The sequence below is a fragment of the Achroia grisella genome, unplaced genomic scaffold (genome assembly GCF_030625045.1).
Source record: "Achroia grisella isolate CSIRO2021 unplaced genomic scaffold, CSIRO_AGI_Agris_v1 utg640, whole genome shotgun sequence".
Taxonomy (NCBI): Eukaryota; Metazoa; Arthropoda; class Insecta; order Lepidoptera; family Pyralidae; genus Achroia; species Achroia grisella.
Window position 1 is genome coordinate 6341438 of NW_026712977.1, and position 134282 is coordinate 6475719.

Below are 134282 nucleotides of genomic sequence, written 5' to 3' on the forward strand. Positions count from 1 at the left end.
ATTATCACAATTGCTTCAAAACAATTAATCAGGTAAAAAGTTGTCATACTCATACGAGAACACACACACTTTTGTGACTCATTGCATTGCGACACTAGAACTACTAAAGAACACGGAATTATGATATAAAAATGACCAAGCAGCACGAAAATTCTAAGCAGAGGCCCGCATCTAGTAATTTAAGGACTATCTCACATAAATATTATGGCAATACATATACCGTCCTCATAAGATAACCCAGTAATACTGAAGATTATGTGCACTGATACATAAGACAGAAGTCTTATGTAACAGTAAAACAATAAGCCAATAGTAGTGAAGTGTTATAAAATTAGTAATATTACGATTCAGTCTAATATATATACATACTTAAGAAGTTTATGAATATAACCTATAATGTTTTATTACCTCTATGCCATCACTGCAGGAATCAAGTAATTCATAAAAGACGGTGAGAAACAGTTTATCCATCAATTGAGGTCGTAATTCTGCCACTTCAGCAACATTGCCAAGCAGACCCATCATATTACGGAGCAGCTCTTCTTTATCGGGAAAACTCTATAAATGCACATATAAAAGTATGAAATAGATATTAATCTAAAAAAAATATTTAAAACATATTAATAGTTAAAACCGCTGCACTCAGAGACGTTCCTTAAATTATCGCTAATGAATATTTCGTTAATATTATTAAATCTGTTAATGAGCCTTTCCAGCCCAGAGTCAAAATTTAATCATTTATTAGCTAATGAGAACTATAATGGAGTATAGATCAGGGAACATATGCTATCGACTGCAATTAGATAAAGAGATATTGTAAGTAGTACAAAATTATTAGAAAACATATAAGAATTTTAAGTTTAATTATTCAAAACATAGATATTAGGTGAAAAATATTTAAATAGACTACTGTGCACGTTTTAAATCCAAAAATAAAGGAAAATAGTTATTATCAAAATATAAAAAAATAGTCAGCTTATATATTTTTTAATATGGAAAATATCTACAAAATTTCACTCAATAATGATACGCATGCGTTCTTGTTGTCAACGCAAATAAATGTATGCATGCTCCTTGTAGGTTGCTCCTTATATGTCCTTGTAGGTTTATTTAAATTGATCACTACAGTTACAATACATTTTTTACTTATTAGACGTAAATCTATAGCTATAATAAAATACAATTAGTTTTTATAATTTAAAACCAACTTATAAAAAAGTAAAGGACGAAGTCTAATTCAAAATAACCTGAAAATGTACGTCATTCTATCATTTGGCACTTAAGTAACAGTTAGCTTGTCTTGTTTGTCCTTATTTGCGTAGGACATTTTTAAAAACTGCACTAAGTAATTGCTTAAGTAACCATTTGAAGTCTCGCAGTGCGGCGGTTAGTTAACTAACTGGATCATTGAAATACCTTAAGACAAGCAAGGAAATACTCCATGCCTCGGTTCTCCAGGAACCTCTGGCAATTCTGTGGAGTCTCGTCAGTCACATTCCACATAGTGGACCATGCCACCTCCAGTACATCATCGCATATACGGCGCTCCAGGCGGTCTGATATTAAATTCAACATTTTCTGTAACAATTTTTACACATGTCATCTATAATGTTTAGGTAGATCTAACAAACTCATACCTGTACCAAGAGATACCTATACTCCTAAATTAGATAACTAGTATTCTGTGGGGATCGATGTTCAGATCATGAGAAATTTTTAGAAACTCAACACTAAGGTCAATAGTAGTTAGAAGTATAAAGTACTGTCTAAATCCCGATTCACTGCCTACGTGAAATCATATATAATGTTGTATGTAGGATATATTTGTGTAGAAAATTTAATTCGATATAAAGTTCAAGTTAAATATAAAGAGGGTAGGCATACATAAAATAAATGAGTTACTTTATTCATTCATACATTATAAGATAGCAAACACAAAACACACAATACCAAAAAAAAAATTAACAATATTAATATAGTCGCACAACATTTTGAAATTATTTTAATCATAAATATATTTAAAAACAATAAAGCATACGTCTATAAAAAATACTGGCACAAGCACAGAAACAAAAGTTACACACAGGATTTGCAAAGTACTACTGAAAGTGCTGTTATTTCGCAAGAATATCTCATGCATAGGCCACGAAATACAACGCTCAGCAAATAAATAATAATAATAAATTAATTGAAACAATGTAGAAAATATATATGAAATTAATTTAAAATGCTAAGTGCATTTTAAATTACTATATAATAAATTAATTAATGGCAATAACTTGAACTTTTTTTATCATAAATATACTAAAAGAATACTTTATTATATAAATAATTTAGAGGCACAGGCATAAGTCGCACAGAAGATTGCCTACTACAATAGATAGTGCTGTTATTTTGCATAAGTAATATATCATGCATAGGCCGTGAAATACAACGCACAGCAAATAATAATAGTAAATTAAAACAATGTAGTAAAATATATGAATTTAATATAATTTAAAATGCTAAATGCATTTTAAATTACTATATAATAAATCAATTAATGGCAATAACTTGAACTTTCTGTATCATAAATATTCTAAAAAAGTACTTTATTAAATATATACAAATTTATAGACACATGCATAGGTCGCAAATAGGATTACCAAATACAATAAAGTGCTGTTATTTTACAAGTGTAATATGTCATGCATAGGCCACAAATTACAACGCTCAGCAAATAATTAATAGTAGCAAATACTCTAAAACGATGAAGAAATATATATGAATTTAAAATGACAAGTGCATTTTAAATGTTTTTATTATAATATAAATGAATGAATGGCAACAATTTGAATTTCTTTTATGTAAATATGCTAAATAAGTACTTTATTAAATATACAAATATAGAGGCACATTCATAGGTCGCACACAGTATATATCATGCATAGGCCATAAATTATAACGCTCAGCAAATAATTAATAATAATAAATTAAAATAATGTAGAAAAATATATGAATTTAATATAATTTAAAATGGTAAGTGCACTTTAAATTACTATATAATAAATCAATTAATGGCAACAACTTGAATATTATTATCTAAAAAAAACCACATTAATTTTACAGGCACATGCATAGGTCACAGACAGAATGCCAAATACAATCGAAAGTGCTGTTATTTTGCGTGCATAAAATACAACGCTCAGCAAATAATTAATAATAGTCATTAACTTTAGCAAACCGTTGTCGAGAAATTAATTATAGAATTTACATAGCACGTAATTAATCAAAAACTGGTATTTATTTTTGCCTTAGGAAAATAAAATCAAATTAACCCAAAATAATAATAAATTAATAATAAGTAATACTGTAAAAAGCAGATATGTGAACAAACTTGAAAACTTAAGCGCAAAATTTTGCTATTGTGTCAAGCTGTGTCGCAAATATAATAGATTCGACATTGCAATGAAGGTAAAGGCCAGTTTTTAATGGTACATATACATTATTTTTATTCGAATATTAATTTACAATTTGGACTGTTATATGTGAGCCTTCTGTTACTCCTATTTATTGGTTTTCTTTAGATTATTTTCTTTCAACCGATAGCTACTAGTAAATGTTCACTACATAGGTATAAGCCGGGGCGGAGAAATAAATTATTGAACAATGATGTTGTCTGGCTTAACAATTACGTTAATGATTTGCGCGAAGTTAATTACCAGGTAATAATAGGTACTTCATGATAATTATAACAAATTCGCGGCCCATAATCAAGATCTATTTTATATTTATCTAGGTAAATATCTATACTCGTAAACAAAAAAGTCACTCGCATAAACTATTTTGGTTATTGACACAATAACATAATGATTTTTCCTATTCTCAAAAAGTTTCATATATTTAGAACAGTGAAGATTGCATATTTTAAGGCGATGAGGTTAAATATAAAGCAGCAATAGACTAATAGTATAATTAGCGCGTGCTCTTGGATAAATGAAATTATATTAAAAGGACAATATTTTGAATAAATTACAAAACAGTTACCCCTATTGCGCCGTTATTTCCCAGAAAACGTTTTTGTGTTCCGTCCACTTGACAGGCCAGCGAGTTCAGTAAATATATGGCAATTCTTTGCACAAATCCTTCCTGGTTTAAATCGGCGACACCGCTCAACAATATTTGCACCACACGCTCATACTCAAACATCTACAATAATAAATTATTATATCATGAATTAATAGGAGGCAGACTTTGTAAAAAGTCGTCTACGTGACGTTGCTGTACTACGTGTTAAGCTGTGTTTCGGTTGAAGGGCAGATATGGCAGTGAAATTATAGGGTATGGAGACACCTTAGGCCTCCAGGATATATGAGAACAGACGAGCGATATTATCAGCACCACATAATGACGTGATATGCAGGACCCGCCATATATATAGACGAAGCTTGCCACTCACCAGCTTGGCTGACAACTGTCAATAACTTTGTCGTTACAAATACTAAAAATATTATTACAAAAAGAATTCCAATAATAGTCCGAGCATCCATCGGGGAGTGTAGAACTTATATTCACGACTTCATCTGCGCAATACATCTTCTTCCACATCTTTGGATCCTGTAAGCTACCAAGGTTTGGTACAAATAGAAGTTTATGAACTAGACTATTTAAAATTAGTTATTCAGGAGTACTGGCGACGATTAAGATCAATCAATCAATAGTTTCACTAAAAATATCATAATAGCGAACTTGTTCCAGACACTTAGCAACAATAATACTTACCACGTCTGTCGGAATCTTAAACTGACAGAGAGTTAGACAACCATTTCTCATCATTGTGTCATCTCCAAGATGAGCTTCCATCCCGTCAAGTAAAGCAGTTATGATGCGCCTCTTCAGCTTAATGCCAATTCTATCTTTTTCTTTCCCCTTCACTATGTAGAATAGTGTAGCACTATAAAATATCACATATGTTTAAATGAAAAAGGTCTTACAATTTTTATAACATTGAACGATGTAATGGATGTAAAATATGAAACTTAAACCAAAATTTTGTGATCATAGAATAGCCAATATTACGATGTAGCCGATTATATTATAAAATATCAATGAATAGAGATCTTTTGTCGTCATAAACACCAGATGGAGTAACCTTAGAATTATTTAACCATATTATAAACTGTAATACAAAGGCATGCTAAGGTCACGTCCTGAAATAGTCTTATTATTCGCAATGGCTAATGGCGCCAATAGCCTTATTTACCTGCACGTTGACATGCTGTCAATGCGACGCTGTAAACAGCGGCAAACAATAGCGGCTGTCTAAACCGATAATAATGTGGTAATTGAGATAGAAAGTGCAGTGAAACATAAATAATAAGTTTCTAATAACTATAATTTTCAATATTAATTATATATTGTAGATTTTCGTGTACTGTGACATTACCATTGACATATTTAGTACTAGTGAATATTATTTGATTGAGTGCTAATTTAAACCAGTTTAGTACGACATTGACTTCCTTCGAGTAGGCTGACCCCTCTATTGTTGATTGTTATCTATCTAGATAGCATCTAGATCACTAACGCGCAACAACTAATAGCACATGACAACAAAAATTGGGCATTCAGTTTGTTTGTCATTCCAATTACATGGAAATAAATAAGAATTTGACAATTTTATCAAACTGCCAAAAAGATCAACAAATCTATTTTAATTACTTTTCTTTATACAGTAGTACATAAAATTGTATTGTATAATAATTAATAGAATAATTAATATTACCTTCCAGAAATTTGGATGTGCTTTTCCAGCACATGTTGATCCATAGCATCTAATACAACGCAAAGAGCTCGGCCTACATAGGCATTGTTCTCGTAACGGAACAAGTAATAAAGATCATTGAGAACACGAGCTAACATTGCTGGTCTTTCCCTGTAAGCTACAGCTGCAGTCAGTATCTGTTCTTCATTGGCATCGCCGGAAATCTTAAATAGAAAAGTAAGAATATTGTCTCTTATAAAACTGTATTTAAGGGGTTATATCCACTTGTAATTTAAAAAGAATAGTTCTTTTTTCTTTCCATTTTTCGAACGTACATATATTTGAGAATATTTTCCGAAACTTTGAAGCAGATCCGATAAAAAGTCTCGGAGATATGAGCGTATTAGTAAGGACGTCTCCGAGCGTTCGGAAGTGGGCGAGGTGCATGCCGGAATATTATCTTACGTTTTTATTTATTTGGGAGTTATATTATGTTTGGAACCCTAAAATAAGAATACAAAAGGTGCATTATATGACCTGAAAGCCATATTTAGAAATTTTAGGTTGAAGATAAGTTAATTTCGTCAGTTGAATGTGATCTTCCACGTAGTCAAGTTGCTAGCTGCATATATTGCAGCCGGTTTGTTCAATGAAGGTAAAAGGTCCTTTAGTATATTAGTGCATTGGGATCGCTTGGACCTAACGCTCAGTCTTACGTGAGAATAGAGAACGTAGAACGGATCTCGATTTCGGACGCAAGAGCGCAAAGATGCATGCGCGAGGGGAGAATGTCTTTTAGACAACAACAGTTGTCTATTTTAGAGACAAACGAGGAAGCAGAGAGTTCCTGTTATAGTCCTGGATTAGAAAACCCTATGTAAGTTGGAAACAAATTACTTAATGTAAATGGTTCTCAAAACTTTGAACGCGTTATTCGATCGAAACGCTGTTCTCAGAGTCGGTGAGGAAAATAAATTGAAACGGCTGAACAGACCAGCTTGAAATTTTCACACGACCTTCTTAGATATATTTTACAGGTAATGGTCGAAGGAATAATTTGATTTATAAGCCACTTAAGTGCAAATTTTGTTTTGGGACGCACCATTTTGTCAAAAATCACAATTATCATTATTCCTTCCATCATTACTTGTAGTCATCTATCAAGATAAGTACTTTTTTTTGTTTTTGAGTTTCAGATAATTTGAAGGAGAAATATCTTCCTCACCGTCAGACAGCTTTTTTTGGAGGTCCCTCTATAGATCGGCTATAAAAACAGTGATCCAATATTTTTCAAAATGAATCCCTGGTTTATTAAAGTTCATTAAATTCTGTTTATGTACATATTTTCTATTAACTTAAAATAAAATGGCTCTTCAAAAAGAGTTCACAAAAAACGTATTTTATTCTGTCTTGCAAGTGGATATAACCCCTTAAAAGCAATTTGGCAAAAAGTGATTTGTTAAAATTTGTTGTAGATTCAAACTTTCCTCCGTAAGACTTATTATAAGTAGTCTGTTTTAAAAATTATTAGAGATAACTACTATATACAAAGATAATAATTTCTATTTTATATTTAAAGGAGATGTATAATAAAGATACATATACGTAGTCCAGTTAAATTGTATATGTAGGGTAAAGGAGGTTGTTTATGGTTGAATCTCATATTTAAGAAACTGTGAAATATCAAGCAAAATTTAAAAAAAGTATTCTTTGCAATAGGGTATGTAATGGATGTTAGAAATTGAATAAGTCTGTCTAAACTGTCTTAGTAGTTTGAAATGAAGGATATATTCCATAAGTAGGACATTATGTGCACATTCAAGAACAAATTTTAATGATAGAATGAATTAATAATAGAAAATATAACAACTACCATAAGTAGAAATGGTTGGTATGTAATGGGTATTGGAAAATGAAAAGGCTTGTAACTGTCTTAGTAGCTTAAATGAAGTATACATTCCATAAGTAGGAGATTATGTGCACATTCAAGAACAAATTTTAATGATACAATGAATTAATAATAGAAAATAAAAAAAACTACCATTAGTAGAAATGGTTGGTATGTAATGGGTATTGGAAATTGAAAAGGCTTGTAACTGTCTTAGTAGCTTAAATGAAGTATACATTCCATAAGTAGGAGATTATGTGCACATTCAAGAACAAATTTTAATGATACAATGAATTAATAATAGAAAATAAAAAAAACTACCATTAGTAGAAATGGTTGGTATGTAATGGGTATTGGAAATTGAAAAGGCTTGTAACTGTCTTAGTAGCTTAAATGAAGTATACATTCCATAAGTAGGAGATTATATGCACATTCAAGAACAAATTTTAATGATAGAATGAATTAATAACAGAAAATACAAAAAACTACCATTAGTAGAAATGATTAGTATGTAATGGATGTTGGAAATTGAAAAGGCTTGTAACTGTCTTAGTAGCTTAAATGAAGTATACATTCCATAAGTAAGACATTATGTGCACATTCCAGAACCAATTTTAATGATAGAATGAAGTAATAATAGAAAATATAAAAACTACCATTAGTAGAAATGTTTAAGTTTAATGGCAAACTTTATTTATATATGTTATGTACAACGCCATCTAGCAAGCAGTAGACAAACTGTAAAAATCAATTTTATGAACAAGAATAGGTACTTCACAATTATATTGATAATTGTGAAATACTTATTCCTTAAACCTCCCCCCCTGCAGAATTGCAGCTGTTGTTCACTAGGTTTTATAATATAGAAACCTTAAACATTCCAGAAGATTTCAAATGGAAGGAATGGAAAAAATGGAATGGAAGGAATTTACATAGAAACCCATTTGCCATTTGCAAACTACCTTTGCATTGTTTACTTTGTTTGTTGATAGATAGGTAGAATAGGCTTTCATATGCATTATACATTTCATATAAGGGGTACTGAAAGTATTTCTTTAAATCTTTGTTGTAAGATAATAGATAGCAATAATATTCTAAATACATATATTACATATGAATCCTAAGATTTATGATTAATTTTTATAAAGTTGTACTCAGTTAAAATTTTCTATGATTTAGTACAACAGCCTACATATTTTGTTACAGTATAAAAAACTGGGAAAGAAGTGTATCTTGCCCAAGTACACTCACAATATCCTCATCATAAAGTAGATAGTTGAAAACGAGTCTGATCCCCATTGGAATATCAGATATGACAGTATGTTATGTTTGTTAAAATGGAATAATGAAGATGTAAGAAGTTACATAAGCAGTAATAATACCTGTAACTCAGTTTTTACAAACATTATTCGTAATTTAGGAGAAAGCACACAACTACTAAAATCTATATTTTCTTTTATCAATAAATCAATTTTATTTTATTAATAATATTTGAGAACTACCCTCAAATTAATTATAATTACAAAAGATTATTCCATTCTGCAGAACCACCTATCCATGAGGTTTCTTTAAATTGCATTATTCTGCATTAATGTGTGCTTTATTTTCTTACTAACAAAAGATTTTTCAAAGATTTTAGCAAATCTAACACCATGATGAAAAGTTTTATATTAAAAATGCTTCTACATTATACCTGTTTCTTAGAAGAAAAAATATCGTATAACTGTATTGTAAAATACAGCAATGTCCAATAAGCAGTTTAGGTGTGAAGTAAAACACTTTAATTTTTTTATATTAATTAGAATTAGAATAATACTAAATTTAGCAATCATATACACACTTACCACTTTGGCAGGAATGTCATGCCTCTTACAAGCACCATGATGGGTACCATAGAGACCAAGAAACTCCAAAGGTCTGTGGACCCGACTCACAAGACCAGGTATATCACAACACTCATGAGCCCTGCTGTGTCCAGAGTGATCCCTTGAAACAGCTGCTGCTCCAGATCCAGCCAAATTTGTTCCCGATATATCTAATGACTCCAACAGTGGCAGACTAGTCACTAACTTTGACAAAACATCATTCGGGCAAAAATATTTGCCCTGTCTCTCATTAGCCTGAGATATATCCAAGTGTTGCAATGTTTGCAAGGTGGTTATCCAAACTATTACATCTTTTGACCAATGCACGCTGTACAATATCAGTGACTTTAAATTCTTTAGTTCATTTATAGCCAATATTGAAGTATTTGAACTACAATCAGATAAATCCAAATGAGTTAAATTAGGCAAGGATTTTAGGAGGAGCCTTGGAACAATGGCCAACCCTCGACGTTGAATCGTGAGTTTTCTGAGTTTTGGGGCATTTATTATGTATCCTCTCTGCCTAAACAGGCTTTCATTCTGTGCTGATAGCACATTTGTAAGTGGACCAAATTTCAGTGACACTAAATTTTGGCTGTTAGCATTTATGATGTCTAAGGAAGCTGGCAAGAGATATTCACATTGCACCAATTCCACCTCGTAAGGCTTATGCTTCATAAAAATGCGTAGACCATCATCAGTGATGCGAGAGTTGCGCAGTTTGACAGTGTCCAATCTTGTACGTTCACGGTCACGGAACAAATTGGCAATATTGTCACTGATGCGACTATTTTTTTGATAAGCTGCTAGAAATTTTTCACATATTTCCGCAGGTAGTAAGATGTCGTCTTTGAGTTTGCGCGATCGACTGGAAGCATCTACTTTCGTAATAGTATTCAAATTGTCGACTATGAACGACATAGTTATGTCGAACAATGAAGCAGGACTGCTATCGTACAAAGAAAAAACTTCCTTGTCGGACGCCATTCTGAAGCGCACACAGATTTTACAAAATTTTAAAATGTAGAAAATAGAAAGGCCGTCACTGAGAACACCATTTCTGTACTGTCTCTGTTACACTATAGTCAAAATAATATTACACTTTAATCCACAAAAAGTACTGTCACCTTCACTTCCAATAAACAAGATATTAAATAAACAGATAAAAATACAATGGAAATACGGAAATAAGAATTTCGCACAACGCAACAAGAGACGATTTTTTCTTCTCTATGCGGTAGCTGCTGGTAATTGGTAATAGCCGTACTCTCTCCTAGAGCGCCACAGATGAAATAATAATTCCCGAAAGGTGCACATAGTAGACAATGCCTCAGACCAGTGTTGCCCGATCAGTACATTGCTTTCCACAAAATTTTGTGAAAAGCTACCGTAAAATTCAGATTCAGAACAATAATCACTCGAAACCCGACGCAACAAAATTAAATTCTGTATTAAAAGAATCCTGTAAATTAAGTCCGTGTCAGAACTAATAACATAGGGTACGTAACATAACCAGTTTTAACAATAAGATATAATGTTGTTCTTAAAATTTGGGAGAATTTTTGCAATCTGGCATCACCTTAGACGGCATAGTGTTGTCTCTGTCAGTATACGTTCGGAAATATAATAGAATTCAGGAAAATAACAATATTGTGGGCATATAATATTAACATTTTAAATAACATTACAGTATACATATAACATTACATTTTGATTTTACAAATTTGATTTTAATTCACAGAATAAAAATAAAACAAGATGTACGTAATTCATACTAATATATAATGTAATATACATATATACAACGGAGACATGCCATGGCAGTCCTCTGGGATTGCAACGCATAAGATATACCTAACTACCACGCACATCACATTACTAACGGTACCTATACTCTGGCGGAGCGCCAATGGAGGATGATAAGATGAGCATGAGGTCAGGTCAGTTAGCCCATCGTGACAAATTCACAAAGACTTTATCACGTTGGTTTCCAGGGGGAACCGCGTGAAGGTCAACCTAATATGGTTTATTTAGTTAGTAATAAGATCATCAGTCCACATTACTAACAATCCGTTCCCCCCAGTCTTACTTACTTTTTACAGAGTTTATAGTTTCTGCGTGTCGAGTCGGCTAATTATCGTCTATTTTTTTTTGATTCGGGGATATTTCCTTTAGGACTTTGCAAATGCAATACTACTAATTAATTTCATATTAAGAGAGTATTTTAGGCATGGTCAACTATAGGACATACTACTACGTACTACATAATGTCATTCCAAAGAATTTACAAATCATATCTAGACGTTAAACAAACAAAAATACAAAAGGGAAAGCAGGCAACTTGTATGTAAGTGACCACATGAAAATCTAATGAAAACTTTTGATAACCAGTTATATAGCTAAAATACTGCTATAGACTACTCGCCCCGGCTATGGGCTATATTCAATGAAAAAAATAAACTTTCTTGCATGAAATATCCTTTTCGATTTAGCTTTCTTTTATGACTTTACAAATTGCTTTGAAATGTGAATTAAGTTCTTCTTTTATTAAAACTAAGATATCTCCTAAAGTATTCGTTGAAATCAAATGATGTAAAGAACAATTGTGTTTAAAATTAAATGCTTACAATAAATAACGTTATTTGAATAAGAATTAATATCATGTTTATAAAATAGCTTCATTACATATTCTAGTATAAAACAAAGTCGTTGTCGTTGTCTGTCCGTCCCTATGTATGCTTAAATCTTTAAAACTACGCAACGGATTTTGAAGTGTTTTTTTTAATAGATAGAGTGGTTCTAGAGGAAGGTTTATATGTATAAAACATGTGCACCCGGTCGAAACGGGGGCGAGTAGCTTGTAGTTGCAAATAATACACTATTTTACAAGAAATTTCATTATCATAAAATTAGTTGTAGCGACTTAATCTTAAAAGATAGACATATGTTGTTGTGGACTTTTTTTTAGAACTTTTAAAGGAGAACAATTCCGTCATACATATGTCTTTTATTAACTTTAATCGTTTACGCAGCACACGCAGTGATTGTAGGTACTTAAATCAATATTAATAGCCGATAGTAACGGAACAGCAAAAAAATGTGTTTCATGCTCATTTCATTGCTTTTCCGTTCCTATCGGCTATACCGTGTTGTTATATAGCCTATAGCATTTGAGGATAATATACCTTTCTAACAGAAATTTTAAAATTGGATCAGCAGAACCGGAGGTTACCCCGAACAAACAAGCATACAAACTTTACCTCTTTATCATATTAGTATAGATATGGTCTCTTATTATAAATGTATTTTATGTACCTTTGGATGAGTTGAAATCTCATTCTGACTAGATACTTATTTCATGTATGCCTATAGTCTATGAGTGGTTAGTGATTGATTATTCAATTTTTCTACTAACAATTCACATTTAAAACAGATTATAAACTTCATTTTATTATAATTTTGCAGTAGCAATAGCGAATGGTTGGGTTTGTACCTCTTAGCTACAATTCTAAAATGGTTTATAAAAACATATTAATTTTAATCTGTTGCATTGAAGAGATTCTTCAACTTATGTGATCTAAATTAAATATGTAACGACAATGATGAAAATTTAATTTAAATTAAAGTGAAATATGACTCTAAACATTACGGCATTATTTCCTAGAGGATACGAAATTATAAATAGCAGCAGCAGCAACAGCGCAAATATACCTATCAATAATCATTTCATATAATCATAATCAATAATCGATGAAGGGTAATTTCATCTACGTACAGATGAAATTTAACAGTTGGTATTGATCCTAACAATACCTTAGAACACTCTCAGTTATGTACAGAGATGCAATGTCGCGCCGCAAAGCCAATGAATCGAGTCTGTCACAAAGATGTTGTTTACCAACGATTCTGGCTGCTCGCTTCTGAATACAGTTAAATGGAAGTAGCTGATACTGTAGTATTCCCGCCCAGAGATTAGAATAGCAATCCTTACGCGGGCTGATCTGTACCTTGTATAATTGCAAGCGATGGAAGGACCGCTATGAAATACTGTCTCACTCTACTGAGCACCTCTACATTTATTAGACTGTTTTAGCCCCTGTCCTCGAAATGACAGCAAAACCAAACGTCACTGAATATATAACTGAATGAATATAACAACACCAAGGACCTCAAGATTAAGCTTCATATCAAGAAGAGAGTCTTGAAACTGAGATGTAACACTTTGAGTCTTTTTAGCAGTAACTGCGCAAACTTGTGTCTCTTTGGTGATGATGGAGTGAAGTTTCTGTTTCAGATACAAGTTTGTTCCGAAAATCTATAGCTTTTGCCTGAATATATTAGCATCTATCATCATGTGACCCTCGTAATACGACCCTTGTATTCTACTGTGTTCTATTCTGGAGGACTAAGATATGTCCTTTATACTGTAGTTTTACTGCTTTATCTCATCCTTAAATAGAAACATAGTTTAGACGGTGCTTGGCGGCTAAAGTATATAGCTAGAGGTAACCACAGCGACCATTTTTTATAAAGTCCGCCTCGGTAATATTTAAACAAAAAACAAAAGATGAAATAAAAGGAAACTGTTGCTTTAGAGGAGCGTGTCCGCGCATGAAAATTACAGTGTAGGTATTCTTCAGTATTTTTTTCAGAGAACTTGTGTCTCCCCCTCCCTCAAGCACGATAGCAACCTTAACACAAAATTTTACCGTAAATATTTACGTTCCCCTCTACTTGCGTTCTTTATTATTACAGTAAATATACCTAAATAAATTTTGTTCCGTTATTCTGAAAATTCATTATAATTCTAAAATTTTGTAACTAACTCTTTTTTTAAATTCCTTATATGTCCGATTAAAAATTGTGCTCTTGTAATCTGCATTATCAAGCCGACCGCCACACTGTCCCTCCTAGAAACCATCGTGACATGAACGAAATTTATGATGACGATGTTGGTTTCTCGTGATATTATCCTTCCCTTTAAGTCCCTTTCCCAAGTTAAAAAAATAATGCTATATCCTCACGTAAGCATAAGTTATTATTTAACTTACATGATGAAAATGATGAGCTTCATAGGGATGGGAAATAATAAACCAAGTTAAATTGTTTATTAATCTTATGATATAGTCGTTTATTTTATGTAATGTAATAAATCTATTTATATACATCGATTTATATTATATTAGTAATGTTATTCGTCAATATAAATTATTCTAATAAAACATTAACTACTAAATAATATTTGGTATGTGTATTCAATCATTAACAGCCTGTGATATAAAATATTCTATAATAATTTTGATTTCTAACGTTAGACGGTTGATTATATCGCTGGTCACACATTCATTCATATGATAACACTTACAAAACTCCTAGACACACCGCTTCTTAATATTATATAATTGCTACAACATTTTGTGCCTTATGGACATGGAAACACAAGTCTCGACGAACCACGAGTAGGATTATCAATCTTTTGGATGCATACTGAATGTGCTAACTAGAACTCCTATTTACATCAAGAACCTAAAATCAATAGGAAAAGATTATGAAAGATAACTATGCACCCGACCGAATCAGAAGACACTCTGCCTTAGTCTAGATTAGAGGCAGTTATATTTCCTAAGATGAAGCACTCAGTTCGATGGCGTCAACATTTTGTGACACCAGATACTTAAAATTTCACTGCGGTGACGCATTTAAATCTCGCAGACGTAAGTGGTCGCTAAGCGGATGGACTGGTTCATCGCTTGTTCGGTCGTCTGGCCATTTTACGACTACGTTGGAACCCGCTGATGGCAGCGTTACAGGTGGCTCAACAAGCACAGGTAATCCGCCTTCACGCTCTGGCAATATATGACCGACCAGAGCACCGACACGTCGATACTGGAGTTGTGGAACTGGCGGAATCAATTCACGATCCACTGCTTCATGAGGTAACACTCGTAAACTGGTGCCAACGTGCGCCACCACTATTAAAGGCGGATTATCTTTCTGTGGTACGATGTCGTTCAGTGCCCGCATGTTCAACACAGGAGCTACCGTCTGTGGTGCTACGCATGTTGATACTCCACTGATACGTGCATTTAAGTTATCCAAAACTTTAATGAGCTCATATAAACGCTCACTGCATAGAACAGGATTATCTGGAATAGAATAGTGTGTGACATTATTAAAGTCCTACATTACTCTATCTAATTAAATTAAAACTTTATTATAGGAAATATTTTTCGCAATCGCTAAATATCATGTTTTCGCTTTGCAAGGATTTACCTACCAGACATTTGAAGTTACTCAATAAGTATCGATCTCTATACTTCTTATACCATTAATAGCATCTTTGAAATATTACAAATAAAACTATTTGTAATGTTTGCGCACAAGCTCGAAGGTAATAAATATATAAGTATAAAAAAAATATAAAGAAACTGACCCCATAAACATATTCTCCATGGAACGGTAACTACGTTCTGATAATACATTTGAAATATCGTACAAAAGAACGTATTGGATTGTATTTATTTGGAAGCTAAGATGTCACATTCAGATGTATCTCACAGCGAAGTCATCGTTCTTTTGCATCAGAATTTCAAACACCGGGCACATTAAAATTAAATAGTTATTTTCTAAATTTTAATTAAATTATTTCACAGAATGATATTTTAGCATCAGCTCCATCCTCAATACAATAAATACATTAATAATATTATCATGCAAACCCACCTTGGAGATATATTTTCAATATACTGGGTACTCCATTTATAACACAGCGAGATTTTGAAACGAGATCGTAATTAACAGACTGTATTTGATTGTAAGACAAATCAGCTAGACATAATGATGGCAGCCCGTGGAAATCTTTATGTAATGTAGTAATATTATTGTGATGTGCTATTAGTTCCTCAAGAGATGGTAAAAATGTCTGAAACCAATAATTTGTTTTACACTAATGACTAATAAAATTTAGTTTACAATTTTATGATACAAGCATCTCGCTATGGCAGAAACATATTAGTGAGCTCGCTAAGCTTGCAATAAATATAAAACACCGCAAATATAATCATAGATAAAAACTGACGCATTTAGCATTATTCAAACAAACCTTGGAAGTTTCTTCTAAAGATGTAATTTGGTTATGAGATACGTCAAGTAGTTTTAAGTCTTCCAGACCAATCAGATCATCAGGACATACTTGTTGGATTTGATTATTACTCAGGTTTAATCTGAGAAGTCCATGAAGGCCCATCAAAGCTCCTCCTAAATTCGTCAAATGATTGTGATCGAGGCGCAATTCCAAAACGCGGGTTTCAACATCCACAAGGTTCTTAAAAATATACAAACATTATTCTCTTGTATTTGAAATTATTAAGCATCCAATGTTTAAACATTTATGGAACTTACCTCCATATTTCCAGTAATGTGGCTAATTTTATTATGAGACAAATCGATTACTGAAAGTCGTTTTAAACCTTTGATTTCTTGCAATGAAAATTCAGTTAAATAATTATGCGTTAAATTTAAATATCTTAAAGATTTTAAGCTTCTAAGTGACCCATTTAAAATCTTTAAATGATTATAAGCTATATCTAGATATGCCAATTTTTCTGCTTCTGTAAATTCATCCTCAGATAACTGTAAATAAATTTAATAAATTATGCCATATTCAATTTTAAAATAATTTTATGTTATGATATTAATTCATCGTAAGAAATCTTATATTGTTAGTTTAAGTACCTATATGTTAAATGTCAATATTTTTATTTTGCATATTTATGGCTATTCTATAAGAACTATGTATGTTATATATATTATATAGGTGCATTATTTAACTTTTATTTGAAAAGTTAAATAATTGAAGCTTAAGCAGCTGAGACTGTTTTCGAAAGGTGACAATAATAGAATCATCAACGAATTATTATGATGTTCAAAATGATAAAGTTACGGACTATGAAACGTGCCCATGTTAGCTAGACGAACTATTAAGATGGAACCCTAAGTTGAACCAACCTAAAAATTTCGTTTAAAGTATGTATGTCTGATATAAAGTCGGGCAATTGTCAACCCACTATTTATTTAAAGAGGACAAAGGAGGTGTTTTTGTATTTTGGCCAATTGAAACTATAGACTTTTCGCATTTAGTACACATTATTAATATAGTTATATGGGTTTTAACACGAATAATTATGATAAATTAATTGAAGTCTCTCAACGTCAACTTGAGTGAGCTCGTGAACACGACTAGTGCAATCTAGTCGAAACGTCGATTACCATAAAATTATTCAACATTTAACAAGTTTCTTGCTCATTCTTCTTGTGATGAATCTGCGTTCCGAATGAGTGGTAGAATAAATAATACGACTATTGAAAAGTACTTACATATAATGAGTTTATTTGTGTAAAGATTATTTCTTTTTGTACTCGCGTTAAAATCCGTTTAACTATTTTAATGAAGAAACTTTTGAGTTTTCCAATCTTATTTAAAAACATTGTTATACGATGAATATAAGAGTGAAAGTTATTATGTGTTACTGAAGTTTGTATCAATAAGCAGGAAATAAGCCATAATAATACTGTCATAAAAGTAAATATAATACCCAGCCAACCTATTTACCGGGGTAGCCACCAAATACTTGAACCTTTCGTAATTAGGTCAGGGTGAAGCGATTTGCAAAACAGACGTAAGGAAAGTTTAGTCAGACCACGTAACAGGAGGCAAATCTCCCTATTTTATTCTATAAATAAATAATAATATTTAATTATATTGTACATGTGGAATTAGAACATTCAAAAACACATGCGTATTCCTATCTGAACAAGGTCTATCAAAAAGATAGACGAACTAATTAAAATATATCATTTGCTGCAAAATATGAGGGAATTTCAGGCGATTATCCAAACTTAAGAAAATGCTTATGATTTATATTTACCTAACATTCCTTTTGTAGCGATATATATAAGCCCAGAATAAATTAAATAATAGCTATTTCGAAACTACTTTTGTGTATTTTACATCACTTATAGTGATATACTACCATGGACAGTGAACTAAAATAAACTTACACTTTCTATCTTGTTAAATGATAAACCAAGAGTTAAAAGTCTTCTGGACTTTTGTAAAGCTCCATCCAACGATTTGATATTATTATCATAAAAATAAAGTGTTTCCAAGGAAGGCATTTGTTTTAAGTCTTTCGGCAAGTTTTGCAATTCATTGTGAGCAGCATGAATGAGCACAATCTTTTTGGCTTTCTGTAAAAAAGGTTTTATTTGTAATAGATCCAATACTGAAAACATCAGTGTAGTATAATTGCATAGAATAAAAACTAAGTAGGTATAATAGGAAAGGACAACATTATTCCAATTCTTATTAATGAGTAACAAAAAAATAAAATGATAAATATTTTTATTGTTACTTACTATTGGCAGTTCATTGTCTATAGACTTGAGATTATTCAAATTAATGAATATCCACACCAAGTCGTCTAAGTCCCTCAGTGTGCCATTCAAAGTACTCAGCTTATTAATACCGAAATGCACATGTTTCACTGCCTTGGGGACAGCTTCTCGCTCAATTTTAGATATTCCATTATCAGCCACTAGCAAAGTCTTTACTTCTTCTTTTATATCCTGAAAAAAAATTCTAGAGTTATAATTATGTACCAAACTGCAATCTACATTTATATTTATTAGTATTTCCTTGTTCTTAGTGTTTGATTGATATTAAAAAATTGTGATAAGTTTATATATCTAAAAGAACTTCAAACAGTATCCTTAAGGAAGTCTGGAAGCCCTAAGTATGTCTACTTGTTACAAGTGTATTTTCGATGTTGTTTTCACCATATCGTTGACGTCTAAAATGCCTCTACCTATTCTATCTAAAATAACATTAGTGATATTTCTCTTATTTATTTGATTATGTAATAAAGGTCAATTGAATAAAATATATTGTATTATAAAAAAACTAATTAAAATATCTGTATTAAAGTATCCATAAATTCCAAATTGTCTGGCTATAATAGTTAAAGAAATATTGTTTGAGATCGACTTATAATAATTAATACTAAAATAATACTTCTCTTTTCGAGACCCAATACTCAGTACAACAGGTAATATAAAAAAATAAGTAAAAATAAACTCACCCTAAAATCTTCAACAGTTAGTTTCGTTATTTTATTCCTACAGAGATCGAGAGTTTTTACATGAGGTAGATGACGAAGTATATGCCGCGGCATCTCTGTGAGCGAGTTATCTGCTAAACTAAAATAATCCACTAAGTCCAGTTTTGAGAAAACGCTTTCTTTTAATTCGCTGAAAAATAAAAAGTAAATTTGTTACTGTGTGATAATATAGGAAAATAAAATAAAAACTATTACAAAACTTAACTATACTAGATGTGTTCCGAAAGAGTTTTATGTGTCTTGGTAATATTTGTAAGTTTGTATTATTTAGAAATCTACATGAATAGAAGTAAAAAGAGTACAGACCTCAATGGAACGAAATGTAGATTTTTTTGACCGCTAACCTTAATTAATGATTTCTTTTATTTGTGCCTCCGGTATGAAATAGATTATTATAATTTTTTACACATTTAATGTATGTTCCCTATATATGTAGATTCAAAAGTATTAGCAAATATTTCCATAATTTTAAACTATCATCTAATTAACCACACTAAACTAACGACAATCTTATATAATAATATGAATAGATTCAAGAAAACGATCTTTAAACCTAAATAATTGTCATATATCGTAGTAGTGATTATTTTTATCACCGTAGATTTGTAAACCACTGAAAGTCAACACATGTCATAAACGTACACGTCAATTAAATTACAACTTCCAACTACTACAACTAAAATATAATCCTTCTGATGAATCATCGTACGACATGATAATTTGAGAATAATTTCATAATAATATATCGTCACGGTTGTCACAGATGGGGTAGTTAGAACAATTAACGGTCTACGTCATGATAAAACGCAACTTTACGGGGTACCTATACTTTAATGGAACCTACGGTCGTCTCTCAAATTAATATGGTTTGTGATTGGTGTTCCTCCATCGCGACAAACATTATGATCATCACATTGTAGGTACATCATCGGTCATACAGTCATTCAGAAATATAATTTCTTACAAAGTTTTGCGTCGGCCAGATTCGAATTATATTTATCTTGTAGTTTATTGAATTACGTTATCAGACCACCTAATAAGGTGTAATCACCGGTTACATATCAGTTGACACTGCTCAAGTGCAGTCAACCGAAGGGTAAAAATAATTCTTGAAATAAATATAACTTTTTATCTATGCGATGTAATACGAGACCCTATTGTATCAAATTTTATTTATAGTTTTCTTCTTTCAACTTTTAAGATAACTTATCTTATTTTATGGGATTTAATGAAACTTATACGCCTCGAATATAATATTCATGGATGTATCTACATATATATACACATATATACTTAATATTATCTAAGTTTGTATATTTGTTGTTTATATTTACATAATTAAATACCTACTGTCGATGCTATTTCGTAGCATACATATAAAGTATAATTCTTATACGCTTCTTATCTTCTCTATCTCTTATCATATTTACAATAAACAACAACTTTACGAGCCAGGGAAGAATAATGTTTGGGATCACTTGGTCTATATATAATTATTCTATATAGAAATAAAAACTACAGTAAAAATAACAAGAGTATATTATGATTTGGAAATTTAGTTACTGAAACAAGGCATCTATTTGATTTTATTAACTCAATTTCTTGTGTCAATATGATATAAAAATAATTAATTCCACTTATATAACAACCCTTCCCGTATTCAGCATGATCATCAATTTGCGACACCAATTCATTCAAGGGCTAGATTCAAAGAACAGTCGTGGTAAAGAATTATTTTATTCGAATTCGAGAAAGCTCTATCAAGACAAATTAATTGTACACATTATATATAATTAATTGTTTATTTTAAACCTTTTTCTGTATCTGGTGCAATAAAGTGCATAAATAAGTAAATAAAAAATAATAATGGGATATTTATTATTGATTAGGTTTTAATTGGCTTCCAATATTTCGATGTTGTTACAAGCATCTTGGTGATCACGGCTCTCAGACTTAAGGAATCGTCTAAGAATAACAAGCATCCTAATCATGTCATCAACTCAAAGATTTCAACATTTTATTCAATATAAGAATACGCTAAAACAAAAACAAATAAAGTCTTAAGTGGTAACATTTATAATTCATAATCATTGTGAGTAAGTCTCAGGACACATGTCTCTGCAGTCATATTTCGGGCTTCCCTCAACGTTTGGTGTTATCGCGATGACCGGGTCAATAGCTTGATCGCTAAGGGATTTTCCAATGAAAAGATAGGATCGACGTGCATCAAAATCGGTAGTAATGCATGTGGCGCGAGTTTAGTAAACACTAATGTGAGGGGGGTCAACGTTCCGGGGTTATCAGTGTAGGGGCGGCGCCAAACGGTCGCATGGTCGCTTGTCAGCCGTCGTCGCCACATCGGTCGCGGTGACGCCGAACATGCATTTGCCATGTCGCACTTGTGCATTCAACTTTATCTTCAGTCAATTAAAAATCCAGACACAATAAGTATATAAGCACAAAATATAAGTACATGTGCTGAGGTTTATACATTGGCTAAGGTCTGTAAAAGCTCTGTAGCTGAGACATAGGTTTTAGCTAAAACTATGACTTCTAGAATTAGCAAGCAACTCCCAAGTAATCGTCAGCAAACGCAGTTAGCCAAGTCGTTGAATAGCCTCAAATTATTAAAGTTTATTTCACCACGGCCGGAACAATACAATACAATTTTCTTTTCTTCTCGAAAGTGCACAAATCTAAAGATTGTAATAATAGTTAACGCAGCAAATTATATACCTTCTATTAGATAAAAGTATTCACATAAGTGCATATATATCCATGTATGAATTACACTTCATACAAATTTAAAAATTTTTGAAATGTATTTAATTAATTATCAATTTACAATCGACAACCAAATAAAATGGCAAATCTTCTTATGCAATTCTCATAAAAGTGAGTTAAACTCAGGCATAGGGGCGGGCATAAAAGTGAGAGTCAAATATCTGTGTCATATTAAATTATACTCCGACCTCTAATATCTTAGAGACAATAGCAACAAGATGACGATGAGGCGTAAACCTTCTCTAACGGCAGTCTGTTATAACTGACTTTTGACATGAATTTAAGGTTGGCATTTTGTATTGCATCGTATCGATGCACTACAAAATGCCAACCTCTTCAGTATAAAAGAAAATGCAATTATTTCTGCTGAGTTTCCTATAGTACAATTTTCAGTAGTGGTAAGTTCTGAAATTCCGCGCTAGCATTCATTGTTCAAGCGCTGTGGTTTTGTTGTTTGTTTGTTTAGTAGTTATTACATTTTAGACATTTTATTATCCACTAATTTCTGTACTTTTCTTTGTTTCTAAATTAGATTAGACACGGAGTTACGAAGAATCTATAAATATACTTTTAATACACCCGTAAATAGAATTTGTTTTAAAACTTATATTACAATCCCCTTTTCTTCTTTGAAACCTGTATTTAAATATCCATAAAATTAGAGAAATAATATTCAACATGGATGTGATAAAAATGTATTTTATTAACGAACTACTAATGTGATAATATTATAAAATCAGAACACTATTATTTTGATGAGTTTGAGTAATTTGTCAATAATATACAAATCTAATTTAAAAGATTTTAAAATAAAAAATGGATTACATTGTATGTATGTATAGTGGTTTAGGAAATGTAACTCGAATACGAAAAACCTCAACCACAAGTATAAATATTCTATGCCTTCCAAAATATGTATTATATGTATTATTCGAAATAACTGAACTACCGAGTAGTTATACTTTCTGGTGATCAAAAATTTGTATCCTTCTCATTTGTAAAGGTCCTCTCTTAACGCAACTTGGATAGATAAGTAAAGTAAGACCTCTCCTAACTTTTTAGAATCTGTTAATAACTACCTTTTGTACAATAGTACCTACATAAATTGAGGACCTAATTGATAAAAAAAAAGCTTATAACAATATATATTTTTATATTGATCTTTATACTCTGCTTTTGGTATAAAGAGTAATCTGGGAGCGTAAGTGGCTACGAGTTCGCTGCTCGTCCGACGAACGAATCGTAATTGATGTTCTCGCTTAGGCCAAAGGGTAATTAAATTACAAAACGAGACCAGCAAATACAATTAAACGAACCGCGCTAGGCTCGTCTCGGGAGCAAACTGGGCCTGTGCGCTTTTTTTGTCACATCACCATTAAATATGATTTAAAGTACGAATATACTAATATTTGACTTATATATATCGATTAAAGATGCATGTAAGAATATTGAACAATAAGATATTACTTTATTAGCAGAAATCTAACTTTAGTCATAGAAATCTCGTTTTATGGATGATAGTCAGATATTGAGGTGTTCTTACCGTTATTCTATTTTGCAATTTAGGTACCTTGAATTATATTAAAAAAGAAAAACAAAATATATATTATTAATATTCCTTCACTTGAAAAGCTTAAAATATGTATTTTGAAAGTTGACCTGTACCTATCCATTGAAATTAATCAAATTGCAAGTAAAGAAGCAGCTAAAGTTACACAAGTTGCTCTCTTAATACTAATCTGCATTAACTTTAAATTTGCATATTTCGGGGTTAAAACTTTTCTAGTTTATGTAAGGAAATAGCATCACCAACACCACGGACATCACTTTATCTTGTTATAATTTTTACATCTTTTTTTTGCGCCACGTGCGTTTCTTTTCTCCCGGAACGCAACGCACGTGCGTTGCGTTTCGGGAGAAAAGCAAGAAAACTGAACTGAACTGAAACGAGGTAGGTACCCACGCAGACAACTTTTAACAAAGTTTAGATTTAAGTAAATTTGTATATCCGAAATTTTTTATTCATTTTGCTTAATTTGTCATTTTGAATTGAGTAATAAATATATGTACAAAATATTAATACGTGCTTATTGACATGAACTACACCATATACAGTAAATGCTATAACTATAACAAAACTTAAAATTAGATTACTTATTATCAAATATAACAAACACTTGGTGCTGACAGTTAAAAACAATTTAAATGTGCGTATTCCTTATAAGTTTCCTTGAATAATATCGGCTTATCAAAAAGCATAAAGTCTCCGGAAAGACCCGAATTATCACTGTTCAATAACAATGACTGCTGAATGGCTACTAGGAACAATATTTATTCGGCGCTCATCATAAACTGTTTGCGAAATATACAGGAAACCTTTTAATAAAATCATAGTTTTTAATAGGACAATTAATAAAGTATATATCTTTCAAATACAACGAAAATGGAAGACATTTATTATCATATTCCCAGTTAACATCGAACAGTTTTATTAAATACGGGGCGGGAGATTGTTCAGACATGGCAGCGAAATAAAGGCTTCCAGGAAATGCGCCCGGAATATACATAGCTACAGAGGTAATATGCGCAGTATATATATGTAACAGTATGCGCGGTGCAATTATTGATTTTCGCAAAGTGCAACTTATCAAGTCAGCTCGAAGGTTATTTGCTATGTATGATGGAGAGAAATACATTATTTCTTGGGCAGACATTTTAACCTTAAAATAGGTTACTCCGGTTTGATTTTTCATAATACCGAGAAACCCAAAAATTAAATATAAGTACCATTCGTTAATGAAGACACTATAATTTTATGTGGAGTAGATAACTATTATTATTACTGAAGACAGTTATCAGTATAATAAAGGTTTGATAGATGAGTCATTTACAGAATAACTAATATCTTCATGTTCTAAATATATTTTCATAAAATAGTGAAGTGACAAGCGTCACTAAGACGTAAGTCACTCACTCATATACGTGGGACACTCAGAAAGTTTTGCGACACTAAAAAAAATATTCTATAGGGAAATATATTTTATTACGCATTTCCAAAGTACTCTCCACAAGCCTCTAGTTTCATGCGTCTGAACCAGTTTTCGAAACACTTTTCCAGTCTGCCGCAGACACCTCGTTTACAGCCTGCTCGAACGCTGAGAGCGCATCATCCGGAGACGAAAATTGTATCCCTTTTAGCAGATTTTTGGGAATAAGAAGAAGTCACACGGTGCTAGGTCAAGGCTGTAAGCAGGGTGATCCAGGAGTTTGGCCGCTGTGCTGTCTAGAAGTCCCTCGTTTTGATTGCGGTGTGGGCGGCTATTTTGATGGAGCAGTAGCTCGCAGAGCCCTGTGTTTGGTCGCTTGTTGCTCACAATAGAGAAAACGTCTTCGAAGCATTTGGTAGCATATCATTCTGTGTTAATACTTCTTTGATTTCGTTAAGGAATTGATACCAAGGAGCCAGTCATATTGAAAAAGCAACTTCAAATTTGTCTATCATATCATGGCACCATTCCACCCTTACCTGATTCTGAACATTGGTGAGGTTGTGCGGCACCCAGCGTGAAACTATCCTACGCACCCGTAGATGCACATGTAGAATCTCGTGAAGGCTTTCTGATCCAATCTGCAGTATATGCTGAATATCTTGGTATGTAACTCGTCTATTGTTTTTGGATCAAATTTTTCACTGCTAGCCCTCTTTCAAGAAGTGGTCGCCCTTTGACGGCTGTTATGAAACAGCCGTCAAAGAGCACTTCTTTCTTCATCCCCTAAAGTTTGTTGACCATGCTTAAATTCATTATACCAACGATACACGTTTGCTTTAGAAGGGCCTTCATCCATGAATGCCATTTGAAGGCTATCGTACAATTTGTCCCGTATCAGGCGACACTTAAAATCGTAAAAAATCATAGCAAAATTTTCTCGACGCAAATCTATTTTTCAAAGAGACACGGTATATTTAATTAGCTTACAAAAAATGTGGAGAAAAGTTTTGAATTCAGATCGTACCTATTTTTACTTATAAAGACCAAATATATTTTTTAATTAAATTAAAACTGGCTATATTCGCATTCGCATACATAAAAACTTTTTCTCGCAATACTTTCAGCCTCGGTGGTCTAGTGGATTAGCATACCGCAGTGGTCGCGGGTTCGATTCAAACCACGGGTGCAAACCACCGTGCTAGAAATCGAACCCGCGACCATCGGAAGTAAAGCGGTGTGCTAATCCACTAGACCACTGAGGCTGTCAATATACGTGTATCTACTCATCATACTCGTACTAACTCATTGTATACTGCATATAAATTATACTAAAATTGTTAATTATAATTACTAAATTATATTCACGCTACTTAAATGCCTAATAATCTTGTATTAAAAAAATTGCAAATGTATTAATATATTTTTTTAAAAAATTATTAAACTCTTTATCTTCATCAACAATTTATTTATTATTTAAAATTTCTGATATATGCGCTTTTTTGTCATAAATTAGAAGAAGAATTTTATAATTACATTAAAATTGGGACACAACAAAACAAAATTTCAAATCTCGTTTCATCCTATGAGGGGTGGGATATAATAAATTATTTTTTTATTTCGCGTCTCCTATATGCAATCGACTGTGTCTTAATTCTGAATCAATTTTGTCTCAACTATGATAAATCAGTGAGTCAAGACCTAATTGATTAATTTCCATTGCCTGGCGAAAGATACAGTAGTCGATCAGTCAATATTAGTATCTTTTATACCGAAATTCGAGGCATTATTAAATTTAAGATTGTAGATTACGTACACTGAATTTGCTGGCTTAACTTGTTCAAATGTTATGTTTAAAATGCTACTAAGAACAATAAAACCTTCATGTACTGTTGTAAAGAGAAACGTAGAGTCCAGTGAAATCTGACCGTAAATTGTTTGACGCTCCTAATATTTACGATTCTACTGTGACAATAATCGTTACGTTACCATTAATTTTGCATTCGGTCATTAATGATTGTAAATATCGATGCTTAACTTTGAATGAAAGAAGGGGAGACGTGGAAACAAGTCCTGAAGCAGTACACGACTCTGTTTTATTCGCGCCTTAAGATAGAAAGAATGCCATAACTCGCAAAAGTATCAGGTACTACCACATTCAATACATTGGTATGTAAGTGCAATGGTTGTCAATAAATGTTTTTCTTTCTTTATTGTTTTAAATATATCAAACACATACATATATAGAGATGACATAGTAGTATGATTTTATTAATGTAATACCTATTTTCAATTTTAACATCAAAACTAAATCCATATTCATCAGTGATGGTTGATGACCTAGGTATATTAATTGCATTAAGCTTATTCATGATCAATAGTAGACGTTTGCCACGGATTCACCTGCACTGTATTTCACGTTTGGTAGAAGAATTTAAAAAATCTTCTCTTTAGAAATATTGTTGTAAAATAAATGTATGTTTCAAATATCTTTATACCATCTAGCTACAATATAATTCGACTATTTAATCCTAGTAACAGAACCATGAGACTCTCTTAGATACAATATTTAGGTACTTCTTAATCTACAATTTATATATAAGTAAACAAGTTAAAGTAAAATATCAGAAAAGTATCTAGTACGTATCAAGTCCACAAATATCCACGACAAACAATGGTCCCTGTAATTTGTTAGTATACCATTAATGAGTAAATACTGTGTATACGACTACGGCCAATATGATATCATTCAATTTTATACTGCTTTAGAGGCGACCTCAGATAACCCGGGCACTATACGGACAACTATCGAGCAACGTCTCCTAGATGCCATCCCTATAACGATCTGCAGAACTCGCTAACAAAAGGTGGAAACCCAACTACTATGTAAATATCTAGTATTTTGCAACTTTCGTTTTCATAATGTTTGATCTATCACAAGTAAACGTACTATAGATGGAAAACTTTCATCTTCAGCAATTGTTGAAAGAGTATTTTGTATGAGTATAATATTACTAACCCAATAAAGTAATAGAAACAATAGAATGTCAATAACTGCGACTGAAATAGACTAAGATTTGAAAAAAATCTGCTATAACTATATTAGATAGTAGAAGAAGAAGCAACGAGCTTGGGATTTATGAAATACATTTACGTTCTTGAATAAAAATACAAAGGACAGGACTAAATACAATAACTGTCCCTGTTTAGGGTCTGCATAATGTTCATGCTTCGCAAGCTAAGGCTTTCATAATTGTGTTCATGATTCATCATCTCAATTACCTAATTAAACTCTGGGCTAACAGAAAGTATAAGGAAAAATATCTATAAATGTCGGACGTTTTCAAATATATGCTGCCTTGGAAATCTTGAAGGAGTAATTGAGTGGTCAATACGGGTCGAGCACACAGGTCAGGGGCAACTTAATTGTTAGTTATGAGAAATAAATCTGCCAAAAATGATAATTATGATCATATTATAATTCTCTAACATTATACTGAACAGTAACTAGACGGGCAAATACAAGGAACACGGACTCGTATCCACATTCCTCATGTTTGCATTAATTGTAATTATGACACTGATAAGAACCATTTCAATAATAAGCCCATTTCGAAGGGAAATTTACTGAGAAGCGGTCGTGATCGTTTCCCGATAATATTTTATTACTGACATGATGATAACTGGTAGCTGTTGTACACAATTTGATGCTTTTGTGATGTATACCCGATTTGGCGTTGCAAAAAGCGATGAGCAGCCGCCAGCCCTGGGAACGTTGCCGCCCACTGCTTCGATAACAGACCGATTCTCATCGCGCCAACTCTGCTCTTATCACAGACCTGTTGTTTTCTCATTCAACTTACACATTGTTTTGATGTATCGTAATCACGGTATTAATGTGTTATTGCAACAGATTCTTTACACAACAAAGAGCTGGCATCAGTCGCGCACAGTACAACAACTCCACATCAAACTTATCATAGAAAACCGAAAGATGGATATAAAAAAAACTGCATAAAAACTTGCCTTAAATTGTCGAAATTTAGTTTGAGTTTTGTAATAGAAAGTCCAAGTTCACGAAAGCTATGATCATCAAAATCCGGCAGTTGCGAGTAAGAGATGTCGAGACTAATTTTCGTTTCAGGACTGAATTTGCTGGTGAGAGCTCGTGCTATGTCTTCGTAAGCATTTATCCGTTGACAGATGACCACAATGGCACCGTTGTCACCCTGACGACACGTACATGGTGAGATTTCCCTTCTCATAGCACAATGAAGACTGGCACCAGCTCCGAGCTGACCAGCCAACGCACACAGCAGCGCGGCGGCGAGCGCGTGCGTATACGCAACCATCGTGTGTGCGATACGGGGCTGTTCGCGCTACTGGCCCGAGCGCACCACGAGTGAACCTAGTCGCGGCAAGCGCCGAGACGCTCTCAACTCGAAACGTATTCACCCCGCGCATGCGCACCACCCACCCGTCTGCATCATGCACTTTTCTGCTCCTACACTTCCCACTTATGCTTTTTCAATCAGTAAGTTTTATCGTACTAACCACTCGTATTATATTATCTGTACTATTATAGTTAACCTAGGTCAGCACTAAAAATTTGTTGTGAACACTATGAATCGGAACATAAACTTATATGTACTGGGGAGGAATTATTTGTAGGGGGGGGGTAAATGACCCATTGCTAATAATGTACCAAGTCAGAAATGAAAATCATCGTGATAATTTACTAAAGAATTTGCTACGGTGAACTAACCGACCTAAGCTCATGCTCGTCTTATTATCTTCCATTGGTGCTCCGCCAGCATAAACCCTTAACACAGGCGAGAGTACCATTTCATTATTATAAATTTAGACTTTTTTGAGAGAGAGAGATTCTTTGACAAGACTACCCCCCTTAAAAAGTACTGAACATATTTTATCATTATATAAGTTAATACTACTGAATTAGTACTGCCTCTATAATAACTAGACAACATTCATTAAACTCTTAAGTTTTTGCTTTTTCTGGAAAACAAACATGTAATATGTTTCTTTTATTTCAGAACTTACCCTTACCGTCAAGCTAGGCAACACTGCAGGAATAAAATTTTTATATGTATTTTTTCGTTATCAATATTCTATTCGATGTAGAAGTCCCTTAACAATCTTCGGATTTAGGTCAGCCGTAGCAAGTCTATTCGATGCGCAGGGATCCTCAATGAAACAGTCCTTGGTCTAGATCTGAGGTGCATCGCCAACAATAGCCCATTTCCCTGACCCTGCCATCTATTCGTTTGAAGACATAATGGACGCTACAATGTGCAGAGTATTCTTCTGCTGTGGCATTTAGAATATTTTTAGAAGATTCAATCTAAGATATTTGTCAAACTTCAATGCAATTAGATTTATTATTATTATTTATAATACTAAAACATAAAAAATCTATGTTATTTTAGAACTTGTTGGTAAATTAAATTGCAATAATAAGTTGCTCAACTTACAAACATAACATTTAAACTCTGTTAGCGAAGAATTGTATTTATATATTATTAATAATAAGTCTAAATACAGCTAATAAGTCTTAATTACAGAAAGGACTTGTATATTAATATCTATGAAAAGTAAAGCAGATAATAGAAGGATAAGAACAATGACCATACAGATAGTCTAGACCCTGAGAAAGGACAGGAGTTACTTAGGGCGCAAATAAGGGTCGTAAGGGGTTGAAAGCGGAGATGAAAGGTTGTATAAAAATAATCATCATTTTTAAGTAAAACGATAAAACTTTTTTGGGTTATAAACTAACTAAATCTGTGTTCTTTATTTGGTCAAGGCCATTGCTCCACGCGGACGAAGACGCGGGCGCAGCTCGACAGCTATACGATATTGTTCTATATAAATTAAAGAAGATAATATATATAAAGTAGTAAAAAACATAAAATATATAAAACGGTTATACCGTGCACAAACTCTATATATTATATGGAATCATTGGTTCGCATATAAAAGTTGTTCTTAAAGCTTTATAGTGGATTACAACCCCATTTCACACTGAAAACTTGTCAATTTAAATATGACCGGCACCAAAAAGCTTTCTGTGTCAATTTATATTTGTGTTAAAAATCTTTTTTAAATCAGTTTTGTTTTGCTCTTTCATATTAGTATAATAGGTATAACACGTACGGTAAGTTTAAAGCAAATATATAATATTGTTGTGATTATTAAATAAGTCCATGGTAACGGACTTCAAAAATTAAATTGATATTGAAAATAGGAACAACCAGTACATTCATGACTGTTATCTCACCTAAGGTGATAGAAATCTGTTATTTAGGTACAGCCTAACAAGGTAGGTGTAGGTACGTGTAGATGGATTCAGTTATAGTAAATACCTTTTTAATATAGGATTGCGTGCTAATTTCTAGGTTTATACGACATATAATTGACTACGGACTCTGTGGACTAGCGGTTTAGCTCACTGCGTTACTTCCAATAATCGTGAGTTCGATTTCTTGCACAGTAGAAACATTTATATTTATGAGTATAATTGTTTGTATTGGTCTATGTGTATCCTATGGATATTATGTATGTGATAATGTATTTATATCAGTTGTCTACTGCCCGTAACACAAGCTCTGTTAGTAAGTAGCTTAGGACTAGATGGCGCTATGGGGTTATTATGATTATGATTATACCGACTGATATTTCATCCGATTAAATTAAGTTTAGGTAAAATCCACATAATATTACATTGATTTTTTACTGCAAAAATTAAAGTTTCTTACAATTATGGCAACCATATGAAACCAAATCTACTTGCTAGCATACAATGTATACAATGAATGTACTGTCAATGAATAAATAAATAAATAACTTTTAACAATTACACATCCTTCTAGTCCCACGGTATTTTAGTATACCCTCTATTTTAGATTTGAGATTTCTCTACATTTTCCTTTTTTCACATAATTGGAATGGCAAAAAGTTTAAAAGGTCAGGCTTCGTCTGGAGACATTAACTGCATCACGTAATCACGTACCCTTTTGGTACTCATGGTTGCCAGTCTAAGGACTAAAGTGTCAAGCCTTTGGAACACAAAGGAAGACGCGTAGAATAATAGGCGAGATAAAGAAACCCACGCAAGCACACTACTTTGTACAAAATCAATTTAGGTAAAACCTTTATTCTTTTATAACATGAAATACTGTATATATAATATAAATAGACTATGTCTGTATTTAGTAGTATTAGTCGTGAGATATTGTATGAGAGCTGGTCATACAGTCCAACGTATTACCTATAATTTGATCTTATCTACTGGTGAATGACTGCAAAATTACTCTGTGATTTATCTGTTACGATATAGTGACAACAATGTAAGCATAATTATTTATATATTAACGATAATTAAAAGCCACTTAGCGAAAATTCGGCAGTTCTTGAAACTAGATCTAAGATGTTCTTTATTATCAATGACTCCGTCTTATCAATGGGCCAAGTTTATTGTAATAAAGATGAACTTTTTATCTAAAGTATGCGCTTATTTAATTTTCATGTAAAGATAAAAACTCATTAATTAATACATTTTCGTATTTAAAAAGAAATATTCTCATAGATAATACGAAACTTTACAGAAGGAGTTACGAGTCCCATATAAAATGTAAGCTCTGAAAACGTAATGTATGTTAGTACATAAAAACAATTAATAAATAATAATAGAACATATTTGAAGCAAAATGTTATTTATTTTTTGTATTTTTCATTAACTTTGTCATATGATATACCTATTAACTACAAGTGTGCATAAGAAATAACTCTTCTCTCAAATAACTAGTAGGTACGCCATATTGGGCCGCCATCTTGAATTAACAATGACGTCATAAGGACGTTGGAAATCTATCCGTGCATTGAATTGCATTGTCATCCAAATTAAATGAGTGTTGCGGCCTCTTTGAGAGGACTGTTTGCCGGCCGCTTATAAGGCCTAGGACCGACAAATAGGTGACGGTCGACTGATAGGTTTAAAAATACGACGTCGGACGACTAGGTATTTTATTATTGGAGAACATCTTTTAATAAATATCTACAACCTTAACGTTGCGACGACTAGCAGATCGTACAATGAGTATTACAAATATTGGCTGAATCGGTTCAGGATAAATGTGTTAAATTTCAGTTGCAAGTTTGACGTATGTACATTTACATATAAGGCAACAGTTAAACCAACGAAATTGTGCGTTTTATACTCCTCAATCCACGTAACTTTCGTAAAAAGGGGTAAAAAGTTTATGCTTCATGTATAACATAGTCATTATAACAATAAAACTGGACAATTCATACAGAGCCAAGTACCTAGTAGTTAGTTTAGGAGTATGGACTGGGGGCACTAAACAATTGAAAGAAATACTGATACATTTTTCTGAATACATGCATAATGTACCTACATAAAAAACACCCAGACCACTATAAAAAATCATACCGATGATTACAAATTTTTACATCATGGGAGTAATCGAACACACTACCTTTTTTTCGGACTACTAATAATGCTGTTGGCCGCAGCTGGCCTTTACAGCTTCACGGGCCGAGTGCAGACTTTTTTTTATACCACGTAGGTGGCAGACAAGCATACGGCCCATCTGATGGTAAACGGTTACCGCCTATGGAAGCCTGAAACATCAAGGGTGTCTCGTGGATGGCAGATGGTGGCATTCATAACCCGCGGAAAGACTTATGGCGGCTGAAAGCAAACTCCTGCCTGACGGATACGATTTTAGTCTGTGCCGTTCGAACCTCGGCTTAGGCCCTCGTAATATCGATCTCCGTCTGAATTGTACAGTGGATCGATCGGAGGGGAACACACTAACAGGGCCGCGCCGCCCCTATGTGCGAAGTGTGCGGCGCGGCGGCGCGTCGCACACAGACACCAAGGCAATAGGGGCGCCGCGCACCGCCATCCAATTATTTCTAGCAAAAACTATTTCAGACCATGTGTTGACTAATACAGACATTTATGGTTTTATTGTTATATATTTTTAATTAATTAAATTCAGTAGCATAAACTGTAGCAAATAGCAACACCAACTTTTAGGATAGATTTGGCACATAGGTGCTGGTTCAGCGCGCCCCTGACACTACCATCGGGTATGCCTTTTAAATATCAAATAGGTTTATTTTGCAAAACAGTTCTAGTACCAGTGTACTCATTATAATTGTTAAGAGGAAAATATCATATTTTATTCGAACGTTTCTAATTTCTGTTGTGCGGATGTGAGTACAGAGGGCACTCCAAACCCACGGGAGGTCTTATGGAGATCTTTGATTACAATGAAATTCTGTTTTCGAATCTACGACGACCGAAAGGTAAAACAGTGTCTTAAACTGCAATATCATTAAAATTGTCTCATAAAAATTGTCTATTTTAGACATTATTATCATATTTGTATATAAAAATAAGTCAATCTTTATTCCTACCTGTAGTTTCTAAAATAATTAATATATTTTAAAATAATAATTAACATTGGGATAGATTAATGTCATATTTACTGTGCTTATTTATTATATATTATAGGTACTCCTGGCTATTATTCTTATAAGTGCCTTTTAAAATGTAAATAGCAATACACAGCCCTTATAGCTTAATATAATAGATACATCATGGAATTAAAATAGTATTAAACACTGGGTAGCGCAAAACTATTAACACCTTAAAATATACTAATAATTACAATGGTATCTTCTAGCATTGGATACAGAAAATTGTGAAATAAATATTTGTTTCATTTGTAAAATATACCGAAAATAGCTATGGTGCATTTCACAACCCAAGAACGCGAAACATTTAGACCAAAATATTTTACTGTACAGGAACATGTGGCAAAATGTCTAGCAAATTCAGATAATCGTGAATATTTGAAGTTTATGCTTGTTTTATTGTTCTTAAAAATGTTACGGTAGTGAATTTATCAATCGTGTAACTAAAGCGCCTTGATAATTTAAACTTCAATTCTGACGTAAAGCTTTATGCCCTGTGAATATACAGCGAGAAACGGTAACTTAGTTTTGATGCATTTGAAATTTGGTGTTATCGAATAAACTTTTTTTGAAGCTATTTATGTTTAATCTCTTCAATGTTCCATCGCTTTACGCTTGTAGTTTATAAAACGCCACTATTATTACATTTTCCACTGAGATACACATCCAAATAATTTATATTGGCATTGCTTATTTTGATGTTCCTTTATTATGTAATTATACCTTACGTGCTTTATCGCACCAGCGATTCTGCACACGATTAGCGAATTGCAGACCGCCACGGTGGTACAAGAAAATTCATAAGGCGTAGTTTTTAATAACAAATAAAGTGTAAATTTGTATTTTTACATATAATTGATTATTTAGTGCATTGAATCGTAGCCGCCCTAACGTGAGAGGAGCACTTCTATATAAACATAGTAGCCAGACTCCGGTAATAGGTAAGTACACCCTGTGGTTTTAACGGGGAGTACTCCCCACTGGCCTCCCACGGGCGGAGCATAGCCTTTTGAAGATTGAAATTCAATTGAAAATACGCTTCAAACGTTGAATTTACACGATGAGCTAATAAACCTGATTTCTAAATAATATTATCTTTTCATTTTTAACTATTTCTCCGCTATTAATTGATAGTATCAAACTAGAACACTATCCATCACCAACAACAAAATATTTTACTCTCTTCAAACATAAACTTATAGATTGTTTACAACCTAAAGCAGGCCTGAGACTATTTTACTTGAAAAATATTAGACAAAACGATGGCGAAGTTCCTCTACCCGGATGCCGAACTTGTTTTAGTAAATGTATATACGTCCTTTTAATCCTACGGCGAAATGATAATTTGATCACATTCGGTTTGGGTTATTTATAAATTCTAATATTTTACCACTTATTTATATTAGTTAATATTCTTAGAATAATTTGTCGATCTAGCAAATGTTTCGTATCGATACTTTTAAATACTGTGGCGTGACATTGTGTGTCCTTTCGTCCGGCCATTCATCTCACAAATTCTATATTTCAGAAACTACTAAGTCTATTTCAGTCTTATATATTAAACCAAACAATAATATTATTATGATTTGGTTATACATAAATATATATATAAGTATTACACGCAGAACTAAAATAACAAATCAACATAGGTACAACGAAATTAGGTAACAGCAGAGAGTAAAATTACTTTTCGTTGTCATTATGATCAACACACATTCGACATGACCACATTTTGTCGAGAATATTCCTTAATCGTTGACAAAAGAGAGTCTACGGTCTTATCGGGGATTGATTATATATCTTTCTAATATCATAAACGTGAAAGTTTGTGAGTATAGATGGATATGGACCTTTGACACTATTTTACGCAAAACTACTACTGAACGGATTTTGATGAAACTTTACGATAACAAAGCTTATATATGAGAATAACATATGGCTATAAATTTCACGTGGATGAAACTACGGACACAGCTAGTGCTACGGAAAGAAAAAAGCAATTGAATCTAGATTTTTAAGTTTCACATAACATATCATTTGTTAAATTATAATGCTTTTGAACTCGTATTCAATATATCGCTGAAATATATTCATTACACTACGTATTATATTTTATATACATAATATATATTTTATTTCATTAATTATTGTTACAAATGTGTTGTTACTCGGAAATGCAAAGCCGTATGCAACGGGCTCTACAAAGCCTGCTACATGAAAATAGACACGTACGGCATCATGCATAAATCAATATCATGCAGCTCCGTCGCCATCTATTTAATGACACGTTTGTCGATAATTATTAATAATAATAAAGCAGGAAAAATCACACATGTAGAGCTTTATACTGAACAATAGATAGACACTTAAGTACACACCTTAGTTCTAAACTTTTCTATGTTAATCATATTTAGAAAAACACTAAAGCATAGTCTATCATGATTAGTCAAAGTATTTTTCATGGTTATGAAAAACAAACGTCTTTATTATCTTTATTAAAATATATTACATATACGTTAGTATTCTTTATTTAAATTAATAGCCACGCTATGTGCATACGATAGTAAATAAAAAGAATGGATATTAAATATACAGTAAAAATGCGGATAAAATATTGATTCATATAATCATTTAAATTACATGAATTATTCTCTAGGGCATCGTATATCATCCCAAAAAATTGCAATTCCCAGTGGAATGTAAGATAAAAACTGACTATTTAATTGTTCTTTACGAACCCGTTGTCACAAATACACGGTCCATCTCCTGTTGGTAGGTATATAAGAAGCTGTGGAGTAGCCATAGCGACACTTCCCGCATCACTTGTTTTCAAGTCCGTCGTAATATCGTCAAACTTTGGTCTTGTTGAAAATGTTCGAGCTTTTGGTACGTATAAATTTATTTGTAATACATTTGTTAACTTAATAATTTAATTTATAGGTTTATTATATATATCTGTATATTTATATTTATTACTAAATCTATATAGTTTATTAAAATATATTACTAGCTGTGCCCGCGGTTTCATCCACGTTAAATTTCAATATAAAATATAGCCTATGTGTTATTCTGACGCATAAGCTATATTTCTGTAAAGTTACATGAAAATCCGTTCTGTAGTTTTTGCGTGAAAGTGTAACAAACATCCATACTTACAAACTTTAGCGTTTATAATATTTTTAAGATTAAGATATTTAGTAATCAAATATTACTTTGAGAACGTTCAGCTTTGCGAATTCTTAGTAAGATTAAAAGCTACATAGTTTCTTTGTGATTTAACTGATATTTTAAATAGACATAGTTATATATGAATTTTTAATAAGTTGTTAGATCTTTGTCATGGTATGGAGGCTCAAACTTACTCAGAAATAAAAATACGTGAGATTTAACATGATCGCCATAAAAATAGAAATACAAGTTATTTAAATATTTATAAATCATAAATTAAAAATATGTTATAAAATATTTGTTGAAATATTCATGTGTTATTATTATTAAATAACTACTAATATTTGAAAGCTGCCATTTATTTAATTCCAAATTACTTAATAGTAATTATTTATTGTCATGTTTCTACAAAATATAAATAATAGTCATATCTCTTAATAAAAATAATAGAATGATAACTTCGATAAAATAGGTACTCTGACCGTTTTGCCGACAAAACAGGAGGGCTGTAGAAGCTATCTCTTTCTGTCTGATTTGTAGAGTACCTAGGCACCGATCAATACGTTAGCCGCTTGTCTAGACCCTGCGTAGTTCGAAAATACATCGTTCATTTTAAACAAAGGTTCGCGTCGAATCTCTGTGGTAACCATTGCCTGCAGTCTTGACTCTTATATGAGCTATAATATTATGGTTATCAGAACATGATGATGAAAACTGTATCTTTCATTCTCTCTTATCACTTCCTCAGCATAGCATTTCCAGACAAATAAGAGTTGTTAGGTTTGACTACTATATTATAATATTGTAATGTAACATCCACATTATCTAAATTCAATATCAAAACCTTTAAAAAACAAGTTTATTAATTAATACATTCAGATCCAATTAGAGCATTTTATGCATGGAAAATCCAATGATTTTATTATAATATTAAAGCAGAATTAGTAATGCCAGGCAATGACATGGCAGCAATTATAATTTATTCTTAATTGCTTGTGTATATCGTTTGTGAAACTATTTTTACTTTGAACATTCGTAGATACCTATATAACAAATGTCTGTTATACAGCAAGCTAGAAAAGTAATAATTATATCTGTATTTGCATTAGATGGATAAATTTAAATAGATATTTATTAGCAGGATTATTATTATATATTCATATTTACATTACAGTACTAATGCATGAAGTATTGTAGTTGGTCATTTCATTTAAAAACTGCAGTTAAATATTCGGTTATTAAACCTACCGGTTAGATACATGCTGTCGATTAAACATAATTCCTGCAGTTGCCGAGACTTATTGTCTTGATGTTATTTAAAATAAATTAGAAATTATATATCTCTTATAAAAAGTACCTAAGTTTTCACCAGCGATAAAGCTTTTCTGATTTTTTGTTGTATTTATTATTGAGTGTTGTTTGTTTAATTGAAGTGAACCTCGTTCGTTTAAACGACACGCCCGATGTATCGTCTAATAACATTATATAATCATAATGGCCAGTAACCAGAAAGCAAATACGGCAAAAAGAATATCTGAAATAATTATAATACTGAAAAACTCATTATCATTGCAATGATGGGCACGAGTAATTCCATATAAGAGATGCGAAATGTTGTAACCACCCCTCCCAAGCGGCTCGATATTGAGTTTATATTGAACTAGAGGAGTCAGTGAACTTCATAACATCTACAATATATTTTATTATAACATTTACAAGAATTCGTAACTTGCAATCATTGATTTTAATTATTAATCTTGATCTGAAGAGTGATCTATGTCTAAATTTCTTTCAACCTATATGGAATTCTTCAGATATAATTTAATTAAACCATACCTACCTACTTTTTATACGTATGTATAATTATTTAAGTATTAGTTAATGTAATAATCATTTTTATATTATATTTCAAATTAATTTAGGTTATAAATAATTAACCTCATTGGTGAAAATTTGCTGTCTTCTATTGCTCAAACATTCATAATATAGATAGATCTTTAAAAATATTAGATGGATATTCTATGCAGCAGATACTACATTATTGTGTACGGAAGTTTAGACAGTTCAAGTTCATCGCACTCACGTTATGTTAACCCAAAGTACGAGAGCTGCAGTATTGTGTAACCAACGTCCGAAATGGACAAATCGGTCGCAAGCTGGTATCGCGACACGCTCTATGCGTGGGAGTTGACCTTGCCCTTAAGCTTTCTATTCACTATCAAAAAACAACTCGCTATAAAATATTCTATGCATAAGATGCAGGTAGTGAAGATACGCATTACTACTGTTGTTGCAATAGTCCATGTTCATTCAACACATTTCTTAATAGGAACCAGTGCAGTATAGTTTTCAGTATAGTTGTCTCTGTACTGTACCTGTGGTACCTATTCTGCACTTAAAATTAAATATACTCAAATTTTGTCAAGCTCTCTTACCAATTCTTTCCTAGTATCTTGCCTCTTCCTGATTCTACACTGCTTATTCCACCTTACGCTACGTTATATTTTAATTTCCGAGATAAATATAATAATTTTACTTCCTATATCTAAATACTGACTTACGTTATCAATTATCATATAAATAATATTCAAAATGTATTTGTCGTGAGATTCTTATGTTTTACAACAATAGAAAAATACACAGATGGTAACTTTGGACCATACAAATTCATAGCCAGTTGTCTATATAGCATCCAAACATTGCGTCACATACATATGAAGTCGCTAGATCTAATTTCACTGGAACGCATTGCAACACTTCGCGGTATTGACGGTCAACGATCCGACCAGTCCAGCCGTTATTCAAAATGCTGCATGATACAAGAACACAAAACATTACCGTTACTCTTTTATTTTCTTAAGATGCTCACCTATTTCTACCTATGGCAAATTTAATAACAAAAACAATCAATTCTACCCATAATGAATACATGGCTTTGGAACAAGGATCAAATATAGATCAACATGTCAAATGGTGTCATATTATTAAAGCGGTATTACATTAAAGATATTTAATATAACTTTATGAGTAAATTATATATGCCTGTATATCAGAGGAATAAATTCTCGAAGAAGTAACAAAAGGGCAAATGTTGTAGATCGATCGACTAAATATTGGTAGGTAAGATTTAAATATTGCCTCAATTTGATTTTTCAAAAGTTCCTTAATAGAATTTTGGCTTCAATTCAATTCAATTCAATGTGATATTTTGGTTTATTGTAATGATGATATTATTAATTGCAATAATTGTTTTAATAAATTGCAATAGATATATTCATTCAGATCTCAATTAAATCTGGTATCTGCTTAATTGTGTCCTTAATTAAAATCCTAGCGAATTTGTGAATAAATAAGCATAATTAGCCAAAACAGAACAAATTAAAAAACAATATGTTTTCTTTTACAGGTATTAGCCATTGGAGTACACAACCTAGTATTGGCTGATGTAAGTTTGGGATATCACTATAAACGGCCGCAAAATTTAGTTCCGAGTGTGGTATCTACAGTTGAATCCCCAACTTATATATCACCCTTGTATGGGGTACCTAAATATCAAATTAGCAGTGGATCTGGCCAATACAGCTCAGGACATGCAGATGCCAATAGTAATTATAATGAACAGGGATTCAGTAAGTTATTAGGACTCAATTATGGTACTTACAACACATTCAACAAATTACAAAATAATGGTGCTTACAGAGGTTCTGACGGATACCAACCTGTCAACTTACTTGGAAATATTTTTTATCAAAATGAATTGACGAGTAACCCATTGCCAACTTATCCTGTCAGTAGTAGTAATGCCAATAAAGGTTTACAAACATTTAATAATCAATATTATCAGTCTACTCAATATCAAAATTCTGAACAAAAATACCAACAATCCTTTCAAGTGCAGCAGCAGCCTGCTCAAGTATTCAAACATTTTTATGTTCATGCGGCACCTGAAGACAATGAACCCCCAAAACAACGTAAACCTGTAATATTACCTCCTCCGCAGAAACATTACAAAATCATATTTATTAAAACACCTTCACTGCAGCAGAGTGCTCCTCAAGTACTTCCAGTTCAACAAAATGAAGAAAAAACTATTGTTTATGTTCTCGTTAAAAAACCTGAAGATGTTCAAGATGTTGTCATACCTAAAGCTGATCAGAAGCCTCCTACAAAACCTGAAGTATTCTTTATAAAATACAATAACAAAGAAGACTCTCAGTCTGTTATAGATAATATCGTAAAGGATTACAATAAAGGACAATCAATCAGCTTTTCTAATCCCAGTGTATCAAATGAAGCGATAGGTAATTCTGACGTGTTCTCCGGACAAACTTACCAACCAAATATTACTCCTCCCGGATTTCAAACTTTAGGACTTAACAACGGAGCACCTACATTACCATCGAGTATTGGTTCTCAATCATTTGGAATTGTCACCGGACCACCAAACAATCAAAATAATGCCCCAGCTGGTACTGAATCGTTTTCTTTGACATCAAATGATGAATCAGTCCAAAGTCAAATTGCTCCTGACTTTGGAACATCGACTTTTGGAACATTGGATACACAAAACCAGGCCTTACCAATATTCGGGTCAGCACCGTTGGGAATTACAGGTCTTCCGAGTGCTGTACCGACAACAGTAACTACAGCAAGTTCTGCTGGTAGCAAGGGGTATGATAACAGCGTATCCAACGGCGTTACTTCATCTGGAGTGGCTGATTCAAGTGCAAATACTAACTATAATAATTTAAGCACTGTACCTACTAGTCAAGGTGTACCTCACGAAACTTACGGTATTCCTAAATTCAGAATATAATTCTTAATATGGGCAGCACTTGGTACCTATGACTTTTATATTTTTAATATTTATCAAGACTACAGAATACACATTGTCTGATATTAAGTTTTTTAGCTGTGACTATGTATTAAATGATTATATGTACGTAAGAGTTGTAAAATGACTGAATATAATTATGATTGTTTGCTATATTGGTATATATGTATTATAATGTTTTAATTGATAGATACCTAGAAACTTATAATTACTAGCAATGCTTACTACAGAAATCACGTATAAATATTATAGAAAATAATAAATTAATATTAGTAAAAACAAATTTTTATGTATATTTAATTACGATTATTCTATAGTTCAAACCCTGAGTACAATGAAATTACCGATTCTTTCATAGAGTCTCTATGGCATAAGCAGGTTTATAAAATTTTTGCTTAATAGGATGAAAACAATGGGTAAGATATAATGCATAATGATAATAATGATGTAGCTTCAAAACTCAGTAGCAGATGGGGATTGTAAATGAACCAAACCAAATATACCAAGCAATTGACTTAGCCGTATGTCTTAGACTGACGCGACGCTGCCTGCGTAGAATACCTACATCCTCAGTTATTAATGCTGTTATTTATTTGAAGAATTTTATTCAAATATTACCTGAATATAGAACATATTTTATGTCAAAAAAGCAGTTATTTCAAATACTTTGTAAACTGAAATATCCGCCAAGCTTTACCTATAAAGAATTCAAAGAAAAAATCATCAAACTTATTTAACAAAAAATTATATTGGTTAAATATAATGAATTTTCTTAATTAACCTGTATAGTTATAATTGTATCCGAATTTTACTGCCTTTTTTTTATGGATGATGATGGAATGGTGATGTAGCCTGTACTAATGGTGTCAACCTATACCTGTGAAAGATGACGAAATCAGAAATCAAGAATTAACCTTGGTGGTATCAAAGGTATAACGTATACAAAGAAGAAATAACAGTTTGTACCTATTGCTATATAGAATTAGGTCAACTACCAATTTGCTATTATATATTCGTTAAGTGCAACATGCTGGAGCGCGTGTCCAGAGTCAGAATGCATCCAATTAATTAAAAAGGGTATTTTTTAAGTATGATTTGGTAAGTAACTTAGTACACTGATTTCGCTATTATTTTTAAGGCATAACCTTCATTATAATACATTCACATTAGCTGACGTCCAAATTCTAGGAAGGAAATTGTATGAGGATTATTTGCCAGTTCCTATACGCACAAACAAACAGCCGTTGGTAATACAGCATCGGAACTCCCCATTACGATTGATGTTGGCACATTATTGGCATTTTAATAGCAGGCCCATCCGCATAACTCCATGACGTTATCTTGATTTATCGAGTTACATGTTTTCAATTGGGCGAGCCAAAATATCGTTCTTTGGTGTGGTTAATTTAGTCGGTATAGTATTTCATTTATTATGTGCATTGTTTATGAATGGAATGCCTCTATTTTGGAGTAGTGGCGCGTGATAGTATAATATTAAACATTACGTTTAACCATGTATTGAGTGGATATTCATGGATGCACTTTGTAGAAACACGCGCGGAATGCTGCGCAACAGATGCCGGCGCCAAACGCTGCATTGATTTTCCCGGTTGCGCCGTATAAACGCACCGTCAATAACGATTTATCACCGTAATATAGTTCAACGAGTCTGCCTGCATACATATAACAACATTTATTGCAATTCTCTATTCTTATTAAGTAGACAGGAATACTATTTTGTCCTCAACGATAATATTTAGCACTTTATACAAATATTGATGTCTATTATAATCTCATGAAATTTACCTATGGGCACTAGGTATATATTATATTATAAATGTCGACTACCTCACTATCCTTTGGTATTACTACATAGTCTGTACTTGCAAATAATAAACAGATTTATTACCTTGAAAAATTTCTAGTACCTAATAAAAAGTAATGGGCAATAAGATAGGTATATATGAAACGACTATAGGTATATTTTTTATAGTTTGTATAGCATTAACATGAGTATTGGTAATATATTTTTATATACTACACTGTGGTTGATTTCAATTTTTAGTACTACAGGCAGTATTTCTATAACTTTCATAATACATTTCAAATGTAGTGCATGTATTAATAAATGTTGTGCCGGTTCGTTAGTATTTCCAAGGTTTATACTTAGTTCTGCTTTTTGTGCTCAGTCTTGTCACTCTGTACTTATGAGGGATCTGGCAATACCAATAAACAAAACATTCATACATCCACAATATAAGAAATATAGGAAAGAGCAACGTCTTATGGCCAAAAACGACATCGCGTTAATTATGATTACGTCACATCCCAAGGCAGCCACTGTAAAATTAAGTGCTATTGAAGTTGTATCAGCCATCGGTCTAAAAGCTTTGATTCCTATACTAGATGATCGTAAACCACGCCTTCTGGCGACTGTGATCCAATCATGTTCAAAACACCTACATCTTAGAGGATATCATATCTGTTCTTTTGCAAGGTTACCGAATACAATACTTAATAAGTGTCAGCAAACAAAAGGTTTGCCCTTGCTAATAGACGGACGAATTATAGGCCTCTCTAGTTCCCTCGACACAAAAGTGTGTGATTTTCCACAGAAAATTTTCACTGCTATAACACCATATATACCATGGATAAGATTAGTCATTGAAAACAATATATATAATGCATTGCAAGATGGAAGCCAAGTCATAACAAACTCTAACACCTCATACTATACATCTCAATTAAAAGCACAAACTATTACATTAGACAAAAATAACTCAGTTAAGCGATACTTTAAACATTTTGAACATAAAGAAATCCCAGTTATTCCACTAAGTGCAAAAGTAAAATTTAGCGCAGCACCAAATGAAGCAACAAAACCGCCGAAAAAATTAAAAATGGACACCAAAACTTCTACAATTATTACAACTTCAATGTCAAAAGCAACTGATTATATCCAAAAAGATATCGCAGAATCGACACATATGCTGATATCAGAGTCGAACATAAAATTTGCAGAAATTTCCGACGCTTCTTTACATTCGTCATATAATTATAGTGCTATGCGGATTGCAACTAATGCAATGGAATGGTTTAATAAAAATATAAGAAGCAAATTAAATGACGGACCACCGCCTTTGCTCATACTTACTACACCTAAAATAGTTTATACTAAAGAATTTTTAGACCTCACGTGATGGTATAATTTCTGTTACGTGATCTAACTAAATAGGTGATGACAATATTAACTTGCATATCTTGTATTAATTAGTTGTATTATGTAACTATCTATTACTTTCATGTTGCAGAGTACTTCTAAAACGTGAAAATCCGCACGTAGTGTTGTAGTTGACACATACATTTTCATTTTACATTAAAGTTGTAGAACGTAGACTGTTTTTTAATATTTGAATCAATATTATTTTCCCATATTAAAATTATTTTCTGGAACATAGGAAATTATCTACCTACCTAGTGACGTGTAGGTCATGCCTAGCATCGTTGGCTCCATGTTATACAACATAGATTTAACTCGACAGGCGCCTACGTCATACGATGGGTAGGTATGTAAATGAGAAAATAAATATATTTTACTCTGGATAAATTCCATACAAAGTTTTAATGTTGTTGTACCTAGTCCTAAAATGGTGGTAATAATTAGTACCACAAAAAAGAGGAATGACTTAATAATAATAATAATAATAATAATCATTTATTCAGCATAAAAAAGCGTACAGATAAAAAAGAAAATTTAAAAACTAATAATTCGCTATGCTGAAAAGGCTTCCACTCAGCTGGTGCCGCAGCGTATCACTACAGCGCTGATTTTCAGTGGAGCCACTTGAAAAAAAGAAATAGCATTCGTGATAAATTCAAATCAAATATCTAAAATGAAGAATCAGTTAAATGGATGAATTATATGTGTGATAAATAGAAGAAAAATATATAAGGATAAAAAAGTGTTGATAGAAAGACTTGTGTAATATAGTATAGCTTGAATATATTTATTTATTTAATCAATATATATGTATATAAAAATACTGTATTTATCTGGCACGTTTAAAATTTTTGTACTTTGAGTAAATATTTTTTAAAATTATGTTTAAAAGACGAAACTGACTGAATAGTATTTTGAAGCGGGGGTGGTAAATTGTTCCAGCATTTCGTGGCAGTATATTTAAAACTTCCACGAAATGCTGCAGTTTTATATTGAGGATAGATCATGTAGGGATGTGACAATCGATGATTTCGCATAGAAAATGAAAGTTTTTCAAATAAATATATTGGTTTCTTATACTTCACCACTCCAAAAAGCAATACTGCAAAATGTAGAGATCGTCTGTGTTCCATTTTTAGCCAGTTGCATTGATTTATATAGGGAGTAACATGAGCACGGGGGGGTATAGAAAAGCAGAAGCGTGCGCATGCATTCTGCACGTGCTGTATTATTTTTTTTGTACGATTTAATAGACAGCCTCCGTAGACTGTGTCCGCATAGTTGAGTTTAGACAGAACTAATAAATCACATAGAGTGATACGCATTTTCTCACTTAGAAAATCACGTACTTTATACAGTACTCCTAGTCTATAGTAACAGTTTCTTATGGTTTCATGGATATGACTCTCGAAGTGTAAAGAGCTATCCATAATGACACCAAGATTTCGAACTTGATCAACAAATATTAGAGGATTTTCTGAAATTGACAGAGTAGGATTTTGTGCCATGATCTGATTTATTTTATTTTTAGTACCAAGTACTAGTAATTTTGATTTTGTTGGATTTAAAGTAAGACCATTTGATATCGACCATTTCGCTATATTGTTCAAATCATTATTTAACACTGCTATATCTGGATTAGGATTATAGGGATTTATAGATTTATACATTTGAAGATCATCTGCGAATAAATGATATTTACAAATTTTCATAGACTAGAATAGATCCTTGCGGAATACCTTTTACAACTTGAGCAGATGATGATGTTAAAGTGGGAGAATTTGTTGTGGTCAATTGTACTTTTTGATAGCGATTACTTAGATAGCTAGAGAACCACTTTACTGTAACGTTATCGAACCCATAAAAAGTCAGTTTGGCTAATAGCAGTGATATATTAATGGTATCGAATGCACGAGAAAAATCTAATAGTACAAGAATAGTAACCTTGCCTAAATCTTGATTTGTTAAAATATCATTTACTACTTGTGTAAGTGCACTACATGTGCTGCGGCCCTTTCTAAAACCAGACTGTAGCTCAGGCAGTATGTGATTAGACTCTAAGTATTCCGTAATTTGAATACAGATTGTTTTTTCAACTATTTTGGACAAAAATGGTAATATATTAATGGGTCGTAAGTCTTTTAACTCTGTGGGATTTGTATTTTTGGGTATAGGTTTAACTATGGCCATTTTCCAGGCATTAGGGAAAGTACTAGTTTTAAAAGATAACTATGTCAGTTATTACTTGTAAAGTTCTAGGTAAAGTTAACAATATCATGTTTAGGGAAATACCATCTGATCCTATCGCGTTTGATTTCATAGATTTAATCATTTTTAATATGATATTTGGTTCCACTAATTTGAATTTAAACACAGAGGAATTGAAACGATTTAAAGCAAAGTGTAATAATCAGAAATATCAGGAACATTATTATTAGGTAGGTCAAGAAAAAAGGCATTTATGGCATCTGGATCACGTAAATGAGGTGGCAGTTCTTTAACTTTAGTTTTAAAATTACCAACATTATTTTTAACATTTTTCCATAAAGTTTTAGGATCATTTATGTTTTTATTTATATATTGATTAAAGTACGCAGATTTTTCACGATGTAAGGCAATATTAACTGTACGTTTTAACTGTTTATAGTATTCTTTATGTGAACTCAATTTAGTTTTACAACTTCTAACATAAGCCCTATCACGTAACTTCATCATTAGTTTAATTGTATCAGTTATCCAGGGGTATGTATAGTCCTTAACAAAAATTGTCTTAATAGGAGCATATCTATCAAATAATTTAATTATTTCATGATTAAAATTATTTACACATTCGTTAACGTCTTCAGTTAAGAGTGATTCCCATGCAATAGAATTAATAGCTGTATTAAATTCAATCATATCGATATCCTTTAATGGTCTATAATGTATCCAATTTGGTTTCGGTTTATCTTTTCTTACATCAAAAGTACAGGTTAAGAAAGCATGATTGCTGAGTTCACGTATATAATCGATACATACATGCGTTGTTCTTACATTAGAACATATAAGATCTATTAACGTAGTACTGTGTTCAGTATAATGTGTTGGCTCAGTAACATGTTGTGATAAGTTTATGTAGTCTAAAAATTCTCTAAGTTTTTTTGTTTGAGAATTTTGAACATTTAGAAGGTTGGTATTGAAATCTCCGAGTAAAATGGTATGATCGAATCCTGAAAATGTAGTTAGAGAATTAGTAAGAGCATCAATGAATATGTCAAGATCTAGCCATGGAGGACGGTATGCAGTACCAATTACTAGTTTTTTAGCGTTGATGTTAATACTTATCCACATTTGTTCTACCGATGGTGTGTGTGGGTGTTTAAGAACACGAGTATTTAGTCCAGATCTTATGTAAAAGCCTACGCCTCCGCCGCGCGTACGAATATCAACAGGACGAGGTATATGACGTAGATGGTATCCGGGAACAATGGGAGCGCGTGCCTCTTCTCCAGTTCTAAGCCATGTCTCGTTAACGGCCATCACGTCAACTTGATGTCGCGCCATAGCCACAAGGAACTCGTCATGTCGTGTACCGAGAGTTTTTTATTTCTTCTAAATGTAATTACAAACGTATGGAGAATTTGTATGTACTTATTATTGGTTAAAAAACGGCATAAGTATGTTATGTGTCGCCAGTTAGTTGTTTCATGTATTGTGTTTGAATTATATAGTGTTGAATATGAAAATGTGATTTGTCGATGATTTATATAGAATATAGTATTTTGTTTATATATATAATACATATAACATTTAAAAATTATGTATATTATATTTTTTTGATGTAGTATTTGTTTAAAAAGAAATATAGAAATGCTGTGTCTTTTTTTCATGTTTACATTATTATTCATCGAATATATATGAGAGACTGGTATACTGGTCATCACATGTAAGGCATATACAAACATTAAACAATCATAGTATAGATTAAACCACTGTAGATGTCGACACAAACAACTGCAATATATATGACAACCACAATTTAAAATACAATTTGAAATAATATATTTCTTTCTTTTGTGTATAGTATATATAGTATTGAAATTTATTATAGAACAATGTATAAAAAAGTAATTATTATTTTGGTCCAACGGGATATTCACCAAAAACCTTGTTAATCTCTGCAATAGATGCATTTTTTTCTTCAGGCTGTCCATTTATTTCCACATCATTATGTAAAAGCTCTTGATCTCTATCGTTTAACTCCGCCTGCAAGCGTGCAACAGTATCTGTGAGGTCTTTTTGTGTATCAAGACGTTTCTCAATAACGTGTACTCTGTCTTCGACGCTGGTAATACGAGTCTGAATGCCTTCTAAGACCATTACAAATTTATTCATATCGTGACTGAGCTGGTCACTTATTTTTTTGAATTGTTCTGAAATATTTTGTTGAATTATGATCTGTAGAGAACCAATCATCTCCTCTTTTATAATTTCTTTTATTTTACTCATATATCTTAATCATATATTTATATCATAAAGATTGTGTTGAACATGATAAATCATAATAAAAATATTGGCAAAAGCATAGCCTGTTCACATTTTTTTGTTAGGCTTTCATCACTATGGGTTCTCATTTGATTATGATGGAAGAAAAATTATCAAAATCGAAGTAGATTAACAGTTTTTGGTAGTTGATTTTTAATTAAAGGAGTTATGAGGTGATAAACATAAAGTTAGACCCTTTTTAAGTAAGTTTGTGAATAGTGGACATATATATGTCCACTATTCACAAGTAAAGAAAATAAAAAAATGCTTCTAGAATATTTCTATATAGCATTTTTAGTAAAAGAATATGGATATTTTTATAATCGATATTGGAATAATGGACCCGCCTATACTAGCCGTAGCGCTGACTGGGCACTAGTGGAAGATGTTAGAATGAGGATGAAGTCAGGAGAATTATCCCATTGTAGCGAATACAATACGAATTAATCAAAATGAATCCAGAAAGACCGCCGCTCGATCTGTTAAAGAACTGGATATTTTCATTATTCGTAATTCAAATACACAATTGAAATCATACGTATTTATTATTTAAATAACTATCTAAACTTTTAGACAGTATTAGTATTTTGTAATTAATATTTCAAATACCAATTTTATTAAAAGGCTTTAAAATACATTAATTTAGCAATTTTATTAATAGTCCTTGATATCATTCGTGACCAAAATGGCGACCGAGCATTATGTCAATCAGGAGGTAAGGGAATTGTTAGTAATGTAAACATTTCCACATTTCAGAACGTAATTAGCACTTTTTAAAAGCTTTTGGCCCTTTTTGTACAAATCAAATGGCAAGACTGGCACAGACTGCGTTAGTGACACTGACATTAGGAATGACTGACTGACACATCTCAAAGACTGACAACGGTCTTTGTGGTCTGTGCTTGGCTGCTTGACGTGACGAGACTGTCGACTCGACTGTCGAATTCAGTTGATGAGATAAAACTTTTGTCTTTTATTTTCTTTGTGTATTAGATATTAAATTTTCAGAATACATGTAAAATAAGTGGCTAAATTTGCATTAAAGATTGTGCCTAGAGGCAATTTTCTGCCTACTAAAACATTATCGACTGTAGAATGTTGAAAAGTCTTGTATTACATCTTTCATAATATTGCTTCGTGTTCGTTGCTAATTTAATTGCAAATAGTTGTTGTAGATTTCATAAATCATGTCTACAAACAGTAATGCATACAATTTCAAAGTGGTTCTGTTGGGCGAGGGTTGTGTCGGCAAAACATCACTGTTGCTGCGCTACATTGAAGATAAATTTAATGATAAACACCTTACTACGCTTCAGGTAAGATTATTTAGAATACCAATTATTAGCCGAAAACTAAAATCATGGTGCATCCAATTTATATTTAACCGGTTAAATGCAGCTTTCTTCAATACATATGCTTACGAAGTCATGAACAAATATACTTAATACGAATTTTTTTCATAATTATTATGAAAAAAAAATATATTTACAGCATTAAATATTACATACAGAACTTTTAGAAATTTGCACACTAATTCTAATACAAAATCTGACAATAAGTATTTATACAATATTCTACTTTGTAGGCTACATTTCTAAATAAGAAAATAAATATTAATGAAAAACGGATTAACCTTTCAATTTGGGATACAGCTGGTCAAGAGAAATTCCATGCACTAGGTCCAATTTATTACCGAAACTCAAATGGAGCCATACTTGTTTATGACATCACTGATGAAGACTCATTTGGAAAGGTAAATTGTGTTTATATATCTTGTGAAACTCTACCTTGAAATATTTTCATTGAAACATTCATTATAAAAGAGCAACACTCTACAGTAGAGCTCCCATGATACTCTATAATTCTCTTTAATTGTCAGTATGAGATGACTAATCTACTTGATGTAACTTTTTCTTGGTCTTCCCCTTTGCCTCTCCTATTTTTTCTTCATTAATATTATTAAGGAGTTCATCATGCCATATCAAGAGTTCCAACATTTACATATGTTTACCTAAAATGATGTCTATCATATTTGTAAGCAATTCATAATTGCAATGACATAAAAAGACATCATATATTAAATTTCTTATCTAATCTAGTTGGTGACATTCCAATTGCAGTAAAACTGTTTTATTTTATTTACATAGATTTTATTAATAATTATGTTATTTCACAGGTTAAAAATTGGGTTAAAGAACTGAAAAAAATGTTGGGATCAGATATTGTTCTCATTATTACTGGAAATAAAATAGATTTGGAACACGAGAGGACTGTGCCGTTAGAAGAAGCAGAAAGGTATGATTGCATATATAGCACTTATTTTACATATAGTTAGACTGTGATAAGCTCACTTATGGAGTACATTAAAATGAAATTTTACATATGCCTATATGTAAAGTATTTATTTTGGGTTTTGTAGTATTGTCAGGTGCTAAGACCTGAAAGTGACAAATTAAGATGTGTCTAGATATTCTGATAAAAAAATTGACAGAATGTCAGTTATTGCCTGATACAATTGTACAATATATTAACCGCCACACTCAGAGACGTCTAAAAAATGCATAACCAACTCTTTAGAGCAGATTTAAAAAAATTCTACTCAGAGTCAGTTAGTAATTGATTAGTAACAGTTTGTAACCATTAATTTTAATAACATAAGTACCAATTGACATATTGGTCTATGTCAAATATATTAATACATTTTCAGGTTATTTTTTATAGAACTTCATCCTTTATTTAAAAATGAGTTATTTTTAAGTATAAAATCTATTTATATCCTATTATAGCTACAGATTTGCACATATCACATCATAGGTACGTGTTGTATCTATGATTAATGTTTTATAGAAACAAGCATCAGTCTCTCTTGCTTTGACAAGATTGACAACTCAATTTTATGCTGAATACCACTGACTGAACTTAAGCAATAAAATACTTTATTATAATAAAAAAATATTTTTTTAAGTTTATATCTAAAATTTTTAATGATATTTAACTAAATATTAGGGAACTTTACAGAGCATGATTGATAGTCCATAAGTATAATGTCTTCTACTGCAATACTTCTATATAAAATTATTTTTAGCTACGCTAACATGGTTGGTGCTAAACACTACTACACTTCAGCGAAACTCAATCAAGGAGTTGAAGACTTATTTTTGGACTTAACCCGAGAGATGGTGGAGAGATATGAAAATAATTCTCAGGCCAATGTTACCAGGCCATCAAGGGTGCTAGTTGTGGATGATGAAGCACCTGTGCAGTCATCTTGTTGTTCTGGTACTAGAAGTAACTAAACTATTTTGACTGTTTACTATATTCTATATTCATTAATAAACTAGAATTAATATAAACAATGTTTAATATAATAACAGTTTCATAAAATAACTGCGTCAATTTTCATTGAGGATATGGGTAATCATGAGGCAACTCATTTATTTGCTACATATAGCAAATTTATAAGATATTAAAATTGTAACATTGCAAGACTATGTTAATAACATTAGTATTTATTATTCAAAATAAAACAAAAATAGATGTTAGTAATTATTATAATTGTTCATTTACTTCATTTAATTTTGTAAATATAATGATTATTGAGTATTATTGTTGAACTTATTTAATATTTAAGAACAATGTTGTCATAATTCTTCGTTTTGTATATTGGCACATATGAACAGATATGTTCAGTGAAATAAAATTAAGGATAAACAAATTCTTTTTTTTTTAATTGATATTTGTTACTGGGATTTAAACATACTATTACAAGACATAAATTCCTTTAATTCGTACTCAATTACGACATATAATTATATTTCAAAGGCCTACATAAACAAGGTAGCAATTTCGGCCTATTTAATCAAACTAGAACTTAAGAAAACACCGAGAACACAAGAAATATTTGTACTCTACGTACAAATATGGATAAATCTATACAGTCTGCATGGATCTTAAATCTTATCTATGCGGGTTACCATCCTCTAATTTATTCATCGTCCCATTCCAATTTTCAATGTATTACTGATTTATTTACTATAATAAATACATCAAAATTATGGACTTATATTATTATTACCTCTTAATAATTCTCAGCAGGAAAGTGAATATAGTTTATACTATGCGATACTACTAAACTTACTCGAATATATCTTTTGGAATAGGTTTTAATTAAATTTAAAAAAGCATGCAGGTCTATGTTTACTCCACTTATGTCGATCGGTTTTATATTTTCAACAAGTTTCTGAGATTATATTCTATACTATTTCTAATATTGGCTATGATATTAAACGTTTTTGAATGAGTGTTATATTTATAATATTATTATTTATTTATTATTATATATTATTAATAATTATTTACACGCATACACATATATATTAAACCGAGTGATATAAGTTAGTCGTAAATGTTTAATTTTACAATATAGTATTTTCTAAATGTATATTTTAAAACAGTTTTTGTAAGAGATTACACTAAATAGAACAAAATTATCATGTAAGAACACAAAATCTTGTGACGAGTTGCACAGAAGCTGATAGCCCACTTGATGAAAAATAGTAACCGTCTTGTATACAGATATATGTATACATGATGATGAACATTACAAAGAAGATTGCGATGCCCTTGATACGTTCCCAATGTCTAAAGCCTTCTTCCTTCGTTCCCTAAATAAGTAAATAATAAGTGAGATAAAGATCCACGCAGACGACTTGGCTCCTGTTGATTCAAATCATACAATGGATGACATATATCCTTAACTTGGCTTATTAATTATTGGATAACCATATAATTTGTTTTAGAAGTACCGGTTCATTTTTTTTTTACTTTTTACCTTAAAATTATATACATATTACGGATAGTATATGTATGAAATAAAAATACAAGTATCTTTCTAAAGTCTCGCACTCGCAAATCAGATTGCGAAAAAGTAATGTTATAAGATATCAATTTTTTTTCATAATTATTTATCCAAGATATGTTTAAGTAGATGTAATACAAATGTGATTGGATTCCCTTGTTTTAGACCAAATATAGTTATAGAAGTTTAAAGTAGTTTGTGTACTAATAAGAAACGTCGTTGTGTTTTTCCTGTAATGTATTTAATTGTTGTTGATATTTTGCTTCAGAAATTTTTTATTAAATTTAAACCTACAAAGCAAAATAAACCCAATTCTAGTACGACATTATCCGTCCGATTTGAAAACAGGGACTTGAAATTTAATAGTATAACATAATAGAGTCATGTAACATCAATTGATATCGATATAGGTAAACATTACAGGAAGAATGTAAACGTGGTTCTAACTAAGACATTTTTAGACTTAACATCAAAAATCTGTATTTTTTTTAATTACAATCATTACCTACTTTTTAAATTTAATTATATAATTGTACAGTGTTTAAGTGGTCGCAGAACTGCATTATACTCACATAATTAGGTAAGCGCCAGTGCATCATATTATATAAGAAATGTAACGATCATTTGTATAATCGAATTTCTGCAGCTAATAAATGTACGTTATTCCTTTTGTGTATTATACTTTTAATACCACCCAGGTAAACAGTAAAATCGTCGGTATTATCTCTGATTACCCATTTCAGTCACAAAGAACTAACTTATAACCTGTTTCGGTGGTAGGTCAGTTGAGTTGTATTGGTGAAGTTGGATGTAATGACGTGTAAATGAGAGTAATGATTTCTTAGTCCTCTGAAATGGCAACGCATGAGTGATATCCCGGGCATCATAATGTAACATCTGTAGTGGTATCCTTATATACCAGGATTACCACTAATCATCAGGTGCGCCGTATGCTTGTTCATCATTCCAATTGCTTAAATATATATATTTGTATTTTTTTCATAACGAGTTGCGGCTATCGGTCTTGTTATATAATTATCTCTAATTTAATAATATGCCGAAATAAATATCAAAGTATACTATGCTATGGAATAGGCGAATAGTAATGTAATAAGTACCATATTCACTTTTTTTGTAACTGGTATACCACAAAAATTCATTCCTTGTTTAACATCAGCCTACACAATACAGGACATAAGTGTTTCTAATTATTTCGAATTTTCCTTCCCTGTGATGTATTGTATTCCTTAAAATCTGGCGATATAATGGTGCGGTGACACATTATATAGTTACATCATACACACAACAGCCCAGATGAGAGGCTAATTGCGGAGAATGGAACCATTAAATCATAAACACCTGGAATACATGCTATTTATTCTTTTTTCTATTACATGTATTATATAATTGCAAATATTTAGTTTGGGAATATAATTTATAATATTGATATTGCCCAATACTTATGTCAAATGCCTACTACATGACCGAAGCATCATCAGAAACACAAGCATAAGGGTAAATAAAACAATGTAATGTTATCTATGAACAATGTCTAATAACTACATACTACAGATGTAGGTAACAAAATTTTAATAACGACATAGAAGTAAGGCAGAAATCATAAATTGAGTGACAATTGGAGTATATACTAGTGATTTCTTATTATACATAACTATCTCAATATGAGAACTACATAACCAAGAACAAAAACATGACAATAAGCAAAAACAGTAGGAATATATCATTAAGTTTAAATAGAAAAATCACATATCTTGTACTTTAGTATTTTTCTATTTTATATAATCTTATGACAAGTTGATCTCATCGCTCACAACCGGCAACAATCCAAACATCAACTAGACTAACCTATCATTTTCACCCACATATATATATTTTAATATAGGTATTTCGTGAATAAACTTTGTTATTTATTTGGTTATATTTATTCACGAAATAAATAAAAACATGTTTTAAGTAGTTTGATTTTATAGTATGTGTTCGAATCAAACAAATTAAAACATGTCTATAATTGAAAAGATCAACATTCTAACCCAATTAATTTTACCACAAACAACAAATACTTTTTTACAAGTAACCTTATGACACGTTTGATAGCAAATCATTATCTTGTGCATCACAGTATCGGATTATCTTGTGCATTTCTGTAACATTAGGTGAAGGGTTAAAATTCCCTGTCTAGTATGTCTGCTGCATGCTTCCTGTTATTACAGTGATGTTACTAGTGTCGTGAATACTACAATGATCTAGAGTCTAACAACAGACGAATCATATATTGAATTTCATTTTATATAATATAATTCGAGATTTACATCCCCTTTTTGGACACACATTGATTGGTTGTTAGAAATCTGATCGGAATATATATTTTATTTACAATAACTTTCAATACACAAAATCTATACAATAAACACAGCGCTCGTGTATTAGTTTTCCTATATAAAATATTACTTTCTAATAATTTATGTCTAATACATGTGTACAAAAGGATGTCCTTTTACCAACTGTGGTCTAAATCTATATTATTTAGACGAAAAAAATGCGGTACATTAAAGTTTGCAAGGCAATATATTGTATTTTGTTACTGTGTTGATATTTACTTGTATACACTAGGAATGCAAATACCAGTCAGACAGTGTTGTTCAAAATCACATGACAAACAATAACATAATTTTTTTAAACAAATTCACTATACATTTGTTGAAATATCAGTTCAGCTATAAAGCCACACGAGGTGTCTACAATAAATACACATTTATAATTAGTTAAGCCTTATTCAAACTTTCTTACTCAATCTTTTAGATATTGTTTGCAATGTTTTCACATCATTTTCACTCAGTATAATGTATTTGTTTAATTTTGATATTTTAAAATCAAATAAGTAGTGGAGTACAGTACTGTTTGTATCGCAATACTTTTTCTGTTCAATAGTGGAACTTGTGCTTATTTGTAATGAACTCTCTGGTTTATTTGAATTAGAAATACTTTGTCACTTCTCAGTGTCAATTGATTTCCCAGCAGTCTTCTTGGTTAAGGATTTGTTTCTGGAAGAGGATTCTGCTTTGACTGGAGGTTCAGTTAATTTTGGTGTAGACTGTGCCTCATTAGAATTGTCCAAGGGAGGCAAATCTAAGAGATAAGGCATCATACTGCGAGTTTTTTCTTCTGCAGATAACCATTCCATCTGAAAAAGACAAAATGTAAATGTTTATACAACGTAATAAACGTGGAGTATAATCCTTTAGCCAAAGGTCAAATACACTTCTTTTAGAACAGACACTCGAAAAATCAAAGAACTATTATAATTATGTCTGCAATTATGTATAAAATTGTAAAATATTTCTTTATATTTAATTACCTTCTGTCTGTGATCCCTGACTGCGTCATCGCAAATGTCAATACACATCTGTTCAGTGAGTCGTCCTTCATCAGAAGCATAAGCAGCTGCTTGCCACGCTACACCGAGCTTAGACAGTGCGCGGCCCGACATACCGGCTGTACGTGATGCCAAATTTGAACATAGAGCACCATAATCAAATTGGTCCACACTCAAACGTCTAAAATAAAACAACATACCATTAAGAACAATACAAAATCACATTCATAATATAACTCATTACTATGTTAAAATATTAACCTCTTTCCCTCTGAAGCTGGTTGTAAAACAAATTTATCAAAATAAAGACGAATCAGACGCTCTCGTTCTTCTTGTCCAGGAAGTCCGAATTCAATCATCTTATCAAGTCGGTCATTGATGGCGGAGTCAAATTGCTGAGGAGTGTTAGAAGCTAATACCAACATGATTCTATTACTCTGGTCAGATGTACGATATAGAAAAGCATTCAATGCTGATCTTAAATCTTCACTTATTCTTTCAGACGAACGTTTACGTAAAAATGCATCAGCTTCATCAATAAATAGCAGCACACCTAAAAATAAAACATGTAAATGTATAAATAAGATATTATTTCACTATTTACAGTATACAGTAGAATATTAAGACAAAAAATTACCTTTACTACTTGTATTAGCCCAATCAAATACCTTATGAATAGCAGCAACTGCATCTTTGCCCATAGGTGCAACATCACCGCCAGTTAGAATTGCATAATCCATGCCTGAATGTGTTGCAAGTTTCTAAAACAATAAATCATTAATCAAACTAGGGTTTCAAAACATTATTATCTGAGACAATATTTAAAAAATCGATTAATTTTGGTCCAAATGAAGTATTTATAAGTAAACTATTTCCTATACCACATCTTCCTATTAATACAATGATCAATATTAAAAAACAACCTATCATATTATAAAAGTGGAGAATATAGTTTAGGAATAAAACTTTGAAAGCTCTGTAAGCAATTAGCTCATATGTTCATAAATCAGAGCACTACTGGGCCCTAGTGGTATAACAACATAGAATATTGCTTACTTTAGAAAACAATGTTTTTCCAGTACCAGGTGGACCATACATAAGTAGGTTACGATAAAACCCTTTGTTCACTCTAGTGTTTTTGGTTGCTATAGCAATATCCCGAAGTCGTCTCTCCAGTGTAGGCGCAAGGACCACACCACCCAATGCGTCTGTTGGCTTTCTAAAACTGGTTATTGCTTTAGATATTGTGAGTATAGGGTGTTTCACTGCCTCCAGTAAGGAGAATCTTGAGGTTTCATTCACTAATGTAGGCTTCCCTGCAATTTTTTACAAATAATAATCATATTACTGTTGTCTATCTATTTACAAGTAACAATTTATGTAATGAATATTTATCACCCGTGGACATTTCTGAAGATTTATCTCCTTTATGAGGAGGGGATTGCCAGTAACGGGAAATAGTGACTCCATTGCAAGCAATTATCATGACTCCCATACAGTCTCATTATGATTAATGAATTCGTCAGAATGGGCTAAGTTAGCAAATTTCACTCTCATCCTATCATAGTATTAGCAAAGACGGACAAGTATAAATCACCAAATAAAAAATAAATTAATCTCTTTTTTGCATTTTATATCGTAGAATAACAGCATCACTATTATTTTACGACTTCATAAGTTTATTTATGAAAGCAGATATTTTTATTTTTCTAAAACTCCAAGCATATTTATTAACTTATTTAATATATCGTAATGTAGATTAATAATATTCAATATTAAGGAATTCTTTCTCCAGGGCATTCTATGCTTTTCTCACACCTACTTCCGCTAACATTCACAAGTAATAATAAATGTTTATTTATCGTCATTCCATTCATAAACTTTTCATACGATTTTGATAATACTTTGAAAAATTGAAGAAGCTGATAATAAAAAATTCTTCCGATATCTGTTCATTATGCTTTCTGAAATTTGGTTGCATACTTGATTTCAAAAGAATTTGTGATCCTTGCAATAAATGTATGAAGCCAAGGGAGATCATTCGTTTTAAATAATAATGTTTCTTACCAATCCGAGCTTCAATGAATCTTGCTGTTACTGACGTTGCTCCTTTAGCTGTATACACACCAAGTGCTAAGAGAGATAACCCACCAGCAGCAGCTAAAGTTTTATCCCAATCAGTTACAAGTGCATTTAATCCTGTGCCAATAACAGTCCCTGCAGTCCTGTTAATATTTGGCTCATTACAATTCCGAAATTGGTAATTTGAATTATTCTAATTTTTAATATATTTCTTTATTATAGAAAACATATTAAAGTCCTGGAAGCAGGTACTGTAAGGTGCTTTAGTTAGATTGATGATGAGATTTATATGTGTAATTACAGGGATTGTAGGCGTGACAGACTAGTCTTCCACAATGACAATGGAAAAGGAGAACCATGGATGTTCAGCGACTATATTATGTCTGTGTTACTGTTCAAGAATGATTGCCACTTACCATAATATGAGATTAGATTGTTTGCCATTCCAATTTTGCAATTATAATAAAAAAAGAAAACTACATAATAACTTTTTAAGAAACTGTCTAGATGATTGGTGTAAATGAGATGTTTATTAAATGAAATGCTTACTTGATACTTTCTAAAATAGTAGTCCTATTTTCAGCTGCCTTCAATCTGATTTGTTCAAGTGTAATATCACGATTTTCACGTTCGGCTTTTGCTTTAGCTCTGGCTTCAGCCTCAATGGTTTTCATTTTGTTCTTTTCCCGGAGCTCCATTTCATGTTCAATAGTTGCACGACGTAGAGCTTCTTGTTTTGCGACACTTTCTTCTTGCCTAAATACATATTGCATATTATTTCACAATTACATTGCCATATATTCTTTTATGACTGAAATTTATTATTCATATACAAATAGAAACTGTTATAAACTCACTTTCTCAATATCTCATCTTGACTTTTCTGTTGCTGTATTATTTGCTCCTCATACCGCTTTTTTGCAAGTTGGTCTTGATACTGAGCCCTCATCTGATGTTGTTTGGTTTCTTCCTAAACAAAATAATATCTCTTTATAGAAATTTCAAATGTTTTATATTGATTTATATTACAATGAATTATATTGACAGTAGTTCTCAAAATTAGTGCATTCAATCAATCAACCTCTTCAGTTTTATATGTAGTATACATTACTAATTACATTTAATACTTGCATTCTGCCGTGTCTGACATTTGGATGCGAAACATGGGCCTTAAACAAAGAACAGCGGGAGAAATTGCAAAGATGTTAAAGAGAGAGAATGGAGAGAAGTATGTTAGGGATAAACAGAAAAGACAGACACAGATGTGAGGATATAAGAGCAAAAACTAACTTGACAGACATTCTTGTACAGATAGACCAACAAAAATGGAGATGGACTGGGCACATGATTCGAAGCAAACCTGAAAAATGAAGTACTTGTGTAACTGAATAGTATCCAAGGGAAACAAAAAGAATAAGAGGTAGACCACAGACACGCTGGGAGGATGAAATCAAGCTGACAGCAGGCCCCTACTGGAGAAGAGCAGCCCAAAATAGAGTACACTGGAAGGAATTAGAGGAGGCCTTTGCCATAAAGCACTCTGTACTGCTGGATATAATATAGAAAATGAAATTAATAATTAAACATAAAAAAAAAATTAAACTACTTAACAAACAATAATAGTAAAAAATATATATAATAATAATAAATTTATAGTATAATATAATAATATGAATGAACAGGAATGTAGAAAAAAAAATGTATAATAGTACAGAAATAAAGGCTTCTTTATCTTTATCTTATACATTACTAATAATTTGTGTACCTGTTCTAAATTGTATGAAATTATCTATTAGTTCAAATAGATCAATTCTCACAGGAGGAATCACAGTTTTGTTCTCTTTTCTATAAGTTACATAAAAAATATTTAAACAGTCATACCTGCAATGTTTTGCGCCTCTCTTCATAGTCAATCTTTTTTTGATCAACTTTAGCATGTTCAATTTCTGCTTCATAACCTTTAATTTTTGCCAATTGCTCTTGTTGCTTAGTTGTCTCCTGCAGTTTACTAAGTTCCAATGCTTCCTTTGCATGTTCTGAAATTAATTTCAATAAAAAATAATGAATTAATAGAATTATACTGATTAGTTGAAATTCATTATTATTTCTGAATGTCATAACAATAGTATCTTTTATTATACTATACAATTCAATTGCTCTAATATGGAGCAGGAGTAGTGTACAAAGAAAAGAAAAAACTTTATTGTGTCTACCTACCCTATAAAGCAACTAGCGTAAAGATAGATGTTACAACATTAAAGAATCTCGCCTGAACTAAAAATATCTTTAATATTTGTAAAAAGTAATTACATTTACAATTTATAATAAATACGTCAGCACATATTTTAAAAATTAATAATATATTCATACAGCGCAGACACAAAAAGGCAGAGGTTATGCGGTCGTATTATGCAATAATAAGAAACGTGACTGATAAGAAATAAATGGAATATGCTCACTTGATCTTTCCAGCTCCCTCGCGGCTTGGGCTGCTCTCTCTAAGGCACTAGAATCAAACCGATAAGCTTCCATAGCTTTCTTTTCTGACTTAGAAAGGTTAACCGCAGGTGCTGCTGCACCCCCGTTTTCTGCAGGTGGATCATCTGTAGGAGGTTGTGGAGGTTTCGTACTGTACCCAAATAACCAAGACATTTTGTTAAGGTTAACTTTATTTAATTAAATGAAAATAGGAAAGGTGATATATAAAATAGTAACAAAAGAGAATAAAGTAAGAATTAAATACACCGCGTTAGACAAACTGAATGACTAATGAAGAATAAATTGAAAATTGGTTGACTGACTGATTGAGTGAATGAAGATTATCAGTAAGTCATGAACTACCATAAAGCTGTCATTTGAAAGTCAATGTCAAATTGACGTTTATGATGTTTGTCAATTTAGCACAGAACAGAACGAAATAATTGTCAGTAGTAGTGGTATATTTTATCCACAAGTGGATAGGCAAAGGTACGAGACCATACAGCCTAATCTTCAATGAAATAATTGTCATATTAGTCAATTCATTCTCAGAAATTTGTAAGGAATTGTATTTATAAACTGTCATTCACTGAGTAAGTAATCACTACGTTTGATGACGTAATGATAAATTAATATATACATTCATCAAAAAAAGTCTATTCAACACATACTATTTCAAATTATTAATCAATTATTATAACATTTCTTACCAACTAGATAATACCTATGTAAATTTTTTTAATCTAGAGGTGTAATCCCGGCCAATTTTGGCCACGGCGACTGTCTTCAACCCCGGTTTTGCCGTTGATGTGCTCGCATGTGACTTATGTAGCCAATTTTCTTTGTAAAAATACTCGCGCATTGCAGGCATGAGAGGACACCGTTCACACTGTCGCACTGCTTCATGTGTCGCTTCAGCACATCTTTGTACCTGAGGAGTTGTCCGCCATGCTTCCGTTTACTTTTCTCTAGTTTTGATGCACTTAGCCGTTCTTTCCTTCATCATACGCATCATATGCCCGTATGACTGAAGCTGAAGCCGCATAAGATAAAATTCAATGCCACCTACATTGGCCCTTCGCAGCACTTCGGTATTCCGTACGGTCAGACTATCGGATGTGATATATTTTCCGTAAGCACTTGAGGTGGAATGGAGGAAGTCTCGGGGGACAGCTAGTTTCCAATAAATATGCTTAATTAACGATAATATAAATAAGAGATATTTTTACTAACAAAAACAGTTGATTTTGGGTAAAATACTTTTTTGGTAAGGCGAAACTGTATGTTACGTTCCTATGTATGTAGGTACTATGTACGTCCGTCGCATCGATAGAAATTGTATAGCTGTTTTAATTCTATTTTCAAGGTATCAATATCAGCTATTCTGTTATGTATTATATCCTATTGTTTTCTTTGGAACAGTTTTAGGCACTGAGCAAATAACCATTTAACTTATCTTTTAGTTTAAAAGGTGTGCCACATTGCACGAAAATATAAATTCGAGAAAAATAAAGTACTAATATATTTCAGTGAAGTCAGTAGGTAAGTGTAAGCGAGTATACTATCCCATTATAAAAGAAATATAAAATGTTTCCCCTATGGGTTCGTAAAACATGAATCTGAATGCAATACTTAATTATTGAAAAAATTAAGAGACATTATTGAATGTCCCTTAATTTTTTCAATAAATATAAAATGTTTCCTCTATGGGTTCGTAAAACATGAATCTGATTGCAATACTTAATTATTGAAAAAATTAAGGGACATTCAATAATGGTGGAGTACTGACTCCACCTTCTGACATTATTGAATGTCCCTTAATTTATTCAACTGCGTTAACTAACGTATATAAACATCAGATTTTATTTCAGTTATATGTATGTTAATGTCATATCATCCCAAGCCACAGCAAAAAAATATTGCTTTTGCAAACAGACAAATGATAGTTTATTGTGTACCTACAAATGAAGCTATGTGCAGAAATTAAAATCCAACATACAATATTCTCTATCTATATTCAATGTACCTATTCGTTACTATCAGTGAATGTACAGAAAACAGTATCAGAATATTGTATAACTAAATTTTTGTTTATTTACTATTTTTTAATTTCCGTGTAGGCATCACATTAGTATAGTGCTAGAGTCTAAATCCCTACGTTGTTTTGTAACTTCCGTTGTTTAATGGACTATTATATATTAAAAAATTAGCAAAAGAAATTAGGAAACTACAGATTTGTATTAATATTTTTTTATTTTGTAAAATACCAGATATCTTATACATATTCAAATCATTATTATCCTTCTAAATTAATTAAGCAATATGTAAAAGCATTGCACCGTAATATATATTTTTTTCCTTAAATGAATCAAGTACACCAGGCCTGACATTCAACACGGAACGGCTCACCCATGTAACTCTGATTAACATAAACATATGGTTAGGTATTTCGTAATGAATACCTGCGTGGGAATTTACTATTTAAGTAACTAGTAAATACTAAACATTCATTTACGAGGTCACTGATAGCATGCAGACATAATTAAGCATCAACTAACGTTAAATACACACAGTATTAAAGTAATTATTGGTACGAGACAACTACTTTCATTTACAATAGTCTATTTTATAATCTCGGAGACAAAATTGATTAACAAATAATGGTATGACCTATAGCTATATCTGCGATATCGATTTGTTGAATCATAGTTTCTATTTTTGCTTATTACTTTTAGTGCTTCATACGAAATTTGCGCACAATATATTTTGAAAATTTACATATGTACACTAGTATTGTCGTTGTTTATTAAATACAAAATTATTTTTTGTGTTTTCCGTACATATAGTACCTTTACAGTGTTAAGCTACAAACCATCCTTTTTTTCATACAATTAAAAATGTTTAATATATGTATATTTTATGACACCGTACGCTAGACATTTGTTTTAGTCAAAAATATATCAATAAAAAAATAATTTGATTCAACAACCATAATTTTATTGATACCTACTTTATAAATTTTTTGTTAATGCGTTTTCAAAAAATACTCTCGATTTATTTCTGAGTAACCAAATATTATTTTCCGGTTTTTGTAGCACTACACAACCCTAATTAAAAATGAATAAATGCTGACAAAATAGGTAATGTAGAATTTGTCTCCAGGGTTATAAAGGTCCAGACTAGCTATAGACTATAGCCAGTATAATTACAGATATGGTCACATATTCCGTACTCATAATACTACAGTTAAGTAATATGTGACCACACTAAAACCAATATATATGATATGACTCATAACTGTATAGAGATTTAAAAAAATATGGACTTTAGTTTCTCTTATTTCACATTAGATACCTTGAATACAATGCAGGCACACAGAATGTACTGAATACGTACTTTAAAACAAATTAGCATCATAATTCTTAAGAAAGTTAACAAATTTATTAATAATGTAACAATACACACATTAATTGATAATAAGTACATGCATCTTTTGCCACATCATCATTACCTATATCAATATAGCAATAGTCACATACATCAAATCGTTTATTTCGTTACAACCATCTTCTTTTGTAAAATACAGTATAATGTAGTTGAGTTGGTACTACCAATCCAGCTACTCATCTTGGTACTGCTCATTAATTACTAATATTAACCATATTTAAATCCTACAGTTAATCTGAATACATTACATAAAGTATATTTTTAACAATGTACTTTTTTATACCACAATGGTGGTAAATACTGCCCATCTGATGGTAAATGGTTACACAGAGATCTGTTGTGTATTTCTAATCTAAATAATGTTTCTAGATTATAGGTACAATATGTGACATTAACTAGTTTCTTTAGGTCACATTGCAGTTTTGTCATTAGTATACATAGATAAAACAATAATATAGATAAATACACATTTACTTTGCAAGTAATCAAAAATAGAACTTATTGCCTATATTAAAGATGCAATAGCATAAAAAAATGACATTAGGCAATAGAGTTCTATTTTCACCTAAATAGCCTTAAATTAAATATCAGTTAATATAATTAAAAAGAGAAATATTAATAAATATTCAATTAATTGATCAAAATCAATGTTGTTAAAACATACTTAGTTAACTTGATCATCACTTTGTATAAAAAAAGTTAAATGAATGAATATTAATATCAACATTATCAGATCCATAAAAGATTCATTTAGTTGTATATAGATTTTTACATCAATATTACTATGAAGTGTCTAAATTGTAAACATTTATCGCCGATAACGTCCAAGATAGGCTCCACAATGAGGGCACTTATGGTGTACATCCATACAGCTATCAATGCAGCAAGGTATAAGACAGCAACCACAAAAGCATCTGCAAATAATCATTATATTCATTATAATCATTTATATTTTATTATATTATAGCAAATAATCATTTCTTTTTTACATAATATTTAAATACTTTATACATAAAGTTAAATCATATTAGATTGGAATATTTATTCTACTAATTAATAGAACAAACATATACATAGATTGAGTAAAATTTTTCATTTTTAAATTGATGAAGACATGTTTTTTTATTAATTTTGTCTCATGTAATTACAACTCACCCCAATAGGAATATAATAGCTCCTGAAATGTATGCAATTAGGCCAGGCTTTGTTTGAGTGGCAGTGTCAATTTCTGCATGACAGCTTGGACATATCATATGAGTGGGATGAGGACCTACAGCTACCACTGTAGTGACGATAGGTGGACCAGCAGCTGAAATATATCATATAAATTATATTTACATTTAAATTAATAAACAATATCTGACAGATTCTGTACTAAAAACATTGCAGTCAATATGGAAATACTTCATTCATTTATCTATCCATGCTATGTTTTATAAATTTTGTTGTAACTGGCTAATCAGATATGTATTTTATATTCTAAATTTGTATTTGAATTTATAGTTCTTTTATATTACATTCTTGTTTTTGATACTTTAATTCCTTCTTTCTATTTTTAATTGTCAGTAGTCTATATTAATATATTTTCTCCATTTTACCTAGTCTTTTTTCTTGTTACTACAACAAATTTACTAGTCCTATATATATATACATCTGTGGAATCTGTTTATATAGAGAAAAAACATGTTATTCTAATAGGACGCCTTTAAAAGCTTTTTGTAAAAATCAACAATTTCCTGTTTTGTGTTAGTACATATGTATTTATTTTTATAGAGAGAAACAAAATACATGATATCATTTTTAATATTGCTATGTAACAGGGATGTTAAGGAGCTCCATAAACATAACCAAAAGTATCAGATATCCAACAAAAAAAAAAAATCGGTAACTGTACCGAATCCGAAATAAAAGTTTCGGATAATATCGGATAGGGGTGGAGCCTAATTGAGACACATTATGTAACCATTTTATCAGCTATTTGTATTTAACTTTTGAGATTCCAAAAAATTAATAATCACAACTGAATTATCTGAAAGTAACGGATAATCTGAAATAATTTCATATCCATATCCAGTATAATAATTATTCCTATATCCAAAACTTATCCATAGCCAAAATTTCGTATCCATAACATCCCTGCTATGAAAATAAAACAATTCTGTAGCTTTAAAATTAAAACAAAAGCGCCACCACAATGATGTCAGTCACTATAACTGGAATTTATTAAAAGTGGTCACAATAAGCCACATGTCACTATAAGTAGCCATTATATCTGAATTTTATATGAAAACCAAACTTCCCTATGTAATTACATCATAGTAAGAGGTTGGTAAGTATAGGTGGAGTCATAATAAATGAAAAAGAAAGAAAGAAAAATATATTTAATAAATGGCGTATTAGATACTGTTAGTTCAATCAAACCAGACATTAGAGGTAGGCTTTACACGTACAACGGCCCAGATGAGAGACCAATTGTGGAAAATGGAGTTCAACTTACATTACATTACCAGACATTAGATCTGGATATAAATTGATCTCATACTGAGTTGAAGACCTAAGAGGAGAAAGGCTTCAAGCCTTTCTCCTCTTAGAAGATAAATTACTTAAATTATACAATATTGATAGATACAACTTGCTCTACAGCCCTATGTTATCACATTTGCATTGCATTACTGTTTTGTTTTATATTCAACATTGCATAGATCTTTCCAAATTAATATAACAGAAAACATAAGGCTGTATTCTAAATATAATAATAGACATATAGTTTATTATAAAAGAAGATATTTTTTGTTACAATACAAATTTCATTTACTATTCGGTAAACTTAACTACAATCTATAATGTTTTTGTAATTTTATCCACTTTATAGATGGAATGATCTGAAAAATTGTTGCATAGAAAAAAATATTTGATGTGGTGTGGAAAACTACAAGAAAATACTTAAAGAGTTATCTTACAAAAGTATATATTTATGTAGAACAAGGTTAAATTCTATGGCCCAATGGAATATACCTTAGTTTTAAAATATATTTATACCATCAAATGTGTTACTTGAAATAAAAGTACTTAGCTAGAATCTAGAAAGTAATAGTAGGTGTACAGTGTCTCTTTCATTTATATTTTTGAGCATACAATTTAAAACTGTGACAAGGTCACTCCTCCTATTTGGAAATAATTGTATATGTGTTGATTCTAAACAGTTATTATTAAGATATACTTACATGCTGGATATTGTGGAGTATATGGGCTCGAAGGTCCTACTCCTCCGACAGCCTGAGAGTAGCTAGGGGGTGCAGCAGGCGGTGGCTGAAGAGTATGGCCATTTCCCCAACCATATGGCGGTGGATTCCCACTTTTCTCCATATTACACTTAAATAAAAAATACTATGTAAACAACAATACAACAATTGTCATAAAAATTAACAATATATTCGTAGTCAATGATGCAATACAATCTTGAAGCTATTTTTAGACATGATTCCACATTTCCACAAGTTTGACGCAACAACAACAACCTAGTGATGGCTGAAATGTTCGATTTTTTAGGGCAATTAAGTTTAAAGAAAGATGCATTCACAGATTTTTATAAATTAACATTCTACTATATGATATGTAGATGGGTAATTTTATTTATTTACCTAATAAAATGGAACTTTGATTAAAAAACTAAATATACGACAATTAACCTATTTTTATTTTTTATCCAATACCACAGATTCGATCCACAACCCAAACTAAATTGCTAATACTACGCAACCACAGATTACGAATATTCACTTAACATCGATATATCGAATCTACTCGATTGTTGCCACACGACATATGGGACACATTCGTTATTTTGTTATTTTCTTCTATCATATTATACCCAAATTTTTTTAGAAACATTGAATCCCAAAAAACGACTTCGTACTATTATGTATTAGTCAGAGTTAGTACAATATGAACTAAGGTAATTTTTATCATTAGTTTCGAATAAAGATTATCTTAGATTATCAGGTTACTTTATCGTTTCGTTACTTTTGATACATCGGACAGCCATATTTTTTATTTTAAATTGGTTAATTAAAGTAATAGCTACATAGCGATCGTTTCCAGAAGTCCTTAGAATAGAGAGTAGTGCTTAAATTAATACACACAAAAGTATGAAAAAAATTATATAAAGTACAAGTACAATAATTATGTTATTGCGTTGATAATTTCTGGTTAGCGATTTTTTACACGCAATATGAAATTTATGAGTGAAGATAATAATAGAAAAAAATATAAAAGGAAAATAGGCAGTGGCAGCTTGTACCAAAGACAAATAGCTAGTACAGTGAATGAATTCTCGTAAAAAAAAGTGCAATGTACTGGCGTTATGAACTTAAGACTCCTTGATGACCTTAAATTAAAATAATAAAGAAAAAGAATTTCTTAGGTACATCTTGATATTTTTGATTAGAATGGTTTTTATTTTCAATGGGATGCGATGTTTACCTTCTCTTTGTAGGTAAAATTACTGACGTGCGTTAATGGTTAAATATTTTCTTTATAATTTAATTTGACTTAAATTTTAGTAATTACGGGACTATAATAACTATGTAACTACAATAGTCATGACTTCTCCAATAAATTATCTACGTGACTGCAGTAACTAACAGTTACTACATTTACTATCACTATGTAACTATGATACCTCTCTTAGGTAGCATTTTATCATCAAATAAATAACATTGACCATGTGACAATAGCTACTACTACAAAAATTTGTACATCAGTATAGTGCTGTACTCAATACTTCGTATTCGGTACGTATCATACGCAACAGACTGTTGCGTATGATACGTACCGTTACTACCATACTGTTTATTACTATGAACCTACTGTACGTGCCTAGTTAGATTTCTAAAAGTGGGCTGTATGTGTGTGTGTATGTAGAAGTCAAAAGTGAATTCAAGTGTAAATATTTACTTTTTAAATATTTATTTTGAAAGAAATTTATAAATTTACTGAACTATCTGCAATCACAAAGATATATTTTCATTAAAGAAGACACAAGTATAATCATTATTTAATGTAATATGTAGTTATTTTCGTACTGCATGATTCATGACTTATTTTTCCCTGTAGGAGTTGAAAAATGTCTTCACCACGCCCGAAATCGCCTCGCACTCCTGTTTTACCTAAAAAGGAAGACAAGGAAGAATCTATTTGGGATAAACTTGGTACAATTGGACGTAAAAAACGTATTAAGGAAGGCAAGTATTCTATTTCGTCACGTATTATAATCATATGTACGAAAGCTCGTGGGAAGATAAATTGGCATTGACCTACTAAATGGTACCCAATTACGGTAAAACCCAGTACCTACATAATTTGGTTGTTACTTTTTTTACATGCCACATACTGGAGAATTCCAGCCACTCTCTGTAGATGACCAAAATAGAAATAGAGAAAATTTATAACAAAATTCTAATAGTGAAATGTAACGCAAACTGAATGTTTGTGTAATAAGGTTTTACTTAAAAATAGTTGCAGCAATAAAGTTGATTTTTCCCAGATAATGTATATGTGTATGGATTAATACATATGTTAAAGAAAAAGAAATGTTTTGGCTGTTTTTTATGCACTAAAATACTATAAAATGCTTTATTTATTGTTAGCATTTGATTATCATCTATTTGTGCAGTATACAATTTATGATAATGATTTCGGATGATTGTGATTTATGATGTATAAGAGGTTGCAGGCGCAATTAGTCTGTAATACTTTATATATACACTTATTTTTAGTGCAAGAGGTTCAAGCAGAAGGCAAGCATGCTATTGATTCACCCGGCAGTCCAACTGCGCCAGAAATACCTCCAGAGGAATACAGCTTGCGTAAGTCTGTCTTCTATTAATTGTCATTTAATTATAATGTTGTATTATTATTCAAAATAAAATAAATATATTTGTATTTTCTGTATAATGTTGAACAAATCATAACAAATCTTAATATAATTACAAGTATGTAGTATGCTAAAAATAATATTAGTACTATTAAAGTTAATATATTATTTTAGTTGACAATGAAGAAAGAGCAATCATAGAACCCAAGTCTTTAGAAGATCCAAGGGTCAAGGAATTGATCCAGGTGCTTATAGATTGGATCAATGATGAACTTGCCATGCAAAGGATTATTGTTAAAGAAATTGGTGAGGATCTATATGATGGTCAAGTTCTACAAAAACTGTTAGAAAAATTGACAGTAACCAAACTTGATGTACCAGAGGTAACACAATCAGAAGAGGGACAGAGACAAAAGTTAGCTATTGTTCTAAGAGCTGTAAATAAGGTACAACAATATCATAAGAACTCATCATCATAAGAGTTATCCTGTATCTATAAAAACTGATCATCATGTCAAATTTTAGGTGCTGTTTGGATCTACAAAACCCGCCCAGAAGTGGAGTGTAGATTCCATACATTCAAAGAGTGTTGTATCCATTTTGCACTTACTAGTTGCATTGGCTCGTCATTTCCGGGCTCCTGTTCGACTTCCAGAGAATGTAAAAGTTGCAGTGCTTGTTGTTAAAAAGGAAACCAGCCCAGGAATGCAGCTTTCTCATAGGTAAGAATGTTTACACTAACAAATTTGTATAATCTTATTTATTTAGTATATATAATAATCTATACTAAATAAACAGTCTCACTCTGATTTAATTTAAAACTGCACTTTGTCTATGAGTGTATTTAACAATCTCAACCTAGTTTATTTGTATACATTAGATCATATAAAAATTAAGAAAATCAAAGTATAAATAATTCACATACAAAATATACACAAAGAAAATAATTTAGTAAATAAACATGACAGCAATGAACTTAAACAAGTTTTTTCTTGTTTTAGAAGTTTTATGGAGGACATCACAACCACATATGATGATTTGGGTATGAAATGTGAAAGAGATGCATTTGATGCTTTGTTTGATCATGCACCTGAAAAATTACAAGTTGTCAAAAAGGTACAAAAACTTGATTACATATTAACAAATAAATTTCATATCATGTCTTATTATAATTAAGTATATTTTCTTTTTCAGTCCCTCATAACTTTTGTTAACAAACATCTAAGCAAGGTATATCTGGAAGTGACAGATTTAGATACTCAGTTCCATGACGGTGTTTACCTTTGCCTTCTGATGGGTCTGTTGGAAGGGTTTTTTGTCCCACTTTATGATTTCCATCTCACTCCACAAGATTTTGATCAAAAAGTGCACAATGTTTCATTTGCTTTTGAATTGATGCAGGATGTGGGACTTGCGAAGCCTAAAGCTAGACCTGAAGGTACTGTTATATATGTTCAATAACAAACATAGATTTTTTAACGATACGTTTTTCTATCTTCTAAACCATAGAACCATATTAGGCATACACACAAGACCAAATTATAAAATTTTATCAGGTTATCCTGGAATAATTTTATGTTTAATGAATATTCATATTGTTTAAATAATTAATGTCTAGATATATAGTGATCTTCCTTTTCTTTGTTTGATTTCTATTCTTTTATTTATTTCAGATATTGTGAATCTGGATCTCAAGTCAACACTGCGAGTTCTTTACAATCTGTTTACAAAATACAAAAATTTGCCATAGGAATTTATTTCCACATGAGTTTTTACTTTACTTAGGTAGTTACTTTTTAAATAACAAAACATATTATTAATTTAATTGTATTCAAATAATTTTAACTAATTGTGCCTTATACTTAAATAATATAATAATAAATAATAAACTAACACAAAAAATTCGTTTTATTTAGAGGTTAAATATTTACTACTCTTTGCACCTTAGATTGTTGTGCTCTGCTCCATCTGTTATTATGGGCACAGTAGAGCATGAATGTACTATGTAAAAATAGTAATTTACTTCAGTTTCTGGTGCGATAGAGTTTACATAACTACGTATGAACTAGTAATTTTTAATTTTCAGGCGAGTTACAGTAAACTGAATTGTCTAATAAGTAATTGCGTTACTCAATTATAACTCGGGGCACCTAACAACGCCACATCAAATATAATTTAATATCGTAAACATAGCAGTTTGCAATGCTTCTATTAGACTATATCACATTAGTAGTATTATGATTAGTTTGAATTAATAAATGTGTCATAAACGGATTAAAATAAAACAATAGCATGTAAATGGATTAAGTTTATTTCCTAAAAAATATGTGGCGTTACAGACCAAATTTTTTAATCAGAGTAGAGTATAAATAATAAAATAATGAAGTATAATCCATTCTCAAGTAAAAATGAAAATAAAGTTTTGAAATGAAATAATGCTGGTCATATGCTTTATAAAACATTACAAAAAATATTTAAGGTCTAATCTATGTATGTAACATATCTCTAACTAAAACTCAAATATGAAATAATATTTTTATAACATTATTATTGCTATTTCATTGTAAACGTGAATCTTAAATTAGCCATATGTTATATATTAACAATTAAAACAGGTGAAATAAATTATATCAGTAAAGAAACAGCATTACAATATATTATGAATTTCTGGTATTTGATTTGTGAATTATATAATTATATTATACCTACTTTGCAGCGTTATTGCACACAGTAGAACTTACAATAAAGCATTAACAAAAAATAAAATTGGTACTGTTAATTTTCATAACGTATATCCATTTATATAATAATTATACGGAATCTATTTATTTGAATTCTTATTACATTATTAAGTAATTATAAAATATAACACTTAACAAGAGATAGGTGTTAAGAGGCATTCATCGGTTTAAATTAACAATTAACTAAGTATATATACTTTAAAATCTGAATCCCTGTATGCATGAGACTCATTTAATCTACCTATTTAGCGACCTAAACATAATAACGAAGCGCTACTGAACCGATGATTGCTTCCTAATATTAAAATGCTATATAAATAACAGAGTAAAATATAATAGAGAATTTATACTATAGTCTAGCTGCCAAAAATAGGATTACCTACATTATTGCTATTGCTGCAATTTATAAATTATAATGCAGTAAAATAAGATAGAATAAAATAAGCAACATTACACCTAGTGAGTGAAGCTGTAATTCCGTTCGGATGGTAATTTGCTGTGTCAATGCTTAGCTGCCGCAATAATGTTGATACTATTTCTACGAAAACCTGATTACATAATGATAATATTTTTTATTTGAGAAATTCTAGAGATTTCTAAGGGATTCCTATTACTACATGGACAAAATCTAGGTATTAGGTATACAGCCTTTCGTAGAATATTATACAATGACGTGAGTATTTTACGTAAAATAAATTAATTAATAAAATATTATATCTTAAAATTACTAATAATACAATTAAATAAATACGGGCAATATTGCCAACACGAATATGTCCCTGCGTCAACAAATAATAACTATACAATTTTTAAATGGAGGCAAACAATACAATTTGAAGTTTTGTTCTATTTTTATGCAATAAGTGAAGATATTTTAATATGCAAAATAATAGGTGCACCTGATATATGGTAATAATGATAAAAAAAAACATTAGGAATGTTTTTATGAAAATATAATTCAAATTTCTACAGCTAAAGTTACAAATTTAAACGTTAACGGATCAACGGCGGTTATTGTAGCCAGTTTTAGGTTTTTTAATTAATAAGTACTAGTTTAGATATTAAAATATAAATCTACCCTAAAAAAATAGTAATATACAAATGGAATGTTTCTTTCGAAATGAATTTAAGGCAGTCAATGTAAATATTTAGAAATATATAGTTTTTCTTAAAAAATTAAACAGATTTAATTTGTAATAATTTTGATAAAGTAATGTGATTGCGTAAAGACTCAAGAGTCGAAATCAAAATAGTAATTAAACACAAATATTAGAAAATAATTAAATATTTACCTTTACTAAACATTGTATCGGGTGTATCTACAGATATTGAACTACATATTGATCGATTTCAAAAGTACGAACTACATTAGAATTAATTCTACCTGTACTACTGTTTAACTACGAGCATATAAAAGGTATTCTCTACAGCGCATCAATGTAATAATTGGCATCGTGAGTCAGACAAGTTAAAATATCTTTAAAGTACTTCAGGTTAGTTTATATCTTCTATTAATATGACAGTTCTCATTGAACTTGGATATTAAAGGAATACATATTATCTGATATTGCTTTATGAAGGCAAGAAAACGTCTTTAAGTTTTCTGATATTATGGAATACGTATTCCTTTAAGCTATTATGTAGTCATTTCATAGCACCTACTACTATTTTATCAGAATCAAGTATTCTATAAATAAATTTAAGTTAGCTAAGTTTAGATTAAAGTAATTATAGTTGGAATAGAAACTTATTTAAGCAATATACATAGTATCTGCTAACTTGTAATTACTATATTGGCAATGAAAAGTGAAAGAATGAACCTTCTTACCATTATTATTGTAGTAATATGGATGGTGTAATTTTTTTTATGATTTATGATAACCTGCTCCTGAAGTTGATAATAAATATGTTGTTTATTTTTGTTAGACACATAGTTGCTACAATAATATGGTACAAATCCATATTTGTAATTTAGTTAACTAATTTTACACTTCAGAATTACTTTACTTACATTACAAACAAAATAGTAATATCATTGTGTAACTATATTAATAAATTTGTAAATCAATCCAAATCGATTTTTTTAAATTACTACTACTACTTTACTAGCTGTTCTAGCACTATCTTAGTTTCAAAGGTAAACGTTTTTAAGTCTAGCGTCATCTAACTTGATTTTTTTGTTAAGTATGCATCAGCGTTAGCAGATACTTTAAGTTACACTATGCCAAATGTGACAAGAAAATAAAATTACAGTCGATTAATTACAATAATATTGTGTTTTTATTGTTATACTGCTGAATCTATAGCAACCAATTTTGGATTCTCGAATGATACAAAGAAAAGGAACGGCGTTGACATATAAAAGTGCAACACTTTCGTCGCTTTATATGCAGGGAAGATAATTTATTACTTAAAACTCTAGTCAACGTTTAAAAAATTATGGCATAGCGTAACATGTACATTGTAAATTAGCATTAATACCTACGAGTATGTATTAATGCAGATTGTAGCTCAAATATACAAACTATTTCATTTACAAAAAATAGAAATTGAAACTTTACCTGTATCATAATAAACGATGTACTTCCAAAATTGACTTCAATTTCTAATTACATTTTATGATGATATAAAAAATGGTTCAGTAAGACAAAGTACAAATAATAATCTATTCCCCTAGAAAATTCACGGGAATTAGCTACGTCGCTTTTCGTGTTGTTAGTGTGAAGTCCAGCGATGCGGAGGACTCCCGACGTAGTGTTAATTTTAATTTGTCATCCTCCTCTAAGTCTTCTTCAACTGAGATGGCATGAGTGAGTTCTTTGTGGCCCAGCGAACGAGCTCTCCATGCTTCTAATCTCATGACCTACACATAAAAATTATTATTTTACTAAAGATTTATAGCATATAAAATATAATTGTAATATATTAAGGTAATAATTCTACTTGCACCTCCATCGGTGCTTTATATCCGTGAATCACGGTCGTTTTGTCATCGATTGTATAGTACCTACTAAAGTTAAGCTAAGGCTACGATGTTGTTGCTCTACCTTGTCATGAATAGAGATAGTAGTGTTTTATATATACATTATATTTTATATATAAAAAATTTGTGGTATAATATACACTATACAGAAGAACTATATTTAAACCAGATGATTGATTTAATTCATGATATTCAAGCAGTGTTATAGTTTATATGTCTGTATTCATACATTCTTTGTTACTAATGTTCAGGTAAAAAGACAACTTGATTTAACAATTTTCAATGGCAAAGTGGCAATTAATAAGTTACAATTTACAATAAGTTAATACTATTATTAAGAACTAGCAAAGAAAACGAACACAGTAATTTACTAGTCGATAATATATAAAATCATGTGCTCTAGATGGGTACAGTTTAGATTTGCAAATATAAAGAAGAACAGATTATAACATTTGGAAATAAATTATTATTAAACATATCCTAAAATCAAACAGTAATGCATAGATTTCATAGCAAAGCGATGCATGTGGTTATTGAATAAATTAATGCATTGGATAGAAAACGGTAATGTTAAAACTCATAACAGAAAGTATGCAAAATATTACAGCAAACATGCAACATATTAATCCGGAATCATTAATATATACACATAAAATAATACAGTTCGTCTAACATCAAATAGTACTATTCAGTTTTCGTCTGTCTGTAATACCTTTACTTAAACCAACCCAACACTATGAAGAATTTAAAAATGGAATAATGTCATTGCACTACAATAACATAATGAGTACATTACAAAATATTAAAACAGAATTAATCTTATTTTCACATTATATATATATATTTACTTTTTTAAAACTCATGCTAGTGCGTCATATCGTGACATTAATGTTTCCTTTGTACTTTATGTAAATCATAATCTATAGTTGATGTTTATTTAATTCTGTACAACACTAGAGAAAAATATGAAGAATGAATTAACTTTGTTTCACAGTAAAATGCTATGACACTGACTGTGTATTACTTTGTAAAAATTCATAATAAAAATAACTTGTTATTTTTATTAATATTCAATCTAAAATTTGTTCATCCCTTCTTACCGGCATGATAGCTTTATGGAGGCCCCACGCTTATTGTATGGTTTATATTACTTTAAACTATATTTATTATAAACTCAAAAATAAGTGGTGTAATTGTTATTGTATGCATTATTTATTATTCTCAACATATATTATTCTGAGCAAACCTAGTAGCATTAGTAGCAGTTGTATATGTATATCACGTTACTATACATTACATAACGGCCATAGAGAATAATGAAAGTATTATCTGTTACAGACATGCGGCGCATATATAATAAAATATGTATGTATATAGATACATAGACAGATACCAACATATTAGATAATAAAAAACTAGTAAGATATAAAAAAATACTTTCACGAATACATAAGTTACAACATCAAAGTTAAAAGCTATAGGTATATGTATTACACATTTAATTTAAGATACAACATACACAAACAAATGCAAGACAATACTTTCCCTACATTCTTGTGCTAACCTGTTAATTCGATTTTAAAGTTCACAATTGTTTTTTTAGTAACAGTAGTAGTACTGTATTTACCATTACTGTTTTATACAATTCTCACAATTTATTATACAGTACAGGAAACATTATGACAATATGGTCGAAATGTAATAAAACCGAGTTGACAGGTTACCACGTGACAACTATTCAGACGGATGGATATACAAAACTTACTCGACCCATTTCCAGGGCTCAGTGTCCGGTGTGGTGATTGGTGTCGGAAACTGTGCAGTGCCAAACAGAATAATCAGATACATCCATACAAGCGTATCATAGTAAATATATTACAAATAACAATCATTGCGTTAACGTATAATTTCTGATATTGTATAATCTGACGAATTATAATTTCAAAATTGTTCTATTCATCATATATCGTGACCATATAGATATATAAAGTTTCTAATACAATAATAGTGTCCCCAACAAAAAAAAAAGCACAATGTTTACAATGACGTGAAGCGTAATTGAGTCGGCAATGTGTGTAAATATATGTTAAACACATATTATGTAATATACCATCGTTTATTAGTAACACAGATATACTGTCAATAAAAGTATTTACATTGTTTTTGTGATTAAGCATGTTATAATGATTAAGTTATAAAAGCAAAGCACTAAGGCGCGTGTTACAGCGTTTATTATATTAGTTTATACATTTGTATTAGTAAAATGCACACAAAATGTCAAATTACTACGTGAAAATGATTAGGAACATTAAGAACTCATTAGTGGTAGTAAAATAATTATAAATTATACCAATCTAAATTGAGGTACACATATATACTACAAACGTATGATATTGGGAAAAATTAAAGTCATTAACAGTATTTATTTTGAATAAATACATTCTAGAGTAGCATTAAAATCACAAGAAACCAAACTAACCAAGTTTATGCAATTATGACATAGCAGACTAAATATTTTTGAATGTTTTTTTTATTAATAATGTGTTATTTAATAGCGTATTTCAAAATATATTACATTCAGTAAAATAACCAATCTCCAGTTATGTAATTTTTGTACAAATATAATATACTTACTACAAGACTTATAGTTTTCATAACTGTGTACATTATTATTTAAGAATATTAAATTTAAATTTCATCGTGTGCACCTGTCAGAAGTACTTACATCCGCTTTGAGTTCGGCAACCTGTTCCTGCAGTTCGCGCACTCTATCCGAGTCATCCATGTTGCTACGTAGTTCGCCCTCAGTTGCCATTACTTCGTTCTAGATAAGAAAAAACATAATAAATCTATGTAAATTTACAATGGCTGACAGTCTTTTTACTTTATCATACAAAACAAAAGGAATATATAAAATAGTTTTTTTAGAGCTGATAAACTTACAAATCGTTGATCAGATCGAAGTTATAATCTGTTAAAAATAAGTCTTCTGAAGATTAGGTAAATCACCATCATCAGCAACATATTACTTAATATTATATATAGATAATACCATCGTTGGAAATATACCTTTAATTTATATTCGGAAACCTCTGTCTCTAGTTCAGCTATTCTTTGCGCGTCTTCCATATTTCTTATATTTGCCTGCATGGAATCATATTTTGCCTGAAAAAAAAATATACATACATTTTGTAATAGACTACAAATTTAAAAAGTAGAAGTGAGATAATAGGAAGAAAAGGAAATAATTCAATTATTTTCTAAATTAGGATAACGCAGATTACATTATTAAAAAACAAGAAAAACAGAATTTTGTTTAGTGCGTTATAATTATTGATCTGGCGAACCTTGCTCTCAAGATCTGTATATTTGTGCTGGAATTCCTTCTGTCGAGTTTGCAGTGCTCTTTCACGTTGTAGTGCAGCATCAAGATTCTCTCTCAACAACCGCGCCTCCTCGTCTTGACGTCTCAATTGATTTGTTGACACTTGTACCTGCGTCTCTAGTTCCATTACCTAAAAATGCATTTGTGAATTGGTCGTGAATATTTGGAAAATATTTAGTATTTCTTATAACTTAATTTCTTACGAAATTTTAATTAATATATCTTTTTATGTCAAGTGATGCGTAAGTATATTTATTCTATTAAGTACATTATATAATACTTTTAAATTTTATATTTATAAACGTAAAACTTAGAACTTGTCTGAATTAAAAGTTAGAACTCTATCTTGGATATATTAAAAAAGCGTTTATAATAATAAAAAAGTATATAAATTGGAACCTTAAGTCTCAATTCCTTCAATTCTGTTAGTGCTTCCACCTCTCTCATTTTTGTTGTCATTAGCTCTTCATCCAGTTTTTGCATATCTGCAGAGCGACCTTCCCAAGCCCTCAATAGCTTTTTAGGTGTGGCCATGATGTCGGAAACAACATTAGATTGCACGGGAGGTGTTGTAACTTCTTGTCTGTGTTCCTATAATTGTAAACACAAGAAATCTGTTCAAATATTTAAATAATAAAATCTGTTATAGTATTGAACAAATTTCAAATATATTACTTTAATAAAAAAAAATGTTATAAGTTATAGAGAAATTACTCCATATATGATAGCTCAATATGCAGCTCATTTACCTCCACCAATTAAATATAAATTGTAAGGAGAGAAGTAGTAAAATTGTTGTATTACAATAAATAAGTCTTGGTTTATGATTAAGTCACACAAAACAATAAAATGAAAGTCGCCAAATATTATAAAAATAGGCATAAAATAAAGTTGAAATACTTATGTCGAGCCAGTTGTTACGGACGACGCACCTACGCTTCGTCACTGAGTCAGATAAGTTTATGGAACTGTATACTGATTAAAATACTGGTGACTAATACATAAAGAATGTTAAATATAATTGAACACCTAATTAAAAACAAACTAATATTTTGAGGAGACAAAGTAACACTTTACTTACTTGAAGATGTCTCTGCCATGCTTCCGACAGCTCTGTGACGCGTTGACGTAGTTCCTTCAAGGAGAGATTCGCTTCAGCTTCACGTAGTTTCACAGCAATGAGTTCGTCCTAAGAAATAGGGTAATTTAGATACTTCGTTACATGAAGAAAACATAATATAAATACAAATTACATCACATATTGTTGTTGTACACAATTTTTTGTTTTTCTTTGTCCCTATCAAAAAGGATTTTATGAGAGGAATGTACAAACTCATTTTTGTTTATGTATATCTCGTAATAATAAAGAGGGAGACAAATCATCTGAATTGTAGTAATAGTGGCATATATACCCATATTCACATGTCATATTTAAACACAAATACAGAAGAAAATGTAACCAACTAATATTTAGGAAGAAATAGAAGCGATATACAAATCTAAACAATTTTGTACAATCACCTGTTGATACACACTGCAATCATACAAATAAATAATTAAAATATTTGGTTTAAAGTATGCTTACTTGCAAATGTGCTACGTTATTGTCGACCCGTTGTCGCCGTAAGCTCTTATTTTCGCTCTCTAGCTCTGCAATCCTGGCTGTCAGCTCGCGTTCAGCAGCCTCACGCTCTGCTGCATGAAGGCGAGCCCTAACCAGCTCTCTTTGAAGACACCTAGCTAGTTCCTCACCCTTAACACCGCTGCCACCCTCTGTACCTTCTAGTGACGACTGCCTCGAGTTATTCTGAAGGTCAATTAGTCTTAGTCGTACATATCGTACATACAGCCGAATTTTTTTACAGTATAGTAGTGATATGTAAATATATACATACGTATTAATAATACACATTAATACGTATAATGTATTTACAAAAGAAGAAACACTCTGAAAGCAGTGAGACCTTTATGAGTTGTGATGATAATAATATATGTTTATGTTTATATGAACCCAGGACAATTAGGGTTAATATTAGCATATCATTAAAGATATTTAAGTATTAGGAATTTGATAGGAAATACATAAAATATAATACGTACTTCTGCTATAGTCATTTCTAAGGAACGTATTTCATCCTGCGCAACTGCCAACCGCTGTTGAGCATCCATATTAGCTCTTCTAAGTGCTTGAACCTCGCGGGCTAATGCAAACGTTTCTTCTTCCCCTTCCGCGCGATCCACCTGCCCGCGAACCAACCTCTCCGCTAATGATGAACTCTCCTTTTCGAGTAGCTCCACTCGTTGCTTTAGAAGACGATTCTCTTGACGAAGACACTGCACCATAAATATACCATAGGTTTACTTCAATAAGATAAAAAAAATTCTAATAATAAACTGTAATTTGTGTTTAATTAAACAATTGACAATAATGTACAATACAGTAAGGTTTAATTGTTAGAACAATAAGGCGGATTAAATTAGAATTGAAAGTTTTTTGGTAAAACAAGAAATTTACATGATTCTTAAGCCATCCTTTATATGAAAGGATATAGTAGACTGAAATAAATGTATTTTTACTAATGACTATATAATGCTCATTATAATATTCAACAATATAAATAATATATAGCCTACGTTTATATGGAATAATTTACACAAATGGGACATTGAACTTGACATCAAAGCAAATCAAATTTATTTGCCATAAACATAGGTTTACATTGTTTGTTATTGTAATATGTCTTCAGTAAACGCATGAACATGAGTGCAGTCCCATGTGTGTGTATGTATAAAATAGAATATAAATAATATAAAACAATAATTTATTATACTCACCCTCAGTACAGCTACATCACTCTGTTCCTTAGTTTTGATAACTGTGTATTCCTTTTCTAATTTTTTCATTTTCTTTGGATTAACTTTTATGCCATAAGCTAAATTCATAAACGCGTCTTGCTCTGCTTCAGCTTTAGCGGGCAGTTCCTTTTGTATATACTGCAATCGATATTAAAATAACTTTTACATCATGCACCACGTGTACAATAAAACATTTATTAGTTGTAAGTGTTTATCACTTAACATTGCTGATTAATTTACTTTGAGATAAAGGTTTGTAATCATACTTCTGATTGTAATGTCCATATAAGGTTCAGTACATCACCAATCGATGCATAAACTAATTTTATATGTATAAAAAATCTAATTAATCTAAGAAACAATTACAATTAATGTTTATATTTACAATAAGGTTAATTTACAATAATTGTATCACTTTACAATAATCAATGACTTGTAATTACGATTGTTGAGTTGTTACATAATATTACTATATTAACTTTTGTTTCTAATCTCATACAACAAACATGAGTATGACTGCAATCTTTATTTCTAAGTGTTCTAGGTGTTCTATGTGTATTATGTGTTTACAAAAATATTTAATTCATTATTTATTACTTGTGAATACTTCAGTCGGTATGGAGAGGCCATAGGAAAATGTCTTACCGGCATGTATTGCTCTTAAGGGGGTCTTCCTATGTGATGGGTTGAAAAAATCGATTTTTTTTTTTCATAAATTGCTCCCTTAACATGTCTAGAATACGGTAGTAAAGCGATTTTAGAAAATTCGAAGTCGTTTTAAAGATACAGCAGGTAAAAGAAAGAGCGGTTCGGAGCGGTGAGTTGGCAGTTAGAGACCGGGCCTATTGTGTACCGTCGGCTTTATACCTGGCCTCCCTTTTATTAATATATTTGTTTATACAAGTTTAGACACGTTTCTACAGACTTAAACAGAAATTTCTATTGTTATAATATTTTACCGATGTTATTTTAGTCTTGGTTGAACTTCGAAGAGAGCAACAGCTACAAATTATTTTTTTTCATAATGAGTGGACGGAAAGGAAGTACGAGTGGAAATGTTCATCCTGGTCGTAGTAAAAAAAGAAAGTTTAGTGGAAACCGTTTTACCCACCAAAATGATACGGTATTTACATCAGCTTCGGCCAAAAAACTTAAAAATAACATGAACATGAATGTTCCCATCGCTTCGAATTTCGCATATTGCATTTTGGAGTTTGTTTCTGTATTTGCTGCAATCTCTGAAATAGTTATATGTAAAACTTGTAAAAGTGACGTGTCTATTTCGCGATCAAGTTTCCGAGGCCTAGGCTTTGAATTCTTTGATTTGGACTTTCGCTCCTAAACATCTTCATTCTGGTCCCAAAGTTGTTGAAATTGCTAGCTACTTAGCAGTTATTATCTTTAATGAAGGTTTTCAAGGTATTTTAAAAGTTATGTCGATTATGGGATGCCCTGTTGGTCGTGAAGCCCAAGCGTATGTTGAGAAACGGGATGAAAAGCGAATCTTACGCTCTGAGCGGCGCGTAAGTGATGTCGTTAAACAAGCCAGGATTGACTCAAGAGCTGAACAATCTGCTTTAAAAGAGTTTCACGAGGAAGAGGAAGGAATACTCTATGGACCAGGCATCGCCGATTGAGAGTAAGTTGATATTTTAATAGTTTTTAACGGACTTGAAACTTTAAACGCGTTTTTCTCAAAACTGTGTTTTTCAAACTTTCCTCCATTGTATCTCAGAAACGGCTGGACCGAATTACTTGAAATTTACAGGGCACACTCAATATATGTAAACGCATGGAATGAACTATTATCAATCGAAAATTTTCAAAACTTCGATTTTTTTATAGCAAAAAACAAAAAAAAAAAAAAAACGCCTAATTTGCAACTTTTATTTCAAATGTCTATCAAAAATACAATTTTTTTTATATTCATTTGATTATAGGTCATTCCGTGCTTTTAAGCCTACAAATTAAAACGCCGTTTTTTTTTTTTTCAGATAAGGCGATCAGCCGGAATCGTGGAGGAAGTGGGAGCTCTTTTTTTCGAGGCGGGGGTGTTCAGAGCGCTGTAACTCTAGTTTGACTGAATATTTTTAGCTGAAATTTTATATTTATACTGTCCAAATATGTGTTAATAAATGATAAAAAACTTGAAGCTGTAAATATTTACTGGTCGTAGAAAAAAAATCCTAAAATATCCCTAAAAAACAGGCCGTCACATAGGAAGACCCCCTTAAGGAAAACTGTATTTCTTACACTGTTGTACAAGGTGACAATTAATCACAACAACGCATTTTTATTAGAATCTCCTAAATCCTGAATACAACAAGGAACCCCAAAATAGATAAGATTGTAATACTTTACCTTGAGGATACTCTCCATATCTAGTGAGAGTAGGTCGTCTTTCCCCAGTGTGAGCATGGCGAGTGCTACTTTGAATACAATTTCTATCCCTTCCGACAAGAACACGTCCATGATGCGGCAAGCAAGAGGCAACGAAAGTGTGGTAGTGAATAAGGTTAAAAACCAACTGCTAGCGTATATAGACGTGCTGAAATTCTGTAATGACAAAATAATATTCTGTTGTATGTATGCAATTAACATTGATACAACCAGTGACTGTAGGTACTTAGAGATATTTACGACGCGAATGCGAATAGTACTACTTTTATTTATTATAGATACATGCATATCATTAATCTAGTTTCATTATAAAACTGACGATATTGGACCATATTTAGAAATAAGTTAGAATGTCTGTGTAAAGCGAATATTATAAAAAAAAATAACTATGTTCCAACAGAATAGTGTTATACATTAGAGTTCTATGGAGACAAAAACTTAAAAAGCGTTCATATAACCTTGTAAGTGACTTAATTCTCTTAAGAATACAATGTCCAATATAAACAGACAAGAATATATAACTTAATTGTTTGCGTGGGCTTTTCTTTATTTGGAAACAAATGTATAAGACTGTTTTAATTTGGAATATCAACCTAAAAACCTAAAATATGTTCACGAATGCAACAGCGAGGAATTTAAGTTTAACAATGTATATGTAATATCTTAAACCTACTTGAACCTGGGATTACTTAAAGATGGTGTAATAAGTTATCGACATTGTAGTCCACACGGCCATACATTATGTTTTCAGATGTGTAATTCATGTAGGCATGATCTTGGGTGCATTCCATTGAAAATAGAGATTGAGTATTACGTTACATATTACATTATATTTCCATACATTGCAAATACATTGTCTAAGTAAATTGTACATAGATGACAGTACATTTTATAATAGAAATTATTGAATATTATTATTTTACCTGTGATTGAAAATGCACATGTAGGTCTGGCAGTAACTCTTGCACTAAATTTTCAAGTTGGAACATACAAAGACCAAGTTCTGCCATACTTGGTTTAAACATATCGCGCATGCGATGTTGTTGCATTATTTTAACAAGAACAGCGAAGGCTTCCTCTTCCGGCATCTATAAATGTATATATAAATAGAAAACCCTTTACAAATAATACAAAAATCTTAATTAACATTTAGTGCTAAATGCACTGCAATGTATTATTGTTACTGTGTAATTTATTTGTAACTGTCTGTTAGACATTGTTTAATATACAAAGAAATTTAGAGAGGATATGAATGTTTATAGAGAATTAACTAACACCAAAACAAAAACTTTAAAGTAGCCATAATAATAACTTGCATATCACCTGCATTAAAAGAAGACCGACTATAAACCCTGAACCCTGACAGTAACCAACTTCTCTGTCGTGGAGTGAGTAAGCCTTCATAACATTGAACAGAGACTCCTGGCCCAATCCATCTTTTTCTTTAAAGAAGTCATGTTCTGGATACGTCCGGGCAATGTCACGCCGAATCACCTTCTCACAAGCTGATTTCGCCTGTTTCAATAAAATACGAAAAAAATTTAAGTTACCAGAAATAAAAGGATATATGGTACGTGATAGATGTATGATGTACGATATGAAGTAGACCGAAATAGTGCGAAAAATTATTTTAAACATTCAATAATTGTCAAATCTGTCTATTAGAAATAGGGAAATTTGACAGTGATGGAAGGTGTTGGTGTCTATGAATTAGTAGGATTAATATAGAACAGAATTTAGAAGAAATGTCGGAATGTAAAATAATCTAAGATATTATTATTTTCCTTTGTATTACATGATTAATTTATTTCATAGTCGAAAGTCTAAAGTGGGACTTAGGAAAACTATATTCTGAAATCCTTGAATTTTAGATAATAGTTTCCATTTCATATTATTTATTTGAACTTTAATACTATTATATGGCTAATTAACATTAAAGAGCGTTCTCTACCAGTCAACCATAAGACAAACTGAAAAAGTAATAAGGGCAAATTAAGTAAGACGCTAAATCAAAATGTGGAAAATAGCTGTTAGTTTAAAATTAGAAAAAATATAGTGGTATAATATAAAATATCACTATATAAAAAGTGATATTCACCTTGATATATGAGGCATATAGACTTTTTTCTGGTGAAGTGTCGACTCCAGCAAGTAGTTGCCAAACAATCCCTCTGAAGTGATAGGGTACGCCCTGCCGGACGAGATCTCTAACAAATTGGTTGCGGCGTTTCCACTCTGCCTCCCAGTTATTGACGATACGGCCCCAGACGGTCCACAAATCCTCCTCCCCATTACTGGCGCCAAGAATACGCGTGTCTCCTTCATGAGTTGAGCTTGTTGCTGTGTATACACAAATACCAATGGCAAACATTAATATGTGTAAACACAATGTACATTTTACTTTAGTAGATATCATACTAATATTATAAAGAGGAAAAGTTTGTTTGTATTGAAATGGCTCCGAAACTACTGAACCAATTTGAAAAATCTTTCACCATTAGGAAGCTACACTATCCGTGAGCGTCATAGGCTATATTATATTTCCAAAAAAATTAGGGATCCTTAAGAAATCTCCAATAATGTAACTCAAGGTGTAAAAAAATTACACAAAAAATACCTAACACCGCATGCGCTGCGAAAACTATTGATGATAGAACAAACTGATGTACTACAACTTTGCAGAGCACATCATTATCTATAAAAAGTGTCCTGACGGCATGTGTCTCTCTATCACAGTTACGTCACAATAAGTGTTTATTTTGTTTATAGAAAAGTCTCTTTATTTTCTATCTTGGTAATAATCCTTATCAAAATAAATTAACTCATATTAACGACTGCTTCAATACCTGTATATAATTTTTTGAATTATTCAATTCGGACATTACATTCGAAAGATATCACGTATTTAACAATGTAAGTATTAGAAAAAAAAACCTACTCTTCTGTTAGCTAGAAACTAAATGCAATGTAGGGGCGTCACTGGGGTACGGGTACATAGGTAGGGGGATACTTCCTAAGATAATACAATCGGGGAAGATAGCGATAGCAGATGCATCGTCAGGAATTGCTGCAGCTCTCTTAAAGGATGGAAAAACTGCTCATTCTACTTTTAAACTTCCGCTATCCGTAAATTTCGAGCAACAATCTTCATGTTATATCCAGAAAAAAGGGTCTCTTGATAAATTATTACAAGATGCCTCATTGATTATATATTATAAATACACCATGAGCCATAGAGGCTTCGGATAGAACCTTAAAATATCCGCACGACAGAAACGGCACTGCTTTCATGGGCGGGATTACATTTGTATTTATTGGAGATTTCTGACACTCTCCCTGTCACTAACATCATCTCCCTTATGAACTTTAATTGAAAGTTTAAAATTACGGACGAATGAGTGTCGAGAGCTCATCATTATGGAATCACAGATAGTGATTTCATTTCACAGAATCATGATCCAATCATGATTCTGTGAAATGTAAACCCATCAGAGACTGCTTACTAAGGAATTGAAGGACAATTTAATTGTAGCGACCATTACCACTGGCACGGACCACGGCAACCGGGCAACTAGCTCATATACCAAGAAAATCGATAATCCCAACTGATCTGCAAATACCATTTAAATGGCTTTAATTTCCGGTTAAAATATATTCTATGTAATAGACCTATGTACGTTTTGATCTTAAAAAATTACGCGGATTTTGATGCGTTTTTGTTTAAAAAACAAAATAGATAGAGTGACTCAAAAGGAAGGTTTAGGATATATAACGTCCCACTACTGAACACGGATCTTTAAACGACCGATAACCTACATATTCTATGTCCACGCGGGCAAAGCCGCGGGCGGATAGCTAGCATTAAATTAAATTAAGCTATTTACATATATGTATTCGTGGTCGACAAATAGTATTTTTACATAACATATCACGAAATTGATCATTCTACTAAGACCTTTAAAATACCAAATTAAGTCCCTTTTGTTATCCGATATATCGATGATTTAGTCATCGATAGAATTGGTAGAATTTATTTTTAATAACGGAATGTAATTAAATAATGTTTTTTTTACTTTAATGATCGTGACTCTATTATTACTATCATCTATTCTTATAATCATTCAAAATCCTGACGGAGGAATACAGTATCTAATTATATGTTACCATTTGTAAATTTCAAATAACAATAGTTGAAATAAATTATGAACATACATACATGTGGACTATAGTATGATGTCAACAATAAAAAGAATATTATTTATTTTAATTTCTATTTTTCATGTCCGCTTTAAGTATAAAATAACTAATAAAATTACCACTAGTATATTACAAGTACTTATTAGACCGTAGTAGGGTACCCGTACCGGCTTGACACTAGGATACATTAAAAATCTTTGAATTTCTCGTTTTGTTCTATACAATAACACACATGTATTATACATTTAAACCTTCCCTCTTGAATAATTCTAGCTATTTCAGAAATATGCATTAAAATCCGTTGCGTAATTTAAAAGAGGAGGCCTTTGTTTTATACTATGTCATTGGTAATATTTAAAGGAATAAGCATACCGTGTTTAACAACTTCAAAAATTCTATTTACTTTATCAATAGGAATATTTTATTAACAAAGCATTATAACCTAGATCCCACATTTTCTAAAATATATCATAATTGTACAAAAATACCTGATTACGATGGACTCAATAGTCATAACAATATAATAAATACTATCAAACAATTACTACACTATTTGGTTTAGTACAATAATAAATGACTGTACATATAAACTATAACCATTTAAACTGAGATAGGTGCGAATACGTACTTAAAGAAAGGTTTTCCAAAACGAGGGATAAGTAAAATTCCAACACAGGTTTACTGTAAACATGATTCTGTTCATCCATTTCATCTGTTATATAGTACTGATGTTATGTGTAACATAACGCGCCAGGCATGCCTCATGCCTCTATCAATATGTCACATTTGTTGATAAGAGATAAAGATAAGGTATGTAGTACCGTGGTGTCTTAGTCACTTAATATACTGATCTATACTTTAGGGATATATTTATTTTGTTATCATTAAGAAAAATAGGCTAAATCATAAGATATATAGTACATAACATCTACATATACTGTCACTATTGTGACATTGAAATGATTCAAAGAAACATTAAGTTTCTTTCTAAAATTTATAAATAAAACATAATGATAACAAATAATATTATATAAAAAATAATATTTGCAAATCTCAGATAATTTGAGACATCCAGAGCATGTACCACAAGCATCTAGCTTCATGATTAGTAGTTAGAACGGATAAGGTATTTCTACTAACCAGAGGCGAGGGATATTTGCGAGGTATCAGAATTCTTGCGGCTGTGCAGGGTCGTTAGCGAGGCGCTTTTCGCGTCCGCCTCGATTCGCCGATTTTCCTCTTCCAGCTTGGCGAGCAGTGCCCGCTCGGGCGTCGGTATAACTTGTTCAAGGCGGCAAACTGTATGCACAATGAGTTCAGATGAATACCGTTTAAAATGACAAGTATTTTGCATGAGATAAAAACTGTTTAGATCAGCCCATCGCTTAGTATAAATGGTTATAAGTTTTTACAGATGACATAATTTAGCGAACATTTAGTATAATCGATCCTATCTATCCCAATAATTAGTATCACGTAGGCTTGATCGATCGAGTCTACAGGGCGGCAACGGCGTGCAATTTGTAAACACTTTAAGTCAATCAGTAAGCATAGCTTAAGAGATGATATCAGGGTTTTTCAAGACAAGTAAGATGTTTATAAATTAGATTTTTTTTACTACGGCTTCATTGGGATTGGTTAGTACGAAGTTAATTGTAAATAATGTTTAACAATTAATATTTTACTCTACTGCAAATATTTCGGACAAATATCGGTTTGAAAGTACAATGCAAAGCTATGTTAAGTATCTGATTAGAATACTGAGATTTGTAATTTTGTGGCTGCTGAATCTATTAGGTATAAAGTAATTATATATTATTTGGCATAATCATCACAGATATTTTTAGACATTAATATTACTTTCTATATTATATAGCTACTAAACTGTATTTGTAGATGGAGTATAAAATATCTACTGGGATCACGCGGATTTGTAAGATAGAAAACTGAAGGAACGCTCTGAGCGACGTGGCTTCGACACTAATCGCGTTTGCAAGCAATTTGCCGGAAGATTGAATTTTATTCAAGTTTCAGGAACAAAGCACAATAGAGTGATAGAGAAGTTCGAGTATTCACTTGAAATATAATCGTATATTTCAAGACCGCAAGAGTACGTAACAAGAAGCCATAGCTGGGTACCAACTTTTTTTGGAGAGAGAACCATAGGTTTACATTTAAAAATTTCTTCATGAATTAATATCCTACACAGGTATCAGTTCAAGTCATCATGAATTAGCTATTATTGTTGATACCTATTTATGAATATCTAATTTTGAAGATTGTATTAGCTGTTTTGTCCCATTATAAGTACTTGTTAAATGTATATATAGAAACTAAATTATACGATATCCTATTTATTACTTTAATTAAATTTACAATGTAGTTACCCAGTACCTTTCATTACATATGTGAGGATTTCCTGCGATTGCATTTCGGTAACGTTTTCGGGTACTATTTTATTACATAATGAAAATTTATATTGGATTTAACATTCGATTTATATTATAAAATCATTGCTTATTTCGGTATGTACCTACGCACGGTAGAAACTGCACAATATTTATTACCAATGAGCTGTATAGGCAACAAGTTAATTACTATTCGCGTGACTATCATTAATTATACGTAATACTTCGTATGTACCCTACCTACAGTCAACAGATACTGTGATAAATTAAATGAAGTTAACAATATTGATGTTAGTTCACAGATTGTGAATAGTAGACAGATGTACAGCTACAGCCTAAATCTCACTATAGGGCTCATAAAGAATATACACATATCATATCTTTTGTTGTACTGTCGTACATTATAATATATTGTACTGATGTCCTCCAAACAGACATTAATTAGTACGAGTTTATTTGATATATCTATGTTGTCCGTATTTTATTAGATAAAATAAAACTTTACAAAAGGAATTTCAGAATTAAAGGAAATGTATATTTATAAAATTAAAGAATTTAATAATTCAAAGTCATTGAAACAAATATAAAGAGTAAAACGTATTTTTACATTACGATTTTTGTTTATTCATATTTTAATATCATATAATAAAAATAGCTATTCAGTAATTATTAATTCCCCATTAATACAAACATGCCGTCATAACAGTTACACCAAATAGGGTAGTTAGAGAAAATGTCAAATGTCGATATTATTGTGAACACTTGAAATACTCTTATAAAGCACATAACGCCGAAGACTTAGTTACAGATATAAAATGTCATACTAATTTTATTCCGCCAGATTTGAATTCACGGCCTTTAAATAATCCAAGTTAGTAAACCCGTACCACGAAACCGTCTCAATATTTTCGATTAGGAAGATAAATCTTCCTAATCGTCACCATGTTACCTCACAATACTGACGTAACTCAGATTACACTTGCAATGTTTTAATTTGTGTTTATTTTGACGTGTTTAAGTTTAGTTATTTATACTCTTAAATATAAATTAAATGTTTCCTGATACCTAGTCCAACGAGTACCTGGCATACGTATGAGTGTATATTATATATAGCAGTTGCTGTGGTACTTAATATTGCAGATGCCGCGACCGAAGTAGCCCACCGAAGGAATGCTCTTGATGTATTTATAGACGAGCTCTAACTTAAGATTGACTTTCAAGTCAAACTCGAGTCAAGGCTCCTTTATATGACATTGACGTTGCAACTGTAATAATAGAACCATATCTAGCAATATCCGGAGTCAAGAAACAAAACAAAATACATTGTTTAAACCCTAATACCACTTAAACTTTCCATATAAGTTATCTACAAGCCCACCATGTAGTACAAAAATGTTAATACTTGAAACAATAAAATAAAATAGTAGTGAATATATACGTATATTTATATATTGCCTATAGTTATAATGACAAACATTACAATTACAATCTTAGAATGACAATTTTACGATTAGTTTGGGTTTGAATAAGTAAGGCTCTACATGAGCCTTACTTATTCAAACCCAAACTAATCGTAATACATGCAAGGTTAATTTATCCCGTAAATTTGGAATTTTCTATTGTTTTTTAATGTGATTGGAATGTCAATCAAACTGACGGTATATTTAACGGAAAGTGAAGTAAAATATAATCTGGATTAACAGTCGCCTATGTATATAGATAGCACAACAAAAAAATACATTGAGAGGCCCGAGGAATCCACAAGCTCTGTCATTCTAAAAAACTAAGGATTCATACCCTGTAATTTTACTGATTTATCACAACAGAACAGAGCTTGAGAGGTATACTGATTGACGGCTAAGGCGTGATAAGGGTATAGTACCAATGTGGACTGCTAAATCACGAATAGAATATTAATTTGTTTAAAAGTTTAGTTCTCAGTAGCACTGGTTTCTTGGCGCTTTTAGTGCGCTCTTAGCTATTATATCGGAAAGGAAACTGTTTTTGTACCCTACTCCTTTTAGGACGAGAACGCTCTGTGAAGCCAACCCAAATTAGTGGTCAATACTGTCGGTAGAAGTACACCCAATAGCACTCATGAGAATATATGCAGTTTGTAAAATAGTACTGGCTAATAACAATTTCCACTACGATGTAGATGACTAATAGTGCTGCACAATATATATCTACAGAAATTAAAAATATATATTAAAAAATATAAAGTTACATTTAATTAGTCTCTTAAAGTTTAGATTTAAATTTAACTCTAAAACTACTTTATTGAGAAGTAACTACTTTCTCAAAATTATTTTCTTAAGGTTATGCGGATATACACTGTCCTTCAGAACAATAATATCGAGTAATCAGGGTTACTAAAGAGGTTAGATTTTTATTTACTATAGCATATTCTACATACTAGACGAAATTCCACAAAATTAACCGTAATAAAGCATTAAGTCAAATTTCTACCTTTTCCCTAAATAGTAATGATATTTAAACTACTCATTACACGTTACAACTTGCAGCCCGCTTCATAACTTCAGTAGTACCTAATAGTAATTCGTTTAGTGTTACAAATGGTGATTAGAAGCAGCAAGTTGGGCACATTATGCACTAATGTGAAGATGTAAGTTTGGTTAGTGTTGTTTTAGTTAAAATGTGTGTCGCAGACGACACTAATGAGTAACGATGCAAGCATGATATGTACACGTGCGTTAGTGACTGTTATTGTGAAACCAACAAACCGTCCAGCGATGCGACAGGCGAATCTGTAATATTAGCGATGGGTGGTCCAGAAGTCGCGGACATCCCGGCCGGCACGTCTCTCCCTTCAACATTCACCTTCATGACTCAGGTGACTCAGATGACTCAGGTTCTGCCATATAGGACACTCCCGCTTCTCGTCGCGCTCCTTTCTGTACCAGATACGCGTAGTCACGCCATCAGCTCCACACATCACCAAGGTTCCCTTGTATGTGTAGTTACTTAGGAAGTTATCTTTTTACCGACCGATTTATTCATAAGAAAATAAATTTGTCGCACTTCACACATACATAAATAATTAATTTATTCATTAAAGCACGGAAGAGTACAAAACTATTGAATAAACAAATGTCACGTAAGCGTTGTTTTTAATCTTTAGTTGGTCTCTTTTAAATTCTATTTATCTGTTTAAACTGTACATGAAAATGAATTTGCATATTTGGTAGAAGGAATATCTGAGATAAAATATTAACTATGGAAATAAAAAATATAGTATTTTATATATACCAGAACCCGATCTAGGTTTAATAAAAGTAAAGACTTTAAATTTAAAATTTATGTAAGACGTAAAATAAACAAACAGCTTAAAAAAATTATGGCGACAAATAAACTTTTGCGAAAATAACGCAAGGTTTAGTTTCATTAGGTTTCAGTTATATTATTTGGATACAGACATAATTTTCGTGCGTGCAGAGACTGAGATCAAACAAAACTATATGAAATATTTGTTATGTCAATGTAAGTTTCAGTTTGTATCTAATAAATCGTATAGATAATATAATAAATCGTAATTCCTTATACATTAATTCACAATACCTTACTTAGCTATAAATATTTACGTTATATTTAGATAAAGTATATACATATACAATTATTTTGTATTGTAAAATGCGTATTTATTTATCTTTAACTTATAATTATAGAGCATTTAATACTATGAAGTAAGATTTTATCGGTCAAAAAAGAACTTTAGAAGAGTTAGTTGGTCTAACTATTATATAGGTAATTATTAAATTAATTTTTCTATTTTATGCATGCCTTATTATCTACAGCTATTCTCACAATAATATTGGCATCACCCTTTAATGTAATGTTTTTACAATTTATATTTGTAATCGAACCATTTAATAATACATGCACAACAGATGGATGATCGTCGATTAAATGAAAATGACTTGCAATGCACAACACAACACGCACACTTCGCGGTTTAGTTAGAAAAATACTATGAGTGAGTTAAAACAATAATTTATTAGCAGTAACGCTACGAAGTTTTATTTTGATGAAAACAGACTTGTTGGTGAAAGTCGGTAGAATGATCCACGCGCTCGACGGTCATCCGCCCACTAAGCATGAAGGCCGGCCGTTCGTCACATGTATACAGATTGTACATAGCGTACCTCAAACTGGCCGTGCGCACAATGGCACAACGCAGCCAGCTACTAAGATTATATTATTACCGTGCGCTGTCCGTGATTCACGATACGCAGTATAGTAAAGCGGCTGCCCAATACAAAATATCGTTGGCTATATCTCATTAATAATCTAGATTAATTCTGTAGTTGTCTTTTGACAAAATCCAAGACGACGTAATTTTAATTTTTCTAATTTTTCGTAATATTTCTAATTTTATTATTCAATATAAACATTTAAAATGCAATGTATAAGCCTAGTGCTAATTGGTACCTAGTTCTATTGATTCTAAATGTTACATATGTAATATCAATGGTATAATTATTAAAGTTTCAAACTTAAAAGTAAAACAGATCTGGCTTACAGAATTATTGTGCGATCCTCTGTGCCTATTCGTTAGTCTGTCACTTATACATAAATGAGCCACTGAGATTTAAGAAATTAATAATGCTGTCAGGTTGTAATTTAGACTACTTTTATATTCTTTATCCTTGGAAATTAAAATATCACATTTTTTAAAGGTATTCGAAACGTAATTATTCATACAATTTTCCAGTTATATTAAAATAAACTAATAATAGACTACTAAACCATTCTTCTCTGTTAAATCAATACAATGACTATTATGATAGAATGTTTAAAATTAAATTTATTTGAACAAAATTTATAACGCTGTATCAGTGCAAAACCCTACAAGTGATTTATAACATTGAAAACTAAATATCCTAACAAATATATACGAAAAGGAAAATTTACGTTATTATTAACTGCAATAATAACTTTCAGGATATACTTATACGTTAGGTCATTACCCTTAAGGGTGTGCCTAGACAGGGACAGACAGGGTGTATCAGCTTGTGACTGATATAGATTAGAATTATATATTATATATACATACATATATATATATATATATATATATATATATGTATCATGTTTAGAACAAATTTAATAAATGTAGATAGATATATATTTACATACCCATTATACATATACACATTATAATATATCAGTATACGGAGTCGGTCATGGCAAAAAATAATAAAATTTTAAATATATGTATAATACATAACTCATACTGAACGTGAACTACTTGGTTGTTAATGTAGAGAAATTCGTTTATATTTACAGTGGCCATCTTCTTTTTACAAGCGACAAAATAAAACTTGATATCCATCCTAATTTTGTTTAAAGAAGTGGAAAAGCACTTAAGAAACATTGCGAATACCGGCGTTTGTATTGACTTTTGCGACGACAAATAAATCAGGTTACCGATTTTAGGGTCCTAAAATCCTTACCAGAATAATACGCCAATGATTGCCGTTCGTTCGTTAATTGGACTACATTACTGAAACTGTTTACGTACCTACTTTATAATAAAGGTTATATTAATACGGGTATACACTCATTCCACGATATTAAGTACATCAACTGTTTCACGTGTAAATGAATAATTTCATATAGTGTGCTATTTATCATGAATATTTAGTATTCATGGTAAATAGCATACCTAGTAGGTACTGCACTTAGTTTCCTATTGTATATTTAGATTAAATTTTTATATATATATATAACCGAATATGAAATTATTCATGCATGAGACTATTTCTTATTTCTAACTGTAACAAATCTTTGTTGTAACAATGTATCGACAATCACTGTTTTATCAATTTATGATGCAGTTAAAAAAGCTTCTTGCTTTAAAAGCAGAGAAGGATACGAGGGCTAACGTAATTAGTGGCTAAATATAGTCCTCTAGATACATAAAAGGTTATAAGTGCCACCTGTATACGGATGATTTGATTCTCAGATACAATAATACTTATAACTATATCGGTCACAGAATGTTGTATTTATAAAAGATTTTCATAATACATTAAACAATAATATTTAGGAGAACTATCTACGTAATATATGGCAGTGGGTATTTTTTAAACGCGGCGTGCAAAAAAGTTGCCTGCGATTGAACTGCATTATATTTGGAATAAAAACAAGCTAAATATTTGTTATATTTGTATAATAAAAGATTTATGTTATTGATAAATAATATTAAACAAATTGGTATGCGATCTTAAATCATAAATAAATAATACGTGATATAGCTGGGCTTAAAGTACTTACGTGGCATACCAGTAACTGTGTAATATTTATTATCAATTTACACATATTCTACAATACTATCTAACTATAACTATTGATAATTTATAGGTGAAATTTCTAATAGTATATAAAATGCAACAAATTCATCTTTTAGTTACAGATTTTGGAATTACCTTTAACTAGAGGAAGAACGGCAGGAGCTGGACTCGAAACCAGCGCTGTTTTAAACATGTAACTGGAATAAAAAAGATACACCGTTATAAATCAATGTTTTTTTAGTTTAAGCAGTTTATTTTGCTGGAAATTACACAATGTTCGAAGACACATTATAGTTAAATTGATATAAATTAATTATAAAATATTATTATTTACGTTAAGATTTACTCTGTGATGATGTGATTTACTCTGTGTCAAAATGATTAATAAATACAATTTAACAATTAGACAATGTTGAGCTCCAACCTAATATAATAAATGTAAAAGCTTGCTAAAGTATTTCAAGAACAATTGCACATATTTTTAATAATAACAATACACAACGTAAGTTTGCTTTCTATTTATGATACAATTAAGAAGGCTTGTTAGAAGTCATTTAAAAATGTTCAGTAAAAGTTTCAAGAACAAGGTATAAAAGAAATATATAACCTAATTAAATTTTAAATTTTCGACTTTAACAAAAAAATAAAATCAAATATTAGTGCCTGTGCAGTAATTATACTTGAATACTAATGATTACCTACTTAGTATCTATGATAGTATAATGCACAATATTTATTTAATTATTAAAAATTAACTACAAATCAACCATATTTTTTGCTATTCAAAAATATATGCTTCTCATTTCATTTCTGCAGCATATATATTTAAGTGTTCCCGCTTTCAGTTGCACACATCATTCTGAATGGATGCAGATAAATTGACGTCTGGTTATGAATCCAAGTTTAATTAGACTTTTAGCCATGCACTGCGTAGCATGAATATGAAGAGAATGACGCTTAATACTTTTTCCGTTGAAATTGCGGTACGTATACTTAAATCTGGATTAATTTGGATTCTGGATTTTGAAACAATAAAAATATATCTTTAAAATGCTCTATACTGAAACAAATGAAAACATTAAACACCAAAGATCAATACTGTTAATTAATGATTGTTTACTGCGGTAGAAAGTCACAAAACATCTATTAAACACTTCGATCGGAAGTTTCATTATTTGGCAAATAAAACTAATTAATAGTTGATTAATACTGATTAATGACTAATTATAATAATGTATAACTCATTATTAAGTACCTAGTTGGACGTTGAAGTCGACAAGTACATTAGCTAGGTAAGATTATATGACGATTATTTAATAACTAAGTGCTCTTATATTTTATAGGATTAGGTGTACTTTTGCGGAAGTGCATTTCATAACTATGTATTTTGTTAAATTCCGCTATTATTAGTATGTGTGAGACCACAAACATTCAATACGGAACCCTGACCACCGCTACTTCCGGTAGCATTACGACCTTCACAACTAGAGATTGAATTCAGACCGTTATCAGATCTACACCTATATTGCGACACGTGTTTCGCCTCTAATCGAGGCAATGACAAGAGTTTGGAAGTCAAGTATGGTCGCAGTAACCCAAACCTAACGTCTCCGTACTGAATGTCTGTGGTCACTGGTCAGACACATACTAATAGTAGCGGAAATATACAAAATAATATAAATCTAATAAATAATGAGTGTTTTTATTTTTATATATTGTGGTATTAAAAAGATTTATTCGATTTTACATATTAGGTTATAAAAGAAAAAATCCATAGCTATATATGTTTATGTTCTGCATACAGGAGATAGCTTATATATATATATATAGCTTATAGGGGATAGGAGGTAGGCTTTTGCAATCTCACAAAATAAGGTTGCAATCTCCAAGCAACAAACACAAATGTAATCATAAAAATCTATCGAATTACAAACTAAAGTCAGTTGCATTACAATTTGAAAGTGGTGGTTAGGAATAGTTAATTAGTGAGGATTTTTTTTATTACTAAAAACTCTTTTCGCATGAGAGGTTAAAAAAATCGACCAAGCACAATGTCTTGAATTAGTAATTTTTCCTTTTTTGATAATAGCAAACGTTGTTTCTGTTTAGATTTCAGGTAATATATAGACACTTTAAAACAATTATATTTGGTACAGACTAGTTGTGGCAGCGATTGTACCGTGCAATGAATTTGTAAGTACCTATGTATTGTTTAACTATAGCTTCGAGGTTCCACGGCAGATCATTGTATAGTACTTCACTACTATTGTGCGCAGAGTTTTGTGTATACTGCAATAAAGTTTAGACTATTAAGTAATGCTTGCCTACTCGAACTCGAGAGTGTTACAATAATTAGAATTTAATTTCAATATCACACTTTAATAATAATAATAACGTATCTTATTATTATTAATATTATAAATGCGAAAGTATGTAAGTATGGATATTGTGGAACATAGTGGTTTAGTATATTGCATTATATTCTAATGTTAGTGAGTTCTATCACTTCAGAATACATGCATTTTTGTTCGGAAGTGACTGAATATTAAAAATTTGTTGGGCTCCAGGTGGTTTCACAGCATATAAAGTATTTATGATAGTCTAAAAATGCATATACACGTATCTAAATATATATAACTCAAAGGTGACTAGCGTAGTAATCTATCAACGCACAGTCCAAACCATTGGACGGATAGAGCTGAAATTTGATTTGCTAAGAAAGGATTTTGATAAATTCTACCCCTAAGGGATAAAATAGGTGATGAAAGTTTGTATGAAAGTACTGTAAAGCCGCAAAAAATACCTAATAATAATACTTATTAACGCGAGCGAAGCCATGAGCAAAAGCTAGTATGTATATATATCGGTTGTCTAGTAAATTCATAAATACAGTCAGTGGCGTTTTATCAGTAATGATTGCTCAAATAAAGTTTTTTTATTATCTGACACATAAGAAGGAATCTTTAAAACAACTAAAAACGAATGTAGATATATAATTACTTACTATATATTCATCTAAGCTCAAGTATGCAAACGTAAGCCTGTGTGACTCATAGACCAGTCTAACAACTTCTGTCGTTCTCGTAACTATCATTATATATATATATGCTAAATGTGCCTATACGTACAGCGAAAATTTCGAATAATATTTTGTCATATCACTACCGTAGTGTTTTCAGCTATACGTACTGTTGTTTTTATAAATAGTAGTTACATCCTATAGCTATGGGTTTCGTTTAATAAGATTTAATCCAATGATCCCAGAGTAATTACCAGGATTACATCACATTAAAATCACAAACATAATACTAAGCTGTATTAATCAAATTTTTTTTTATTAATATATTAAAATGAATAGTCTTTAAATTTAAAATTATTTTTTTATGTAGATTTAGCTTTTAGATTTTTATAATCTTTGTTTCGTAGTAACCCTAATACTCTACCCTACCCTAATACTAACCCTCTACCCTAGTACTCATGGTATTAGGTACCATGCATATCAGGTGTTTCGATTTTAGGGTGAGGTTATATTGTGAGATTATAGGATAAGAGGATATGGATATGACATCTTAGTTCTCCGGTACAACGCATGACTAATAGGATATCAGGTATCAACCTGATATCCTAATCTGCGCGTTGCTATGCATATGCATCATGCGTTTCACATGAACGATTGTTCATGTCAACAGCACCATGGACATCAGGTGTCAAATCGTCAGCATGTTTATCATTCCAATTACATAAAAATATAATAAATTAAATTACGATATTGTGAAAATTAAAAGAATGTCAGTATTAATAAAACAGACGACATATTTCGCCATTGTTTTGTCATGCAAAATTTTAATAATATACATTATTAATGAATTTATACACAAATTGCATTAAACGTGAAATTTAGGTAGTTATATAACAGTTATTTACGTTAGGTATTTATAAATATTATTTAAAGATATAATTTTTAATTACTGACGTTTCTTAAGGACTATATACTAATATATTTTAATTTTAACTAAAAGAGAAACTACGGTCGTTGATGGTAAAAGACAATTTCAATTGACAATAAAAAAGGAACAAAGTATCAAATATTTAAAATGTATTTATAAAAAAATATAGTTATCATATAAAAAGGTGCGATGCACAATAATATTAATTTTATTAACGAATAATTGTAAATATATCTCCTATAAGCGAAAAATTAAATTGTATAAAAACAATAGTTAATTAGCCAATTTCGGAATTGGTATTTAATTTTGTTAACTTATGTGACCATATTTTTTATTTAGCATAATTATAATAACAACTGTGTGCAATAATTATAAGAACTACTATGTGTACCTATCGATGAATACAAAATAAAGTAATTCTATGTCAATAAACACCTAATTACTTTTATTGCGTACATTGGCTTACTTAATAAAAATCTTGTTAACCACAAATCAACCACGGTTAGCTTATGTAGGTACTGCTTTATTTTTATACCATTAAATTAAGAAAAGTGGCAAATAGTAGATATATGGCCTGTCACATTGCCTACATATTATCAATTTATATTTTATATTAATATACATTTAAATAAACATTATCATTAAATACAAAATAAGATTAAGCTCGGTAACGGAAAATAATATATATATGATCTTATATTGAATAGTAAGCGAAACTCAAGGGCTACCACTGGTTAGACCGAGAGTTAACCTAACACTTAACAAATAAAAGAAAATGACATAACGAAGGTATTAAATTTATATCAATATGTAATCATGAATATCTCAAATATTGTAAGAGCACTATGCTAATTCTTTGTCCAGTGTATGTTAAGACCTGAAAGTGAGTTAAGGTGTTTAGCACCTGTTTTAGCAATATTGTTTTAATAATACTATTATCGACGTAGCGAGATCGTTCTGGCCATTATAACATCGCTACAGTGAGTACATCGACCTAGTTGCCGTCCCGTTTCGATTTGTTAGCGGCCAATAGCCCCGTCTCGTACATGAACGATTTAAATTTTTCGTGTACATACATTGCTTTTTCTCTGTTGATAAGTATTTCCGCACGCTTGCTGCCGCTACTGTTACTCGAGCTCACGGAACAATGACGGGTTAGCTGTATATAGGCAATACAGGTAGAAACGATATTGTGTTATAGTATTAAATAAATCGTTTAATATCTGTATAAACCCATATAGATATTGAGTAGTTGTTTGTATAAATATCCTACTTTTATTTTAAAGAATGGATTTATATGAGACCAGTAATTAATTTTAGCAACGATGAGAATGCATTTCAAACCATAAGAATAGAATAGAAAATTCTTTATTCTAATACACTTGAAGCACTTTTATATAGTCATACTTATTTTTTCTCATCAACCGATCATTACGAAAGCTGTCTCCTCACAAAAACAACAGAGAAGAAATGGGCGTGTTGCTCTTTTAAATAATTATTGTAACTTTACACTTTTAAATTGAAATGTGTGAACACAAATTACCAACTAGCACTAATTCATTGGAATCAAAATATGAAATACACAAAGAACTGGCAAGTGAAACAAGAGTAAAACAGTCGTAGTGATTAGAGTAGACTAGTCCCTACAAGCAGCATTTGTTTACGTGTATGACGGAGGAGCCAGCTACCACGTCATGGCTACTTAAAATTACCATGTGATAGTTAATAGCATATTATTCGCAATTTATATAGGAATGCATGTGGCAATCAATAATAAAAACGCTACGCTACGTTTTAAACCAGTGACGCAATGACTCTCTTTCGTAGAATTGATCTAGTATTTACATTGACTGATTTACCCCACACGAGTATGCCATATGGCATAAGGTAATGGAAATAACTAAAATATACAAGTTTAGCTGTGGCGACGTCTTCTTATTGCTCAAATCTTCTAATTGCGTAGGTAGCAGAACTGACTCCACTGGCTAATTTTGAAGTATGGGGCTTCATTGTAACTTCGAGTCCACTGATATACCTAAACAAATTGATTTATTACCAAAATTTACTATTTCATCATTAAGCAATAATTATATTTATCTGCGTTATGGATATGTCAATCTAATACACCTTGTTTTGTTGGAATTATGTAATAGGTAAACCTATTTACATTTAATATAGCAGAAATAGCACTAGATTGCACATCGTCTAATTTGACGTCGGATTTTAAACTCTAACAAAGTATCATCCGCAAATACCACTATACAATTTTGTCAATTATGTAGGATCATTTATGTAAATTAAAAAGAGAAATCTGCCTAAGATTGATCCTTGAGCAATCCTTGTCTCACTATTAGCTAACTCAGACTACAGCTTTATAATCTTTTCAAATACTTGAATTAAGAAAAAGAAAGGGTGTATCTTGTGGAGTTCGCGAATGAAGTAGTTATGAAGTTCTTAACTGACGCCTGAAACTTTTTGTGTCTCCTTGCTGGGTGAGGAATTTCAGAACATTGGTACTAGATTTAATCCGTATTTAAAAAAATCTTCCCGATTTTCTTCTATGGTTTACGATGGACCAAAGACTACTGACCTAATTACTATAAAACTTGGTATTTATTCTAATAATGAGTTACTTAATTGGTAACGACTTAGTTAAGTATCGTCACTGATGTCCTACATGTCTATTCCGCGATTTTAAAAACGTACCTTCGTATTATACTCAAGTCTAAATTTCAGCATTTATAATATTTGCATACGCCCTAAAGGACAAAATATGTTAACTTACACATATACATATATATACTATAGAAAAATATAAGCTATCTGGTCAGATAATGAGACCTTATTCGATTTTAAAATATTGCATGTGTTTGAGCAGATCGAATGGGAGATTGGTAGGGAATTCTAGAGACGAATGGTTAGGACAGTGAAAATGTCGTACTATTATGTGAAGGACTGAGCAGGGATCATCACACAAAGGCTTCTAGTACTACGCAAAGCAGAATACTACGCAAAGCAAAAAGCAAAAAAATTAGAAATTCATTTTTAGATATTCAGGAATTGAGGCATGTTGGAAGTGGAAGTTTCATAACCATACAGCTATTTTACGCATATAATACAGGCAAAAGATAAAATGAACCAATTAAATCACTTTATAGATATATTTGGTAATCATAGTTTACTATTGGTATACATGCAAAAGATGTTTAATGCGTAAATATAGTTATATATTATAATGTCTAAACATAGTTAACACTTTTGCTGACCGATGACGTTAACTTGTCATTGTATTTGCGTTGTATATTTTAATAGTCAAATAGTTTATTTACAACATATTACTTCCATATTCCATTAATAAATAATAGCCTGAGATTTGACCTAGTTTCTGTGTACAATTTCCGGTCAACAATTATTTGCTATATTTGAAATCCAAATTAAGTTACTCAGTGCATATCAGTGAACGACATAAAGACATAAAAATGTATATGTATTAAATTACACACATCAAATTAACTTTATTATATGAAATATAGTAAAAAAGTAACCATTAAAATTCATTTAAAGAAAAATATTAATTTATTTTAAATAATTAAAATTTATAAAAATTCTTATAATGCGTATGAAGTTGCGTGCATTGGTATTACTTAAGCAATATAATATACATATTTAATAATAAAGCTTTCACTGGAAATGTTAACTACACATGAGACATCCACTTTGTCAATGATGTTTCTTTGTTTACATTTTAGGTCGAATTTCATTTTCAACTACATATAATAAAAAAGTAACTGAACTCTGCTTTGACATGGAAGATAAGAAAAGCTATTCTAGGAGCTCTTTATAAACATTAAAGAACCAACCAGTATTGTTAGATTTTTGTCTATTTATTTATGCGTTTGTGTGCACTAATCTCAGAAACTTTTCTGTATATGAATATGGTTTTCACTAATTTATTGTGGTAGGTTTCACTTAAAAATCAGTTTGTTTAATTTCAAATGATTTAAAACAAAAAAATAAAAAATTCTAACAAAAAAAGTTGTATGAATATGAAACCGTCGTCTAAATTAATCTTTAAATAAATTTTGTGGAACGAGCTACTCCCTACTAGGTTACAATGAATTTAAACTTGTTAATAAATTTATATGTTATATATAATATCGCTATTGCATACGAACAATTTCGCATTGCTTATAAATGAAAAGCTGTCACCTACTTCCATTAAATTGCTTAAAGAAAGTGTAGGTAATACTGTGCCTACTATCTAATTATAATTTTAATTCCACTAAGACAAGTACACTGAATACTGTTTAAGTAATCACTGACACAAATTTAAAGTATTTTCTTAAGCTGTTTGTACAACTGTTACTTTTGTTTAATGAACAGCCCCTATGACAAAATTTTTTAACATTAAATTGAATATAAGTTATACCATCTTAAATAAGTAAAAACGATACAGCAATATTTTATGTTAATACAATAAATAAATAAATTCGCTACAAATGAATGAACATATCATTCATTTATTGCTATGCCGATACTACCTATAATACTAACTTTATGAAAATTGGTGTGTAAATGATATGAGTAAAATGACTTTTCAGAGAATAAATATCATGTGAATGTATAAATAAACAATAATATACAATCTATTTATTTTCCTGTAATAAATTTGTAAACACCGAGCTACTGTATTGAGGATTCAAAATTCATACTATACTTCTTAATAAAATCGTAAAAAAAATTATTTGTGTTTATTTATTGCATTATGAAATTCAGTATATTAAAAAAACTGAATATTTAGATTAGATTAAAGTATTGTCAAATAATAGAAATAGGTATAGGTAGATGTTACCGTGGCAGATTGCCGTCGTCAGTTGCTTTACCACAGAATCAATTTGTTTTATTACATTAATTCATATGTATTAAGGTAATTATTAAGGTATTTGTAATATGGGCCTAGTATCCTGAAATAAATAAATACAAAATTTTTACAAATAATTTAAAAGTAAATCTATTTTTATATATTCACATCTGTAAGCAGTTTTAATACATCTTTACAACTTAATGAACAATATTTTATTATTATTTATACTTATCACATCATGTTACCACCCCATATTCTAATATTCAATAAAAAAAGTAATACTTAATTTTTTTTTATCAAATATTAGAATATGGAAGAATAGAATATAATTATTTTCATGTAATAAGTGACTTCTGGCCCAAATGTAGTGTTTGCCAAATATTTGATGATATATTAGCAATAATTAGCTGCAATAATTGCTAAATCATGTGTCATACAATGTTAAAAATTTTTTTTGACTTGTCTATTAATTATTATAATGGTGTATAAACAACAGATAAAATTTTGCTCTGTTAGTATGGATGATTGCAGGTTGTAGATTATAATCAATGTGCTCCCCTTAATAAGATAGAGTATAATAATGGATGGCTCATCAATCATACTTGTCAACAGGTGCTGCTTGTGAGGACTGATCTGTCCGGCTTACGAACACTGATTAGACTCTTTACTCTTGACAAAATTGCAACAGCATATGTGGTGATGGTCACTCTACTCCCCGAAATTTAATTTAAAAATGAATCTGTATTATTGTAAACATATACAACCATATTTCAAAAGAATATGAGTTGATTGATTGATTCTTGTCAGTTCTACTCATCAATAAAACATTCCGAACTGATGGTAGATCATTTCATAAGAGATATGTCAAATCTACTGTCTGTAATAGTCTTACATGGATAAAGATATTTTAATTTGATTTCATAATTACATTATTTAAAAAAGTATACAATATTAAAAAGGCTAAATAATAGAATATATAGTACAAACACTGCACTACTTGGAACTAGATAGAACTTTATAAATCAAGTCATGTCAGTTATTTATAAATCCAAAATGTAAAAGAGATTTGAATTATCACTTATATGTTATAGAGTGTTAATGGAATCATAAAAAAATGTTCAGAATTTTTACATCTTTTTATGAACAATCAATAGTAACTACCGGATGGAAATATATTTCTTTTAAAGGTAATAAATAGACCACATATTCATTTAGTATTAATGAAATCCATAGTTTAGAGAATTTAGTTAAACAGGCAAGAATATGTATAGTTCAGATTACATGTAAGTTTTATTTCCAATATTCATAATTACAAGTCGTATATGCAATAAATATCCAAATATTGCCACTCTGAGATGTTTAACTACTAACAGGTCAAAAAGTTTGTTGTTTCATCAAGATCTAATTGTGATATTTGGAGAAAATATCGTTGCTGGTTTATACTTCTTTACTGAGCAAAGAAAATAATTTCAAATGATACTTGAAGAAATATTACTTTTCACGGATACTCCAATTGGTAATATTATACTTTATAGTGACAAATTCTCTTTATTCCAGGATTGCAGATTGAGTTAACAGTGATCAATCTTAACAATATTTTATAATCGCGAAAGTTTGTGGGTATGGATGAACTACTGATTGGATCTTCATGATACTTTACAGTAATATAGCTTATACATCAGAATAAAACATAGACAGCGTGGGCACAGCTAGTAGGCTATTAATGTAATGTGGGTAAAACTGCGGGCACAGCTCATAAAAGATAATATCAGAAGATAGCTAACTAAATAAGAAAGGTCAGACAGCTTATAAAAATAGCAGGATTATCAAATACATATTTTTTTAAAATCAAAAGGTGCTCCTAGTGCATGACAACGCACCTCTATGTACAAGAGCCGTGCTATGATGAGTGTCCTGCAGACAGTTCTGCAGGGCTTTGAAATTTTGGATTACCCACGCTAGAGTCTAGGCCTGGCTCTAAGCGATTATTATCTATACAAAACTAATGTATACAGACGCGTATCATGCAGTATGCACTATTTTTGTTTGTTAGACATTTGAGAGAAGTATATAGAAAGTTAAATATGTTGATTCAATGTAATTGGGTGTATTGAAAATTATGTACGTTTCAAGTTCGAGTAACACGCATACATATCCGACGATACTATAATGCCTTTGTGCTAGGAAGCAGTTTTTATAATTTCGCAAAAAAATACATACACCAGCAACGGCATTGGTATCGATTTGAAATGATATAAAATAAAAAGCATACCACGTTGTCAGAATCCTCAGTAGTTCAGGCACCAATAATGAAGAATTTTGTAATAATAAGTTTGTTATCTGAACGTAATAATTTGTTTATGATTATTTTTATTATAATAAAGATACACCGCGCCCAGCTGGCAATATGCAATCACAGGAACAGACAAAATAAATACATTATTTTTTTTTACCTGTAAATATATTGATGGCTTTGGATATTTGTTCGGCGTAAATCTTTAGTAAATAATGTTTTGAATTTTGAAATTTGACAAAAGTGTAATTTATAACAAAATAAAATCATAATGTGACATTGTATTTTTCTTATATGACATTAATTTTATTGTGATATATTAATGGGCTTATGTGAAAAATCTACTGATAATTTATTCCGATAGATGGCATCATTGTATTATAATGTACTGACAGCAGTTCCGAATACCATCACATTGGCGAGAGTCGCAAAAGCATTTAGCATCAGAATTTATTGATGGAATTAAGTACAGCGAGTAATTATTTATAACTATAAAGATTAGCAATATTTTGAATATGCAATTATTGTTACAAAATTAATTTATTTTATAGACATCCTTTTGAATTTTACCTAAATTCGACTGCTTTGCGGTTCTTTTATTTCTTTGAGTGAATATTCTTCATATATAGAAATAGTACATGTCATCTCTACACTACATTACTTTTACTGTAATATTATGTTATCTGTGCTTTTACGCAATGCTAGTGGATGAATTACACATATACTGTTTAACGCCATCTGCGACAATCGGCGGCGGCGACTTCAACGAGCAACTTTCATTTTGGTGAGTGTAATTAGATGTCGCTATACAGAATTACCTCTCCTTTTCCCAGTTTTTGTTGCCATTCCATAGTGAACTTATTGTTATGTTATATATGCAACAGTTATTGATGTATTTAAAATAAAAGCCTTGTTTTTATATTGCTTGTTAGGTACTTAAACTATATAAATAAATATTAGAGCAAAACGAACGCCTTGCCCAATTTGACTATTTTTATTTAAGTATTTCTTGAAGTTTGAAAACGGTTCATACGACGAAAAATAGTTAAATTGATAATTCCTTTTCTAAACAATGCTGCCAATTTAAACAATAATATAATTGGTGGCTATTATAAATGAGGCGAAGTCATAACTATTATCGTTTTGTTTTCAAATTATTATTATTTTATATTTTTAAAAACACTAAGTATTAAAAGTATTTGCACTTCCTATTTAAAAACTTTTTGTAAAATATTTTGCTTACCTCGGCACATTTTTTTTTTGTTGTTCTTTAACAGAAAAAAAATGTGCTGAGGTACATAGTAGTAATCATAGTAATTTTTCTGCAAATGTGGAATAGTGCTAATCATTAGCGAATGAGTGATCATAGAATGATAATTATTACATAATTTAATTAATGTATTCAGTGGTACAGGGGTCCTAATGCATTAAGACCTCTAGACTGCGTGTCCTCAAGGATTCTCTCTAAAACAATATACTAATTTGTTATATCAACGCTAACGATTTAAAAATTGTAACGATTTAAGTATATAGTTAAAATACAGATTCTGTAGGATTTAACGTATTAGAACGTTAGTTACCTTCTAATACCTAATTATGAATATTGAATTTGATCTCTTATATTATTTTTTAAAATATAGTGTTAGAAATAGTTTCTTGTATACAGAGGTCAGTTTATAGTCGAGTGAACTTGCCTTGAATGTTGAGAGAGCTATGAGAGACTAAACTCTGATTTATATTCACTCAGCGAACTGCCCCGCTTTCAGCCCCTCAGTTGGCACTCACGCGAGCTAGTACTGCCAGAAACCGCAGAGAATTGCCACATTAAGCAGCAAATAACCCCGTCGCAACAGAAATTTAAATCCATATACCCAAAACACTTCTTTACTGACCCCCGTAACAACGTCAATTAAATATCCATGCCATTTGTAGCTTACTGAATTTTATAGATAATTATAGTTCATAAATATTTTTTTATAATATTTTCATATATTATTATTTACCTAACCTTATAAGGTATACGACATCCAAGGAAAACGATATAATGATTACATTAACGGTAAGTAGTACTACTAATTAATATTTTGACTAAAACAATATTTTAGTGCAGCGTGTCTCCAATCTTTTGTCTTTTCATGGGTAGATACCTACTTCTTTCTCGCCTATATCAGCCGTCAAGCAACTTGTTCTTAAAACTATGTTTTGAAGGTTCTGTGAAAGGTGAAGATAAGACACTGAAAGAACAGGATATGGCACGCACGCATATAATAGGTATAAATACGCATATAAACGCATTAACAATTGTGTACGGTTTCCAGAATAGTATGCTTCACTAAGAAAATATTGCTATATTAAATTTTATTATGAATAACTTTAAATCCGTAATCGGAAAAGAACTCATTGAATGATGTAATTTTATTGCTGTACGTATTTATCAAGTATGTTACCTTTTATTACATTAGGAGAACATAGAGTATAATTATTTATTTAAAATATAACTTTCTTCACTGCCTTCTAATTAAAACAACATTTTGTTTCAAACATTTGAATGTTGACAGGTTATTATGTATTATGATAATTTTTATTCGCTCAATAAATAATGTTATTTGATGTAGGTATAGGGGTAGTAAAGTCCTCGACAGGCGACTGCGGACCGGAAGACACAGCGTGGGAAGGCCTCTGACAAGGTGGATCGACAGTCTGGTCAAGGTCGCTGGATAGCGTTGGTTGCGAGTAGCGTAGGACTGATCGTCGTGGAGATTTTTGGGGGAGGCCTTTGTTTAGCTGTGGACGTCTTCCAGGCTGAAATGATGATGATAATGATTTTCTGTATAATGATATATATGTATTATGTAATGATATATATATATATATATATATTTATATATATATGAAGCCGAATGGGACACATGTACAATATGCATGTCAGTGAAACTGATTCGACTACAAGCTAAGTGAAAAATCTAAAAATAAATGTTGAACTGAAACTAAGTAACTCATGTAACCGCGCAGTTTATATGAAAGTTTGTAGAAATACAATTTTCACTTTGTTTGGAGAATATTGCTCTTTTTTATGCATACTTATTGCTTAACTCTATCTCTGCGAACATATATACGTTCGTGTTTTTGAAGGACCTAATAATTATATATACAAATAATTATACATACAAAAATCAAGTAAATTCTAATCACCCAATCAATGTAGGTAGATACCCTGAGAATGAATTACTTTTTAAATGAAATTAAATTTGAACAGTGAACGTATAACGAATATAAGTTGAATTTTATCATTAATGCACTCCACAGTTCGAAGATAATTGTACAGTTGGAAATTACATGGCATGATTTATGACTGGTCGGGGAAAATAGCGTAGTGTACAGTGTTCATTCTGGTCGATTGTTTTTTGCTCATTATACGAATAGGTAAAGATATATCAACAAAGGACTTGAGTGGATTTTCCTACTACGAATAATGAAACTATTAGGTAGTATATCAGACAAAGTTGACTGATTGCATTTTGAACAAAAGGAAAGGACGTAAATTAAAAATATTTTTTGTTTATAATAATGTAATCTCTATCCTTATTCGTAATTCTTATATCCACTTTTGTAACTTTGATAATGAATTCATGATAGATGAACCTGCACTCATTCACTTTCGCATTCCATACCTATAAAATTTTCGACGCACCGCTCATGTGCTCCTGGTCCTGAAAGCACCAGGAGCTTCATTATGTATTTTCAAATACCCGTGATGATATTTAGGTCCAATAACAGATTCTAACATATAGTAAGTATTATAATAAAAAGTAATTAAAAATTTTATCCATTAAAACGATACTTTAATCAAGGTAAAATTATTATACATAGGTACATAGATAAGTACCAAAATGAAAGTGAAAGCTGTAGTGCTTGAAATCCAAAACATTTGTTATGACACTTTATATAAATAGAATAACAACTTCAAAATAATTTTATCACTTAGTCGCAAAGTTTTTAAGTCTTTACATAGCTTTTTAAAAAATAAATATTTAATATAGAAATCCTGTTAAGATCAGTTAAAACCAAAGTTAGTTTTAAGCAAAATTATTTATTCAAGTATTTTTGGCGAAGTTCCCTGATTCATTTTGCTTTTGAGCTAAATGAGAGTCGAACTTGAAATATTGTAATGAATGATTCTGTAATTGACGGGGATAATTAAAATTTCGTTTTCTATCCGTGATTTTATTCCTTTCCATAATCCAAAGACTTTATTAGCTTTTATACTATTATCGTTATGTGATGTTTTCTCTATATTAGGTATGTAGATAATACATATTATAAAAATGCTATTATTAAATTCACGATGCCTCCATACTCCACTTAGTCAGTTAATGAATTTGTATTGTTTTTAGGAAGGCATAAAGTAGGTGTGGTCTTTATGTTTTGTTGAACTTTTTATAAAAAGTATAAAAGTTGGGGTAAATTAGACATTGACCGGCTTCTGTTGTCGGCGTGAAGTCGGTAATTAAGACGGAAGGGGAGATTGCTTTCAAGGAGGATGGAAGGATGGAGGTGGGAGGTCGATTTTCAATTTGCATTTGAATCGGCATCAGGGCGCGTGGAGCCGGTAGAGTCCATGTTGTTAACAAAGGCCACAGATTAATTTATATGCAATAGGGAACGCAACAAATACATAAATATATGAATCGGTGACGTACTGTGATTTTTTTGCACACATGATTTACTACTATATAATATAATATTAAGACATTTTATACACATACAATATATATTATGAGTTTTCTTTACGTAATTATTGTGTTATATTTGGACACATAAAGCAAATTGTTGTTAATATTATAGTTTCAAGGTTGTGGACGATGGAGTGAATACAATGTGACATTACTCTGTCGACTTTCGAACTGGGGCAACAAGGGCAATAAATGCACAGCTAGAGAAAGGACATCTGAAAATAAAACTCTATTCTAGTCTAGCTGACTCGCCAAGGTAAGCTAACATAATAGAATATAATAAATGATTCGGAATCTTGAAATTTTATAAAACCATATTAAAGTTAAAGGTAAAAAGTAAATTACTTTTAATGATTAAATTTGTAAGATATGGTGGCAAGTGATTTTAAATTATTATGAACAGTACCTATTTATTAATGTAGAATATATATATAATTAATGTTTAGAATACGTATATTCTAAACATTTATAAAGATGGACTTTAATACATAATCAGTAGACTGATTATGCTTCCATAGGCTTATCAATAGAGAATTTTAAAATTCTGTTTAGTACTATGGCTGGTATGTTGATATGTTTATGAACTGTGATGCAAAGAACAATCGTTCAAAAATAAACTATCATTAATAGTCATGTTTATTTACGTACAGTTCCAGCTTATAACGCTGTGGAAGCACTTCTTTTATTAACAATCATTCCTACATATTTATGACGTAGAATACGGCACCAAAATTAGAAAAATATAGGTAGGTATACGTAATTTACAATGAATGAAAAATCAATCATATTAATTTTATGTAACAATATGTTCTAAGGTCTATAAGTTATTATTCTAATACTGTTTACTAAATTAATTACTGACTTACTGGCATAATATCAAAGGACACATTGCACGCTGTATCTAATAACTTAAAAATGTTCACTGAGTTTCCTCATTACATAGCAGTAGTCCACTTAAAACAGGATTTGTTGGAACTCGTCTAGTAATGGAGTAAAAAGAATGGATGCGAGTTTGTGAGACTCTGTATTTTAGTAAATCCATTGCAAAACAAGACCTTTTGAGAGAAATCAACGTGGATAGTTTATCTTCATAAGGATTCATTTGAAAAAAGTTTTCATTACAAACCTGTGAGCACTGGAGCGCATTCGATGCACAGCAGTACCAACGTCCTAAGCCGAAAGCATCTAAGCGCATTTTTAAATGCATGTATATTTACAGTAGTTATATCCAAGGTTGAAATTTATTTTCTACTATTTTTTAGGATTACTGTTATTAATTATGAGGAGGAGGATTATATAATGATTCTAGATCAGGCGGTGTGTGGTGTGATTCATATCTGTATATCCATGGTGCTTTATTTTATTTAAAATGTAATACAGCTAGATGTTTCATAGATAATATTCATACTATCTATGAAGCTATTGAGATAATAAATAGAAAATATATTATGCATGAAATAAGACTTAGATAACATGTCGGCTTTGTTTTTTTTGCTTCAAACCTAATGAACACGCTTCCAAATTTTCATTATTTCAATCGCTTGTATTGTGAATATCTAACATTTAAGCTTCTCAAACTTTAGTAGCTAACAATATATGTAGCTCTAATTAGGTCGTTAGAACAGTTGCGTTTACAAAAGAGACATTTGTTTCCACCGTATCTAACTTACAGTACTTTTAATGTTTACGGGGACTGCGGTTTTGGAAAAAAGAAACATCCATCTGAATCCTTTGAATGTTGATGAGTTTTAGTGTCAGATGATGTCTAAGAAGCAAGTACGAGTACACTCGAGTAAATAAAACCAAAGTCGGTATATATTTAAAACCAGCTATTCCCGCGACTTCGTCTGCGTGGAATTTAACTTTATTTTTATAGAATAAAAGTTGCCTATGTTACTCCTTATTACATCAGCTATCTACCTAAAAAATCCCGTCAAAATTGGTTCAGCCATTTCAGAGATTAGCCGGAACAAAGAGATAGACAGACAGACAAAAAATGATAATTTGGCGTATTATATTCATATGCATGTAGCAAAAAACGGTTATTTCGATATTACAAACAGACACTACAATTTTATTTATATGTATAGATAAAGTCAAAAAGCTCATTCAAGTTTCCATTACAAATAAGAAAACGAGCCTAAGATTCATATTAAAACTATGTGAGTGGTAGATTTTTAGAAGAAAATCTCATAAAATATAATTTTTGCTAATACATTATTAAAAATATTCGTAAAATTGACGACCTCTGCCGTAGAGACGTTTGCGTGCCTACGGAGCAGCTTTTAATCAAATCACAGCATAGGATTATTAAGGTTTCATTCTACAGTTTCATCATTATTCTGGCTAAAATTGTTCTTTCTGTTGTCACGGTATATGCGTTGAGTGGTGGTTTTATGTGTTGGAGAGGTTAAACATTTTCAGAAGTAAATCCGTCCGACAATTTTCTATTTACTTCAGTTTTCACTTTGTCTTTGTGTGCATTTTAACTGACATCATTCATTAAGAATATTTCAATATACAAACAGCAGCGAAATTTTAACTATACTCTAATTGTGTTTAGATTATTTATCACTGTTAAGACTATGATTTTTGAATTAATTATTATTAAAATACATTTACAGTAGTGTCATCTCTAATAAACATGCTGAAAATGAAAACTACTGAACGACACTGAAAACCAGCAACATGTTTGCATAGAAAATGTCATAAACCTGAGTAGAGTCGTTTCAGTGCTTCATATATATATATTTTTTTTATTGTTTTGGTTTTATTATTCTAAGCATTGAATAAATATTAATTCTTTCTTATATTTTTTAAGAATAAATGTTATTCTTTATTAGTTTTTCGAAGTACTAATTAAATTTTCTTTCCCGTAACTGTTGTACTTTAAGCCAAAATAACAGACATGGCATATATTTTAATTACAGTTCAGTTCGTTTATTCATTGAAAGAGAATGGAATTGCTTTCTGTGTATTCGGCATACTCTAGACGGGCAATCAGCAATTATCTACCCTTTCAAAGGCTGTACTTTTCCGATTCTTGCAGGTATATTTGTTTTACATACCTACACTTACAATAGAGAATGAATCTTAAGTGCCTACTTAAGATTTATTAAATGTGTTTATAATTGAAAATAATTTTTATTTGATTTAGAGATGCCTTGAATAGTGAATGTGACGAATACCGAATACTGAATATTCGACCGTGTCACTTAGTATTTAGATTTCGCTCGTGAAGAATTGTGAGTATGCAAGTGTATTATTTGTTGATTGTTACTAATATTTCGTAAAGAATATCACATGCAACTGTAATACATGTCTACACATAACCTGACTTTATTAAGTTTTACTGCACCTTGGATATCCTCAAACCTTTATTTGAACATGGCGACAGTTCTGATGCGGTTTGTTGTTTCATACATTAATATCACAAAAAACTTTATATAACTATTACAGAAAAATGGTATAAATCTGTAATATATTATCCTTATTTTATATTATTTCTGCTTATTTCAGTATTAACCCGAATGTAGCATACTAGTCGATCGAATATTAAAAAAGTAACCGAATAGGTTGAATACCGCATAGTAGCCATATTCGTGGCATCCCAAATTTGTTCAGTATGATCCTTGCAAATTTTTACATTTATTAAAAAAAAAATATAAATTTATTCATTATTTATGCTCTTCCATACAACGCACATAATAAGGTTTCCACAATTTTTAAACTGCACTCAAAATGTTAACGAAAATTACAAGGCGTCAGACAGAAAATATAAAATAATATATATTGAGATGTATAATTTTCATGCATTCGGTGTCTTAAAACTTTATGTACTTATACCTTGTATGATAAAAAGCGAAGAATGAACTTTTATTTACAATGCTCATACACAAAATTTAATATTCCTACTGTAGCGGCTTAATAAAAGCTTAGGTGTGTACCTACCTATAGTATAGTATTATAAGGGTTTTTCATCTCTGTGCGGTTTTGAAATCCACATGAATACACTGGAGTTGTATCGCGTTATTTTGGTCCGTTGGATCATTTGTCAAAGGTGTAGTCACGTTCCGATAACTTTAGGACATTTGATGAATTTATAAAATAGAGTCACGCATTTGGTATTTATAAATTATTATATTTTATTTACGACAAATGAATAAATTATGTATTTTGTAGTAGTGATGATAAGAATACAACTAGCCTGACAGTTAACTGTTTTAATCCATACCATATGTATAAATACTGGTCAGAGTGGGCAGCTCAAGAAGGGAATGCAGGAAAAGGAAAAATGTTAATAATTATCATTTTACATTCACTTTACATGTATATAAGAATTTATTATTTTGAACTTTAATCAAATATTGTAATTAAATAAATGAAAGACTTGACAATTCAGAGATTTCGGTCCTGGCTGTTTGTGATGCGATCAAGTTCGAAGCCGTTAAATCAGTCTACCTTGAGATAAACCCTGAATAACATTCCTTTTACGAAAATAACTATACAATGCGAAGTGTTAGGAATAGACTATTGATTTGGAAATGTCCCTTCTTATAAAACAACAGCGCTGTCGTTGTTGTCACTTAAGGCTTAGGTAAATTATAAAATTAAAATTACTAATAATTTGTGACAACTTAAATAGTGATCTGGTAGCAATCTAGAATGACAATCGTATTTAACAAACTAACTATTAAATAAGATACCCATTAAACTAGAACTATTACTTATAAAGAAGTACTAAGTATACAAATTTAATCCCAATAACTAGAGAGAAAAATTAAAATAATATATAAAACAGTTATACAAACATCTCGGTCACGTTTTAGTATGAAAAGTACAACAGTTTTCAGATTTCTACATTGTTTCTAGACGAAATTGGTTCAGTTTTTTATCTAGCTTTTGGCTTGGTATACCCCTGTATTTAAACACTAAAAGACATCAGATATTATATAACATTACTTATTCTTAGGCATGTGATGTGGTAATGAAAAAACGCGACAAAGATCTACATGGAATCGAATAGTTGTCTTCTGACTATACTATATTATTATAGACCGCATGTAAATTTGTAGTCATTATACGATCAAAATATGCGTACTATTTACTTCTAACAACGTCTTATTTATTCATACAAGTATTATTACCGTAAAAAAACTTGAATGGCTAAAACATTAGAGTGTAGGTGAGAGGTATTTCGTATATTGAATAGTATAATAATTTAAGTTTCATTCTTTTTACATTACAATTTCCTTTCTTAAGTCCTAAGCTATTTCTTTTCAAGGATAGAAACGATTAAAGTCCACTTAGGCGTCGGCACAGAAAGCGAGATATTCCCCAGACGATATGAAACGATCATATACGATTTCGGTAACAGCTCAGCTTTCAACATTTCGCCGGAATGAAAAGAGATGTGCAACTGACAAGTACTTACAATACACTAAAGTAACATAGTTTATGTCCCCGCTAATGTATGATCCAACAGCATATGATGTAATGTATTTTGTTAGGTTCTGTGATTTGTGACGTGTAGTATTTTTAGATAACATAATGCAAAAATTACTATGATGAACAATTCCTGTTCGAAGCTGGTAAAATATATATAACCTGTAATACAGATCATCAGGCATCCAACCGAATGTGTTACATGATAACATGATGTCCGTAATGCTGTTCATGTCGATCACTTAATATCAGGTTGTTCTGACGGTTTGTTTGTTATTCCAATTACATAACAAAAAGACATATCATTATTCGTATTGTTTCCGTCATTCATTGTTGACTTATAATCATTATACTTTGATAAGTAATTCATTTCACGTTGTCGTACTATGAGTACCTACTCAATCTTTGACATATGAGTGTGAATGCCGATCGTTTTTGCAATGCTGTTCTTATACAATAAATACAATGTGACCGTACTAGCCAGTAAAAAGCTCGACCGTTAATGCTATTAGTACAGATAACCTAATGCTATCGGTCCTTTGTGATGTCGTACGTACTAGTAAGTGGTCTGAAATCTAATTCAGGAGTTCTATAAAATACTAAAATAATCAAGGCTTTTGATATAAACTGTTTATGAATTCGAATGGAAAAAGGATTTTTTTCATTCACTTTATACATTAACTTGAGTACATTTAAATCCTAAATTTAGTTGATTTTAGAATTAAAATATTATTGAAAAAGCAGAGCAGAAGCAATAATTGTATTTGCTCGTATTTATCCATGTTCACGGTATATGCTGATGTAAAGCTCCATAGACATTAGAATTGTTATGTAAGTTTAATCTACGTGTATAATTTTTACTCCGATAGGATTTTTATGAATAGTTTTGAAAAGTACAGATAAACTTTCTGCCAGTGCGACGTCAACTTGTATCGTTAGCGCGGAATCCTGTATGCATATATGTGAGACGGGAGTTTATCATCATGCTTAATAAAAAAGAACTACATTGTGGTAAAGTAAAATCTCAAACTCGTTTTTAAATTGTCTACCTATACGTAAAAGTTCTCAATTTGTTAGTATTTTGTTGTATGTTTATTACGTGATATTTTCTCCACTGCAGAATGATTTCAAATATTTTTGTGTGCATAATTTATAATACAAATTAATTCATAAAAAAATATGACACAACCTAATCTTAAAGCATATTGTGTGTTACTGTTTTAATTTTATAGAAATTTAGTCGCAATTGACATCTTGGTTTTGTTTTTAATGTTTATTGATTGAGTGCTTTGATTATAATAATTTAGACACAGACATGAAATCTAGGATTTTCGACTTCTCAAGACTTTATACATTTTTATTTTATAATGTACCGAAATTAATTTATATGCACTATATTTTCATACTACGTAGACATGTTCTTTTTTACATTGACCCATAATTGACCTCATAAATTAATTTTAATTGCCTGAATAGGCCTATATTTCAGAGGAGGTGTGCTTATTGATTATATATATGTAATAAATAAAAATAATTTGAAATTAAAAATATATATTTATAAGAAATTAAGGGTCAGATTGTAATAAACATCTTCAGTATTAAGCGATGTGGTATATGTGAAAGAGTTATTATTAAAAAATAGAAATATGTAGTGAATACATAATTACATACAGTGATCTTATTAATATTCGGTTTCTATTTAATTAAAACGAGTATACTTTTCGTTTATTAACACTTAGCAACTAGTCTGTCTCGTATACGTCAAATCGTACTACATACATGCCACGGGTGGTCGTAATATGCGAAGCGCCTAACATTCAAGGAAGGCGTAAAATGTCACCAAATGGCATTGATAAATGACATCCTACTCTGGCAATTTTCCACTGTTACTGCGTCTACTCGATTTGCTTTAATCTGTAAAAGAAATAATGTGACATAAATGTGAAATATTTATTTCTAAAAACTTTTGAAATTGTCTAATCGTTTTCTTTTTTATACCTTCATGAACATACACATTTATACAGAACACTCAATGATATTTTTTATTTTATAAGACTTTTAAAGATTGCACCAACTGTATGGACCTAATAAGGTGGAAGTAGATAGTAAGAAAATTTATAGGTAGGTATTCCACCACCAAGTGCTAGTAATAAGGTAGGACTGACATGTTCATCGTTTCAATAAAAACTAGGGTTGATCAATAATCACCTATATTTATGAAACATCTATATTAAATTTTCGATAATATAGACCATGACATCGATGTTATTCTAATATCGATCATACCTATTAAAAATCGATTCCTAATATGATTATACAATTTCTCGAATATCATTGTAAAAAAATTAACACTTCCTTATTTGTTAATACGTTGTAAGTAGCCACGTACCTAGTACAAAGTAGTGTACTCGTTTCTGTACCAATGTACTTAGTCAGTACTTAATATTTTTCGTACTTAGTCGTTACTTAGTAAATATTTTCTATCTACTGAATACACCTACCTGAGAAAATAGTTTACGCTAGCGAGGTGCTAATATGATATGAACCAAATTAAGTAGACCAGTCAGCCAATCATGGCGAATTTATCATTAATTACCTTTAATTCACGAACATGGTTTTTAGGTGCATCAAAAAACAACTAGTAGCGTAATGATACTGTAGTACCGAGTAAGAAATAACTTAGTAGCAAAGTAGCTATTTGGTTATTATAGTAGTTACTGTTGACACTTAGTGAATTTTGTTTATCTAGCAGTTATCAAGTGAGATGTTGTTTAGGTATTGTAACTGTATTGTCGTACTACAGTGAATTTGTTATTACAGATATACATATGTCAATTGTAGTTATCTAGTTACGTAATTACTAAAATGGGATATAAAATAAAATTATATGTACTGGATTTTTTTTTCCACAAATGCACGATGTTGTTTTTTTTCTTGAAAAAAAAAAAGGAAGTACATGCCAAACAAAATGTTAACGTCATATAAAAAAGTATAGAAGCTGTACCGTCACACTATAAATATTAATTTTATGGAAATACGTAACTAAATATGAGAGATCCAGTCAACAAAACAAAATCACTAGTATAACAGGTTTGCAATATATATAGCTGCTGCTCGGCATATTTGTGTTGAATTATACATTTAAAAGATTTAAATTTGTATTCCATAGCTAGCATAAAATTAAAAATACTTTTTACAATGTACGATATATGATTCCTTGAAGCCAATAAAAAATTGTTTTATCGGAACTTATATTTTTATGTTCGTGTATATGTACAATTTTAGGCTTCTTATTTTCTTGAATCCTTTTTTTTGTGTCTGATCTTGTTTTAAATTTCCTTTTTGGTTTTTCTATTGAGCATCGAACATCAACCAGCTTATATATTGACAACCCCCTTTCTTTGGAAACGTCTTTCAAAATCGTGGGTACCGTGGTGAAATCTTTCAATCTATCCATTATAGTAAACTCCGAAGTTATCAAGAAATAGAGAGTCTATCTTGTTATTGTGAATACTCAGTTAATCGATTTAGGATTATCTAATTCATTTTATTTTCAATCGGCTCGAAGAAACCCACAAGACGTTTACACGACGTCCACAAGACGGCACATCCACTTGACGTGATCCTGTCGAAACGTTAACGTTGCGCACTGTGTGCGATTGGTTCTCTGTGTGTACACTAACTAAAGTTCTTTCAATATTTGTAAGATAACTTATAAAGCGATCTAGATTAACACATCATATTTTACGTCATAAATGTGGCTGACATCAGAAGCATAACGACATTTGGTAAAACGAATGTTATTGCATATAATTTCTTGAAATATTTTTAGATCCATTATTGAAAGAAAAATCTGGGAATGAATAACGATTTTTCTATTATATTTTATGTATTATATTATTTTAGTAGATATATTAAAATGTATCAAATCCGGTTTGAAAATCTATAATGTAGAGAACAGTGGAAGTCGGTGTTACGTCATGCAATTCAGGTCACTGGTCAAGACACATTCAATACCGACGTTCGCATTTTACCTGAAAGAAAGGTCGCCACTGTTCTTAGAAATGAAATAAATCATATTATTTTTCAGGATACGCTTAGTTCATATTTTATATACCCAGTTACGTAATGTTGAGTTTCAAAACTATTATGATTCTTTTTTAACTGATCTTTCTTAAATATAAGACAAATAAAGAGACGAGAAACTATAAAATTTTAATCTATAAAATCTTGAAAAATTATAATGGATATATTTGTTAAATATAATTACAAGAAATTTTGTTTATATTAATAACATAAAATTATCATTACAATCAATCTTTAAAACTACGCAACGGACTTTGAAGCAGTTTTTTTTAATAGATAGAGTGATTCTAGAGGAAGGTTTATATACATAATACATGCACACTCGTGCGAATAAACGATCAACTGGTATGTGTATAGCATATTATATTATGCACAACAAAATTATCAACATATCTATTAAATTTAGCAATATTGGGTTTACCATAAAAATTATTCCAGTAGACCTGTTTTTTTCAAACTTTACGGGATACTTTGAGGTATAATTTTGTTAAAGCTTATTTTGTAATGAATACAAATATAAAGAAAAGAAAGAAAAATAAATATTATATGTTGATGTTTTAGAAATTGGATGAGAAAGTTGTTGTAACTATACTGAAAATCTCGTATAATACGAACTAAACGAGCTGGATTGAATAGTGAAATTGACACCACACGCTGGCTAGATACGGATCGGATATCGAACCGGATATTGCGGACCCAATACTTATTCCGAATCTGGAAGAACTCACCACTTCAAAGGCTCGTCAGATGTATGTAATGGTCTTAACCTATCAAGTTCCCAGGAACTAATATATGAGTAAGTAATCGGACTTGAGAGGTAGGTAAATGATTGCGCAGAGCGGAATGCCATAACATTATATTCCTTGAATCACTCTAGCAGTAGAGTAATTAATTCTAGTGGCAACTTATTTACTGAGAACATACATGGTGACTGTAAAGATGCAATCATAATGTCTCAAGAGATAAAGAGATTCCTAATACTTCTGGTGGAAATAATCATAAGCGTGTATTGATATTGAATAAATAATTTCCAGTTGTAGCTGGTACTATTTATTCACGAAGACTTCTATCGACTATTTGTGTGTTTCTCATTTATTGCTGTTGCACACGAAATGGGTGTGCTCTAATAACTACTATTCTGATATATACTCACGTCACGGTATACTGTTTAGTTTTATTCATACCGCCTTGTTTTATTTAACACGATCAGGTTCTTGTTTTATAGCCTCATATTTATACTGGCGATATGTGAAATTTTTGTCATAATAATGCTATTGTTTAAACTAACTACCTAGCTTACTTCCCGTTGTAAAACCATTGTCGTAAATTATCGAATACCTACTAGCGGTAAATTGGGAAATGTTTCATTATAGAGTTTGTCTGCATTCTGTGAATTAACTTTTTTTACTGTTAAAATTCTCTCTTATTAATCAGTACATACTAGTGCAGTATTACGTATGTTTTTTCGCAAGTTATACAAAATAAAGGTTCACTTTCTTGCACATAAAAGCTACATATATCATAAAGCAAACGCAATATTTTTAAAAGGAAATAGTTGTATTATGTGCCTATTCAAAGAACAAACCTTCCCAACCATTTATCTAAAAATGACCAGCCTATAAAAAACTATCTATCATATGCGCTGTGTCAACGCCGTGCTACGAAGGGGTGCTCCACTACAGAATTATTATATATTCTACCAATAAATGACCTCTTTTGATCTCTGACGTATTCATATAAGACGGCCTACACACGATAGTAGAATTAGAGACAATATTAGAGCAGTTATGGTCGGGATAGATTCGGACCCGTGGGCACACTGACAAATCGACTCTAATTTCGCTACACATACGGCGATCTAGTTAGTGATATATCCCACTCTCCACCATTGCTCTGACATTCCCCCTGATTTTAGGGACTCTGCCGAGAGAGCACCAGTAAGAGCTACAGAATTGCAGGTATTTGGTTTTTTTTCTGTAGTAACTATGAGATCTTTACTTTTTGAAGGATTCAATACATAATGGTATGAAAATATTTTGTCGGTATTGTAGCTGTTTTTTTTTTTATTTAGCTTAAACTTTTATTTTGGCATAAACATATAAGGAAGCTAGGATAAACAAGAAGTCAGGTCAGTTAATATATTGAAACGGATTCCCTAGGAAATAATCAAGGAGGTTCCATGGTGAATCGCATGGAGGTATGCCTGACGCGGTACAATATTAGCAATGATATCACTATTCCCTATTGCCATCAATCCGCTTCTCCAATAGCTATGATATTTCTATAGGGAACTATCAAAATATGGTTTGTTTTTCATTTCTATATCAATTTATCCTTCATTCAATTTAAAAATATGTTGCGACAATATATGTGGATGATATGTAAATAGGTACACGATAATATACATATTTTAAGGAATTATACATTTACTTTGACTCCTGTACCTACTTATTATGTGTATAATACAGATGACGAAAGTTATTATTCAAAATATCTTATTGGAAAGTTATAATGCATGCATAATGTAGACGTTGTGAGACTTCCTTAATGAACACTGTTACGGATACGCGTTGTGTTGACGTGGCGTCTACGCTGTGCATACGTTCAAACGTCTACGCTAGCGAAACGCCAGTGTGAGAGGGATTGTTAGCAATGGGGACAAGTATCATTATTTGTAACAAAATATCCTAATAGATCCAACATTTACTTCTCAATTTTAGCAGAGGTAGATTGTAAAAAGTTGTCTACGTGGGTACATCAGTTTCACCTATTTCAGTCTTCAAGCAGCTGGCTTTGTAATCTGTGTTTTGGTTGTTTTTTTTTGTCTATGATAATGACATGGTCTACTCGCCTGCGCTAACGGTCTACACTGTCGGGGCACCAGTGGAGGATGATAAGATGTGCAGGTCAGGTCAATTGGCCCATCGTGACAAATTCACCAGGAATTTAACACGATGGTTTCCAGGAGGAACCGCGTGAAGGTCGACCTGACATGGTACATTGCTAGCAATGGGGTTATCAATCCACATTACTAACAATCCCCTTCCCCCCGTTTTGTATTGTAATGTGCAGTTTGGGTATTGAATTATAGAATACATAAGAAGCATGACATCATAGTCCTCTGGAATGTTAACATATGAGTGGCATTGCGGGTGTCGTATGACACCCGTAACATCTTTTTCTACCAATTTTAGTAGATCATCATCATCATTATTTTGGATCAGAAGACGTCCACTGCTGAATAAACGCCTACCCAAAAATCTCCACGATTATCGGTCCTGCGCTACTTGCATCCAACGGTTACTAGCGATCTTGACCAGATCGTCGGTACACCTTGTCGTAGACCTTTCCACGCTGCGTCTTCCGGTCAGCGGTCGCTATTTGAGCATTTTACTGCCCCAACAGCCACCTGTCCTACGAGTTATTAGTCCTGCCCATTGCCACTTCAGTTTCGCATTTTGTTAAGAATATTTTTTACGCTGAAATGTTTTCAATATTTCATATATAATAATAAGGAAATATAAAAGGCCGTATTTTATACATCGTCATTACAGTAGAATATTCAGTATGTCAACCATTGTGTAGTGTGATTGGTATGCAGTGTACGAGTTTACCAGATCATAATCTGATAAGTGACGCGCCCACTGCAACAGACTGTCAACGGCAGTCATACACGTAGAGGGGGTTTCAGAAAATATCTGTTGTCATCCCTTTTCCAATAGAATATTTTGCGAACACACATATTTTAATATAAGTATACGGGCATATGTTATGAACGTTCGTTGTAAAGTTATTTTTTAACAAGCAGCATCAATAAAAGTTATAACTAGGTATTTGCCGTATGAAGCGATAAAGTTATTTCTGTTAGCCAGTAGTTGAAAACGTAAAGAAGAAAATTTATTTTCAATGCTTGAAATAGAATTATAATTAAGTCATATAACTTCTTTTAACGATATTTTGAAATAATGATAATTCAAGAAAGTTGATTAACAAGTTATGTAATAATACAACTTTGTAAGTAATAATAGCCTTTGTATTAATGTGTCTAATTGCTGGTAATCTTTATATTACACGATGTAGCATTAGTAAATCAATATCATTAAAAAACGGGGAAAGTACAAAAGAGAAAGGTGACCTACTGTATATATTTTTTAACTATTTTTATTAAAAAAGGTAAGAAAGATGTTATTATTGTGTCATAGTTTTTTGTTTTGTTTGTTTCATTATCAAAATCAATTATACCAAATGCAATCAATTGGCTTATGCCAATTTTCATTCTTTACAAAATACAAGGTGTTGGGTCCCTTGGTACATAAAAATAAAGCATAGTAGGTATAGTATAATATACGGATTGGTGAATATATAGAAAGTATAGATTAAGTAATTAGTATTTTAATTATAAAATAAATCAATGTTGTACTCCATAACTTATTATGAAACATTATCCTTGACCTTGTACGAGCCTAAGTCGGGTAGGTAGGTGGGTACTCTCTCTATGCTTAATTTCCTGCGACCTAATTTTCTCTATGATGTACACAATAATCTAATAATACCCGTGTAATGCTTTCCTGGTTAAGTAACACTTAGACAATAACACGGCAGGGCTTTTAATTGAAGCGATCAGCACAGTAATAGACACGTCGAGCATGTATCAAAGGCTTTATTAATCACTGCTTGTTTACCGCGGCTTCGTTTGTTAAACTAGAACTTTCTAATGTTTGTTCTTAAACAGTAATGGGGTATTTTCAAAAATATACAAGTAGTCTTATTACTTTCAAACAAATTACTTAAATTTGCAAATTATAAATTGGTTTATAAACATGCTCTAACTAGTTTTAGGGTAAAAGAAATGTATAATTTAAATAAAAGAAAAGATAACGTTAAAGATACATTACATTAGGTACATACATAATATTATTGTTACCGCTAAAATTCTAAATGTAATGGTGTATAGTATATTTTTCATAATATTATTTTTTTAAATAACATCTCCAAGATTGATTGATTACTTTAAAACTTCGGATATATTTATGTGGAGACTAGAAATCAAAGCTAGGTATAAAGAAATAGTATATAGTATAAAGAAATCCTCTAAATAAACGAGAGAGAAACTGTACAATGTCTTACAAGGAAAAATTGTCCTTGCTATGAAATAAACTATTCATTCCGGTTTCTCTCAAGTTATATCTGCCCGTAATTGCAAGGAAATGTTTTCTACTACGCGAACATTGAATATCGATATCAATCTCCAATTAAAAAGTTGAATTGCAGCTACCAAATAACTTCCAGTCCGTCATTACGACAATTTTCCATTATGAATTTAAGTATTCTTACTCGTATTTTCACAACTGCTTAAGTTTGCAATGGTTATAATTTACTCAGCACTTTAAGCGGTATTCTATAGCAAGTATAATAAGCGAAGGTTCCTAAAAATGAAGAGAGCTATCAAGAAATAAATCTTTATGAGCATAACCTTATATAAACATTAAAATGTAAATTATGGCAGCTAGAGTAAGGCAACAGTTTAAACATAGCAATAATGAGGAATATACTATTACAATGTACGTATTTTATGTCTAAAAATAGTAAAAATAGGTGTAGAATGAAGACAAATGGAAATCTGTATATTTATGTAGTATATATATATACGAGTACATACCACTGACCGACACAATGGACACAACCTCAGGTTGCAGTGGCACGTTGAGCCTTCTAATGGGCTACAATCAGCTTTTATATCCAGTTTGAAAAAGTAAAATTAAGTACTACAAAGATGAACAACATATGTATTCTTAAATACATTTATAATATAATTTTCGTATCGATACAAATTATATTGCTATATACAACTCGAAGTGTAAATAATATTTATAATAATAATATTCATAATATTAATCTTTATTTGCCTCTAACAAAAACGACTATTATTGTTGCCCATACAATAATATAATTTAAAACTAATGAAGGAGACAAAACGGTCTATAACTCAGTGAGGGCAGTGAGTCCACTCTCTCTGCTATTCTGTTATAGCCTTTATCAGTAAAATAATACAATATGAAATCGACGACAACGATAGCACGTTAAGTTAAGTTCTAAACTACAACTAACAAGGAACGATAAAAATTGACAATAACAAGATTACAAATTAATAAGATTGGACAATAACAAACTTAAATATATATATATAATCTAAACATTATTCAGGTTTATTTTATCATATGTAACATTAGACGCAGACTTGCGCGTACACACACATATCGACACAACTTAGCATATTGCAATACTACGAAACAAGGGACTGTTCTTGCAGCAACCATTTGATACATTTGCGCCTAAATATTGGTAAGGATAGAATCAGTGATTAACCAACAGACGGGGGCAAGTCGTTCCAAATTTTTGCTGCAGCATACTTAAAACAACCCCTAGTTCTTGTGAGCTTGATGAAAGGTTGAGAAAACTGGCATCTGTCTCTGTGGGAGTCTATTTTAGATTTATAAACACTAGTTTTTACATATAATTATGAAAGTAATTTTGTATTACTTATGGAGTGCAAAAGACAAACATACTTTAAAATACAAACATTGTGTGAATTTATGTATAGATAATAATATCCAGACTACTTCAAACGTATGATGGTTTGTAATATTATGAGTAGAAATGTTTGTACAGTGTTAGGAATCGAACCCATAGTTGTTGAAAGTAAAGTGGTGTGGTAAATCGCTAGATCACCGAGGCCGTCGTGTAAATGATTAATTTTTGTGGATGATAGATAGGTAATGAATGGTGCATGTTTGCGCTAACGCTTTACGCTACCGGGGCATCAGTGGAGAATGATAAGATGAGAATGAGTCCGCCCATCGTAACAAATTCACCAAGAATTTATGACGATGGTTTCCAGGGGGAACCGCGTGGATGTCAACCTAACATAGTACATTATTAGCAATAAGATTATCAGTCCACTTTAGGTGCAAACAATCCCCTTTCCCGCCGATAACAAAGTGTTCAGGCTGTAATAAATATATCGTTTACTTTCAATATGTATGTATAAAGCAAATAGTTAAATTGACACGAATACTCAGGTACGGAAGAAGCTTTTTAGCTCTCTTTATGAATATTATATTAGATTCTAAAGCGTTGACTAATTTCATTAATTTTACTTTTTAATAAATTACGGAAAATAAATTAAAATATTCGATCTAAAATTTGGTACATGTATTAATTTAAAAAAAAAACATTAGAAACGGATTATTTTTATTCTATGTGTTCTGAAGGTAATATTTAATAAATATATAAGTCATTTTGACAGTATTATCAGTGATTGCACTGGTTAAATTAATGGCGTCTGACTGAAACATAAACACAAAACTACTACCAACGATAGTAATCGTAAAGGGTAGCCGGCGTCAAGATGAGTTTCTAATCGCCTTACTTGTAAACGTAGGCCTCTGTTCTAGCTTACCGGATCACGGCCTTAATACCTACATAAACCCTGAAGAATGAAGTGAGTGTAAGTTTTTAGTTTACATTCCAATATTACTGTTTAAATATTTTATTTTGTACCAAGAGTTTCGCTGATGATAATTACTAAAGAAATCTTATATGATTGAATTTAATTGCACATTTAAAAATACTGGCACGACTAAAAGCTGACGGTGCATTAATTCAACATTGTGTTGCCATGGTTACTAGACTAAGTATATAATGGACGTTTCACGCGTTACCATACGTAATTGCAACTACTACTGGAATTTCTGGTTTATATTATGTTATATAGTAAAATAAGCTGTTATACGGTATTTTCTGTGATATATTCCATGATTTATAAAAGAAAAAGAATAAATATTTTCATTGCAATTACTGTATTAAGATTTCAGTAATATCAATATACTTTTTACATGATGTTCCATAGAATACATTGCAGTAAAAATATATCATGTATATAGGCGCCAAAAATTAACAACTAATTAGAGATAAAAAAAATATGACAGCAAAAATATATTGTCATATTAATTTATTTAAATATATAATATTATAATTATTTTTAGCATGGATTAAACAATAAATTATAACGACAATTGTATTTTTATAGCCATTTATATGTAGATACTCTTTTAATATTAGTATTAAATATACAAATATTTTTTACTGAAAGGTTATAAGTTTAATTTTCTGACTGTGATAGGCTTTTCACCAAAACTAACTACATTAATTAATAAAGTGAAGAGTTACGGCAGTTCAACTGAAACAAAGGCTTCAACATTGTCAAGTACTAATGATACGAGTTCTGACAGTTATGACGTTAATAGTTATTATACATACATTTTAGACTGTATAGAGATTTAAATATTTATAACAAATTAGCTATACGCTCCGACTTCACGCGGTTGTACTAATGAAGAAATTAGACGAAAATTCCACAATTTTATATGACTATGGAATGACATATAATTAATCTGCGAATTTGTTTTTTTCGTATATATATATGTATTATTTTCCGCATGTCTATACAGTATTTTTTTCTAATTCACATCTTTTTTTAATCTGCTTTGAAATAATGCGTTTTAATTGATTTATATTTATATATATAGATATATATTGCGTAATTGATTTATATTGAGGGTACTGAAAACCATCACTGTTTATTTCTGATGAATTCACCATGAGGTGCTGACTGACTGGTTCCCATCTTCATCCTCCATTGGTGCGAAATAAATATGTTTTTAGCGAATGGTGCAACCGCCTGCGTTAAGAACATACATATGTACTTTGACCTCAATTAT

General features: G+C 31.1%; 10 protein-coding genes across 15 annotated transcripts in view; 4 read left to right on the plus strand and 6 right to left on the minus strand.

The window, feature by feature from the left end:
• The window catches only part of LOC131849292 (protein zer-1 homolog), a 16247-nt gene extending 5472 nt beyond the window's left edge, over positions 1-10775 (minus strand). The window contains exons 1-6 of the mRNA XM_059199332.1: positions 9476-10775; positions 5765-5967; positions 4762-4933; positions 4027-4188; positions 1417-1578; positions 409-558 (exon numbers count right to left, since the gene is read on the minus strand). Coding sequence (XP_059055315.1) covers positions 409-558; positions 1417-1578; positions 4027-4188; positions 4762-4933; positions 5765-5967; positions 9476-10483 — 1857 coding nt within the window. The 5' untranslated portion in view covers positions 10484-10775. The remainder of the gene's footprint in view (positions 1-408; positions 559-1416; positions 1579-4026; positions 4189-4761; positions 4934-5764; positions 5968-9475) is intronic.
• Positions 10776-14602: 3827 nt separating this feature from the next.
• On the minus strand, positions 14603-29900 carry LOC131849293 (leucine-rich repeat protein SHOC-2). The gene is made up of 8 exons (XM_059199333.1): positions 29472-29900; positions 19636-19804; positions 18914-19123; positions 18557-18745; positions 16898-17128; positions 16599-16820; positions 16220-16418; positions 14603-15642 (listed from the first exon to the last, which is right to left on the minus strand). The coding sequence occupies exons 1-8, from the start codon at positions 29795-29797 to the stop codon at positions 15179-15181; spliced, it is 2010 nt and encodes a 669-aa protein (XP_059055316.1). The 5' UTR covers positions 29798-29900; the 3' UTR covers positions 14603-15178.
• Positions 29901-37792: 7892 nt separating this feature from the next.
• On the plus strand, positions 37793-43203 carry LOC131849295 (uncharacterized protein DDB_G0283357-like). The gene is made up of 2 exons (XM_059199335.1): positions 37793-37856; positions 41545-43203. The coding sequence occupies exons 1-2, from the start codon at positions 37842-37844 to the stop codon at positions 42952-42954; spliced, it is 1425 nt and encodes a 474-aa protein (XP_059055318.1). The 5' UTR covers positions 37793-37841; the 3' UTR covers positions 42955-43203.
• Positions 43204-44981: 1778 nt separating this feature from the next.
• LOC131849146 (uncharacterized) lies at positions 44982-46172 on the plus strand. The gene has a single exon (XM_059199143.1). It carries the CDS (start codon positions 44982-44984, stop codon positions 46170-46172), a length of 1191 nt encoding a protein of 396 aa, XP_059055126.1.
• A 2411-nt stretch (positions 46173-48583) lies between these two features.
• LOC131849148 (uncharacterized) lies at positions 48584-49735 on the minus strand. Its single transcript, XM_059199144.1, has one exon. It carries the CDS (start codon positions 49733-49735, stop codon positions 48584-48586), a length of 1152 nt encoding a protein of 383 aa, XP_059055127.1.
• A 1906-nt stretch (positions 49736-51641) lies between these two features.
• On the plus strand, positions 51642-54478 carry LOC131849297 (ras-related protein Rab-21). Its single transcript, XM_059199336.1, has 4 exons — positions 51642-52032; positions 52302-52469; positions 52893-53011; positions 53802-54478. Exons 1-4 carry the CDS (start codon positions 51904-51906, stop codon positions 54010-54012), a joined length of 627 nt encoding a protein of 208 aa, XP_059055319.1. The 5' UTR covers positions 51642-51903; the 3' UTR covers positions 54013-54478.
• A 2923-nt stretch (positions 54479-57401) lies between these two features.
• On the minus strand, positions 57402-63804 carry LOC131849294 (ATPase family AAA domain-containing protein 3A homolog). Its single transcript, XM_059199334.1, has 10 exons — positions 63510-63804; positions 62932-63086; positions 61908-62020; positions 61600-61806; positions 61036-61193; positions 60025-60284; positions 59606-59729; positions 59230-59521; positions 58951-59149; positions 57402-58776 (listed from the first exon to the last, which is right to left on the minus strand). The coding sequence occupies exons 1-10, from the start codon at positions 63700-63702 to the stop codon at positions 58582-58584; spliced, it is 1896 nt and encodes a 631-aa protein (XP_059055317.1). The 5' UTR covers positions 63703-63804; the 3' UTR covers positions 57402-58581.
• Positions 63805-65775: 1971 nt separating this feature from the next.
• Positions 65776-70707, minus strand: LOC131849196 (LITAF domain-containing protein). The gene is made up of 4 exons (XM_059199205.1): positions 70617-70707; positions 70200-70347; positions 68131-68284; positions 65776-67889 (listed from the first exon to the last, which is right to left on the minus strand). Exons 2-4 carry the CDS (start codon positions 70339-70341, stop codon positions 67784-67786), a joined length of 402 nt encoding a protein of 133 aa, XP_059055188.1. The 5' UTR covers positions 70342-70347; positions 70617-70707; the 3' UTR covers positions 65776-67783.
• Positions 70708-71832: 1125 nt separating this feature from the next.
• Positions 71833-74725, plus strand: LOC131849247 (beta-parvin). Of its 3 annotated transcripts, none has more exons than XM_059199278.1 (8): positions 71833-71890; positions 72091-72218; positions 72753-72842; positions 73025-73296; positions 73376-73572; positions 73852-73966; positions 74045-74288; positions 74524-74725. In XM_059199278.1, exons 2-8 carry the CDS (start codon positions 72101-72103, stop codon positions 74598-74600), a joined length of 1113 nt encoding a protein of 370 aa, XP_059055261.1. In that variant the 5' UTR covers positions 71833-71890; positions 72091-72100; the 3' UTR covers positions 74601-74725. The 3 variants fall into 3 exon arrangements, with proteins under 3 accessions (XP_059055261.1, XP_059055260.1, XP_059055259.1); XM_059199277.1 differs by lacking the exon at positions 71833-71890 and adding an exon at positions 71895-71919; XM_059199276.1 differs by lacking the exon at positions 71833-71890 and adding an exon at positions 71901-72018.
• Positions 74726-77530: 2805 nt separating this feature from the next.
• Positions 77531-111356, minus strand: LOC131849192 (ecotropic viral integration site 5 ortholog). 4 transcript variants are annotated; one of them, XM_059199200.1, is made up of 18 exons: positions 111218-111356; positions 100270-100331; positions 96565-96735; positions 92553-92711; positions 89314-89555; positions 88539-88730; positions 88139-88303; positions 87177-87371; positions 84795-84953; positions 84060-84293; positions 83545-83766; positions 83041-83148; positions 82359-82550; positions 81922-82089; positions 81644-81739; positions 81300-81398; positions 80340-80389; positions 78362-78454 (listed from the first exon to the last, which is right to left on the minus strand). In XM_059199200.1, exons 3-18 carry the CDS (start codon positions 96665-96667, stop codon positions 78448-78450), a joined length of 2391 nt encoding a protein of 796 aa, XP_059055183.1. In that variant the 5' UTR covers positions 96668-96735; positions 100270-100331; positions 111218-111356; the 3' UTR covers positions 78362-78447. The 4 variants fall into 4 exon arrangements, with proteins under 4 accessions (XP_059055180.1, XP_059055182.1, XP_059055181.1 ...); XM_059199197.1 differs by lacking the exon at positions 80340-80389 and having other exon boundaries at positions 77531-78454; XM_059199199.1 differs by lacking the exons at positions 80340-80389; positions 96565-96735 and having other exon boundaries at positions 77531-78454.
• Positions 111357-134282: the final 22926 nt, after the last annotated feature.

Bases quoted from the DNA above. Each gene is read 5' to 3' on its own strand.
- LOC131849293 (XM_059199333.1), bottom strand. From the start codon at position 29,797: ATGGTTGCGTATACGCACGCGCTCGCCGCCGCGCTGCTGTGTGCGTTG. The intron at 17,129-18,556 runs GTAAGTTTATTT...ATTTATTTACAG, and splicing joins CATTTAACAAGATAGAAAGT to TTATCTGAGGATGAATTTAC. The intron at 15,643-16,219 runs GTGGGTTTGCAT...ATTCTATTCCAG, and splicing joins ATTGAAAATATATCTCCAAG to ATAATCCTGTTCTATGCAGT.
- LOC131849146 (XM_059199143.1), top strand. From the start codon at position 44,982: ATGAGTATTGGTAATATATTTTTATATACTACACTGTGGTTGATTTCA.
- LOC131849148 (XM_059199144.1), bottom strand. From the start codon at position 49,735: ATGGCGCGACATCAAGTTGACGTGATGGCCGTTAACGAGACATGGCTT.
- LOC131849297 (XM_059199336.1), top strand. From the start codon at position 51,904: ATGTCTACAAACAGTAATGCATACAATTTCAAAGTGGTTCTGTTGGGC. The intron at 52,033-52,301 runs GTAAGATTATTT...TCTACTTTGTAG, and splicing joins AACACCTTACTACGCTTCAG to GCTACATTTCTAAATAAGAA. The intron at 52,470-52,892 runs GTAAATTGTGTT...GTTATTTCACAG, and splicing joins ATGAAGACTCATTTGGAAAG to GTTAAAAATTGGGTTAAAGA.
- LOC131849294 (XM_059199334.1), bottom strand. From the start codon at position 63,702: ATGTCTTGGTTATTTGGGTACAGTACGAAACCTCCACAACCTCCTACA. The intron at 62,021-62,931 runs GTATGACTGTTT...TATTTTGTTTAG, and splicing joins AGAGGCGCAAAACATTGCAG to GAAGAAACCAAACAACATCA. The intron at 61,807-61,907 runs GTGAGTTTATAA...ATATGTATTTAG, and splicing joins CAAGATGAGATATTGAGAAA to GCAAGAAGAAAGTGTCGCAA.
- LOC131849196 (XM_059199205.1), bottom strand. From the start codon at position 70,341: ATGGAGAAAAGTGGGAATCCACCGCCATATGGTTGGGGAAATGGCCAT. The intron at 68,285-70,199 runs GTAAGTATATCT...GATATATTTCAG, and splicing joins TACTCCACAATATCCAGCAT to CTGCTGGTCCACCTATCGTC. The intron at 67,890-68,130 runs GTGAGTTGTAAT...GATTATTTGCAG, and splicing joins GCTATTATATTCCTATTGGG to ATGCTTTTGTGGTTGCTGTC.
- LOC131849247 (XM_059199278.1), top strand. From the start codon at position 72,101: ATGTCTTCACCACGCCCGAAATCGCCTCGCACTCCTGTTTTACCTAAA. The intron at 72,843-73,024 runs GTAAGTCTGTCT...ATATTATTTTAG, and splicing joins TCCAGAGGAATACAGCTTGC to TTGACAATGAAGAAAGAGCA. The intron at 74,289-74,523 runs GTACTGTTATAT...TATTTATTTCAG, and splicing joins GCCTAAAGCTAGACCTGAAG to ATATTGTGAATCTGGATCTC.
- LOC131849192 (XM_059199197.1), bottom strand. From the start codon at position 96,667: ATGAAGGTGAATGTTGAAGGGAGAGACGTGCCGGCCGGGATGTCCGCG. The intron at 87,372-88,138 runs GTAAAATAATAA...TTGTCATTACAG, and splicing joins ATGTGCATTTTCAATCACAG to AATTTCAGCACGTCTATATA. The intron at 82,090-82,358 runs GTTCCAATTTAT...ATGCATTTTTAG, and splicing joins TGAAGGAATTGAGACTTAAG to GTAATGGAACTAGAGACGCA.